General features: G+C 41.1%; 16 protein-coding genes and 1 long non-coding RNA gene across 28 annotated transcripts; 12 read left to right on the forward strand and 5 right to left on the reverse strand.

The window, feature by feature from the left end:
• Window positions 1-3,332: 3,332 nt before the first annotated feature.
• On the reverse strand, window positions 3,333-7,674 carry LOC141800487 (uncharacterized). The gene is made up of 3 exons (XR_012599343.1): window positions 7,587-7,674; window positions 6,683-7,466; window positions 3,333-4,022 (listed from the first exon to the last, which is right to left on the reverse strand). It is a non-coding gene; the product is annotated as an uncharacterized LOC141800487 (long non-coding RNA).
• On the forward strand, window positions 4,390-15,824 carry tmem158 (transmembrane protein 158). Of its 2 annotated transcripts, none has more exons than XR_012599342.1 (2): window positions 4,390-4,655; window positions 11,369-11,933. XR_012599342.1 is itself a non-coding variant. In XM_074683047.1 (2 exons), exons 1-2 carry the CDS (start codon window positions 4,610-4,612, stop codon window positions 14,223-14,225), a joined length of 1,110 nt encoding a protein of 369 aa, XP_074539148.1. In that variant the 5' UTR covers window positions 4,426-4,609; the 3' UTR covers window positions 14,226-15,824. The 2 variants fall into 2 exon arrangements, 1 of the variants encoding a protein (XP_074539148.1); XM_074683047.1 differs by lacking the exon at window positions 11,369-11,933 and adding an exon at window positions 13,162-15,824 and having other exon boundaries at window positions 4,426-4,655.
• Window positions 15,825-16,333: 509 nt separating this feature from the next.
• cdcp1a (CUB domain containing protein 1a) lies at window positions 16,334-26,729 on the forward strand. The gene is made up of 9 exons (XM_074683045.1): window positions 16,334-16,935; window positions 17,660-17,860; window positions 17,985-18,347; window positions 18,445-18,813; window positions 21,660-21,854; window positions 22,916-23,290; window positions 23,375-23,731; window positions 24,833-24,920; window positions 25,021-26,729. The coding sequence occupies exons 1-9, from the start codon at window positions 16,872-16,874 to the stop codon at window positions 25,469-25,471; spliced, it is 2,463 nt and encodes an 820-aa protein (XP_074539146.1). The 5' UTR covers window positions 16,334-16,871; the 3' UTR covers window positions 25,472-26,729.
• A 381-nt stretch (window positions 26,730-27,110) lies between these two features.
• Window positions 27,111-30,175, reverse strand: clec3ba (C-type lectin domain family 3, member Ba). The gene is made up of 3 exons (XM_074683968.1): window positions 29,999-30,175; window positions 29,750-29,848; window positions 27,111-28,134 (listed from the first exon to the last, which is right to left on the reverse strand). The coding sequence occupies exons 1-3, from the start codon at window positions 30,102-30,104 to the stop codon at window positions 27,734-27,736; spliced, it is 606 nt and encodes a 201-aa protein (XP_074540069.1). The 5' UTR covers window positions 30,105-30,175; the 3' UTR covers window positions 27,111-27,733.
• Window positions 30,176-32,398: 2,223 nt separating this feature from the next.
• Window positions 32,399-39,929, reverse strand: fez2a (fasciculation and elongation protein zeta 2a). 4 transcript variants are annotated; one of them, XM_074684283.1, is made up of 9 exons: window positions 39,571-39,929; window positions 38,080-38,188; window positions 37,809-37,922; window positions 37,501-37,633; window positions 35,843-36,108; window positions 35,576-35,656; window positions 35,371-35,446; window positions 35,223-35,288; window positions 32,399-33,509 (listed from the first exon to the last, which is right to left on the reverse strand). In XM_074684283.1, the coding sequence occupies exons 1-9, from the start codon at window positions 39,927-39,929 to the stop codon at window positions 33,493-33,495; spliced, it is 1,221 nt and encodes a 406-aa protein (XP_074540384.1). In that variant the 3' UTR covers window positions 32,399-33,492. The 4 variants fall into 4 exon arrangements, with proteins under 4 accessions (XP_074540384.1, XP_074540383.1, XP_074540386.1 ...); XM_074684282.1 differs by having other exon boundaries at window positions 37,809-37,925; XM_074684285.1 differs by lacking the exon at window positions 35,576-35,656.
• Window positions 39,647-44,596, forward strand: ubxn11 (UBX domain protein 11). 3 transcript variants are annotated; one of them, XM_074684278.1, is made up of 15 exons: window positions 39,647-39,778; window positions 40,467-40,652; window positions 40,740-40,780; window positions 41,499-41,630; window positions 41,707-41,807; window positions 41,885-41,936; window positions 42,012-42,085; window positions 42,174-42,255; window positions 42,338-42,555; window positions 42,638-42,715; window positions 42,793-42,916; window positions 43,204-43,307; window positions 43,421-43,491; window positions 43,574-43,693; window positions 43,769-44,596. In XM_074684278.1, the coding sequence occupies exons 2-15, from the start codon at window positions 40,582-40,584 to the stop codon at window positions 43,920-43,922; spliced, it is 1,422 nt and encodes a 473-aa protein (XP_074540379.1). In that variant the 5' UTR covers window positions 39,647-39,778; window positions 40,467-40,581; the 3' UTR covers window positions 43,923-44,596. The 3 variants fall into 3 exon arrangements, with proteins under 3 accessions (XP_074540379.1, XP_074540381.1, XP_074540380.1); XM_074684280.1 differs by having other exon boundaries at window positions 40,746-40,780; XM_074684279.1 differs by lacking the exon at window positions 39,647-39,778 and adding an exon at window positions 40,006-40,110.
• Window positions 44,597-45,299: 703 nt separating this feature from the next.
• Window positions 45,300-58,721, reverse strand: cep85 (centrosomal protein 85). Its single transcript, XM_074682939.1, has 14 exons — window positions 58,411-58,721; window positions 57,503-57,562; window positions 57,276-57,407; window positions 52,685-53,469; window positions 51,144-51,274; window positions 50,279-50,396; window positions 49,985-50,170; window positions 49,391-49,543; window positions 49,157-49,311; window positions 48,923-49,040; window positions 48,299-48,349; window positions 48,109-48,216; window positions 47,768-48,008; window positions 45,300-47,149 (listed from the first exon to the last, which is right to left on the reverse strand). The coding sequence occupies exons 2-14, from the start codon at window positions 57,540-57,542 to the stop codon at window positions 46,986-46,988; spliced, it is 2,382 nt and encodes a 793-aa protein (XP_074539040.1). The 5' UTR covers window positions 57,543-57,562; window positions 58,411-58,721; the 3' UTR covers window positions 45,300-46,985.
• Window positions 58,722-59,940: 1,219 nt separating this feature from the next.
• On the forward strand, window positions 59,941-67,583 carry wdtc1 (WD and tetratricopeptide repeats 1). 3 transcript variants are annotated; one of them, XM_074682941.1, is made up of 16 exons: window positions 59,941-60,021; window positions 60,683-60,817; window positions 60,962-61,045; window positions 61,178-61,224; window positions 61,633-61,744; window positions 62,426-62,613; window positions 62,698-62,880; window positions 62,987-63,081; window positions 63,209-63,324; window positions 63,423-63,498; window positions 63,584-63,680; window positions 63,778-63,948; window positions 64,049-64,284; window positions 64,418-64,586; window positions 64,975-65,167; window positions 66,090-67,583. In XM_074682941.1, the coding sequence occupies exons 2-16, from the start codon at window positions 60,752-60,754 to the stop codon at window positions 66,285-66,287; spliced, it is 2,031 nt and encodes a 676-aa protein (XP_074539042.1). In that variant the 5' UTR covers window positions 59,941-60,021; window positions 60,683-60,751; the 3' UTR covers window positions 66,288-67,583. The 3 variants fall into 3 exon arrangements, with proteins under 3 accessions (XP_074539042.1, XP_074539041.1, XP_074539043.1); XM_074682940.1 differs by having other exon boundaries at window positions 59,984-60,123; XM_074682942.1 differs by having other exon boundaries at window positions 59,984-60,123; window positions 64,421-64,586.
• A 1,709-nt stretch (window positions 67,584-69,292) lies between these two features.
• LOC141801415 (transmembrane protein 222-like) lies at window positions 69,293-74,099 on the forward strand. The gene is made up of 6 exons (XM_074684454.1): window positions 69,293-69,468; window positions 69,690-69,774; window positions 71,193-71,224; window positions 71,326-71,422; window positions 71,510-71,640; window positions 72,845-74,099. Exons 1-6 carry the CDS (start codon window positions 69,350-69,352, stop codon window positions 72,930-72,932), a joined length of 552 nt encoding a protein of 183 aa, XP_074540555.1. The 5' UTR covers window positions 69,293-69,349; the 3' UTR covers window positions 72,933-74,099.
• Window positions 74,100-74,117: 18 nt separating this feature from the next.
• LOC141801414 (trophoblast glycoprotein-like) lies at window positions 74,118-75,721 on the forward strand. The gene is made up of 2 exons (XM_074684453.1): window positions 74,118-74,388; window positions 74,606-75,721. Exons 1-2 carry the CDS (start codon window positions 74,129-74,131, stop codon window positions 75,588-75,590), a joined length of 1,245 nt encoding a protein of 414 aa, XP_074540554.1. The 5' UTR covers window positions 74,118-74,128; the 3' UTR covers window positions 75,591-75,721.
• A 2,035-nt stretch (window positions 75,722-77,756) lies between these two features.
• On the forward strand, window positions 77,757-81,245 carry kdf1a (keratinocyte differentiation factor 1a). Its single transcript, XM_074683645.1, has 4 exons — window positions 77,757-78,062; window positions 78,338-79,401; window positions 79,769-79,843; window positions 80,601-81,245. The coding sequence occupies exons 2-4, from the start codon at window positions 78,357-78,359 to the stop codon at window positions 80,684-80,686; spliced, it is 1,206 nt and encodes a 401-aa protein (XP_074539746.1). The 5' UTR covers window positions 77,757-78,062; window positions 78,338-78,356; the 3' UTR covers window positions 80,687-81,245.
• A 2,950-nt stretch (window positions 81,246-84,195) lies between these two features.
• Window positions 84,196-85,253, reverse strand: nr0b2a (nuclear receptor subfamily 0, group B, member 2a). The gene is made up of 2 exons (XM_074683646.1): window positions 84,621-85,253; window positions 84,196-84,512 (listed from the first exon to the last, which is right to left on the reverse strand). The coding sequence occupies exons 1-2, from the start codon at window positions 85,153-85,155 to the stop codon at window positions 84,271-84,273; spliced, it is 777 nt and encodes a 258-aa protein (XP_074539747.1). The 5' UTR covers window positions 85,156-85,253; the 3' UTR covers window positions 84,196-84,270.
• A 7,077-nt stretch (window positions 85,254-92,330) lies between these two features.
• On the forward strand, window positions 92,331-94,851 carry gpatch3 (G patch domain containing 3). Its single transcript, XM_074683808.1, has 7 exons — window positions 92,331-92,780; window positions 93,107-93,573; window positions 93,716-93,890; window positions 94,031-94,090; window positions 94,174-94,295; window positions 94,389-94,516; window positions 94,602-94,851. Exons 1-7 carry the CDS (start codon window positions 92,336-92,338, stop codon window positions 94,783-94,785), a joined length of 1,581 nt encoding a protein of 526 aa, XP_074539909.1. The 5' UTR covers window positions 92,331-92,335; the 3' UTR covers window positions 94,786-94,851.
• A 2,167-nt stretch (window positions 94,852-97,018) lies between these two features.
• On the forward strand, window positions 97,019-100,479 carry gpn2 (GPN-loop GTPase 2). The gene is made up of 6 exons (XM_074683757.1): window positions 97,019-97,098; window positions 97,427-97,885; window positions 97,976-98,132; window positions 98,240-98,400; window positions 99,787-99,917; window positions 100,125-100,479. The coding sequence occupies exons 1-6, from the start codon at window positions 97,075-97,077 to the stop codon at window positions 100,195-100,197; spliced, it is 1,005 nt and encodes a 334-aa protein (XP_074539858.1). The 5' UTR covers window positions 97,019-97,074; the 3' UTR covers window positions 100,198-100,479.
• A 2,456-nt stretch (window positions 100,480-102,935) lies between these two features.
• Window positions 102,936-118,393, forward strand: arid1aa (AT-rich interaction domain 1Aa). 3 transcript variants are annotated; one of them, XM_074682734.1, is made up of 20 exons: window positions 102,936-104,187; window positions 106,478-106,696; window positions 106,790-107,398; window positions 107,505-107,600; window positions 108,338-108,578; window positions 109,105-109,194; window positions 109,281-109,451; window positions 110,000-110,333; window positions 110,474-110,619; window positions 110,707-110,792; window positions 110,903-111,112; window positions 111,604-111,808; window positions 111,946-112,099; window positions 112,240-112,409; window positions 112,504-112,678; window positions 113,401-113,526; window positions 113,802-113,898; window positions 114,036-114,873; window positions 114,985-115,115; window positions 115,212-118,393. In XM_074682734.1, the coding sequence occupies exons 1-20, from the start codon at window positions 103,264-103,266 to the stop codon at window positions 117,102-117,104; spliced, it is 6,915 nt and encodes a 2,304-aa protein (XP_074538835.1). In that variant the 5' UTR covers window positions 102,936-103,263; the 3' UTR covers window positions 117,105-118,393. The 3 variants fall into 3 exon arrangements, with proteins under 3 accessions (XP_074538835.1, XP_074538838.1, XP_074538837.1); XM_074682737.1 differs by having other exon boundaries at window positions 112,246-112,409; XM_074682736.1 differs by having other exon boundaries at window positions 110,474-110,616.
• Window positions 118,394-120,147: 1,754 nt separating this feature from the next.
• Window positions 120,148-122,915, forward strand: pigv (phosphatidylinositol glycan anchor biosynthesis, class V). Its single transcript, XM_074683676.1, has 3 exons — window positions 120,148-120,509; window positions 120,761-121,927; window positions 122,018-122,915. The coding sequence occupies exons 1-3, from the start codon at window positions 120,441-120,443 to the stop codon at window positions 122,303-122,305; spliced, it is 1,524 nt and encodes a 507-aa protein (XP_074539777.1). The 5' UTR covers window positions 120,148-120,440; the 3' UTR covers window positions 122,306-122,915.
• Window positions 122,916-124,165: 1,250 nt separating this feature from the next.
• zdhhc18a (zDHHC palmitoyltransferase 18a) lies at window positions 124,166-132,728 on the forward strand. Of its 2 annotated transcripts, XM_074684166.1 has the most exons (10): window positions 124,168-124,821; window positions 125,023-125,183; window positions 125,472-125,621; window positions 126,423-126,560; window positions 126,667-126,718; window positions 128,196-128,298; window positions 128,380-128,492; window positions 129,252-129,357; window positions 130,426-130,496; window positions 131,069-131,208. In XM_074684166.1, exons 1-9 carry the CDS (start codon window positions 124,589-124,591, stop codon window positions 130,465-130,467), a joined length of 1,098 nt encoding a protein of 365 aa, XP_074540267.1. In that variant the 5' UTR covers window positions 124,168-124,588; the 3' UTR covers window positions 130,468-130,496; window positions 131,069-131,208. The 2 variants fall into 2 exon arrangements, with proteins under 2 accessions (XP_074540268.1, XP_074540267.1); XM_074684167.1 differs by lacking the exon at window positions 130,426-130,496 and having other exon boundaries at window positions 124,166-124,821; window positions 131,069-132,728.
• Window positions 132,729-136,656: the final 3,928 nt, after the last annotated feature.

Below are 136,656 nucleotides of genomic sequence, written 5' to 3' on the forward strand. Positions count from 1 at the left end.
AAGGTTTGTATTCAACAAAGTTTTCATAAGTGGTCAGATTTATCAAACAATGACATTACGTGGGTTCCAAAGTTGTGGAAAAATATAAATCCTTCCAGGTTAGCGAATATTGTGTTTGGAGTTGGCTGTTAAAATGTAAACACAAGTAACAAAAGCATGAAGATTTTGGTGCAAAGGATCACATCTCTTGCTGACAGTTTTTCCTCTTTCCTTTTATCTTTATTTTGGTACATGGAGAACAAAATGTGTTTTAAAAAAAAATAAACAATGAATAACTTGAGAGAACAGAGATGTCTGAAATAATTCCATGACATAAATTCAATGCCAGCAAAGAGCTTCATTATACGTAATTCTAAAGAAAAACACTTTTTCTTTGATGCAAACCTCCAGCATCAAGTGACTGCTAAGTGAAAGAGCCCCCTCACTCATCTTCCTCCTCAGAGCCTCTGAGGAGAGTGATGAGAAGGAGGTATTGTCTCTTCAGAGTTTCTTTTCTGGAAGCCCTCCCTGTGGTTCTCACCTTTGATCTGACAAGCAATCAGAGGCAGTAAAGGAGGGAGGGTATCATTAGCAGGAAATTGAGAGTTTCTCTGCCTGACGTCAGACAGTTAAACCTGGGGCTCTGCTCGTGCAAGCCATCGTACATCAGAGTTAAATGGGCGCCTGTGCTCAGGGCACAACAGGATGTGGCTGCAGACGGGGAATGAGAGAGGGAAATGGGTTTTTGACACAGTTGAGATAAATAACTCATACGATATAACCGCAGATACTAGAGGAGACTTCCTCATACATGAATCTGTTCCTCATCACACTGTTACAGTGTTTTACATTAGACTGCAGGTTTGGAGTGATTATTACTGAACGGAAAATTGAAAATTTTGTCAGGGGAGAAGGGCAGATTTGAAAACCATGTTTATCCTTCAAAATTTCACCTTGGTGCCTAAAAATCACTCTTTTTTTGTGTAAATTTGAGTGATCAGAGAAAATCAAAGTAAAAATCCACATGATAAAAAGGCTTAATGCTGACAAAGGTTAACTTAAAGGTCACATTTTGGTGAGCCTTCAATGAAAGGCTTTCATGTTTGGACTCAGCCTGACTGTTTGAACTTTACCAGATCTAAAGCAGTTACTGTGACTCATCCTTTTTTTTTTTTTTTTTTAGCACAGGCTTAATTAAACAATTATTCAGAGCCTTTTTTAACTGAAATGCATAAAAAAGAGTCTGTCACCCTGTGGATAAGCACTGAATTCCTAGACACCAGTGCTACTACACTGCAGAAGATCTCTGGCCTGTGTCCTCTCATCTTTTCTCGTCGTCACATAGAGTTGATCCAAAAGCTGAACTATACTCACCTGCAGCAACTTGAAGCAGAACGCAGAAAACACTGAACTGCATTTGTTATTTTCTTTTTTAAGACTTTAGATTAGATAATACAACTTGAGAGGAACGAAAACTGTGGGGAGGACCCTGTATCTATTTGAAACAGGAATCTATCCCACAGTCTGTCTGATGAGGACCATAATCTTTGTACACGGGGCACCTACTCTAAAACAAAGCCAAACTGGTGCTCCAGCTGCATTAGATCTTAGAGGAAAAAAACACTGTCAACACAAAAAACAGCATGAGTGGACACAATACCTCATCTAGTTCCCTGAATTTAATGCTTTAATATTTGATCAAGCTTAAAAATCTGAAGTCATCTTTGAAAAGCTTTTAAATTGATTGTACAATACTAAAGTATTTTATTATTTTACCCTGGAGTAGAAATACTGTACAAATAGGCGTTGTTTTTTTCAATCTTTATTTAATTAAAAGCAAATGTCACATTAACCAATAGTACCATTGACAAACAACACAAAAGATAAACATTACACAAACTTTAAATACAAAGGACAAGTAAACAGAAATACATACATTAAAAAATAAACAAATATAAACACAAAAAATTAAGCAAAATAAGCTCAATATGACAGAAGATATTCAAAATAAATCTTCAGATACCTTGCCAAAGTTTACAAGGATGTGTGCATTTCCAGAACAGAGTCTGAGTATGGAGGTCACAGAAGGGGCAATTCAGATCTAGATTCTATTTGAATTTGACAGAAAAAGGTCTGACAGGGTAACAGTGATGAATAATTTTGAATGAGGCTTTATTTCTTGTTTACTACAAAGAACTTTTAAGACGGAGTCTAAATTTTTCCCAGCAAGTTTTGTGCATGGCCATTTCAGTGAGATGTTCCAGTAGAGGAAGAAACAACATCACTTTTAAAAAAAAGCACAGATTCTACAATTGTTCTTGCAGCCAGATGGGTTGAAACTTAGTCAAACAACTGGTGTCACAGGAACATCAGTGAAAGGAGCGTCAAGCACAGACGCAGAAGTACAACTCTGAAACAGCATAGATACACCAGATGGAATAGCACCAAAGATTACAAACTGTTAAGGAGTCTGAAAGTGAAAAAAATCTTGATAAGAAAATAAAACACCTCCGCTTTTGAACAGTTGTCTTATCCAAATCATATCATGGCTAAACCACTCCCTTAAAGATGCTGTGAGGAGGATCTGTTTTAACTGCACTCCCTCGCCACCTTGTGGCCCTGAGTCTCTGCACACTGTTGTAAATTATTTTTAGTGAGGCATGGATTTGTTTTGGAATTAAATGGAGATCAGATCGGGGTAAGGTTTTTTATCTGTACAGTTACGTAGCTCTACAGTTTGAAACGTGACATCAAGAAAACATTGTAGAAGCCGGCTATATGTTAGCGACATTGGCAGGCCAGTGCTCCGACGTATCTGTAGGCTAACGTGACAACAAGTGAACATTGTCAGTTTGTAAGTAGTTTAGTAGATGTTTATATTTAGCACAGCTGGCAGCCGAGTGCTCTAAGACAAATCAACGTGTGTAACGTTAGTAAATCCTGGTTAGCTGTGTCCTGCCAGCGCTCATCTACCAAGCAGAGCTAACGTAACCTCACTCTTCATTTTATTTATAGACTCTCAAATCTGAACAGACCACTGCAGAATAACTGCTGACTGTGAGTTGCCCCTGTGTTTGAGAGTGAAACAGCCTGAGCTAAAGGCTAATTAGCCTTTAGCTCAGGCTGTTTCACTCTCCTGTTTAGCTTTCTTCTGCTCTTCTGTCCTTTTTCTGTCTGACAGTTAAGCTCCTGTGTCCACCATCACTACAAAATTAGTCATAGAAATCGTTTTAGCAGAGAAAACACAAATCTCTGTAACCAGCAATATTGGCGCTGATAATCTCATTTCAAATTGTGGATTACAATCAGGCATATATAGAAGGGAGACTTTTTCAAGATCACTTTCACCTCGCAGACTCTTTAGAATATGGATTTGTTCTTGTAACAAATAAGTGGTATTGTTACCTTTCAGTTTATCCTGAAGATCAAACAAATATTTGTGCTAAGTTTAAAGAAATTCCTTAGAGGTGTCCCTGAGTAGTTGCCTTTTTCAAGAATTGGTGTGGCTACCCATTTAGGGAAAACTGTTGCCCTAAAAAATTAAAAGAAAAACAACCAAACAAAGAAAAGTTAGTCTGATAGGAAAATTACTTAAGGCTGCCTGGTTTGCTTAGACTTTATCAATAAGATTGATTTCAAGTGACAGAGTGTTGCCAAACCCTGCTTGTTTGGCCGATCAATGGCCCATTGATGCCAAACCACCAACAACCTGTCTCTGTATCTTCTCACAGTACATGTGAGAAAAGATAATAACACAGTATGTTGCATCACAAGTAATGATCTGAGTCTGGCTCCTCAAAACCCATGAGAAGAGCACAAACATTATGATGACACTTGCCTGGTTAAGTGAGATCTTTTAGTATTCAGCTCCTAAATGAAGGAAAACAAATTCAGTATTCGTGTGGTCAATGTTTTCCTGGAATGATGGCCCCTAACTCTGGACGTATGAGGAAAAGTGATGGGTATCATATAACAGAAGCAGATGGAGGCTTTGTGTCCCCAGGGAGCGTCTGAGCGAGTACAGCCAGTTTATTGCTGGAAATCTGTGGAGACACAAAACACTGAAATAAAACATGGAATCAGTTCTGTGAAAGTCTCACCGTCTCTCCTGTTGCCAGTTCTGTCACAGTGTCCCACTTCTTTATATTTCCCTCCAATTAGCAGGAATAAATAAAAATTGCATGGCTCCAATCCATCGTTTGACAGAGAAGTGTTTTAATGGTTTATTTTTGGTTGTGTTAAAGTTTGGGGGATTTTTTTTAACCAGTTTTGAGTCTCAGAAATAAGCTGCCTCTCTTGTTTTTCAAACAAATCACCTTTGAAAGCATCCAATCATCCTCCTCTTCCACCCACAGCCACCTCCCCAATCCTGCCATGACAAACAACCCATGGTAATCACCCGCGCTCTCCCCATTTTCAGAGGACGATTGCATTTCACCAGCAGAGAACCAGATGACAAACGACCGCACAGAGCAGCTGGAGCAGCAATGTGTTAGCAGAGGAGGGAAGTTAGAAAGGGGGGGACAAGGGAAGCTGACTTTTCTTCACCTGTCTAAGGTGCCCCTTCTTTTTTTATGGACGGGTCTGTGATTCACAATCTACATGTGCCTCAACAAGAGGACTGCCAGTGATGCCACAGGGAGGCAATCTCACAACATCTCAGCTCTTGGAAGCAGGTGAGGAGCTGGCTGATAGCTCTCTGTACCACTCTGGCCAAGGTTCAGAGAGCCTTATAAGTGTGATGTTATTTCCAGTACCAATTTCACATTGCAGCCCTCATGTGAATTTCACATATCTCATTACCATAGAGACACAGGCCTCAGAAAGCAACACAGATGAGGAGATGAGGAGGTGAGGAGGTTTGGATCTGGAATAAGATCTTAAAGAACCTGTTGTCAGCCAGCATCCACCCTCCCCCTGATCTCTCCTGATCTGGTTTCCTCTCATTCCTCCTGTGAATCCCTCACTCATCTTAGATCAAAAACCAAGATTATGCAATGGGGACGCTGCTCGACAAAAAGCACACATTTGTAATGTTTTCTCTCTGGCTGCATGTCCATTTCGCCTGATTTCAGAGCAGCTTCGACAACTAATGCTGCTAATTAGTGTACGACTCCTCAGCTCTGCTGATCCCTCTGTGCTTTCAGTGCACTCAAACTGGCTGTTAGCAAGACTCATTAAAATATAAACTCACTGATTTTTAAATTCACGTCTTGTTCTGTCCTTGATTAGAAAACTTAATTTCTGCATTTGCTAATGAGTGTTTTAATTGCTTTCGGGTAAAGCTAAATAATCAAATAAAGTCATTTTATATTGTGAGGAATGGGGGATTTATTAAAGGATCATGGAGAAAATCTGTTCAAGTGAGCTGAATTACATGAAGCAGTTAAATGACTCTGTTTGCTGAAGTACAGTGAGGTATGAAAGCTTGATGTTGCTTTATTCAAGCAGTACATGTTTAAGATATATATTTCAACTCTATTACATTGCAAAGATCCACGACTACTGTCCAACCCACAACTTTCATATTACAAGTATAATTTCATGTGATCTATTTAACATCAGCAGGAATCATCCACATATTCAAGTTCTCTTTTTTCTGAATGGTTTTGTTTTCAATAGTTATACGAGGTTAAAAATGAGGCTTTACGTAAGGTTTAACGATGATTAACAGCTGCCGTTCTTGTGTATTTTTTTCGGGGATCGTAAAATATGTCAGGAGGTAGAGTCAAGAAGTGATCAGCCTCTCAAAAGAAAAAAAAAAAAAAGTTTTTTTGTCACCCAGCTCCACTCAGATTCTCCCAGAATCCCTGGCTGCAATTGCTGCCAATGGCTGCGCCTGTGATGGGGGTATTTTGGCTTCAAAACCGTACAATGATAGATGGCGAAGCCACACTGTTCACTATATAAACAGTCTATGGTTCAGCGACACAGAAGCTCTCTGATAGGCCGTTTACCCAAAAATGGTTTTAGGATGAAATGCAAAAGTGTTGATGAGTTTCAACTGCTTGTTTACATGGAAATGGGGTTTAAGCCAACTTAAAACGCAAACTTTTGAAAATGGCCTCTAGAGTGGCTTTTTTGTCTGAAATGCTGCATCCACTGTTACCGTTTTCAGTAGCCACGCTGATGTCACACTCTGCTTCGCACATAAGCATCCAACAGTATCGTTTTTACAATTGTCACAGACTGTGTTGTGCTTGTGCTGCTAAATCTGCTGACTGTCTTTCAACATAATGTGCATCTTTTGCACCACTTCTGCACTTAACATTCAGCAATTTGCCAGATGATCGGCTGAACTCTACTTTGGTGGAGATCTACCAAAAACTGCTTCTGGGCAAGACAGTTGTAGCGCCAACTACAGGCCTGGCATGCCTAATAAAGCGTTTTCAGTTCCTCAGCATTTTTGTGTAAATGCACATTTTTTTTCTCTTTGGATGTCTTGTTTTTAATGGAAAGAATGTCAGCCTTGGATTTTGTATCAAATTATCCACTTCAATCACATTTTATGTTGATGATCTGTTATTGTGAGCACATACCTGAAACATTTGACAAACTTTCTCACCACAAGCAAAGATGCCTTTCACAGAGCAGCAATTATAGATATATAGTCAGAAGCTGATGGACTTGTTTCATTTACCACACTGCCAGTAAAAATGTCTTCACCAGCTGAAGATAAGGCGACACGCAGCAATAGACTCACTTCCTGTGGGTTGAAGCACATCGGCTAATGGAAGCGGTCACTCCGACCTGGCACCAGAGTGTTTTGTGGAAACATGAAGAGATGCTCTCTTCATTTTCTTGATACACAACTGCAAACTTACACTGCTGTACAAAACAAAGGCAAGCAAAAGGTTTACACCTTTGGTTGTTTCTGTCTTAATTTGTGTTGTTTCATAACCAGTTAAAATCTCATCTGTAGAGTAAGTAAACAGTATGATAACTATTTCTGTCTTTTAACTGTAAGATGTTTCTTGACAGACTCTGCCTGACACCTTGCAGATTGACTGTTGATTCTTCTGCAGAGAAGGTGAACAAACCCTCTGACAGACTATTAAGTTTTAATATTCAGGAAGACAGCACCTGAATGCAAGACTGTAATTCCCGTCTGCTGTAATCTCTGCCATGTTCTTGGCTCTCCAACCACAGCAATAATAACATTGATTTTTCTATTACGGACCAAGCACTCTGTATATTTCCTCAGCACCCCACCACTTCTCTGCTTCTGGGGAAGGCGCCGTTTTGTTGCCTTGGTGATGAGTTCCCTGGCACTGATTGGTGGTATGACAGGTCTGCTCCACACAGACCGACAGACAGACAGCGAAGAGGGGATTTAACAGACTTATATGTAAAAGAGGAGTTTATACATCGTTCCTGTGAGGGTGCACACTCTGAATCCTCACCTCTTAATGAAGCAGGGTGTCTGTGTGAGCTGGGTGGTTGGACTAATGGTGCTGGATCCACTAACAGGTCCTCCTCTCTGTTTCCTGGATAGAGAGAAATGAATCTTTCATACACTCTCTTTTTATCTTAGTCCCATTTGCATTTTTTGACACTAAAGCAATTTACATTTTTATAGCATAATTAATGAACAAAAAGTCATTTACATTTCCTTGCTCTGAACATTGTCTGGGGCAGATCTGATGCTGAGGGACCAGCGCTTGGAAGCATTTGGGGGATTGTGTTTGGGCACCAGAGAGACGTCTGAGAGTGCAGAAAAAGAAACCACATGTTTGCATGATTGTTTCAGAGCAAACAAGTTGAGCAGAAAACAGCGTCTTATCCAGCATAGACAGGAGGACACTGGTTTTTCAGGTGCAAATTAGGACCAAAGCCTCCTTTACCTCTGCTGGCCCACACATCAAACACAAGGAGGCGGTCCTCTGGTGCAGATTACACCGTTTAAACAGCGCTGGAGAAAACAATTCATACAAGTGGCATTCACATTACCCTGCATGTAAAGATGAAAGAGAATAATTCATCACGATTTCGCCTCCGGTCAGTGGCCCAGTTCTGTCAATAGCTCATTATTATTATTATTTTTGATCCATTATGTATACATTAATAGAAAGAGTCCACTGGGTAATAGGCATAATCATTGCCTCATTAAAAGTCACATCAGCCTTTACAAAGTGGTTACCATAAGCAGCATACTGTAGATGCACAGTTAAGTGTTTGACGAGCGTGGCTACTTTATCTTTTCTACAAGGGATCAAGGGCCTCCTCAGGAAACGGAAGAACAACGACTAAATCCTCATCTTTTGATTCCAAAGGCAGCCTTACCCATGGGCACAGAGTGAGATCACATTTAAGCAACTGTTAGTATTCATGGAAAGGGGCAGCAGAAGGAGGTTTTTATCAAAGATCAGACAACACGACACCTGTACACTGAAGAGTGGAAAAATGATACGTAACAGGAGATTTAGTGATGGAATGGGTTTCAGTAGGGTTGAAAACAAAAAGAAAGAGAGGATTCAATCAGATGTGTTCAATGTGAAGTTCACCAGAGAGGAAAGGGAACACTGATGCAGTAGAATAGAATAGAATAGAATAGAATAGAATAGAATAGAATAGAATAGAATAGAATAGAACTTTATTGTCATTGTAACAAGTACAATGTAATTGAAGTCACAGCAGCAATCAAGAAAACAAAAGTAAGAAAGTGTATAGAAAGTGCAAAAAGGTCCATAAGAAAATAGATGATGACAGCTTGTCCATCATTCTCCAGTTCAGCCAGCCTCCACCTCCACAGGGTCCAGGACTGAGCTTCTTCAGTCATGCTCCATCTCTGTCTCCTGGATCCTGTCTGCTCACAGCAGGTGAAGCTCTTCCAATGTGGCGTTGGTGTCTGATGTTAGCTCTGTTAGCCATGTCTGTGAATAGCATGATGCTACTCTGTCCTCAGGTATTCCCTCTGTTGCTGGGTTAGCACAGCTAGCTCGTCCATCTTATTGGAGATAGATCTTGCGTTCCCAATAACGATGGATGGAAGGACAGGTCCATGTCGTCACTTCTTAGCTCACACCTGAGAACCAGCACGTCTTCCTCACCTCCTTCTCCTCCCCTTGTGGGAAGACATCAGGCCTTTCACCGGTTAGCATTGACATGCACAAACAAAGGAGAAAAAGTAGTAAAAATATCACTGAAGCCATAAAAAGTTTGGTGTCCATGACCAACAAATGAGCCATACAAAGTGATGATCCACTCCAAATACAAAGATAAGGAAAAAGAGACGAAAAAATTACAAGAAACGGACAAAGAAGAGAGAGCTGCTGCATAAGGCAGCCAAAGCCAACAGGGCGGCGCCTAGCAACAATAAGAACAAGACTTAATAAAATTGACATTTTACATGTTTATTCTGAATACTTTTTAGTATTTACTATGAATACCATAAAGGATTGATTTGATTGATTTGATTGATTGATTGATTGATGGATTGATGGATTGAGGCTCAGTCCTGGACCCTGTGGAGGTGGAGACTGGCTGGGCTAGAGAGTGGTGGACGGGATGTCGTCATCTATTTTCTTGTGGACCTTTTTGCACTTTCTACTTTTGTTTTCTTAAATGCTGCTGTGACTCCGGAATTCCCCCTCGGGGATAAATTAAGTATTTTCTATTCTATTCTATTCTGTTCTATTCTTTTCTATGAAGTGATATCCTGAAAGTGGTGTAGCTTCAATATCATCCTTCCAGACGACCAAACTTTCATCTGGGGGGTCACCTAGACAGTGGCACCATCAAGGGGGGTCAGGGGGGGCCATGCACCCCCATCGTGTTTTGTCTGTGTGTGTGTGTGTGTGTGTGTGTGTGACTGCTGAAACTTATTTTACCAGTAAAACTTGATGCGCATGAGATAGTCATTAACATTACTGTAAAATAAGATCCCAGATTTATCACCAGGCGATTAGTCCATGGTCCAAGACGAGGTGATATACCAACAACAGTGCAATAGAATTCCTGAAATTAAGTTATGGCTTTTGGTTTTGGTGTGCCACCCCAAAAGTTTCACTGGCACATTCTGGCTGCAATGAAAAAATCTATAGGGGCCACTGAATCTAACCTAACACCACATGTGCAACATCTGCCAACTTTTCACAGAAAACATGGGAAAAATAAACAATGGCAATAGTTACTTGCAGAAAAAATGCTTGGAAAACTGGACTTATGTCAGGAATAGTAATAGGAGGGAGAGTGATGGAGATTTCCTGTGTCCTCCTGTATCAGTGTCTTTTTTTGTTTGTATTTTTCTGATTATTAACTGAAATTCATGCTATAAAGCTCAGTAGAAATTCAAATAGGATGATGCTTTGGAAGATTTGGACAAAAGATATAAAGAATTATGTTTTTTTTTTCTATCAATGGGGGATTTGGAATTTTGACAAACGTTCAGCCATTAGTAAAATCATCATATGCTGTGCTGTGGTTAAATGAATGCAATAATACAGGACTGACGCATACCCTTAGCTTGATGGGATTCAGGCCATCCCTGGTTCACAGGTGCTTCACCTCTAGTCTTAATATTCATGAATTTTATTACAACCTTAAAATTGATTTAAACTGCAGCTGTGTCCTAAACTGTATCAGATTTTCTGTTTGTGACCAAGTGCTGGATTGAAAACAAAGAGTGGGGGATGATAAGCAAGGTGGGGTGAGAAGGAGGATGAAGAGCAGGGATTGGTAATTTTGTCCTCTTCATCGTCAGATACAGGAGCCAGGTGATACACAGTGTGTACTAAACCCCTGCTGCTGCAGCGCAGAGGAGACACATGTTTATTGATGTGTCTGGATGCCCCTGAGTGCACAATATGGCCGAGAGAGGCAAACACCAAACATACAGAGAGCTGTGAGAGCAGAGCACAGATGAACAAACAAGCAGACAGATTAGAGACAGTTGGATATAAACACGCTCAAACATTCATTTCTTTTCGCTTTGGTGATCTGGTTATTTTAATGTTCACACCGGTTTGCTCACACACAATCAATTACTGACTAACTTATCCCTGTGCATGTTAATAAGAGAAAAACAACACAACCAAGATTTTGACAATATTACTGCTAATCTTTTTGCTGTCTGTCTTCATTGTAGAGTCGTTGTAAACAGTTTAAATGTTTGAAATGTGACTCTTTGAATCTTTTCCTCTGATATCTGTGGATGCAGATTAAACAAATTTAACATCCTATGTGTGACAGTCATGCTTGGTTTGTTAAGTAATCAAAAGCCATACTGTAAACAGTACCTGATATGAAATATGTTTGTGCATTCTTGCAGACTAAGTGCAGAATGCTGAGTGTGACTGTTTTTTAATCTGGCAGATTTATCCATTAAAAGTGGGTAACACTTTCATTTTTACTTACAAAGAATTAAACACTGCAATTATTTTCACATCAGAGCCACTTCAAAGCAGCGGTTTGGACGACAGGACAAATCCTGGAGCAGGGAAGCAGAAGGGCACAACCTCTACCCTGACCTCACCATCACTATTTCTCAGGTGAGCTCTTAAGCAATGCACTTCAGCCCCTGCTGGTCCAGTGTGGCTGCTCTCTCAGTCTGCGGTCATAACCCATTTAAATCTCAGTAGGTCTGGTTACATAAAGGTTCAGAAGTTAATCTTCTCTGAATTGGATGTAGATTAACTTTGGATCTTTCATCTCAGATGAAACAAAAGTCACTGATGTGACCTTTTGCCACATAAAATCCCATCATGTTACTCAGATTACTGTTGTCATTAAGGGCAGCGTGGTATTTCAAATAAGAATCTTTACATTTCAGTCTGGGAATACTTCATTACTCACATTGTAGCTCATTCTTCTTGATGTAGCACAGTGTACACTGCGCTCACGTCCTCTCTGAGATCAGGAGCTCAAGCAACCCTGTGATGAGTTAACATTAAGAGGATGTGTTAATTAAAATGAGGTGATACCAATACCATTTTTTTTTGATTGGCTTGACTGTTTTTTTTCACAGGTTAAGTTAAAACACAGCTTTTTATGGTGCTCTTAAGATTCCTATGGCAAAGAAAGCACTGTTTTTAATGGCTTCCAATGGATTCACTATATGTATATAAATATGAAGTCAGATGGCTCTTGACCGCCCACACTTTTACACTCTTAGAAGTAAAGGTGCTGATTAGAACTATATGAGGTTCTTCAGCCTGTCCTCATAGGAGAACCATTCATAAAGGTTCCACCTGGAACCCTTCCAGAGGGTTATACCTAGAACTGTAGCACACAGTGTACACCACGCTCACGTCCTCTGTGACATCAGGAGCTCAAGCAACCCTGGGATGAGTGAGCATTAAGAGGATGTGTTAATCAAAATGAGTGAGGCATTCATCTTTGTAACCCTGAGTGAGGAGGGAACACCATTTGAGTCCATGCTGTACTCAAGGTGTTGGGCGCGGGACACAGGCTGTCTGTGCTCTACTAAATGGACCAAAAAAACAACATACCTCAGTTTATTTCTCTTCAGATTAAATCTGGCGAACATAGGATCAACAAATCTCGTGTATTAACAAAACACAGTGTTAGAATGTTAAGGTACATGGTCCGTGCCTTGTGGAGCACAGACAGCCAGTCAGTGCCAAGTAGGGCACAGACAGCCACCGTGTCCTGTGGACCACGCTTTTACCTCAGAGATGACGTCATTCCCACCCTCCAGTTCTGATGTAAAGGGAGCGGACCACAAAACCCATGTGTTTAACAGCCCTTGAAGAACCCCTTCTTCCAGGAAGGGTTCTCTGCGTTGAAATGGTTCTTGGGGGAACACTCTTTTGAAAAAGGGTTTTTCAGCGGCAAATGGTTCTGGGTAGAACTTCTGCCCTTAGAGGAGAACCCTTTGGAAACCTTACTTCTAAGAGTGCAGGATGCTGCTACCCTGTAGCAATTCTTTGTTTTGCTGACTTATAAATCACCAGTGTTTTCTCATCTGGTCTAAAAAGGAAGTTAGTCGTGCAGGTCAACAGCAGACTGAAGTGGGTTTTGTTTTCAGATGAGTCATTCTGTCTCATTTCATTGAGAAACTTGAGTCCTGGATGTATTTCTTTCTCCACCTCTCTCTCTCTCTCCCTCTGTGTGTGTGTGTGTGTGTGTGTGTGTGTGTGTGTGTGTGTGTGTGTGTGTGTGTGTGTGTGTGTGTGTGTGTGTGTGTGTGTGTGTGTGTGTGTGTGTGTCCCTGCGCACCAGAGTCTCCCCCTCACCACTCCCCTGTGTTTGTGCGCTCACACCTGAAGTGTCAGAGGAGGAGTGGAGCTCCGAGCAGTGATGAAGGCAGCGCTCAGAGCTGCTCAGTCTTCTCCTCCAGCGCACTGACTGCCGGGCACATTTGGAAAAGAAGTCATAGGGGAGGTATCCAAAGAGGGGAGGGGGTGCACGCATGCTGTGACAGGCTCTGGACGTTTCCATTTTTACCAGTCGAGCAGGGAATTGATTCTCTCCGTTTTCTAATAAATCACCAGCGGCTGGATTTTCCCAAACAGTGCGCACACCTCGTCCGTCGCTGCGGATCGTCACAGCACCATGCGAGCAGGAGAGACGCGCCCTGTGCCATGCTGAGCGACTCCCCGACCCTCCTGCTAGCTCTGACCGCGGTGGCAGGACTTCTCCAGCGATGCCAGAGCTGGAGCGAAGAGGACCTCCTCCTGCCGCCCATCAACTCCTCCAACGGGTTCATCGCCAACCTGGAGGTGGACGTTCGCTTCTCCAAGAGGTCCGTGGATGAGAGCGACACCTCGGCCGACGCCTCCTCCCTGCAGAGCTTGTCCCAGTGCAACGTGAGCGTCCAGAGACTGCTGCCCACCTCGCTGGTGGCGCGCTGGGACAGCAGCTTCGGCTTCCAGTGTGATGTGCTCATCTACACCACCAACAACCACGGCAGGGCTTTTTTCTCCGCCTCCTTCAACAGGGTGATCTCCCCTGTCGTCATCGAGCACCTGGGGGTCACGGGGGGTCAGCAGGAGTTGAGGCTGTGTGTGGGCTGTGGGATGTCCCGGTACAGGAGGTTCAGTCAGGGCCGGTCGCGGGGCCAGCAGAGCGGGGATCAGGTCACTTTCTGCTGCGTGGATTTCAGCCTCGACGAGTTGAAAGGGGACAAAAGTTGGAGGCTGAACAGGAAGCCGATCGAGTCGACACTTGTGGCTTGTTTCATGACTCTGGTGATCATCGTGTGGAGTGTTGCTGCTCTCATATGGCCGGTCCCGATCATTGCAGGGTTTCTGCCTAACGGGATGGAGCAGAGGAGACCGAGATAACTCATCTCATCTTTCCTATAATCAGCCTGCGCTGCCTATACTCTAACTTTAGCCATTCAACTGTTCCCCTGGAGGAACGATGGAGGAGTTTCGGGGAACCCTTTGATCAAATGCTTTAGTTTTTTGGTGACCTTTAACCCTTTATTAGACCTCCTCTTCTTTAGCACAACCAAGGTAAAGTATGGTGGGTTATAGCCAATATTAATCTCTTCTGGGACCAATGGAAGTGTGTTTTGTATACTCTTGTAGGCCTTCCTATAGATTGTCTGCGTAAACTGTGCAAACTTTTCTCTTTAAACAGTGTTTGTATAATTTTTAATCTTTATAGAGCGTTTTGCCTTATCCCATGTGTTAGGACTTTTGCACTGAGGACTGAACTTTGACCCGTGCTGTCGCATATTTAACCTATAGTCATGTTAAAAGTGATATGTATACGTTTTTTCCAAAGCACTAAAATAGATGTTGTTTATGAGTGACTGAGAGGGTTTCAATATTTATATTGTTAGATTTATAATGTTCAGTACAGTGCTTATTTGTATTCATGTTCCTAAGAGTTTAAATGAAATAAACTTGATTCAAATAGGTTATACCTCAGATCCTCTTTGACCCGTTGTCTTTAACTCCAGTTGATTTAGACTTATTTCAAGTGTACATAGCAGATGATCTAAAGGTGAAAGGCTCTGGATTAGCACAAAACTAACAGTTTATGATAGGCTACACCCAAATTAAACAAATTCAGTCCCATAAAACTGTCTGGTGGTAAATTTTTATGAAGGTTGGAATGTGTAGCTTTTGTCAAAGCTCTTAAGAGAGATGTTTTCTTAATAGTTAAATCATTAACAAAGTCATGATTTGTTCCTGTTAAACTTTATTGCATCATATTGAGAGGTGTTTCATCTGTTGAGCTCAATGCGTCTGATGTCAGCGAGTCTGACAAGAGAAATGGATCCTCAGTGTGAAATACTAAAGAGCAGCCTCCAAAACCACTGTACAGTAACACATTTTTAGCAAGCATAATGGACAAAAAGCAGCTTTATTGAAGACTGTCTTTGCTTCCATTAGTCTGTGTCATATCTGTGCTATCTTTTAATAATTCATCACTAGGAAACCACAATGTTTTACTGTAACTTCACTATCAGGTAATGTAAGATGTTTGTGTCCAATTCATCTGCAGAGACAGTTTGTGGTGATGACACAGTTAAACTGATCAACATCCTGACAGTTCACATTTTAAATAATTGATGTCAGAAAGATTTTTTATGCATCTAACAACATCCTGATCTGTCACTTATCATTTAAAATAATAAGCCAAGTTATTGAGTACCAGTGCAGTCTTATACGATAGAAAATCAAGTCTTCTATGAGATAAAGTGAAAGCGTAGATTAGATCAAAACCCAACACAGAGTCAGCAGCAGTATGAACTGTAGTAATTCAAAAAAACTTAGACTCAAAAAAAGAAGAAAAAACACCCTGCTAAAATCTCTCCTGGATAAATAAATAAATACATAAATAAAAAAGAATGATAATAATAAAAAAATATTGAAAAAAAACCTAGACCTAATTAATCTGATGCATATAACATAGATCCAAACTGAAACATGAGCTTTATGAATGGAATTTGTACACTATTTAAAGGACTGCAAAATCAGTTATTATATACAGTCTTCAAATTAAAAAGCTGCTTCTGTGTGCATAATGATAAAGGCCTTATTGATCATTCTACCAGAAATGAAAATTTTCACTAAGAGCATGTTTGAATATTTTCTTTCAAATTTTAAAATCTGAGTATTGAGGCATTTTTTTTAGAGAATTTAAATTGCATGATTTCATAATTCATGTCACTACTTCTGATTAGAAGCCTTAAAGATGTGTGCATATTTTTTTTCATTGTGTGCATATTTTTTTAACCATTTTCTGAAAGTGTAACAGGATCGACAGGAAACTTCAGGACAGTTTTAAATTTCTCATTATTTTTATAACTATGTAGCCTATGACTTGAATAGTTTAGTCAACCTATGTGAAGGATAATGCCTTAAACTTTATATTATTTATTTAATTTAAGTTATTTTTTCTTTAAATTTCCTTTAAAAAATGGTCAGGTCTATTTTACGGATTTATTTATTTTAAATGAAGACCAGGTAGGCTTTTTAGTTGAATTATGTCACTTGGCGCCTCACGTGTAGGCACTTAGCTTTTTATAGACTTTAATTACAGTAATTTTCTTGGACCTTTGAAAGGTGACTTGAGTGATGAGTAAATCATAACACTTTACTGAATGTTGTATGTCAGGAAGGACGGCTTTCAGCGAAGCTACACGCTCGTTTATGGCTGAAAACACAACAATGTGGCATTAATTTATCTTTACCGTCACGGGCGTGACAGTGCATGAACTCTGTACCTGCCAAGATGGCCGACCTGGCCACGCCCTGTCATCACCTGGGGCTCTGTGCTGCTGACACACTAACACAAACAGGAAGCGGAGGAGTTGAAGAAGGAGCACGAACTAAACTTCACGTACAGTAAACGAGGGGAAAATGTGGCGCACGATGATTGCGGTTGTGGACGAGATGGAGAGAGGAACTGTTTTCAAAAAGTGACGGATTTCTCCTCAGGATCAAGACCGAAGAAAAACAACTTGTGACAGCATGCCCTCATCAAGACCCAGTCTTCAGATTTTACTTCTGACAGTCCTCTTTCTCACTGTTTCAGGTGAGTAACTGTTAAAATATATTAACTATCAAATATTGCCTGTAGATTAAATGCTGTGTGATCATAGAAACTTCCCTGCTGTAGTTTTATAGCCTTTCAACATGGAGCTGATTGTGTCTATCATGACTTTAGATGAGGACATGAATGTCTGTTAGTGTCTTGATGAGTTTTCTGCTCTTTAGGGTAACTTCAGAGGGACTATGAGAAAACTGAGGATAGGTTTGTGTTTTATTTTTGACTGAACCAAGTGTTTCCTGTTAAATGTTAAAAAATAATCTGAGAGGTTATCTGTTGTGTAAAGGGCCAGAAGGCAGCTTTTATCTTTCATCCCTTCATACACTTGGTCATTCAGGCCTATACAGAAGTAAAGTAGTGTGCTGTGGACTGGGGTGTGTAGGAGAATAGATAGTTGACATTAGCTGCTGTGGTGTGGTAACATGGCTCTGTTTGCTCAGCACAGGCTTGGTTAGTCATGAGAGGAATAAAGCCAAACAGTCTGCCTCATCTCTCATCACATCTAATCATTGTGATTTAATTTGCCATGAATAAAAGCATTCCAGTAAATAAGTCATCGACCCAGTTTTCATATTTCATTTGCCTGTGAAATCCACAGTAAGTGATGATTTTTAATGGTTTTAATCACATTTCTCTACCAACATCTGTCCTCTTAACCTGTAAAACCTTTTAAACATTTCATGCTTGTTTTTCTTTTTTTTTGTTTTAGGGGTCCAGAAACTAACAGTAACCCCCGACAGAGGCACCACCTTCAAAATCAGCAGCAGTCAGGTGAACGGTTGCCAGGTTTGCACAGCACCAAAGCGGTGTAGCACATCCCTCCTGCTGACAGAAAGCAGCCGTGTCACTTTGGAGTTCAAATGCTCAAGACCTCAGGATGTGTTCAGTGTGGAAATTGTGCAAAATATTGGTAAGAACACTGCAGTCTCTCTGACAAATACTGATTAAATTATTGGTTTACAAATAGATCAAAATATCCTGCTGAATTAATACAAAATACGCCTTTTTTATGTGTTGTAAAATATCTTTCCCAGAGTGTACCACAAAGTCGTGTCGCAGCAACATCATCCTGGCTGACTATGGCTCACTTCCTTTGCTGGATTTCAACCGCAGCTTTACCTGGAACCTGAAGTCCCTATCTTTAAAGGCTTTCAAAATAGACTTTAACAACGAAGGCTTTAGACAGATTAACTCCTCAGAGAGATGTTTAGACAGACACAGTTACACCCTCCAGGCCTCCCAGACCACAGGGAACGTGGTTGTTGGGAAATACTGCAGAGCAGGAACCATCCACAGTGCTCAGGTACTAGATCAGGGCAGCTTTTCTCTGGAGGTCCCCGCAGGGCAGAAGCTCCAAAATGGCCACTTTGATGTGTCTCTGGGAGAAGAAATCAAATGTGAGTCCTCTGAGTTTTCAGCTTGAAAAACCTCTTCTGCCTAATTTCTCATGCAGATCTCCAGTTCTCTGACTGTTTTGTGTCATTTTCCTCACAGCTCTTGCAAAAATTACAGTGATGTTACCAAAAGATGCCTCGTCTGTGGAGCTGCTCTCCCCTAACTACCCCCAGAGTTTCCCAGATGATGATGTGATGGAGTGGTACTTCCAGGTCCCGGACAAACACAAGGCGACCGTGAAGTTCTTAAATGTAATGCAGCCACGTTGTCTGAAGAAAGAGGCAGCGGTGGAATATCACAGCAGAGGCAGAGCAGCGTTGGTGTTGAGCCTGTCAGACTCTCAGCCCGAGCAGACTCAAGGACACTTTTCTCTGACGCTCAGGAACTGTGAGATGGACAGAAGACGAGCCGGTTCCCCTGGACTGAGTCTGAACTTCAGGGTGTCGGCATCAAGTAAAAGTTCACCAGGTGTGTATACCCAGAGTATGTTATACTGCTGTTTTCATTTTAATTATCTGCGTAGGTGGTTATGATTCAGAGGATAAAACATGTCAAATGAAAATGTCTGTGAAATAACTCAGTCTGATCAATCTTAAAGAACGTTTTCATTTCAAGGGACTCTGCTATCATTTGTGAAGCATAGATGAAATAGCTGTATTTAATTTAAAAACAAACGCTTGCAACAGTGAACCCACTTAATTACCCACACATGAGTTCATCCAGGCTTTTGCCTTTAGCTGTTTTTAGAGGAAGAGCTTTAAAAACTTTCTTCTTTCAAAATATCAAACAGTAGATAAACAAAGGTTGATGCCTAGCTAGGTTTAAGATAAAACATTTGCTTGCTTAAAGGCTCCCGTATCTTGGTAGAGACCAAACATGGAGCTAAAAAAAACAAAGAGAAATAACTGGACTTCAAGTTATCGAGTGTCCAGTGAACAAAATCAAAATTAACATTTGTGCCTCAGGTCTTACAGATTTGAACATGTAAAAACTTTAGATAATAGTTCTGTTCATACAGTCAAAAATAACGATCGATATCTGGTGCTATGAGGGGAATTTCTTGTTTAGTCTAACCAGCAGACTTTGGCCTTGTACACAAGTAGCTGGGTATTTTCAAAAACGAATAACCCACCTTTGTTCGTTTCTTAAAATACTGTTGTCCACATGCACCAGGCAAATCTGCCAAAAACAGCGACTCAAAGGACGTCAAACACTTGCTTTTAAGGGTTTTTTAGATGTGAAATCCGTGGCAGTCACTCTGAATGAACTCCTGAAAGCTTCACTTTGGCCGGAGATTTCAGAAAACATAATTTTTAGTGATGTAAAACTGCAGTTTTGTGTGGATGACAGGCCCAAAGGTATAAAAATATATGCAGTTTCCCCAGGTACCGGGCTATATGGCTTTAAACTGGCAAATTAATCATCCTATAAAAACACAGAATAAAATGAATCTGAGAATTGAGAATCTGAAGGTTTCAGATTTGGGCACCACTGTTCATCACTAGCCCACACAAATTTATCTATGACAAATCTATGAATGGCAAAGCAACAGTTTGGAGAAGTGATAAGCTTTGGTCAACATTTCGCTGTAAAAACAGTCCAAAAGATAAATAATGTCTGCCTGTCCTGTTGCAGCTTGCTCTGATTGCTAAATATAAGTGATGTCTGATTTTCCGTCGTGTTTCAACAAGAGTTCAGTTTTATTCATCATGGGTGTGACAGAATTCCCCTGCCTCTCTGAGACAGTCTTCCTGTGGATGACTAATGAAAAGCAGTGACGTGAAAGAGCTCCTCCTGGCCTCTTCCTGAACCCTCAGGTGAGGAGTTAGGGGAGCTCTGATTTTGCCTCATCACTCACTGAGTCATTCATGACAGGGCTGGCTTGGCACCAGGAAACACTCCGTGCTACTATCGGGGAATCACTGTAAACTAAGCAGTCAAATCTAATTCAAATTCTTGGTTTATAGGGTTGTAATTGAATCACATAGCCACACATTTGTGCTTTTTGTGCTCATGTTGTAGGCAAAGAGAAAGAAAAAGATGTTGATTAGTGTTTTATATTTACTGTCTTTTATAGAGATAATGTTCTTGTCCTTAATGGTTTTTATGCTCTTGGTGTATAACAACCCAAGGAAAACCAAAGAGGGATTAGATTATTTGTTTATCAACAACGGCGTATGAGCGCACAACTTGGGTGCAGAAGCACTGTGGAGTAAAATGGATTGTCAACTGAAATGGAGGAGTTAACCACCAAAATACACATTTTTAAACTAAATATCAGCACTTTGACAGATGGTAAACAGCTTCCAGGTTTGTGAAACAGCTGTGAGTGGATAGAAGTGATCAGCAAGTGGACAGATATTAGGTGGACAGACGTTTTTAGCGGAGAGACCAGGGGTGTACCCAGAGAGGAAACACAACTCTCACTCGACTCTCACACCTAATTCGGTACCCATCCCTATGTTCAACACTTCCACAGCATTGCATTGTTTTTCTCCCTTTGTTTCATTCGGACACAGGTAGTTTTGGTTTCAGTTGTGCAGATTTTGAGATGAGCATCTGATGGCCAGCAGAAACTTGTTAGTCAACTTTGCAGCAGCACATTTCCTGAGAAAGGATACAGTGTTTACATTTCTTATCAGTATAGTGGAACAATTATTTGAAGCTAGTTTTTAAAAACTACTTTTAACCTGTTACTGAGAGACATCAAGCTTTAATCCAAAACTCTCACTCGATGCTCATGACTGCATTATCCGTGGACACATACCAGACTGTGACAGACCAGGACATAAACGTGTGCCAATAAATCAAAAACCCTCCCAGACCAAAAAGCACACAGACTGCTGAGCCTGGGGCCCAGTTCATTATAAAAGAACCAGATATCTACGTCAAGAGTAAATAAGTTGCCTGCAGACGTCGTTGGTGTTTCAGTGAAAAGTGTGACCCTGTTAATTTGTGACTCTCGGCCGTTAATCACTGATACTGCTGGCTGTGAGTCACCAGTGAGCATGGTCGCTATTAACTCCAAAACACTGGTTGCTCTGTGACGGCGAAAACTTGGTAGACGTACTGCCTCTGTTGTATAGTAGTGTTTCTAAAAACTGACCACAGAACAACCGTACATTTTATACTGATAACAGGTTGAATTTAGTGTCTAAAAAAACCCTGCTAACTGGTCTGAACGAATGGAGCTAAACTCTGCTTCTGCGGTCAAGATGTGTGCTCGTCTTTATGATGACGTAGACTGTTAACCCCTCTAAAGGTTCTTTCCATTAATTCTTTTCCTCATTAAATGTTTTACTATTTGATTTCAGTCATGGCCTGTAAAGTGGATGTGAGCAAAATGGAGGGTCTTTCACTTCACGTTGAGAAGTTAAGACCAACCTCTGACTGCAAAATGAAGGTCAACTCTGCGCTGAAGGAAAAGATCAGCATCACGTCCAACAGTGAGATTTCTTTCCAGGACTGCCAGCCAGAGGACGTACGAGTCTCCGCCACCAGAGTCATAGGTAAAAACTTGAGTCTTTATTGAAGAATTCTCTGGTTTTAGAGAAGGCACAGAGGTTTATTAATCAAAACTCAACAAAGATGTAAATTTGCATCTTTGTGCTGAATTAACCACATTTGAATACTGTTATTTTCTGACTGTTATAATATCCCTCCTTGTCTTTTGTCTATAGCTGAGACTAAAAAGGCCAGAGAAGTGCTATGTTGTGTTCATGTCCAACTTGGAAAATCACCTACTCTTCCACTCCCTCACAGTCACAAGGATGCATTTAGGTACCTAAACATGGTACCTTTTGATTTTATGTGAATCTGTACTCTGTACTTTTGACAGAGTTCAGTCGGTACCTATAAAAGTACCTAATTCGGTACCCATCCCTATGTTTAACACTCCACAGCATTGCATTGTTTTTCTCCCTTTGTTTCATTAGGACGCAGGTAGTTTTGGTTTCAGTTGTGCAGATTTTGAGATGAGCATCTGATGGCCAGCAGAAACTTGTTAGTCAACTTTGCTGAAGCACATTTCCTGAGAAAGGATACAGTGTTTACATTTCTTATCGGTATAGTGGAAAATTATTTGAAGCTAGTTTTTTAAAACTACTTTTAACATATTACTGAGCGACTTCAAGCTTTAAGCATCTATAAGCGCTGTATAAACATTTGCAAGACATTGAGAACGCACTTCACTGTAATAAAGTTTAAGGAGGTATGGGCTTGTTTAAAATAATTGCTAAGGAGCAGTCTTTTTTTGTAATAACCTGTAATTCTTTCTACAAAGATATTTTATAGTTATTTCAACTGTTTTTTCATCAAATTCAATAACTTTGTTGCTGTAAAAAGTTTTTACTGCTGCCTACATGCATCACATCAACAAATATAGTTGTGAACATCTTCACATTGTGAAGAATAACATGTTGAAAATTGTCTCTTAAATGTTAATATTATTTTTATAAATAAAGAAGAATAAGGCTAATGGCTTAAAGAAGGTTTTTTTTTTTTTAATTTCGTTTTGGTGAAGTCAGGTTTTGGCCTCATATGTGACGTGAATGACCTTTTCTTTCATCAGAGTGCAGTAAGCTCGAAGACTGTCCAAAGACTCCGGTCCGTCTCCCCTGCTCCCCCTCCATGCCGCCCTGCCTCCCCGCTCCCCTAAGCAGTGTGACCTGGACTCTCCGTCCCCCTCAGCACGGCGCGGTGGAGCTGACCTCTCCCTCTGGACCCCTCAAACAGTCCCTTCCTGGACAGCCGTGCAATGATAGCTTCATTATCAAAGCAGCTGAAGATGATGGCAGCATTATAGGACACTTCTGCCCTCAGGGAACCATTCAGAAGATCCAGATCCACACAAACGTGACTGTTACAGTGTCCGTACTGGAAAAAAAAGCTACAAGGACGTCTTTAAAGCATGTCCTGGAGGCCAGATTGAAGGAGGAGATATCAGGTAACAGCTAGCTTCTGTTAAATAAAGCAATTGCATGTTTTGGATTGATATTTTACAAAATCCTTTTTTCCAACTCGTACCCAGAAAGATACATTTTCACTGTATCACCAAAGAGAGACGCTCCTGTTCTGTTGGCTACTCCTGGTTGGCCGGTGGGAATGCAGTCGTACTCCACCGTCTCCTGGATCGTCACAGTTCCCCAAAGGATGGAGGCTCAGCTGATGTTTGCCAAACTCAGCCAGCCCAAATGCAAAAACCGGCACACCAACATCAGAGTACAGAGAGTCGGCCGGCTGGAGGAGGATTACAGCCGCAGAGAGGACGAGGAGGCCGAGGAGATGATCACGGTCTCAGAGAGCTTTTACCTCAACATGTCCAACTGCATGCCTGAGCGAGGAGACTTCAGCGTCATCACCAAGATCACCCTGCAGAAAAGCCAGAGTAAGAGTCCCCATATCCTGACTTATTGTGCTGGTGAAATATTTTAGAGCCTAGGTGTGTACAAAGGCAGTCTGATGGGTGAAACACATGACTAGTGTCACACAAGGCCAAAGCACACATTTTTCTTATCCATAGAATGACAAAGATCTCTCTCTTGTGTCGGTTTACAGTGGTTGCTTGTACTTAAAGAAAATTTAATGTGTCTTATGTTGGTGTTTGTTGTCTCTTGCTTGTACTTTCTTACTCTGCTAACACAGTAAGGAATGCATGGAAAGCCCACATTTGACATGGGTAACAGTATTTAATGGGGCTAAACTTCTTCAAAATGAACACTTGCACATAAATCAGCAGGACAAGACCTCACTGACAGTGGGCATGTTTGAGAAAAATTTGATAAGTGTTTTAGTTTTTCTAGTTTGGCCCATTTTCCATCTGTTTTTATCATAGACTACAATAACCCGTCTATTTTTGAAACAGTGTTTTGAAGCGATTTGTCATTTGGGGCAAGCTTTGAGCCTCTTCACGTCAATGAACTGTGTCTCTAAAAGGGCCAACTTGGGATCTTAATATCTACTAAACTGCAGCGTTAAAAAAAAAAATTCACCCCTTTGGGCTACAGTGTGTGTGGTTAGAGACATCAGTGTTTCAGACCGGAGACCTTTTGTAAACATTTTAATTCGTCCTATGGTTTATTTATATAACTTGGGGGTTACTTTGGTTGCATCTTGAATCATGGATGGCAATATTTCAAAGTCTTTTCTAAAAGTTTATGTGAAACTCTGAGAAAACAAATTCTTGATAAGATAAAAAAAATTGATGTATCACCATTAACCACCTCTAATCAGTGAATGTGAGCATGCTTTGGTGTATAACTATGACACGCTGTACCGCTTGACATGAGCATCAAAGCGGTGTCCTTGGGAGCATGTTGATTGTGGCATCCAGCTCAAAGCTCCACTCACGACTGTAGGTTTATAATCCTGTTTCATAGCTCATCCAAAAGTTTTAGCAGTGACATTGGTGACTTAAGTCCAGACATTCTCAAAAGGCAAATCATCCCAGCTCTAAGCCTCAAACGCTGTGTGTTGTTCTCTCATTTAGACCTCATGCTGACCATCATCCTAAGCGTGGTGTCTGCGCTGTTGGTCATTTTTGTCATCGTGCTGGTCGCGGTCTGTGTGGTGATCAGGTGAGTGCATCTGCTTTACGTTTTACTCTTCAATTCTAAATTTCCAAGTGCTTGACAAACTCATGGTTTAAATGTGGTAAATAAATGTATCACGGAACAGGAAGAAGAAGAGGAGGCTGAATCATCAGGTGTCCATCTATAATCCAAATGGCACCAGCTTCCTACCCGAAAACAACGGCTTTCCAAAAACTCGTGAGGACAACGAGTCTCATGTGTACGCCTCCATCGAGGACACGCTGGTCTACACACACCTGCTGAGAAAGGGGAGAGAGATCGGCGTCTACGGGGAGTTTGACACATACAGGCCCTTCACAGGACACACAGACTCACAAAAACCATTGGTCTCTAAAGACTCAGGGTACAACGGCTCAGAAGTGGGGACCTACAGACCGTTTCAGCACCCATCTCAGCAGGGTCCTCCCCTCCCTGACAGGCCGCCCAGCCACATCCGCCCTATGGTGGAGAACGAGATTTACCAGACTGAGGGCCAAAGCGAAGAGGAGCGTTCTCCTAATCTGGGGCCGCGCTTGGAGCCAGAGGGAGGGAACTGAGGAGAAGATTGGATTCAGCTTTCTGCTTTCCATCTGACCTCTCTGAACTTTGAGACTTTCATTCCCTGGCTTCTGTGTGATTACCTGATGTTCAGCTCTGTGAGAAGCTTTTGTTTTTTCTCCTGGGCATAGTTTTTGTACCAAAGTGGGCACACAAAATGACCCTGCTCAAACCTGCCTGCAGCTGTTACCTTGTTTTATCTCAGATGAAGACATATTTGGCTTTCAGAGCAGAACACAATGATCCCTTTTTGAAGCAGATTTTAAACCACTTTTAGCACTGATTCTTTTAATTTGAGTATTTCTTCTACATATCAAAGAGGCTTCTGTTGTTTACACACTTAACTGTTAATTCCTAAATTAACTTGCTGAGAAAACTCCACTGTTCTTGTGCCTCTGCTTTTTATCAAACATTATGAAAACATGATGACCTATGTTGCCAGATTTGCATTATCAGTATATATGAATGGACATGATCTTGCTTCATTATTTAGCTCTGCGCTAACAGACACAACATGATTACATTTGATATGTGCCAAACAGATGCAACTGAAATCTAGCCTGTACAGTCCAATCTTGAAGTTGCTTTTAGTCATTTAAGGTCCAGGAATAAAGAATAATATTGTTTTGACCTTTTTAGGACCCATACTTTTGGTCTTTTTAAAACTGATGTGCTGCTGACTTTATTTTTATTGTCTATTTTTCTATAGAGACACTTTCTGTGGTCAAAGTCATTTTGATTTTATATTTATGGGACCAAAGATGTTTTTTTCTGCTACAATACACAAAACCAAATGCTCTCTTACTAGTAATATGTGAGAACACAGTTACATCCACAAAGAAATTTGTTTCTGACAGACTTTTTTGAGTTTTGAAAACGAGAATTTGGCACTGGATTCTGAGTTGCAGCTTTTGGTAAATTTAACTTTAACAGAAGCTGGACAGAAACAATAAGAGCTCATTTTGCGTGTTGATTTTGATATTCAGTTACATAACATACAATGTGTTTTCTTGTAAGGTCACGTCTCATCCTGCAGTTCATTCCATAAACAGCAGGAGGAGACAAAGTCCCCATAAATCTCTTCCTGTCCTCTGTAAATAAAACGTGCTCTGCTCTCTTACTGTGTAGTTATTTTGATTTGGAGCCATGTAAAATATGACTGTGAGAACTTGGCTTGGTGCTGATTGTTAGAGAGACTGAGAGATGAGGACATGCTGTTTACAGACACGCTGCCGCTGACATCAGTGGATTTCCATGGAGATGTTCAAACATGTTGATCTGATGTCACTCTCTTTTTTGGTGAGTAAACTTGCAAAGACTACAGAAACCAAACTTTTGGACTTTCATTATGTACTCGGTGCAGAGGGCTGGGGAAAAAAGAAGTCACAGTATTCATCAAGCAGGGAGTTTCAGTTCTTAAGTAAAGAGAGGTGGGGAAAACAGAATTGGAAAAAATTGTAATAGAGGTAAAGTGGGTTTTTTTTTCTGCAGTTTGACTTTTATTTTGACAGGAAGACTTCCAAAAAAAAGATCATTTGTCTTCTTTTGACCTTTTGACCTTTCTCCCCTAGTAAAAAAATGAGTTCAGTGAAAATAAAAGCCAGTGTTACTTTTACTTTTCTGCCAATAATTTACAAAAGTAGTCAAAGTAACCCCAGACATTCCCACTCTCATGTAAAATTTGCATTATGTCAGCTGTTTATTTCTTAGACAGTATGAGAGAGTAAATGTTAACTGAGTAGACATATTTATTGACATTATACAATGTAAGAAATCAGCACATGATTACATTCAGAGCTAGAAATATAGGGTGGGCTATAAGTTTTTATACACAGGAAAAACACATTTATTTTGGCCAACCGTTTTTATTCATACAGTATGTGCTATATGATTGACCATTGTTTCAAAAACACATATTAATACGTGAAACAATGGCAGTCTGAATAAAAATCGTTGTTTATGTTTATTGCTGTTTAATGTTTATTTTTCCTATGTGAGGAAAATTATAGCCCACCCTGTAGAGACAGCACCTCTGGATAAAGGAGGCTGTACTCATGAGGATTACTCTTCATGAACAATAAAAGGTTTAACTTGCATTTAGTGGCATACCATCTAAAACACAAACAGAGTAGCCATCCAGTGGTGTTTACCTTTGTGAATAATCAGAGCTCAAGAAGACAAGTCGAAGAGCAAGGAAGATTGTGATCATTGTCATAAATGAATGAGTCTGACAGCCCTACTCGAGGATTTGTTAACGGCCATCAGACGATGTTGAACTCGCACACAGAGGCCTTCTCAGCCCGGCAGCTCTCATCAAACCACTTCCCGTTGGCGGTGGTGGAGAGGATGGCGCAGTTCTGGCTGCGGCCTCCGTCCGGCTGCAGGGTAATCTCCGTCTCCCAGTTCTTGAAGCGCACGTTGGAGCCGGACTGGTCCACCCACTGGCCTTCCGTCACCATGTCGTTGACCCCCAGCCACACGTGCTCCTCGGGCCCGATGCTTTGACGGACGTAGCTGTAGAGCTGGTCGTTCTCGTCTCCGGTCAGAGGTGTAACAAGATTACCTCCTTTGTTGATGCAGTCTTCACTGGCTGCATGGAAGTTCTTTTTCACGGGGTTAGCCAGGAAACACTTTCCGAGGATCTTTGTGCCTCGCAGACAAACTGAAGGGCGAAGTGAGACAGTAGTGAGTGAGTAAACAACACTGCAGTGCACTATGTGATCATTTCAGATACATTTAGAAAGCAACAAGACAAGTGCAGGTTGAAAAAAAAGGTTGAGAAAGTCCTCCCCCCCAAAGAAATAAATAAATCAATAAATACATAAATACATATAACAAAAATAAAATAAGAATAAATAAATAAGAATAAGAATAAAATAAAAAGAAGAATAAAATAAAAATAATTTTCTGATTACCCAGCCTGCTTTGTAGTTGAAATCATCAAACATACAGAATGCTGATAATGTGTCAGCTTTCTTCCTTTAGATTGCTTGGGCTACTGTTTTAGCTGTAAGCTAGCTCATTGCTAATGCACCCAGGGACTGTTATGACAAAATTGCTTGGGGTAAGTGCATGACAAGTCATCTGTGGGCCCACGATAATGTGATCTATCCTAGTAAAGCCTGACCCTTAAAACAATTGCCTGAAAAATTTAAGTTTCTGGTACTGAAATGTTTTTTAGCCTTTTTAACAAAATCCACCAAAATATTGCTATATCAATTTATTTATAATATTTATTTTGTCACATTTTCTAAACTGGCAGTTTTGGATTTTTTTTTACTATGGTTTTAAGTAAATATGCACACCCACTGAATCATTGTCAAAATCCTTCTCATCACCTACAAAGCTCTGAATTACCTCGCTACCCCATACCTCACAGACCTCCCCCACCATCACTTGCCGAGCCGAGGATTGTTGGACGCCAACCTCCTGACCCCCATGTCCAGTACCATGCACCGCACCGTTGGTGATAGTTTTCTTAGCTGCTGTCCCAACCCTCCTAACACCCTTAACTCAGACTCAGTCCTCTCCTTCAAATCAACTGAAAACCAAACTTTTCAACAACTTTTCTGCTTTTCTGTCATCTGTGTTATAGTCATCTCTGTTTGGTAAAGTGTCTTTGAGTACCTTTAATAGCACTATATAAATCTAATATATTATTATTATTATTATTATTATTATTATTATTATTATTATTATTATTATTGTTGTTGTTGTTGTTGTTGTTGTTGTTGTTATCATATTTTCTGACAAATTTTCAAGGAAGTTATTTATCATGCCGCTGAGATAGGGGTTTTTGAAACTCATATATCAAATATAATATGTTTGGTGTTAGAGATTTAAGTTCTTAACTCTTTAGCACCACAACTATTTCATTTAAAAGTTAAAAAAAAAAAATCCTTCAGTATCTTAAGTCATTGTCACAGCCCTTATCTCATCATGTTACATTACACCCACAGGTTTGTTACACCTGATCTGGACTGTGGGGTCAGTTAAAACATTTCACTCCTTGTATCTAAGATTGAGCCATGCATTTTCTGTTTGTGTTGCACAAACATTTACTAGGCCATTTATAAGCAGACACTTGAAGCTAGTGTCTACAACAGTTTGAAGACACTGGGTTAAAAGAGCTAAAAGTAAGAGACAGAAATGTCAAAAATGTTACAACTGTCCTCAGTCTCCCCTATCATTAAGCAGTACAGTTTTTCTGTGATCTACACATTTCTTTCACTCCACATCTTGTATTATTCATAAAGCAGTGTTTTCAGTACCAGTACCTGTTTGTAAGGCTTGCTGCTCTTTCAGCAAGTTCAGCTCCTGAAAAATGTCATTAACCTGTCTCTTCAGCTCCTCGATGGCAGCGCTATTTGCAGAGTCTGTTTAAGGACAAAGAAATGATCTTTAATCTCTTCATTCAGTGATCTTAAAGGACTTACATCCTGCTTCAGTGATGTTATTCAGAGAGAATATTCAACAAGTGAGAACGTTGTTATCATTCACAGAGTGATGTTATTGCCGAGTCCTACCTTTCTTTCCGTTTTTTCTCTTTGGGGTTGTCTGCTGGAGTGTGCAGTGTGTCAGCAGAAGAAGAAAAAACACCAAGAGATGCGCTCTCACCTCCATGCTTCTCATGAAAACACTTCAAATCCTCCCTAAAGACACAGTTTTGATGCGGCGGCACAGCAAGCTCCTCTCAGGGCTGAGCTCTGGCCAGACAGAGGCTGTTATGTGTTTCACACACAGCTCAGAGCTGAGTGAGGAAATCTTATCTCAGAGAGAACAAATGTTTCACAGATGTTTAACAGCCGTTTGTGCTGCTTTTGAAATGCTGAGGGTAGATGGATGGTGGGCAGGATTGTGCAGTTAAGTAGTGCTCAGACAAGCATGACTCAGGTTCCATATGTTTGTAGGTTACTGATAAATTACAGCAGTGTGTTTACGATGGTGTCGTAGATTGTAGATTACACGTAAATAGAATCGAAATATCTTTATCTGTTATCTAACAGACCAAACTCAAGTTAACTGATTGCAAATACTTCTTCTGATGTTTTCTAAATAGCTGCTTGCTAAATGAACTGTGCATTTTCCCCCTGCCAAAGTCTCTGTTGTGTTTCTGCAGTGGCTCCATCAGGCCAGAGGTTGAATGTTTTGGGGTCCGTCCACATAACACATCTGGATCTCCTCAGCAAGCTGGATGGGGTGCAGCTGACATGTGACAGAGACTTATATAATGGACACTGATGGGAATCTGATGTTTGTTTATGTTTCTAGTTTCTGAGGATAGCCTTAGAGGACTTAGGATGAGGCAAAGAGGCTGTTGTGAAGGCAGCCTTTGGCCTCTCAACCATCTGAAGTGAATGGACAAAACTTGTTTAGTAACTTTAAAAATAACAAGTTAAAAAAATCTATCCTTGCACAGTGTGTGCTGATAGAGTAATGGAACATTACAAGCCTGTTTCTTGTACCAGGCTGTAGACATATTTATTTTTGCTTTGTTTGACTGTGTGTGTGTGTGGTTTTCTGCAGCTGACTCCTGGGGAGCTGCAGTTTTTCGTCCTGAAAGATTTTTGTGATTCTAAAGAAATCAACTTCAGATCAACACAGGGAAGACCAAGGAGCTGGTTTTAGACCTTTAAAGAAACAAGCTCCCTCCTCGCACCTCTGAACATCCAAGGAAGAGACATTGAGATAGTAAAATCTGGGTATTCAAACTAGATTGGTCAGACAACTCAAATGCTCTATACAAGGAGCAGAGCACACTGTGTCTGCTCAGGCCCGTGTACATGGAGGGGGCTCTGACTAGACTGGCGAAGAAAGCCTGCTGCCCTCTGGACCCTGTGGAGGTGGTGGCTGACAGGAGCTGATGACCAAGCTGTCGTCGCTGATGGTACACAGATTCAACACCCTCACAGAGACACTAGCATCACTGGAAAGTTTGTCCAATTACAGGCTCCGTCACCTGTGGTGTCTCACTCAGAGATACTGCAGATCTCTTCGTCTGCCATGATAAGACTTCATAACCACCAGTTAACTTTTAGTCATGTTAATGTTGAAATGTTGTAAAATAACTATTTTTCACTGCCATTTAATATATCTATATACTTTATTGCTACAATTCTGTAAATTTTCCTTTGTGGGAAAAATTAAAGGTTTTATGTTATCTTAGCTTTACTTTATGCTATGAAAGTGGAGGTTGCTGCTTGGAGCGTAGTAAGTGTAATTTATGAGTCTTAAACTCTCCATTCAGAAGGAAGATAAATGGTTAGTGTGAATGTAACTTTCATAATAGGTTACAAAAGAGGAAGACACACATGTGAAGAGATCTGAAGATTCCATTAAAAAGATTAAAAAAAGACAAAAGTTATATATATAAAAAAAAGTCCAAGAAAACAAAATCAAACAAAGATCTAAAAGAAACCACAAGAAAACCACAAAGGACCCATTAACACAGAAAAACAGAGATGATATTCATACTAGGTAACAGGCAACAGGTGTGGACACAGGTGAAACTAAGTGAATTAAAGTCGATAGAAATACATAAAGACAGGAAGTAATACTAAACCAGACACTCAGGGTCAGGAACTGCAAAACACAAGAGAAAACACACACAGGAGGACTCCAACACAAGACAAAGATCATCAATAAGCACAAGAAACACATACAAATAAATACAACTGAAGAAACATGAAAGGAGATACAAGAGAAAATTACAAAACAAAACAGGGAGTTACAGACAGAAAATATTAGCAGTCAAGATTTATACTCTGACTTAATATTATTCTTGACTTAGAAAAGTGTGGGTGTGGTGTTGTCTGAGATCATGTCCTTTGGAGAGGCAGGATTAAATGTTTAAGTGTTATTGTCCTGGGTGTGTTCTTCAACTGTTTTAATGTTTACATGATGCAAAAAAAACCACAGACACAGAGTTTGATTTTAACAATATATTTGAAACAACATTATTTACAAAATAAATTAACATTGAAGCAGGCTGTGTAAGTAATCCAGCAGTTTAACATTCATTGAAAATAAGTCATTTATAATGTACAAAAGTTCAGGCAAAGGCAAAGGCAGCTTGTTCAATGAACAAGAAAATATACAGGATAATAAAAACGGCCAATCACGGCGTACAAACGCTGCCCTGTGCACAGCAGGCACGGTGACGCTCAGAGTCTCTGATTCAGAGCTCAGCGTCTCAAAAGTTCAGACAGTGCAGGGGCCACAATTTAGTGTTTACTGAATGCATAGTTAGTTATTTCAGCCCAGACTATCAGCTTTTCTATCAACACATCATCTTCCACAGAGTAATCCTGTTTATGTGTAATACATGTATGATATTATAACGTAGGTTGTTTTCTGCTGAGATGAAAGCAGGTAGCACTCTCTGTCTGATGCTGTATGGAAGGCTGCGTTTAACTGAATGAAGTTCATCATGTCCGTACTGCTCGAACTCACTTTTCTATCACTAACTATTACATACTTTTACATCGTGTGCCTCTCTGATCTGTCCTATGGATTTAACACTTTAATTTAAATTTCTTCTTATCTTTTTTAATTCTCTTATTGCAACTTCTGCGACAACGTGCTCTGTGCGTTGGTTATTGCTCAGTGACTTTTTGAGCGTTTCAGGTGATACGAAGCCCTTTGCATTGCAGCTCTACTCTCATTTAAAACCAAAGGAGGAAAACCAAACACTGCAGCTCCTTTGCTGGTTTATCTATCTGGGTATATTTCTTACATACTTCATATTTTCAAGGATACTCTGACCTGTGGAGTGTAGAAAAAATTTAAAACACTGACAAAATTCACCGGAACACACAAGGTTTCAAAATCAACACAAAATAAATACGACTGAATGAAAAACATGACACGAAAGAAAACACACGTCTTGAGGTAAAGTCATGCAGGAATAAATTAAGTGTGCTTCATGGACAGCCAAAAAAACATGATGCCTCTTCTTGATCTGTTTGCTGTGTTGATTTCAAGCCTCTACAGACTGTAAGGCAGGCAGTGTCCCTCTGGTTTATGTCGGGCACAGCACTGTAAAAGCAGGAGAGACGATTATGAGCAGAGCTGTGAGTGAAGAGGATTTAAATATTTACACTGCAGGAGATAAGCAGGAGGAGGACAAAAGGAAAGTCACAGTTTTATCACCAGCTGCTGCTAATATCTATCAAATAAAATCTAACTCTGCTTCTGAAGTACTGAGACTGAAGGTGAATACTTGCAGACATACTTTTATGCCACTATTTCACAAAACTATCAGCTGCAGGGTAAGAGGAGCTGGTGAGTGAGTGTTGATCCTAAGAGGGATGAGCCATGCTGCAAGAGGTCACCATGTGGGTCAGGAGAGAAGTGAGAAGGAGAACAGTGGGGTCAGACTGCACTACAGTGTGGTGGCAGAGGGGGGGCGCTCTCCCAGAGCGAGCAGCAACCTCACATCAGTGCACACATAATGTGAACAAACCTCCTCATCCATCGCTCACACCAGAGCTAGTGAGCGCAAGGCAGCGACAAGTTAGATCACAGGAAGTGGAGACAGAGAAGATGAAAGGATGAAAGCAGAGCAAGAAAAGAAAAGCTACGTGTTTGAATGCTCTTTTTTTTCCAAAGCAGCAGAAAATTTTACCATCAAAAGCAGTTTAACACATGAAAAGTTACGGCTCACAACTCTGAATTCACCACAAATACTTTACAATAACGTTTTTAACCATAAGATAAAAACTATTAGTCACAATATCAAACTGTAGAAATACTCAAGAGTTCTAATCATGCATTCAGGAGACACTGGAGTAAAAGAACAACTCATTACACACAAACCTATCCATCACTTTAATCATCCGCTAATAGAGGTTAATCTGAACAATATATAAACTACATGCTAAGTAGTCAAGGATCAACACAGTTTTATCCTTCTCCCTACTGTATAGCTAAAATGTATCTATTATCTAATGCTTTATTTACATTTATTTTTTCATGAAATTAAGATAAGCTATATAACTGATGAATTTATATAATCATATTGTCTAATTTAAATCCAGACAGTATAAATGAATAATGACGAAAAAGTAAAAATAATGTAAATTATAGGTCATTGCATGTTAAAGGAAATGCTGATGTTAGTATATATTTTTATATATATTCATTTATATGTTAAAAACTAAGAGGTTAAATGATTTGACTTTAATTCATTAATGAATTTCTCTTTTTTGGAAATGTGTAAGAAGTTCAATCGGTGATTAAACAGTTTGTTTTTGTTTTTAGATTGTTTGCATAATTGCAAAGTTTTTTTATTTTCTGATTTTTCTGTTCAATGCATGAATCTAATATGCTGCACAGACAGTTAATCCAGATACTAGCTACCAACTCTTATCCCTAGTTGGGCCTTTGAGTAATTGGATCATAAAATGTACATTTACCAGCAATAAAATGACAAAAAAAGTTTACAGAATAACAGTGCAGTAAAAAACACTTTCATTCATTCATTCAGAAAAATTGACGAGCCACTCGTGTCGATAAATTCAACAAAGTCTGTGTGTTCAGAAATTCAAAGAAAATAATTTCCAGTCTCCCACTGGAAAAAGTTTTGCTCCAATGTGCAATGACAATTAATGTTCAAATTTATATATTAAAACCTAGATCATATGAAGGTGAAATCAAATTCTAACAGGAGAAAAAAAAATCTAAAACAGCTAAAAAAATTGTTAGAAACTGTGAAATGAACAGTGCAACTTCCAGAAGAGAGAAGCTCACCTTTGAGGATGTAGTCTGTTAAAAGGCTGGGCACCTTGTCGCTGTCGTCTCTCATTGCATGTAAAACTGAGGTAAGAGAAATTAAGACTTCATGAATCCATCAGGTTCCTTACACTCAAGTACAGTTGATGATGTCAATAAAACTCACTTTTAGTGAGGATCTGGAGGTCTTCCAGAGACGGGGGGTGGCCTTTCTTCTCGTATGGAATGACTGTGGTCAAATACTGGAAAACATTGCATTAAAAACAGATGAAGAAGGGGATTAGGTTTACAATGGTGTTTGTTTGGGTTGACAGCTGCATCAAGAGAAGAAAACAGGAGGAAAAGCAGCTAGGAGAAAAATAGACAGTAACCTGTTTTTCACTGCACCCGCTCCCAAAAGTTTGTCTGAAGCTATTCTGAATGACAGAGGAGAGTCCCTCCATGCTGAAGCGCTGAGGAGGAAGGAAGAAAAGCAGGAGAATATCAGATAAGAAGAGGAGGTTTAAGGGTAAAACAGCAAGAAATGCTGAAAGCATGGAAATGACACATTGTAAGCAAGCCAACAATACAAAGATCTGAACAAGAGAATCAAGAACCAGACAGATAATCCCATGTTGTCTGAGAGTTACAGCACTCACTGATCCAGCTGTCTTCTCCACCTGACTCTGCGACGTCCCCGCTCCGCCTTTAAGTTTCTTCTTCTTCTTCAACAGTTCCCGGTGCTCCTTCTGACGGTTTTGTACGTCAATGAGTGCTGAGATGAAACTGTTCTTCACCTCTTTCTCAAAGTCCAGCTCGTCTCTGAGGGCCAGCTGCTGCACCAGCTCCTCAGAGAACCTCCTGATGTTCGTCTCCGTCTCCTCCAGTCGCTCGTTCAGCTCAGCCACGCTCAGGATTCTTACTTCTGGATCAAAGACACACAAAAAAAGCTTACTTTACTTTTTGATTGTTAAGCTGCCACCCACAACTGTGATGTATTCAGACCATTCAGCTGAAAACTGTTTTGGTGGGAATGTGGCATTTCAGCTTTAGTTAGATAGATGTCACATCTGCCATATGTAAATTTACCTCCCATATTTTAAATATTGTAAGAAGAATTATTCCTTTCAGATTTTTCTCATTGTTCATATGTTCTTCAATTCTACAATTTCATTTAGCAGATGCTTTTGTCCAAAGCAGTGAACAACACAAGCAAGAATTAAAACATGAGGGAAAACCTTAGTTGGTGTGACAAAGTGCTACGAGTTATTTGGCTGCAGGTGCTGCCATTAAGGGCAAGAAGAAGTGTTTTTTTTTCTTCAAGTTGAATTATGTAGTCATGGCTAACCACAATTTCAACCTTCAACATTGAATGCTCAGTGCTAAATATTCACTAAGAGCTGGGTCTGAGACTTTCTGACTAATTCTACCCCTGAGGACAAAGAGGAGAAGGGACAGATTAAGTGCCTAAGTGTTCCCTGAACAGATGAGTCTTCAGACATCTCTTAAAGTAAAAAGGGACTTTGCGGATCGTATGGAGGTCTGCCAGAAGAGAATACGATGCATAAAATCACAAGGGCCTGTACCAGAAGCTGTGTGGCCTGTTGTATCAGGTGAGATCTGATTTCCTGATGTTTAAGAGGGCATATCGACAAGATCGAGCAATCAAGGCCACATGAACCTTAGAGCTCAGCTGGTCATCAATCATGACACCCAGATTTCTGGCAGTTTGTGGGCACAAGTTGGTTGGAATCAAGCAGGACGCTGATATGTGGTTGAACTGAGGGGCATACTGGAAGGACATGTTAGGTTTATATATATAATCCCGTGTCCTTCAAAAAGCGTTCACAGGTATTTACTTTCATATTAAAAAAAGACTCACTTAACATTATTCAAAAGGAAGGGGATTATGGATTGCCTAGAGCCTATTCTTTGCTGTGGATGCGCACAAATAAAGCTCTAGTGAGAATTCACAGCAGTTAGAGGACGTCTCTGGGATCCAGTTTGAATGAAAGGAAACACATCATGCAGAGCTTCACTGCTAGAAAGTTCTTTCCATCAGAAATTAACTGTTGCTGTGGTTTTCTCATAAAACTTTTTGGCCACAGAAAATATTAAGAATCACCAGATTTATCCTATTTTTTCTGAATGTTAAGTAAAGCTGTCACTGCTCTGTCACTTACCTTTCAGATTTTCTGAAACGTACAAAATGCTAAATTACGAACACATCTTTGACGTTGTGATACAACCGATGCAGTAACAAACAAAGAGACAGAGAATTCTGAGGATAAATGAGTCCTGACTCATAGACACTCACTTTTCTCAAAGCTGGGACTGCTGGTGGCCCGCTGGACGTCCAAAGACAGCATCGAGAGGTCCGACTGAGATGGATTATGTGCTGCCTCTGTTTCAGGAGAGTCCTGCATCATCTCCTCTATCTCCTCGATAACCTGCGCCGAGCATCAACACACACACAAATTCATCAGAGAGAGGCAGCACTCTGAATTACCCAGTGGACATCAGTTATTAAATCTGTATGGGAAACGGAAGGATTAATTCCAGCTACGTTAAACTGCTGCTCTTCGGCTGCATCAGGGATAAACTGGAGGTTAACATGTTACTTACCTGCTCTGCTGTGAAGAGTGGCTCATCTGCCAGAGAGGAGACAATGATGGAGTGCATGTCCAGCTGCTCCCTCAGCTCCTCGTCGTCAGACAGCTCTGCTGTCACATCAGTCTTCTTCTAGTCAGGGGCAGAAAGAAGGGAAAGGAATTTAATCAAAGCCCTGAACCCTGGCACCATGAATATTTGAGATTTGTGAGATATCAGAGATTTGGAGGGAGGAAGTAGTGTGGGTTGAATGAAAAATAGGACAAAGGAGGGCGGAGTCACCCACAGGTTTTTCCTTCAGGTTAAATGTAGGAATGTGGAGGGAGCACGTTCGAGACTTTTTCCAATCCACCGGCATCACACAGCCGTAGTTACTGGTCAGAGCGTTCCAGATTCTGTGAAGAAAGGGGACGATGTCAGGCCAAGTTGTTAGTTAACACCAACATGTTCAAAGCTCTGTTCAAACTGCTGTTAAATGTCATCTACCAGAGACAGTCACGCCAGATGTTAACTGGGGCATGGAGTCTGACAGATGTTGGCATTTACCACTCAGAGAGTCTAAAAAAAGACGCAGCTGAATTGCTTTATGGGAAATGTAGGACTAAGTGTGTTTGGTGTTTGACCTAAATTATTAAAGCCATTAATTATTTGGAGTTATTTCCCAGTGTTCAATAGCATAATTTAAAACACATTCATTGTTTTGAAAGCATTTTGCTACGTTTAAAAACTGAAGTGGTAGATTATCTCTTTTGTAAATTAATTAATGTCGTGTAAAAACCACAATGACGGTGCAGTTGAGACAGATTTAAGTACAAGAGATTTAAGGACATGTGAAAAATCCTAAAAGACATCAGAACCAAGAGAACCAGTCATATTAAATAGTATTAAATCTAAAAAAATGTCTAATCCACACATGCTGTCATGGAAATTAACACTTAAAGATACCATAAAGCCCACGATGCAACAGAGATTAAGTTTTTAACATAAGATTTAAAAGTCAGAGACCTTTTCTCAGGCTGGCACAAACTGTTTTACTTCACAAGTAAAGTAGCGGCACACCCTGACACATTGAATGGAATAAAAGAGGATGATACTGCTTTACAATGATTTCAAAGCTGGAACATGTGACACCATTTTTGACATTTTTTTTTTCTAACCATATAGCCCACACAAAAGATAGCTAACATCTGTTAAAAATTAAAAAAAGGAAAACAAATAATCCTCAAATTTCTGAGGTAACCAGAAAATAATTTATTACTATTTAATTTATTTTTTCAACTTCTGACTCGTGTAATTATTTATTTCAAGACATAACGAGGTGTTTGTAAAACAAAATTTTTAATTAGAAGAAGCCTGAAACAAGTGAATCTGAACCTAAAGATAAACATTAAAGTGCTCACATGAGAAGAGCACACCAGGTGGTGAAGTCATATCTGTCTCTAAAAGTCATTTGAGGACACATACCAACAGCATGCCCATGTTAAAGCACCTGTTTGGCTGAATGTTGAGGGTTTTTTGTATCCTTCGTTTCTCTATGAGTGCTCTGACAGTATTAGCAGCCCCCTGTCCTGTGTTTTGATGACCTCATTAAAGATGGTGGCAGAGTGTTTAACCCATCACATCTTAAAGAGACACCGTAACAGCTCTCTCTTTATTTCACTGCACATAACTTGTCGTTTTTTTTAAGTAAATCAGATAGTGTAAAGACTTGCATACAAACACACATCGTTATAAACAATTTCCCGCCTGCAGACAGGCCAGACATAAAAACACTCACTCGTCTTTCTCCAGCAGGGTGTCCTCGCCGATAACACTAACGGGAGCGATGCTGTCTGTCTTTGCGTCAAAATTGTGAAAGCACGCCGAAAGCTTCTCGTCAAAATCATTCACTAAATCCTCCATGGACTTGAAAACACCGGTCCCCCCCGGCGAGAAGCTGCCGTCGTGCAGCTCGGGGAAATCATCATCATCATCACCCTCGCCCGGTAGGAGCTGCAGGGCTGCTGCCGCCTCCTCTCCCGCCGCGGTAGTAACGGCTGCTCGGCCTTTCTGTGGCAGCAGCCGCTGGTCTACCACCATGCTAAGATCACTGAAAACAGGCCAGTCTTCGTCAAAGTGTGCAATAGGTGCAGCCATTGCCCGGACCAGCCTAACAGCCCTGGGTCAATAATGAATGAGTAGCGGGACTGGCAGGCCTCAGCATCCTCTCTGAATGCCTGCTACTTCCCACCGAGAGCAAGGCTGGGCCGGACAGTATGGCTGCTCCGCTCCGGGAGGCCGACTAGTGGCTAAAAGTGACTGGATGTCAAGCTGCAGGGTAACTGTAGCAGGAGATCATTATTACCCACAACAGCTTTTAGTTTTTAAATAAAGCTCAAATGTGCCAATAAACTTGTTCAAAAGACCTTTCAAACCAATCTTAATACTGATAATTTCATCAAGTGGGGGACATTTTTTGTGGGAAACACCGCTTTATTTCTACAAACTGCAAAATAAACAAAAATCATTCTACAATCCTGTTTCAAAAAACAAAAAAACAAAAGGTGACACAAACTAGGAGTGTTGACAGAATTAGATATGACAGTAACATAAAAGAACCAGCGCCCCCTCTGGTTAGAAAAGGAAACACCCAAACATCGTCTGAGTATTCCTCTGCTTCCTCCACGTTGCTAGTGGCAACAGACTCCAAACAAACTGAGGGAAACTCTGGAGATCCCCGTGACCACCAGGCCTCTACCTGACCCACTCAACAATATCTTGACCAGGTGCCTCCCCCGTCTCAGGTGAAATGAGCTCACCTTTGTCCATGTTGAAGAAAATGAAGCGCACCCCACTGCAGGGCCCGCTGGATGGAAACGGGTGAGTTTGGTTGGGCTGCTCCCTGAGAAAGAAATAAAGATGAGTGGAGGTCACAGACAGGTTCTTTTAACTGTGTTTGATCTGCAGGAGCAGACAGAAGGTGCCTTTCAGGAGGAATCTGTTAAAAGGTGGGTGGTCTTCACATCATAAAGAGGCAAAATTCTCTGTTTAAGATAAAGTTAAAAACAGTTATTTACAGTGGAGGAACATACAGATGCTTTATTATGACCTGAATGTAATGTTTTGAGATCTTAATTGTCAAAATATGATAAATGTTGTTATCCATTAATTTTTAGTACTGTTTCAATGAAAAAAAGAAAAGAAAAAGGGGTTAAGAAAGTTCATTGACTGGTGAGAATTATGAGTACAAGTGCTGTGTCATTCAATCACACGTTCTTTAATCTATGACTCTTTAGTTTTTCTTTTAAGTCTGGAAGGAAACTTCTTTCCAAAGCCAAGAGTAACACCTTCAGCATTCACCTTTTAAATAATAAAATGAAATAAATTAAAACTTATAAAAGAAGAAAAGTTCATTTTTGCATGAAAGTGAAGCCATTAAAAATTAATTTCATGAATGAGAACACTCATTGTGGAATACTGATTGAATATTTTCAGTGATGCGTGTTTCTAACAAATTTGTAAGATGGTTGATTGATTATTCTAGAGAAACTCACTGAATGTTGTGCTGTAGGAATATAATGTCTCACTAACAATTAAAGCACAGTATAACTTACTAGTTATCACTCTACTTTGACAAATGTATTTTTACCGTTATTATAGCCCTGCTATCAGTAGCAGAAAAACCACGAATGTTCCTTTTTTTAATTTCACAAGTTTTGTTTTTAGAAATTCAGGCTGAATTGGCCAGTGATGATGACAAAAATGACGTTAAATCCTCGGGTCAGGATCTTCCCCTGAGCTCTAACACACATCACAGCCCTGCCTCTACTCCAAAGGCAAAAGCCCTGATTAAGAAAGGTATGATTTACAGCATTCATTTATTTCTTTGTGATTAGGGTAGAGGCTACTTTGACTCACTTCTCTTTGCATTCAGGTGCTCCACCGAGTAACTTGGAGCTCATGTCTGCCATGATGCAGCGGATATCCCTCCTGGAGAAAATAGTGAGGAGCCAAGCACAGGAGATTGAGCAGAAGGTGAACACACATCTCCAAATGAAGAGCAAAGTTTTGATAGCAGACGTGTCACTTTAAACATGTTTTTATGTCTGAAGAATAAAAGGATTTCCTTCTTGGAAGAAAAAGTGAAGCTTCCGAAAGGCTCAGGTAACTAGTTTTATCAATATGTTTCCACATACAAGTCCTCCACTTGGGCTACATCTCATGAATCTGTGTGTTTAGATAACACCTGTGATCAGAGGGATGATGCTGAAAGAAGATGCCAGCAGCTGCAGAATCAAGTGTGTGAAATGGAGGTAAGCTGAGCTGATAAAACCTTTTTATTCTTATCCTTATGTTATAATACTGACCCCACTCTGAGTACTGCTGATCCTTATTCTGCAGAGATTTCTAAATGATTATGGTTTGATCTGGGTGGGAGATGAAAACGAGCCACTTACCACAGAGAGAAGCTTCTGGCAGCCAGGTAGCTTCCATCTGATTAAAATGTCCTTAAAAACTAAAGTGGTTTCTTTTTCTGAATCTAATTCCTAACTTTACTGTGCAAGATCCCTCTGAGGTCAACAGCTTTCACATGAACTTTGACCTCGTGCTACAGAGGATTGAGGAGCTCAATGTCCTCGCAGGAGACGGAGAGAGTTTTATTCAGTCCACATCCACTGGAGCTCAGCTGGCAAAGAAGGACCCCATCCAGCTGAGGCTGTACAGGAACGGCATCGTCATGTTTGACGGTCCATTTCGCTCTTACCAGGAACAGAGCACCCAGGTTAGCTTTACAGAAGTGCAAGTGGCTCAAGTTATACATTATCTTAATTTGTCTGTTTAGATTCTGTCCTTGGTCTTTGCAGCGGTGCATGCAGGATCTGATGGATGGGTATTTTCCATCTGAGCTTCAGGACAGATTTCCAGATGGTGTTCCCTTCCAGGTTTGTTTCTGCCTGTCTGAAAGAAATGTTTTAAATTCAAAACTCTTTGACTTACAGTGATTTCTTTTTTTTTTCAGGTTCACGACAGGCGAGATGAGGAATTTGTTTCCAGATTACTGTGGAATAAATTTCCTGGAGAGGGACAGGCTGTTCTGAGGGATAAAGATGAATCATCAAATGTTGACTACTCCACATCACCTGGTCTGTATCCACTATTATACTCTTCACTTCATTCCACTTCATCCACTTCATTCCAATTCTTTGAGCTGTGACACTAATGAAACAGGAAGAGGTGGTTTGTGCTTGGATTACTGTGACTTACACACTACACACCAATTCTGGGGTCCTGTGGGTCAGGATGGGTCACTTCAAGGCAAATCAGAACCAGCACAGAACGTATAATTATAAACAGATCAACAGCAATACTCCTAGTGTAAAAAAACAGCAGCTGGGTGAAGATGAGGAACTTCATTCTCTTCTGGTTACAGAAAAGAAGATTAGCATGGATCAGTTTCTGAATAAGCTACCGAGGATGGTGGTAAAGGCTGGTCGTGTGATTGATGTTCGTAACTCACTGAAGACTATCCTGCAGGTGAGGAAAGATCAGTAAAAAAATCAGTCCCTATTCATTTATCCTTCACTATTTCTTGCAGACTTTTCTGCCTGTGTACGTAAACTCACTCCTAATCATTCTTCTGTCACCAGGGTTCATCTGACGCCCAGAGCAGCTCAGTGATCCTCGTAAACACACCAGCACTGCAAGTCATGAGAGACAGGTATGACAGGTGTTGACAACTTCTGTCACAGCACACTCACACTTTTATTACAGCCAGTACTCACACTGATCTGTTATTACAGTGGAGGGAGTGATGTAATAACGCTCAAGATAAAGTCAGAGGATGGGAATCATACTTACATTCTCAGAATGAGTTCCTCAGAGACAATTGGCAGCCTGCGGCAGCACCTGGACAAACACAGGTGACAGAGAATACACCTCCTCACACAGACTGTGTCCCTGTGTGCAAAATGTGACAGTTTGCTTGTGTTTTACAGAGGGGATCATCTCAGTGGTTATGACATCATCAGTGTGTACCCACAGTGCTGTTACGATGACGACAGCCACACGCTCCTGTCATGTGGACTCTCAGCTAATGCTACTCTGCTGCTGCGTCACAGGAGGCGTCCTAATCACAGACTGAAGTCATGAAATGAACCTACAAGATTGTCATGCAAGGCTTTCAAGAGGTTTTTCTTTGAAATCTGCCTTTTTTTTTCTTTTTACACCTCTGACTCTATGAATGAAATTCTTTTTTAAACCTTATTAATGTGCTGTGCTCATATCTTCAAGTAAACTGACACTTTTACTGCATGCTCAACATCAAGACTGAAACTGACACATCTAAGGGGAATTCTGCCACCTTGGGTTTCTGACAGCTCTGCTCTCCTGTGATGTTCACTTGGAAAAAAAGACCCACAAAGATCTTCACACTTAAACTTCAGAAACTCCTGTTCCACAGATATGAATGAAACCATCTAACTTAATTCAAAGAAATGAGACCGAGTGTGTCAGAGCTCCATTTTTCTAAAATTAAAACGGGCTCTTTCAGAGAGGCTCACTGGGATCACTTCATTATGTAACACGAGCACAGGGATAGCTGTTCCTGCCTAAATAGTTTCCTGTCACTGGAAGATGAAATGCTAAATTTTCTGATATCAAGAAAAGAAAATGTGTTTTTTTAAGGAGATTGTGTGGCACTTCTTAAAGGTAGTCTCCCTAAAACATAAAATGTCAACTTTTACAGGAATAATCCTGCTCAATCGTCTCTTACGGGCCCTTTTACATGTGTGTCAGTGTCTATGTCTGCCTTGAACCCCCTCCTCTGCCTGTATGTTGATGTTTTGGTTGTATCAGCAAATTTCTGGGTGGAGAATAAACGTGGTTACCTTAACCAATCACAGCGGGCCCAGTCCGCAAGTATTTCTGCGTGTTGATTAGCAAGTGGAAGAAGCTATCCCGAGTGGCTATGACAGTAGAGCTAGCACAGAGAAAGAAAAACAACCAAAGTGAAACGAAAGGCCAGATAAAGCTTTTTACTAAATTTGGGTGAAGCTTGGCTCGACTTTCACTCGCTTTCAGGCACTTGGAGGGTATCGCGGGATGAAAAGTGACGCAAGTGGCTTTCTACTGGGCAGGTATGTGTCAAATATCTCAGTGATCAGCTTGTGCTAACAGGCAAAGTCAGGTGCACAGCTCTTGAGTCTCTCCCATGTAGAAAGGCGATGCTGCAGGTGGTTGCTGGGCCAGAGAATGTGTTCACATAGTCACGGTCCAAAGCTGTGGGTGTGAGATGCAGCTGGCACTGAGCCAAGAAGAGTAGCCCATTCTGAATGTTGTGTTTGTTAACAAGTAACCAAAGTTCCTACAGACCGTTAAATCAATCTGTGGGTGAGTGAAGTGTGGCCTTCAACACCAAGGGGAACCACAAAGAGCAGTCAAATGAAACTGGAGACCTCTTCAAACAAAACAAAATGCAGAAAATCTTTATTTCTAAAATATGCAAATACAAACAAGGACCAAAGTATGAAAATATAAACATCTTTTTCCCTTTTGCAAAAACAATTGAGATGTTAAGGCATGCGGAGCCTGACTTTTTCCAAAGATAAATCTTGTGCTACTTGAGTTTTAAAAAGGTCCCATGAAATGAAAAATGGCTTGTGTGTCCCTGGAAGTTGTTGCATATTTTTCATATTTCCCTTTCACCTTCTGTAAAGTGTCAAGTTTTTTTGATGGCTTCTCCAGCACTTGGGTAAAAACAAAACTAAGAACAAAGTGATTTTGAGATGTAGGGGCTGATCCAGCCATCCCCTCTTATCATCCTCATCACCAGGTGGGATTCAAAGCGTTTCCCTCGTCCTCTAAAGTACATGAACAATTTGTGATGACTGCTTCCAGTCCTGACATTAAATCCAGGCCCAAATATTTTTGTCTCATAAAAAACAGGACAAACCACAGGTGAAACTTACAATCTAAAAACCACTTCATGGGACCTTTACACATAGTGGACGCAAAGTTTGCTCAACGCATTAATTAGCACATTGTTACAGCGACATGTTAGGAGGACCCACTGAGTTGTCAATGCAAACAAAACAAAAAAATAAATAACACTGAAGATTAATACTGTTTCTCAATCATACCTGGGAGTTAGCCTCTCTGTCTAATGCCGTTCAGCCATTTTCAACCTGAAATGTTCAGTTCTCTGTAAAGTTCTTCATCAACAAAGACTGAAGAGTTTGAACCGTCCGAACTCGTCTTACAGGAAAAAAAAAATAAAACAGTGTTGGGCCTCCGCGAGCTCCAGAGAGATCTGCTACATTCAGAGTCAGGGAATGTATCGACTATCCTACCGTTTGATGCACTGAGAGAGAGAGACGGGTTGTACTGGAAGAGTCCGCTGCAAACAGCCCTTTGACGTCAGTCTAAAAATAAATTAGCATCGTGGTTGCAAACGTGACAGAAAGGCACATGTTGGTGTTCATTCAGAGCGAGGCCTGCAGCAGAGAGGAGAGCTCACAAACATTCACAGACTCGACCAGAGTTTTTTTTTCTTTGGTATAAAACTGTTGGAGGCCTGTTGGTGTGAGAATCTGGTTTTTGGTATTGAACCCTTCAGTTTGTACAGTTTTCACCTCACAGCAGAGTCTAAAGTTACAGTGTTCACCATTTTAAATAATGGCATGTTTAGTAACATTTTCTCAAGAATTCAGTTAAAAGCACAAATTCATATACTTTCAGTTGATTGTCAACCACTTCTTGAACAATCCCCCTGCTGAGGGAAATTAACATCAAATAAATTATATTTGTGGGACTTCTACACAAAAAGCTATCCACAAGAGTGGAACAAAAAGTATAAGACTGTTTGGTAACCGACGCTATCATGTCATTATTACATAAAAACACACACACACACACAATGCTTAAGGATCAAGTATTAGAGGTAAGTTATTTCCTGTTAGCCCTTGGACTGAAATAGATGAACTCACCGGGGGATGGGAGGCGTCTGAGCTACAGGCAGGCAACTCGAGGATAGACGTAGAGTCAGTCCAGAGGAAGAGAAGCTAAACCATTTGGGCTTTCCTGTCCTCATTTTAAGAAGATTAAAATCCAGTTCTTGTTCTGACATTCAGTAACCGAAAGACGAGCCTGTTTTAGAGTCTCCAGAGGTGAAGCGGGGCTTTCTGCAAGTTTTTTTTTTATTTCTGGGTGCAGGGGTTATTGGGTGATACAGTTTTCTCCCATGTCCTGCGCGTAACGGTCTAGTATCACATTGCGTAGCTCCTCAACATCCCGACGGAGCTGCTGGGCTTCGACCAGTTTTTTCTGCAGCACCTCAGGGCTCATCCAGTCTTCAGGCTGCTCTCCTACAGGTGGGGGTGCTGGGAAGGCAAAAAAAAAAGAATTTATGTCGTGCAACTTTGTTGAAACATTTTACTAAGTTTTTAAAAGAGAGAGTTAATGTCTTTGCACACTGAGTCAGTTTTTTTCGTGCAAAATGTACGCATGTTTAATAAAAAAAAAAAAAAAAAAAAAAAAATCCGATGTTACGTCAATCATGCCTGCACACTTCATTGAGTCCATCACTTTTTTTCTATCAGAACAGGTTCAAATTTTTGCTTTCCAGGGTAGTTGGACTATTCAGAGACACTATGGACTACTTTCAACATCACATTTTTACATTTTCTGCCATATTTTCTGTAATTTCAGGGGATGTTTAGATTATGAATGTGTTTCTATGTGCCTGTGTGTGTATGTGTGCGTGTGCATTCCTCAAACTTGTGACAGACGCTACTCAGGATCAATTTGATCACTACTGGATGATTCTATTTTTCTAATATTGTGACTTTGGCAATAAACAAGAAAAATAAACGAGACAAATAAACGCATCGGATTCAGTGAGCAAGGTGTCTGTGTGTGACGTTTTTTTTTGGATTACAGATCCAAAAAACACATGAAAAGAATGGACTCAGTGTGCAAAGACCTTGAGTTGTGCTTACATGCGAGGCCAAGCAGCAGGGAGAGGTTGGGGTCTTGTCCCTGTGCTCTCTGTGTCAGGATGCTGCACAGTGAGCGCAGGTCGCTAAGGCAGGAGGCGATCTCTATGTGCAGCCTCTGCGTGAGGCGAGCCCCAGCAGGCTGAAGGGTAGAGGCCTGGTTAGTGCTCGTCTGCTCTGGGTCACTCATCTGCTCCTGCAGGGTCAGATTCTGCTCCATCAGCTCCTGGTTCTGGGCTGACAGCTGAAACAGAAACAAGTTTGATGAAGGACTCACAGGTTCTCTGCAAATTGTGTCAACAAATAAATAAAAAAACAGGCTAAAGAGGGCTCTCCTGTCTTACCTCCTTCATGGCTGTGTGGAGCTCCAACACATTCTGCTCTTTAGCCAACACCTCCTCTCTGAGAGCCTGAGAGCTGCTCTCCTCCTGAGATATCTGCTCCTCCAAAGTCTGCAGACACAAAAAGTCAAAGAATCACATAAAGAGCCACACACCACCAAGAGAACAGGGTGCACTGTGGATGGATAGATACCTGGATCTGGGCGCCGAGCTGTTCCATCATCCGATGTTGCTTCTCGATGACCTGCTCAGAGAGGAAAACAAGCTTTAGATAAAGAAATGAATATGTACAATCTACTCAACAATTCTCCTTTCAGCTCTGCAGGACTGGACGGTTGTGAGCTAATCTATTTGGCAATCATTCGTGCAGCAGCGTTTACTCTGCAGGTGAAGCACTAAGTTGCACAGCAAGCACAGAGAAGCCATTTCAAAAGGAGAAGCTACACCCTACAAACAACAGGAGCCAGTCTAACATCGGATTTGAAAGAAGTTGTTTTACCCTTTGATGATACATCTGCAGCTAAGAGCATTAACCACAATTTACACAAATGTGCTGCCAGGGAAATAAGAACTTCCTGTTTGTTGAACTCAGCTGATCACACTGTCTGTAAGCTCACTTAGATGTACTGAAGCTTTTTTGAAGTCAGTTACAAACTACCTGCTTTGAGATGGACACGTTCAAGCAAATAACAGCCCACTTCATCACCTTGTACAGCCTCTCAACTACATGAATAGAGGCTGTTTGTACAAAAGCGGCTCATATACTTTCTCATTCACCAAAAATGTTTTTATATGTATAAATCAGACAGACAAAGACCTTTTTAAGTCTCTGCTGCTCCTCTCTCAAAGTGCTGTTCTCTCCTCTGAGCTTCTCGATATCCAGAGACGGCAGTCTGGCTCCATCCTCCAGGCCTTGCTGTACCCGCTGCTGCATACTGATGAGGACAAAAATAAAAATGCAGACACACATAATGTGATGAGTTATTAGTCTGAATCAGCACTTTTAGCAGAGGAGAATGGCACTTGGATGTTGAACTCGGTGCGCTCATACTCAGTGATGGTGGTGAGCAGGTCTCTCTCCCTGTGTTTCTGATCCTCCAGATGTGCGTCTTTCTCCCTAAGCTGCAAGCGTGTCGTCTCCAAACAGATCTCAGCCTCTCGTACTTTCTCCTGTAGCTGAGTCACCTGCTGCTCGGCCTCCAGAAGCTGATGGAAACATACGTCCAGTGTTTAGAAATTCACGTTCAGCAGACACAGAGAGAGTGCGAGTCAGAGCTGTCCTCACCTGCTTGTTCTGGCTCTGGTAGTCCTCCAGAGTGGGCAGGTCAGCAAGATAGCGCTCCAGAGTCTCAATGCGCTGCTGGTTCTCCCTCTTCAGCTCCGACTCCTTCTGACACTTCTTCTTTAGGTTGTTTATGTGCTTGTCCCGGCTGCGTATCTGCAGGGAAAAATCATAAGATAAGAACAGGCTCAGAAGGTAATGAGTCTTTGTAATAACAGCTAAGAGAAAGAAAGCTGAAGAATGAGAAACAAATTCTTCATGAAAACATCAACACAAAGCTGAATGTCTGACTTTATGAAAATGTGTGTGAATCTATTCTTAGTTTAAAAGTGATCTGTAGCTCCTGTGGAGGAGTTTCTAATGAAATGCTGAATTTTAATTAGCTGTCTCTGTGGCAGGAGGTCTGACCTGATTTTTGTGGCTCTCTATTACTTTTACAACAAAGCAGAGTTTTTGATACACTTCTTATGAACCTATGTCCTCACAATTTTAGCAAAGCAAACAGATTCAAACTCTCGGATGCTGTATTTTCATGCTTCTTTACATTGTGCAGTAACAACACAGCGTGAAAGGAAACTGTATCAGGCTAGCACAAACCCTCTCTTCCTGTTTCTTCATCTCCTCTGCGTGTCTCTCGCACGTCTCCTTCAGGCTGTCGGTTAGCCGCCGTGTCTCAGCCTCAACTGCCCCAAGTCTGCGCTCAGCCTCCGCCTTTTCCAGAGCCACACAGTCTGTGCGCTCAGCAAACTGTGCCCTCAGAAACACGTTCTCCCGCTGAGCCTCCTGTAAAGCCACGGTGAAACACAAAAGTTTGTGTAAAAAAAGATGCCCTGTGTGGGTCTGTATGGGTGAAAGATGGTAAACAGGGTTCTCAGAGTCGTTGGTAAGGACCTGTAGCCGCAGCATGCACATATCCCCGTAGGTGGCTCCTCGTCCCAGGAGAGCTCCGTGAACCTGCAGCTCGCTCTCTCTCAGACGCTGCTCCAACTGGGTCATGTGCTGCTTTTGTCTGCATCACAAGAAAAACCACAAAGTCAGCATCACTGCAGAGAATAATGCCACAGGAGCACCTTAGGTGAAGCAGGGTTAGGAGTAGGGATGTCCTGAGCCTGATCTAGTGATCGAGGGTGGTTGTGTGAGTTTGTTTGTCTGTGAACAACATGCAAACAGTAAGAAACAGATTTTGGTGAAATTTTCAGGTAGCGTTCAAAATGGGATAAGGAAGAAGTGATTCAGTTCTGGAGATGATCCGGATCACTGTCTGGATCCGGGATTTTTTTAAAGGATTCTTTATCACTGTGAGATATATGTGTATATAACTCCATGATAAACAGTTGGATTGCTTTGCAATAAATTACAAGACAAGGTCACCATCATTTCTGACAAATGTAAAAGTATGATCCAGATCCTGACAATAATCTGGACACTAAGATCTGGAATATGAAATGTGTACTGGGTCATCATAATTTTCAACACTGTCAGGTAGCAAATTATCATTCAAACCTGCGACTAACAAAATTGTAGCAGACAGTCTGCTGAAAGGGAGTATAACATTAAAGTAGGACTTAAGTGTTGGCTGACAATCGCAATATGCTTGGTGAAAGTCTGCGCTCTCTGAGTGCTTTTCTAGTTGATATTATAATCTGGGTTTGTGAAAAATGAATACTGTGTCAATGTCCATATTTAGGCTAACAATAAATTGCACAACACCACAGGACTGTACGTCCTCACACCAGTGATAATGAATAACACTCGCCTCTCAATGATGAGCTCCTTCTCCTTCAGCAGGCTCTCGCTGGCTTTGACCAGGGCGTCCCACTTTCCAGACTCTGTGTGAACAGGTGTGGAGTACACGGACGGGTACTGACTCACTCCAGCACTCATCAGCTGAAACAGAAAGACAAACGAGTGAGTGAGTGAGAGGCTGTGTTAGGAGGAGAACAGACACAGTGGTGATGGAACAGATTCATACCAAAAAGTAAAACTACGCCCTTCATGTCAGATATCCTTTCACTCTGTGTGGTTCAGTATACAGCGCACATAATGCCACACGTTGCTGTATGAACACTACACCAGCTGATCATTTAGGCTATGAGACTGACTTTTTTTTACATAATTAAAATCTAAAATGTGTACATTTACAATCAGGATTGTGACATTTCTTTCACCTCCTGTCAAACAAGAAAAAAAGTGAGTTGAGAGTGAGTTCATGAGTCAGCACACAGTTTGTGGAAGTGGACTCACTTCTCGTTGGTCAACACTGCTGACGTGGTTGTTGTGCAACACCTATCTGCCACAGCTTTCAGCAATAAGTGAACAGGATGCTGCCACATGCCAATGAGCAGTTATTTCTGTTGCTAAATCCAGTTTGTTAGTGTCAGACTTACGTATGAAATGTAACGTTTTAATCATTTCTTGAAGATCTTACAATATTCATGGACTGGTCAACCCCTATGGACTGAGATTTGTGCCTCTAGAAACAGAATCTGAATAATTATATTCTTTTATTCAATTTTAAAAGCATGATCTTAAATTGAAAGTAATGTTTTGAAAGTGAATTTATTTGCTTTGAAACTGTATTCAACCCGATTCAACTCTGAACTTCTTAAATTCAAAAATACAAAAATCCATTTCAGATCAGCGTGGCACAACCATCAACTATGTCAGTGAGGAAGAGTAACTGAATGCATACTCACAGAAATCTTAAACTCAAGTTTCAAGCAAACCTGATAATTCAGGACCTGGTCCTCAGGCATTCCTACAAATCTGTGCTTGATCAAATTGTAAAAGTGAATCTAAAATGTGCGAACTGGGACCAAATTTTGTATCGTAGATTTAAATTTTCAAGTAGGTAAAATGCAATTTGAAAAAAAATAAATTCAGTTTCAAAGCATCAAAATGAATTTCAGATCAGCTTTCCAAATTCAATATAATAACTGAACTCCGTTTCTAGAGGCATAAATCTCAGCCCATGCTCCGCTGCTGTAAAATAGGACAATGTGTCTGCAGAGCCTCAGGCTTTGTTCAGTGGGACGCTGTTTTCCAGTGTTGACCCATATAAGTGAGCCAGCCGCTATATTTCTTCAAACTGGACATCTGACTGCCCCACATGGTCTTTCTCTGACTTTCATTCCATCTTTGTGTTTTCTTCAACCCTTTACATAAGGAGAAAAACACCCTAAACCTGGATATATGGAATGTCAACCCTTCTATCTCCACACTCAATGGACACTCTGCTCTGTTATCTCTGTGCTCCTTCACCTCCTGTACTGGATTCTATTCAGAATAAATGCTCACCTGCATTTGTTCCACTTGCAGGCGTAAACTCTCCAGTTGCTGCTTATGTTGCTGTTGTTGCTGCCAGCTGGAGAGTTCACCACATCTGTCCTGTCGCAGCGGTTCATACCCCTTCGAGGCTGCGTGCTCTCTCAGCAGAGCCTGTGTCTGCAGGCTGAGAGGGTTTGCATAAAGTCCAGGGGATCCGGCTGCTCCAGGCTGACTTCCCCTCTGATTACAGGTTTCTGCTGTGCCTGGAACCCCAGGCCTAGCTTCAGGCAGAACCTTAAAGCTGTGCTCCATGCCTCCTCGAGACACACAGTCTGAGGCGTCTCTAATCCCGGTCGCCTGTAATCGGAGTCTGACATCGGGGCATAACGCCCCCAGTAGGGCTGACTGATTTAGCGTGGGCTCCACGGCAGGAGTGTCAAACCTCTGGCCTTCATCCACCCGTGTGTGGTCAGTGGGGAAAAGCGTGTGGTCCAGCCCATTGACGAGGCTCCTGTAGCGGCTCAGGCAGTCTGGTTTCGTCCCAACAAGATCACATCCCGCACCAGTCGGAGCGTCTAAGTTGGGCGAAGAAGCGGACTTGGAGAGAGAGGAAGACTTTGAGGTGGAGCCACTCGGGGTTCTGGAGCCAGAGGAAGACCTGTGACCCTCAGAAGACAGGGAGTCCTCCTGGAAGCATGACTGGGGCTTGGAGGCCGGTGCTCCGGCCGTGGATGGCATGACATGTGCAGTGGGTATGGGGATCTGACTGCGGATGGGCTGGAACGGGGGGCTGCTGCTGCTGGTACTGCAGAAATCTTAGAGGAGTAAAAGAGAAAAAACATTAGGAATTGTAAAGAGTATTTCTTTTTTATCAGACTGAAACACACACAGACCTTGTTAAATCAGTGCAGAGCATGTGGAACACTACTGCGGGCCATTTCCTCTATTTTCAGGCGGTGATGTAAAGTAGATGCAGCAGGGTTTATGGGTGGCCTACTTTGATGATGAGGTGTCACCACTGAAAAGAATTAACTGGCTTTGACTGACTCAACCCTGGGAATAAGCTTATAATAGACTTAAACCAATGTGTATAATAAAGCTCTCTTTTACCAGATTAACAGACAATATGTCGCAGTGAGCTTGATGAAAGCCTGAGTTAGTGGCCATGTTCCTGAGTTAACATGCAGGACTTTTTTCTGCAGACCAAAAGGTTTGACTTTTAATGAGCATAAACCTTATAATTATTCCCTCCACAACATACAGAGATAAACACTGAGATCATTTTACAGGGTACACACCCCAACCATCCCAGTAAACATGCACAAAAGTGAGAACAGTCTTCATTTAGAAACCTCAGAGATCACATTATGCTTACAGAGAACTCCAGGAGCACATTGAAGAACACTTCAGCTAACCTTCAAACATCTCAACCAAGCAAGCGCCTACAGTTCAAAGTTACATAACTCAGCAGATTTACAAACCTGAGAGACCTGCTGAAGTCTGGAAATCTGGCATTCACTTGAACGCAACAAACGTGTTATTTGCTGCGGCATTTTTTTTACGGCTCAACCGAGAAGAGCAGAGCTGCAGGAGTCTTAAAGCACAAACAACAGTTTGTCCCCAGCATGTCTGGGCCGAATCAACGTCTTGAGGTAAGACTGTTAGCGCCGCGGCAGACAGGCTCCGTGCCCAAAGCCGTATTGTCCTGGAACAGCCGAACAAGACCGTATCAAGCCCTGAGCAAACACACAAACAGGCACACACCGGAAAGGTTAGGGGTATTTATAGCCCACCTCTCAAGTTACGGAATGATCTGTGGGTGCCTCTTATTTAAGCACCTTTCCCCCTCCCACTCCAACACACACACACGTGTACATCCAAAGTCAAAACTAAGGGTGAGGGGTCTACTCAGTCTAACTGGCGAATGTATTTACCACAGGACTCTTTTTAATCGGACCGAAGAATAAATTCTCATAAAAGGCGAGAGTATGGCGAGAAATAAAGGCTTTCATGAGGATGAAACCACAAACATAAAAGAAGCCTCTAGGCTTCAATGACACTGGCTAGGCTCAAACAAGTCTAAACTACTCTACCCAGAGCAAGAACTGTGCTGGAGAAACATTCCAGTCCTCTGAAAGTACATTATGGAATCAAACTTACCTGCAGCTACTAAACTGAATGTCTCAGTAGAAACGCCAGGCCACTGCATAAAGAGGATGTCTCTTTGTAATGAACAAAAGACTGGAGCTCCAGAGCAGTTTAATTACACTACAAGCATGTTAAACAGTGTTATCTACAACAGCTCATTATTTAGACTTAATTCACTGTTACACTGCTTGGCACAAATGTCAGTTTCAGTAGAAGGATGAAGTCGTTATAAGTTGTCACCGTGAGCAGTAGTAGCTTTAAACGCTCACATACTGACAGCAGCTATAAATTCAAATCCAAAGATAATTCCACGCACAAAAAATCATGCAAATCAAACTGATGAAATCTACCTGAAACACAAACGAGCTTGAAGGCAGATTCACAGCTCGGAGAATGCTGTTGTTCAAGCCCTGCACTTAGTGAATAGTATGTAAAGGGCTTTCAAGATAACACTGGACACACCGAAAAGAAAGTATTTGAAATTTTTGGAGGATTTAGGAGGCATGCATCGACTTCAGTGACTAACTGCTGTACACACCCACCCTTCCTGGGCTAGCAATGTTTTTCCAGGTGGGTAAACAGAGGTGTGAAGAGGTCCTGTAAATGCAACACAGTGGGTAGGAGTATGCTTAAAACAGAGTGACGGATACATATGCTACAATAACACAACGGTGAAGATATTTTATAGGTAATACTGAAACTCAGAGGATTTGTCACTAATTCAAAACAACAATAACAGATGAATTATTGTCATTAGGGCCATATCAGGGAAGCAAACGCCTCTATGTTTAAACTGATTGGAGCAAAAAATAAACCTGTTTGTTGTTATTAGAAACTGTGTGACTCTGGCAGCTCTGCCATGAGTAAAAGCTTTGTAGCAGCGTGAACCCAAAAGAGCTGACACCCTCCTGATGTTTTTCCCATGCTACTATTTTGTCATGTTTCCTGAGAAACATTGGATCGTCAAGTCCAGCTATCCACCTATGACATGCACCATCCTGATACTGCTTGCATGTTATTTTTTCCACTTGGTGTAAACACAGATAAATATAGCACATTGACACTCCCATCATCTCCAGTGAGATTTCATATTTTCTCTGGTGAGATAGCTCCATTTAAATGATGACAGCATAAATGATGAAAACTGGTTGAATTGCCTGTGACATTTCATACCATAGGCAAGGTCTGGTGTTCACAAAGCATTCTCGACCTGGAGTCCCAGCAACTTATCCTACCAATTAATGATTACGCTTAGGCCTGTCTTAATAACAAATTTTGCTAGACAATAATTCCCTAAAATATTATTGCCGATAAGGGATACTATTGTCAATATTATTTAGATTTTTTTTTCCATTTTTTCATTTATGTAATTATGATAAATGGGATAATAAAGTGAGTACACCATATCAAAAGCAAGAAACGCTAATTTCTTAAGAGTATTTAACTGTAATGAAAAGGTCAGGATCTTCTAAATAAAATAAATTAAACAAAAAAATATAATAAATTTAACAAACAAGAAAGAGAAAAAAATACAATGAAAATGAAATGGACTCTTTTAGAAAAAATACTTGTCAATGAAAATAATTAATACTGATAAAAACAATAAAACACAGACCCTGTCTCTAAAGAAAAAACGAAACTCCAAAAAAAACCCCCACCAACAATAAAAACTATAGCCTAAATAAAAGGGAGTTTATATAGTTCCTGAATTGTTTGTAACATGTATTTTTTCCCAGTCAATCCGTACTGTCTGTCAAACATTTTTAACATTTCTGGCTTTCAACTGTATTGAAGGGCTGCATTTCTTTGGCAATGTAGCTGTCTTTGAGCGCCTACCATTTGGCGCTTTTATTTCTATTTACTTTGCAGACCAAAAGCCTCAGTAAGAGCGGATTGTCAAAGAACAAGGCTCCGCTGCACCTCCCTCTTCTTCTTCGTCGCCACTATTTTCAAACATATGCATATGTCAGTTTATCGAGGCTGGCAAACTTACCGAGGATGTTTTTATTTATCGTTCGGTTAATCGATTTATTGTTTATCGTGACAGGCCTAATTACTCTACAGGGGTGCAGCAAAGCATTTCTGGCTGTGACTTTCACCTCCCTCTGAGTATCTCCCCAGCACTCACTGTGGATCATGAACATATTTATCTCTCTATAAAAAAAACATAAGAAACAACAACACCGGCATGATGACAAAATCTTTTCTTAGCACAGAGAGAGGGCTGGGGGTAAGTCTCAGGGGCATTTGTGGCTTCTCTCATTCCTAAATCTCAACTTTCAAGTCAGTATATAATTCGATTTAAAAGTCAAGAATATCTGTGACACCCCACTGTGTGGCAGAACACAGTGTGTATATGTAGAGTACATGTGAGGTGCAAACAAGAGCCCCGTCACAGACAGACAGCCAGACTTCATCCCACGTTACATAACGCTCGCTTCAGGGCAGAGGAAGAACAAGCAAAAGTCATCACCTTCTGTGCTGTCAGATGCCGAGGTGCCAAGACCGGTGTCCCCACTGTCCGATGTTCCAGGCCGGCGGCCAAAACGGCTTTGGAACTTCTCTGACACAGCTGGCGTCTGCCACTCCATGTCAGCAAAGCGGGCTAATGTATACAAGACAACAGCAACAGAGGGCAGATTATCAACAAAGTGAACTGATACACAGCTGGGGCATTTTGACAGCTGGGTCTTAACTCACCCGCTAGCTTGGCTTCAGTATATCTCTGTGAAGTTTTCATTCCATACAAGATAATGTCACCTGGGTGGAAAACGACAATTAATTACTTTATCATACAGCACAGACAAACTAAAAAAATACACTATGCAGTTTGTTCAGACCTGTGTTATCCTGTGAACCCATTGATACATTGATTACACACAGTTCAATAGGCAGGGGTAACTATGAGTTACTGATGTTGACCCAGAGGACTTACATGTCCTCAAAAGCTCTTTACTTGCTGTGTTTGGACTAAGGGGCAATTTCTCTGAGCCCCTATCAAACTCATCTGCCCCTCAACATGCCAGAAACAGCCCTGACAGACTGTTCTGAGCACCAACAAAAATAACAACATGAGCACATGTATTTGCGTTACATAATAGGTTATACAAATATATATGTCCCTAAGAGGTTATTGGGGGTTGCACTTTACTAGCAGTGAGGTTATCAATGGATACAAGCAGTACTATACAAAGCCTGGTTGTAACAAAGTGATCCGCTTTACCTGCTGATTCAAAAAGAAAACTGCACGCTAACACTTGACCAATTAGGACAAGCTAGAAGCTAAACGTGACTAATCGCTAAATTGGACGTAATGATAATAATACATTCAGGAAACGTTGCAGCGACATACATTCTATAGCTGTTTTAACGCGACAACTTCATTTCCACCCTCGAAGAGACGTCCCCGTGATGAACTGCATCGTTAACCGTTTTAGCTAATCCATGACAAAACCGTTTCCGTCTTACAAGCTAGCTAAAGGCTAACGCAGCGTTGCCGTTTGCTTTGCTACTTTAGTTAAAATAACCGTCACCAATCTCTTTTAACTGTCCCACTCTCAATACTGTAGCTAGGCTAACTGTATGTCTTGGAAAAAATAGGACTTTACCTTGTGTTTCACACAAACGCAGAAAACAGTAACAAATCTCGGTTTGATGCTGGCTACCGACGCGGAATCCGTACCATCCGCTGCTGCTGTTGTTCCGCTAGCCAACTGAACAGATCCCTCTGATGGCAGACAACCCATCAAGCGCTCGGTGGACGCTTGTTTGATGTGACTGCGACATCCGCGAAGCAGCTGCTCCCCGTGTTGTCAGGAAAAGCGTTTAAAGTGTCTCCTATCAGCAAGTTATATGATACCGCAGTGTTTATATTGAGAGCCACAGAACAAAAACTACACTGGCCGTGTTTTCAAGACCCAACATTACATGTCGCTGCTGGATCAACAATAAGACGACTAGGTTTGTTCTGTCATGTGGCTGACGACCTCTGCAGAGACACAAAACAAGCGTACCTTTCGAAGATTCATTTGGAGGTCTGGTTACCTAGAAAACAAGACGTTAGGGTTAGGGTAGGGTTAGGGTTTAACAGATTTCTACTTTGAAACTCAAAATTCACACATTCATTAAGTTAGTTATGCGAAGATTGGATTAAAAAATCGTCAGTTTAGTGAAAAGGCAACAGGGAAAGCCCCTGTCGAATTTCACTGAGAAATAAAATAAAATGATGAAAAAATTGTTATTTCTTTTTAGCAAATAGATAATTCATATTATTACATATTCTAACTGTGATGTTTGCACTCTACACTTTTTTATTTGCTGCTGTTACTCTGTAAATTTCCTCGTTGTTTGGCGAATGAAGGATTATCTTATCACTTATCTCGTCTCATCTCACTGTTTTTTTTTCTCAGTTTGTTACTGGCAAATGGTGTGAAACATCCTTTCATCAAAATTGGTCCCTAAAATATAATGTAACACACATAGATCCAAACACTGTGAGCTCTTATTTCATGACATGGTTAGTTTTTTTTTTACCTACTCCAAATGAAAAAAGTCTAAAAAAGAAACTAAGTTTCAAGAAGTTGTAAATACAAAAAAAAATCTTGTTAGAATTAAGAATTGTGTTTCAATTAGATCCATTTATTGTTCTGACATCGTTATGGTTCTAACTGAACTACGATGCAATCATTTCATGTCAAACCAGACGACTATTCTCTGTTTAAAATTTCAGTCAACAGCAAAAACATTTTCACTTCTCAGTACAACCTTTTGCTCAGACACAACTGAGTCTAATCTCTCTCAGACTAAGCTCATTAGATTTACCTTAACATCCTTAAACAACCTCTTAAGTGAGGTACGATTAGACCTTTTGCTCTACATCCTCTTTGTAGTATCTGATCGTTGCATAAGCTTTATATACCCCTTTACTTCTCCATAACTCTTTAATGTCCTGACTGATATGATGATCAATAAATTTATATATAAATGAGGGGGAAACGGTCACTGGTTCAAAACAGAAGCCATTTAACGCTTAAGTGCGTCTTCACACCACTGACACTGTATTATATCTACTCGTAGTATAACTTTAATTTGTAGGGACACCGCTTTTGTTCTGACACTAGACCGGAAGTGTCTGTGATGTTTTTGGCTTAGCGGAAGAAAGTTGCGTGATGACGTAAAACGTGATAAATGGGTGGAGCTTAGTGTTCAAGTCGAAGAAGGTATTACCGTGAATCCTGTCAACAAACTCACATAGAGTGTAATTATTTACGCGTATCAAATGGACATTTCATGACAGAAGCAAATTTTGTTCAAGGAAAGTGGTGAGATCTATCTTACAGTCTGACACTGCATTTAAAGCCTTGCAAATGTTAACGTTTCAAGAAGTGGACGTTTTGTTTAGCTAACAAGGTAACAAGAATACGCTAGCTCCAGCTACTTGTCTTTTAAAGGCCTGATGGATTGGCACTTGGGATTTAGCATAACAGCACAAGAGAAACTTGGCATGTAAATAACCATAACAACCCTTACCGTTCAGAGAAAACGATGTTTAAGGCACTAACAGAGCTGCACACACATCATTAGCTTGTTAGCCAATCAAGTCGTGTTGTTTATGTTCCTTCGCGCTGGCAAGCCCAAGTCTCTGTGGGAAAATAAGTGTTTCCACCTAATAGAGGATAATACACACTAATTTTGAAGCTGTTTTGAAGGGCGTCAGTTTGAGTAAATTATTCGCGGGTATGATGACCACCTCGCCTTTGCTGTGCAATATCAGTTCACCTTCAATCGCTGATCACAAAATAACTAGAAAACCCTGTGAGGTTTTGACAAGTCCCCTGACTGAACTATCTTCAACTGCTTTATGTTTCTAATATTTTTCAGCTAATCAGAGGCATAATAAATGTCAACTGACTCCTGAGCACTGGAACCCCGAGCCCAGACACTAATTTTATGTTTTGTGGGGAGGCCATGACTACTGTCAACATCACCAGAGACATCCTGCACAGGCAGATCAGAGTAAGTATTCAAAGAGATTCAGTTGACATGTAATCGCTCAGGCACTGTGTCTGCTCTATACAGAAATGAAACGGATCTGTCACATTAGATGCTATGCTTTCTGATGTACATATGCCTGACGGGGAGTTTGATATACATCCTTAGGACAAAAGAGCACCAGGATTTCAAAGGTCTTACCATGTGACGGACCCCTTTATCAAAAGGCTTGGACTGGAGGCTGAGCTTCAGGTCAGTGACAGGAAGCCTGTGTGTACATATCGATTAAAAAAGGAAGACTCAGAGAGTCTTCACGTTTCATCACATCTTTACTGAATAGTTTGTTCTTTGTGTGTTAACCTAGTAGATGTTTTGTGTTCATAGGGTCACACTGGCTGTGTAAACTGTTTGGAGTGGAATGAACAAGGAGAGTAAGTGTTGAAAGCTTAGATTTCACCTAATATACAAATCAATATATTCCTAGTAATCAAAGGCCTAATATGATTAGGCTATAGGTCCAAGTAAAATTACTCAGCTGTTCTATTTATTTCTCCAGTTAAAACATTGCTGTTTCTTTGTTATGTATCACATAAAAGCATGCAGGGCTTCATGTTTCTGTTACTGTTAGTGTTAGCCTCCTTGCCTCCACTTAGACTGTTTAGTGTTGATAGAGCAGTGCTTCTACTTATCCCAAACAGCTATCGAATCAGCGTTCTGAATTTGAAGAATAATAATAAACCTGTTCAGTTACTGCACATCTTGAATTTTACAATGATTAAAGATATACCATGTAAAGATAATAACAAATTGTTGCATGATTTGATTCTTTTTGTGTTTAGCTTACTGGCCTCAGGCTCAGATGATCAGCATGCAGTCATCTGGGATCCATTCAAACACAAGAAGCTTACAACTATGCACACAGGTCATGCAGCAAATATATTCTCTGTAAAGGTAAGGACGGTTGAACTTTGATGTGACTAAGTTTAAACAAGCTAGCTAAGGCTGAGATGAGTGTTAGATGAAAGCTAAGGAAACTTCATAGCTCGTGTGCTCTTTCTCTCTGCTTATGCAAAGACCAGGTAAACACAGTGCTCTTTTTATTTAGTTGAATGGCATTTAAACATGTTGGTATATTAGTACATTTAATTTCAATTTAGCAACTGAAACAGTCAATTCATCAAATAAAAAAACTCAGTTCAATGAAAGGACCTTCTTCATGATTCATAAATGGTCCCTCTAATTTGAGGAAAACATAAAACAGTACCCACACTAGAGGGCACTGTTTGTTATTTAGTAGATTCAGAAGGTCTCTTTGTACTTCATAGCCTGAGCTGATTTTGTTTAACTGGCAAGACAAAAATTGCCACGAGGGAATGCCGTTGAAGCCTTATGACTTAAAGTTTGATGATGAGGTCAAAAAGTAAAAAGAAAAAGCTCCATTTTTGTTGCCTTTAAGTGTCTTCAACAGACTGTTTACCATTAAAAAGAAAAGTAGAAATAGATGGATTGCGCGTGTAATTTATATAGACACTTTGATGCACCTTCAGTTTCTCACAGTTTCACACAGTTTTTTCCTGCTGTATCTGTACGTCCTTAACAAATCCTTTTGTTGTTTCTTGTCCGCCCACACAGTTTCTCCCTCATTCTGGGGACAGAATCTTGGTAACAGGGGCAGCCGACACGAAGGTCCATGTCCATGACTTGACAGTGAAGGAAACCATCCACATGTTTTCTGATCATACCAATAGAGTCAAACGCATCGCAACAGCGCCCATGTGGCCGAACACTTTCTGGAGTGCTGCGGAGGATGGCATCATCAGGTCGGACAGGACAACAATCACAAAATAGCTGATGGTGATCAGACACAGTTAATATTTATGTTCCATTTCTGATGTTCGCTGCAGACAGTACGACCTGAGGGAGAGCAGTAAACGCTCTGAGGTGCTGATTGACCTGACGGAGTTCTGTGGTCAGCTAGTCGAGGCCAAGTGTTTAGCTGTCAACCCGAGGGACAACAACTACCTGGCTGTGGGTGCCAACGGGCCTTTCGTCCGCCTCTATGACATTAGAATGATTCACAACTACAGGTCAGTTGCATCATTAATTAGTTATCATAATAATTCAGAAATCACTCAAACGTAGCACAGTACCCACCACAGGTGTCAACTAACCACATCTTCTGTCCTTTCACAGGAAATCTATGAGTCAGAGCACATCGGCTGCTGTGCACACATTCTGTGAAAGGCAGAAGCCTATACCAGACGGAGCCGGGCAGTATTATGTTGCAGGTGCGTACAAGGCTGAATTGTAAGTGTATCAACAGGGTAGAGTAATAGCATAGGGAAATGTTCAGATGCAGAAAAATGGTTTTGAGGAATAAGTTGAAGAACATCACCTTGTGTTTGATGACTCCAGGGCACTTGCCAGTGAAACTCCCAGACTATAATAACCGCCTGCGGGTCCTGGTGGCCACCTATGTCACTTTCAGTCCCGATGGCACTGAGCTGCTTGTCAACATGGGCGGTGAACAGGTAATCTTTAAAACAGAAATGATGAGAGGAGTTTATAAGTGTTTTCTGACAGTGGTTGAACTTTAGCTTTTCTGTGTATTCTTGTTTTTTTCTCTTAGGTGTATCTGTTTGACTTGACTTTTAAACAGCGGCCATATACATTCTTGCTTCCAAAAAAGTGGCAGTCATCAACAGGTGGGTCTGTGCCAAAAGAAAATCTGAAATAGTCTCTGATATATAAATCTGTTGATGTGTGGTTTGTTGATCTTTGGCTTCACAGGAGATGTACAAAACGGGAAGACAACCAATGGTGTCTCCAATGGAATCCACTTGCCAACTAGCCATATTAGACTTGCAGAAAGCAAGATGCTTTCAAGGTAGTTACGAGTGTTTGTTTTGCACTGACTGACTCTTTAAAGGTTTGAATATGAACTCACTTGTTAAAGGATTATACATCTGCTGCTCTTGCTGTAGTTCTACAGAGCTCCCTGCTCACTTAGAGAAGATAAAACAACAAGCCAATGATGCATTTGCACGACAGCAGTGGACACAGGCCATCCAGCTGTACAGTTTAGGTATTCATCACGCCAGCTGCAACGCCATGCTGTACGGGAACAGAGCTGCAGCCTACATGAAGCGCAAGTGGTACATACCTTTGTGTTGTTTCATATTTGTAGATGGATATTTCACCTGAAGTTCATGAAATGATTTATCAAGTCTTTTAATTAATATCTGTGTTTCACAGGGATGGAGACCATTATGATGCCCTCAGGGACTGTCTGAAGGCATTGACTCTAAACCCAGGTCACCTCAAGGCCCATTTCAGACTGGCGCGCTGTCTGTTTGAGCTGAAGTATGTGACTGAAGCTCTCGAATGTCTGGATGATTTTAAAGGAAAGTTCCCTGAACAGGCACACAGTAGTGCATGTGATGCCTTAGACAAAGACATAAAGGCGGCTCTCTTCACCAAGACGGAATCAGGTAGGCAAGAGTGGGCGCTGTTTTGCAGTAGTTCTTATCTGTTAAGGAAAGTGAACATTGCTGGAATTTTAAATGAAAGAAAACGTGTTGAGAGTGTTTGGATGTTTGTGTACTCATACGTTTTTTTCACCAGCAGATGATAAAAAGGCAAACAGCTCCATTCGATTCCACTCCTTCAGTCGGAAAGAGTCCATCCCTGAAGACGAGCTGGTGTTGAGGGAGCGCAGCTTTGACTATAAGCACAGATACTGTGGTCACTGCAACACAACTACAGACATCAAAGAGGCTAATTTCTTTGGAAGGTCAGTTCAAGTTTCAGGAGGTAGGCACATGCTCCGTTACTCAATGCAGAACAATAAATCTACACCAGTAAGTCAGAAGAGCAAAACCCTGCAATTAAATTGGCTTTCATTCATAGATGGAGGCTACAGCTGCTGTATTTATCAAAGTAAACACTTTACCATACATCTGAGTGCATACTTGTTTAAACAAGGGGGATTGAACCTTGTACAGAAGAACATCATGCAAAGTTGACCTCACCAGAGCTCTGAAACTCATACCACATCTCCACTGTAGTTCAGGGAGACACAGATCATTTTTGCTCAGTTTTATCTGTCTTAATTAAAACAACAGTTCAAAGAACATTGCTGGACCAGCAGGTCTAAATGGCTTCTGTTTCCTTCTCCACAGCAAAGGCCAATACATCGTCAGCGGCTCAGATGACGGCTCCTTTTTTATCTGGGAAAAGGAAACAACTAATCTTGTGAGAATCCTGCAGGGGGATGAGTCTATAGTTAACTGTCTGCAGCCTCATCCCAGCTACTGTTTCCTGGCTACTAGCGGTATTGATCCTGTCGTGCGGTTATGGAACCCCAGACCTGAGGTAAACAACCGACAATTGTGTTCCTATATGAATTTACTGGCGCGCAGTGCACGTTTTGGTTTGGTTTGCTTACATTTCAAACAATCCCAGTTCAAAAAATGCTGTGAAACTGTGTAGATTGTTAATAAATCCCAATTTGATTATTTGTAATTTATTAAAACTGCGTACAGACCAATTCCCTGTACGTGCATCTTTGCAACAGAAGTGCTGTGGATTACAATGGTTTGTGATGGGATGTGAGGGTGATATCCACCAAAAATGGCGTTCTTCACCTAAATAACACCAATTTGATAAATGGTAAATGACTCACAGGTTTGTGAGTGGACAAAAAACCTTAACAAGTGGGCAGACATCCAGTAAACAGGTTTTTTTAGTGGAGAAATGCAGCGTGTACCCCAGAGAAACACACACATTTCTCGATGCTTATGATTGCATTGTCAATTGACACTTACCAGACAGTTAAATATAAAGACATGAACTTGTGTCAGTAAACCAAAAAACCCAAATCAAAAAGTTTATACAATAGTTTCACTTCTAACCTCAGCCCAAAACCAACTTTTTCATTAATTACCCAAATTAAAAACTGGATTTAGAATATCTGCAGTTAAATATATGTCTTTGCAGTCGAACCTTATTGCTTGTAGTTGGATAAAGAACACACATTTAATAGGAGTGGGAGAAAAAATTGAAGTATCTGGATTTTTTTGTTTAACAATTTTAAATTGTGATTTTTTTTGTTCAAATTGTTCAAATTATTATTTTTTTTCAAAATTAAATCATTTTAGTCTTTTTTTACAAGCTATCATTGGAAAAATGTTAAGATGTCAAATCCCAGTGCATTTTTTGAGGGAAGTATGGCTCCTTGTATAGTTTGTAGAGATCATCATCACACTGACTCTTTTCTTCTGCTTTCTCTGAACAGACTGAGTGCGAAAACGTCCGAGTGGTGGAGGACATGGAAGGTGCTGCTCAGGCAAACCAGCGGCGTATGAATGCCGACCCGCTGGAGGTAATGCTGCTTAATATGGGCTATCGGATCACAGGCCTGCGTGGTGTCGGCCCAGAAGGCTCGGATGACGAGGACAGCTCAGAGGGACAAGTGCAGTGTCGGCCAAGCTAAACTGAGTGTCAGCCAGTCAACTGAAGGATGTAGATGGCAAAGCTCTCGCCCAGTTCCTGTTTGAATCTAAACCCCTCCCCCAGTCTGAAACACAGAGAAAATGTCAAGTCACGTCTCTGCACTATGCATCGCCCTCCCCTGTCCAAACAGAGGACTGACGCAGACCACTTTTGGGGGAGAGGAATTCATGGAGGGTGGAGAAGACGCGCATCTCACCCCTTCAAAGCACCAGTAACAACTCAGCCTCTCCCTCCACACCTCACAGTGGCAGAGGGGGGGACACCTCTGAGGAGAGCACCTTCCACTTCACTCCCCCGTTTCTTGCAAAGAAGGAGGAGTTTTCAGCACTTATTCCTCCTCAGGTTTATGTTGGAGAGACACAGAAGAAGAAGAAGACGAAGAAGAAAAAGCCAGTGGTTGATTGACCTATTTTCAGGTCAGGGTGGCCACACAGCTGCAGTGTCCTCCATGGAGGATCAGACCACAGATTTGAAGACAGTGCTTTGTTGCATCTCCTGTCTGCTACACAGCTGGATGGAGCTCAGAGTTTTGTCTGCTCATTTCAGAAAGCTGCACACCCAAGTCACTGATTCTGAGTTTGACTTGATCCTATTTTCAGTTGAAGTTTTGGTCACAGGAAGCCTAAAAAATTTCCAAGTTTCTAAAGTTGCAAGTGTTGTTTCAATGAAATATATTTGTAAGCTTTGTTTGATTTATAACTTAAAAATAATGGTTTCTAACACCAAAGGTTGTCAGCTGTTCATTAAAATGGCCAAGGATTGAAAATTGTCAAAACTTTGTTTCACTGAAACATGACTTTGGTTTTCTGTGCTTCTTTTAGTTCAGAGGTTTTACTACAAAAGACTGTTGACAAGTTCAACAAGACATCAACAAAATATATTTGATTAAAAAAAAAGGAAAAAACTTTCCAAAACATTTTGGTGTTTTAAACAAGTTAGTGTCATTTGGCATGAGTTATTGGTGTGAGATTCCTGTTGGGTAGAAACAGGACACAGATGCTAATTGACGGTTTGTGGCAACTAAGGATTCGGTGGTGATAGGCAGGGATATCATCTTTCCTGCCTACAAGACAAGCAGTGTGAGGTTTGGCACTAGTGTTCTGCTGCAGTCAGGGGTTCAGTCTCTTTTGTATGAGGCTTCTCTGACCAGAGAAGTGTGCACAAAAAGACTCAGAGCCATTCTTTCCATTGCTCATTAAATAGCTAATTCCCCCTGTGAAGGGTCAATGTCAAGAATGTTCCTCAACATGCAACACTAGGCTTCCATGTGTTTACGTTGTTCATTAATTTGACATATTTGTTTTTGGTTTAAGAGGAGTCCAATAAAAACCTTTGTTGGAAACAAAGAAAAAAATACAGCTATTGAGAAAAATCTTTTATTTTGTTGCTGTTCTTTTTTTTTATGGGAACTAATGATGAACTGTTTGTCCTCCACAGCTACACAACAGCACAGTATTGGTGGCACCTTTCTAATTAGGCTGGGAAAAATAAACTGTAGGTGAGACTCTGGAATCCTGTACATTCATCAGTGTCTGCTTTACCCCTTAGTTTTGCTGACTCTGCAACAAATGTTAGCACAGTGCATCGGCAGCAGGAGTAGTTTAGGGAGCATCTCATGCCTCATAAAATGTGCATAATGAGGTGACCCAGTTTTTGGAGTTGTGTAGGTTACAGTGATAAAGCTGACTGAATGTCCAAACTTAAGTGCACATGAGCATGAAACATCATAGTTGAACTTCACACAGTATGAAAATACACAAAAGTAAAACAATTTAAAAGAGTGGAACTAAAATACAGACTTAGAGTAGTACTTTTTTAGGAGGTACCTGTCAGATCGGCCCACTTGATGAGAAACCAGCTGGAGAGCTGGAACAGAAGCTACTAATACACTGCCCAGTGTAGATGGAGTGACTCTACCACATAACCCAGTTAACAGTATAAACTCCAGCCCAAACACTAATGGTGATGCTGGTGTATGCTCTAGGTATTTTTTTTTGAGCATTTTCCTTTTCAGCCAGAGCGTCCAATTTATTTCTGCACTATTCTTGGACATGGCATAAGTTATGCCTGTAGTCTACAAGTCAGGTAGTTGACAAGTCACTGATATAGTGCAAATTTTGAAAGGTTAAACAAATGAACTGGACCTTGGGCTATGCTATAATGTAAAAGTGAAAAAAGGGAGAGATAAAAAAAACGCTTTGACAGTCTTTGCAGGGCTCTAATAAAGTGCAATTAAACAACTTTTACACCAAATATTTCTGTAAGCAGCTCAGTCATCCACAAGAAACGTAGGCAAGGCAAGTTTATTTATATAGCACATTTCAGCAAGGCAATTCAAAGTGCTTTACAAACAGAACATATTACAAGAAAACAAAATTCAATAAAAAGCTGATTAAAATGATAAGACACAATAAGAAATAAGATTAAACAGATTTTAAGATATGAGTCGTGGTGCAGAGTTGCAAAATTGTGTGATTTTCTTAAAAGAAGAAAAAAGTTATTAAAATGATTTTTTAAAATGCTCTGATAAAAGACTGCCATAAAAAGGTGAGTCTTCACAAATAAATTTTCTCTCAAAGAAAATTGTTTTTATTTTTTTCATTTTTTTAAACCCTGAACATAAGGGCATATCTAGGTAATGTTAAACTGCAAGAACTATATATACATTTTTTTTTATCCTTGAATAATGTTTTTTTTCCATCTTAGGTGGAAAAATTCAAACTTTCATGATTACAAAGAAGGTAAAAATGAAAGTGTAATTTGATAATGATTATTTTATAAACCTATTCACATGCAGTTTTTTTTTTTTTACTAAACGTCAAATTGAACTCTATTGTACTCTACTACACTACCCAATGGCCTTTGCCATTTGATAAAAACCATAAAAATCTGTTTCTGTCTTTCAACTAATAACTCATCAAACGCCAGGTGGCGCTTAACACACGCATGGATGATGTAAACACTGTAGAGCGGGGATGAATTTTGGCCCTCTTGGCGCTCTGTAGAAGTGCGTCACACCCGTACCCATCACTCCAGGCAGTGATGGCGGAGGTTGATGAGACCGACGTAATGATGAACTATCCTGGAGATTTCTTAAAAAGCGACAGAAAGAACTGTCGGTACCCTTACTGCATTGTCTGGACTCCCATTCCTATTTTATCGTAAGAAGATAACACACAGTACTCACTCGGTTTGCTAACTTAACGGTCATTGATGTGACAGAATATTTAGCCGTCTAATGGTACCAAGATGAATGAAAAACAGTTAACATTTTTATATTTCATATCCTCTCTTTGTTTGTATTAGAAGAACATTTTCTTTACCAACGTACTGTTCTTTGTAATGTAGACTAATATTGTGTTATGCTGCGTTCATACCGCAGGTGGCTGCTCCCATTCATTGGTCACATGGGCATATGCACTTCTTCTGGAGTCATAAGAGACTTTGCAGGATCCTATTTTGTTTCGGTGAGTATCACCTGTTAAAGCGGTTTAGTTAAATCAAACAGCATTGATGCAGCCCATTGAGATACTGAGGTGGGAAATTCTACCAGAAACTACATTAGTTGTTACCATGGAGGTTGTTTTCTGTGACTTGATTAGTCAAGGCTACATCAGTTATTAGCTTATTTTAATGTTTTTTCTCTACGTTAAAATCGTCATTTGAATTAATAAATCTGTAAAATGGGCCTGTCCCCAGCATATCTTGACCTACACCATCAGCAGGTTTGTCAAAAAAAGATTTTTTTTAACCTTTACATAAGTCAAATAAAGTTTGAATTTAGACAGGAGTTATAAAAATAAAGAGTAATCCAACAACTGTGCAGATATGTGTGAGTAATGCACATATCTTTAAGGTTTTTACTAAGAGTAAGTGAATATGTATCTGACACTGATTGAGGTTGAGCTCTGCCATTGCCAATGCCTCTTTCCTTTGCAATTTTATTTTTTTCTAAAAATTTGACTTATCATTTTTTTGCAGAGCGGTCAGCCCAAAGAACCAGGCTGTGTCACATTAAAGAATCAAAAAAGGAAAGCTTTATGAAACAAAATTTTAATTATAATCGTAACAGTTTAAAATTTTTTGATTGAGATTGCAAATAATGGAAAGAAAATGTTTAAAGAGGCAACATCCAGTTTAGAAAAATGAAGCCTTTGGGGAAGGACTAAAAGCTGCTGTTCATTGAGGATCTGCTTAAGGCTGGCTGCAGAAAGACAGGTAGCCACGTACACATCCAGCCAAAAAAAAAAAAAAACAAAAAAAAAAACAACAGACTTTTACGGCATTAAAAGCACATTTTCGTAAAATGGCTTGGGTCTAAAATGCTTATTTCCTTATTGGCACACACTGTACTGTGAGTGTTTTTTTTTTCCAACTCTGCGGTTTAGAAGTTATTAGGATCGTTTGATTGTCCAATCAGAGACACAGCTCACCTGACTGGCGGGCTGTGTCTGCAGATTGGCTTCATTTCTTGGTATAGGGAACAGACTGGTGACGTTGTTGAGACTATGTCCATGTTTTTATACAGTCTTTGGATAAAACATGCTGAGTTGAGAAATTATTAAGTTCTGAAAATTTATATATGCCTTAATATTCAGATTTAAAAAATTAAAATAATAATAAATGTAAAAGGTGTTTGCAGTGAAAATGTATGTTTCTGGTAGACTGACCCAGAAATGCAGTTTTTACAATAGGAATTGTGGCTTCCATTGATTCCACTTGAATGGCCCTAACTAATACTTGGGGATCTGCTGTATTTTGAGTTAAAGATGTTAAAGATGATCTTCAAAAGAAGATCTGAATTCCAAACTAATTTGTTGAGGGCTTGAGTTCAGGTTAATCACAAACAGGATGTTTTATTTTGTTTTGTTTTTTTTTTTAACAGGAGGACAACATGGGTTTTGGCAGACCGACAAAGTACGTTTTCATTGATTAAGTATTTTTTATTTGATATTGTTTCAACGGGTACAGCGAACCATCAGGTGACTACTCTGATTGACTGGAATCTCATCTGGCAGGTACTGGAAGCTTGATGTGGACAAAGTGTGTGGCAATGGTGCTGCTGCATGGGACAAAGCAGTGTATGATGCATCTGAGGAATACAAGTGTCGACCGGTAAGATCATACTATGTTCCTTGTGCAAATGTTTCTGCATCATTACTCACATTTTTTTTTAAACTTTTGTTTTCTCTTTGTCTGAAGCACAATTTGTGCTTAGATAACTGTCATTCCCACGTAGCCATGGCTCTCAACCTCATGCGCTATGATAACAGCACATCATGGAACATGGTGAACCTGTGTGTGCTGTCTTTCATTCATGGGAAACATGTGAGGTAAGTGTTTTAACCTCACCTGGCTTTTTTTGCATTACGAGGAACAATTCACATCGAGAATAAGAATTTAGTTGTACGTCTTGTGCAGAGGCTGTCAGTACAGTTTGCATTTGTTGTTTTTACCTGAATAAAGTATTATTGGGAAACAATAGTTACTTTTATGGGATAATTTACGTTTAAACTCCTTTTACAAAGCAATTATTTTTTAATCATTAGCCAGATGCTTTTGAGTTCAAAATTTTAAGTACTATGGGATTGAAATAACAGCCAGTCAAGCACTTTGGCTTTGGCAAACAGAACATATGTCAGTACAAAAGTGTCCCTCTGGTGGACTCTTTGGTGTTTGTTTTATTACGGGCTTGCATGAATTTCCATCTTCCTGTTTGAAGATGCCAAACTTGACAGTCTGCTGATAGCTCTGCCCCTGACAGGCCTTTAGAGGGCTGGCCAATCCGAGTAAAGGGGGTTGTTGGAGTGGGGGACCTTAAAGAAACAGCAACTGAAAAGAAACGATTTAGACAGAGGTGGAGCAAATGTTTTCTAAAACACCAGTGAGAGAGAAAAAATGTTTTTTTTTCTGGCTGTGAATAATGTAAAGCTACTATGAGGGTACCAGAGAGACAGTATAAAGCCAAAACACGTATGAAACCCTCTCTTTAATCTTTAACTGGACATGGGACATCAGTAGAGGGAAGAAGCCCTAACAGACCAGACACACCTAAAGTATTTAAATCACAAACATGTGAAATGTCTCTGTTGTGGGACTCACCAGGGACCATATGGCTCAGAAAATCCCCCTCATTATTCTCTGCTGACCCACATAAAGAACTGCCAGCATCCCACTTTGTGCTGCCTCTGCACGTACACTCCCACAGCACAGGAGTCCTTTTAAACCGGTGGGGAGTCAAGTAATTCATCACTGACAGCGAGCGCACCCCCTCTGTGCCACCGCTGAAGGTCACTTCCCCGGTGGGGCTCCCTGCACCGGCTGGGTGGAGAGGACAGTAGGACATGCGCCGGGGTGTGTTCAAGAGCAGAGGGAGGTAGAAAGTGAGGGGAGATGTTGGTCTGTGCGGGTAAAGACACTGGAACATGTGATACTTCAACACTTGGCTTGTCCTTGTTTGAGCCTGTCTCACCCTCTCCACCACACACACGCTATCCAGATGTTTCACTAACACACTACCCTCTCTGTATCCTTCAGCTGGGCTGCGCTCCTCAAAACCTGGCTTCCCTTCTTAATGATCAGCGGGGTCCTCGCCACGTTCATCCTCACATTCAACCTGCAGTAGTGAAGGCAGCAGTTCACCCGGATAACTTCACAGACTTCACATTTCATGCTTTCATAAGCTCTTGACATGAATGGTGTGTTTATGTATAGGACTTTTGTATGTGCCCAAAATTCCTAATGAAAGACATTGTTTGTAAATAAGGGAAACGTCAGGCTGTGTATGAGCAGCTTGAAATCAAGGATTCATGTTTAAACAAGTAGTTTTTCTGTTTATGATTTTATGTTGTGTGCTCTTTATACTTATTTTAACTTATTTATCTTAAAATAAAGAGTTTTACACATAGTGGGTCCTGTGTTTTTCTTAGAAATCAAGGCTACAGAGTGAAAGCAGATGATAATTTCTAGATTGCAACACGGCAGAGCAAGACTGTGAAATCTGGAGACGTGTTTCTCAAGAAAGGCAGCGATAAATTAGTTTTGAGGTCAGCTAATGTACGTTTAAGTGATGAGTCGACACAAAATAGCTCAAGAAACCTCACTGCTGAAAGTTTTCTTACATTAATTGTCCGAGAGATAGAGGCTGTAATCAAAGATAACATGATGTGGGACCCATGTGTGAGAAAACCTCTTTTTCTTTTGCTGTACAAATGCTCCCTGAAGCCCTTTACCATCTTGTGTATAAAATCATGTGTGTTCATGGACATGAGTGTAAAGTGATGATCTGTATTTGTGCATCATTTGATTTTGAAAGCTTTCTGATCACACCTTTGTGAATGTTTCTGAAACTCTGCCTAAAAAGCATTAACTTAAGAAGATTTGCTTCATGAAACTGTTATCTATTTGACAACTTTGTTTTTTGGTTCTGTGTCTGAAAAATGTAAACTTATTATTTTTTCCAATTATCAGCAGGTTTCTTCCTCTTACTTATTTTAGGATCTGTTGTGTACAAATTCCCCTCTGGCTGTCAGTGTAGGTCACAGGCTGTTGGTGCCCTGTACCTTTAAGGGAACCACGCACCTTTTCCATCCAGCAGATTCTGCGTGTTATGAACTCCATCAATTCACGGGAACCTTTATTCCCAGAGTGGAGCACATTCAGAGTGGCTGATGCTGGAGCGCTCTTTGCCACCTCCGCAGCATTGGTTTAGTTTGTGAGAACAAAAGCTGCGTTCAGGATTACATTTTTTTTTAAAGCTGTATTTTTTCATGTACAGTTGTTTTTTTTGTCTTAATTTTTTAACCAGCTATACCTTTAGAAATGTGTGTTTTCATGTTCCAGGTGTTTTTGGGACTCCTCCTCTGTACACCGAGTCAGTGCTCAGAGTGTCCTTCTGGCTGTGAGTGTTTTTCTGTCACTCGCACAATGAAATGTGTTTCCGCGGATCTACACACAGTGCCATTGAGTATCCCAGGATATTCAAAGACTGTCATCATCACAGGGAATAATATACACCAGATTGGACCTGATGCATTTACAGAGCTGGAGAATGTCACCAACATCATTTTGAGCAATAATAGGTGAGAATGTCAGAGTTTTCTGTTGCTTCATTACTGTATATCAAGCCATATTTAAAAAGACTGACTTTCTTGATGTGTATCTCAGTAATAAATGATGTCTGTTACTCCAGTATCTTTTGGTCTCTCTGACAGTACAGTGAAGTGCATGACTCTTATCCAAACATGAGAATAATGGTAAAAGTGTTAGGACAGATATAACTGTTAGTGGTGTTCACAGGATCACTCAGATGGCATCCCACAGCTTCTCTACACTCCTCAATCTGCGCTTCCTCGACCTCAGCGGTAACCAGCTGGCTCTTATCCATCCAGAAGCTTTCAGTATACCAGGCAGCCCCCTTCAGGAGCTTAACCTGAGCCGCTCACTGCACAACTACAGCGCCCTCACAGACCTCACCACAGCCCTGCGATGGGGTGGCCTTGAGGGTCTCCTCCGCCTTGACCTCTCTGGGAACCGCCTCACCCTGCTGCCCCCTGGCATGTTCTCTCACCTTCCTAACCTGCAGCAACTCTTCCTCACCAACAACTCCCTGGTGGCTGTGTACAGTGGGACCTTTTCTGGCATGAACCATCTGCAGGTGTTGGATCTTACACATAATGATTTCACTACCTTTAAGGTGGATGCTTTGCAGGAGCTGGAGAAGCTCAGCAGCATCCGGATCCTACTTGGTGGTAATCCCTACACCTGCTCCTGTGAGATCCAAGAGTTTGTGTCCTGGCTGAATGAATCCAGGGCTCAGATAGACATGGAAGATGTGAGGTGTGCCTCTCCGAGAAGGTTAAGTGACACCCATGTGCGAGGGCTCAGTGTTCAGGCCATTGGATGTGTTGTTTCAACCCAGGCAGAGGTGCCTGACCTCACCCTGCCGACCTCTTATGTGTTCCTTGGACTGGTGCTTGGGTTTGTGGGCATGGTGTTTCTTTTTGTTCTCTACCTGAACCGCAAAGGTATGAAGCAGTGGATCAATGACATGAGAGACGCATGTCGAGATGTCCTGGAGGGTTATCACTATCGGTATGAGATTGACTCAGACCCTCGGCTTGGGCACATCCCGGCAGGTAATACAGGCAGCAGGGCACAGGGGCATTTAGGATCAGCTCCATCCCAACACCTGCCTAATGACACCTTTATTATCCAGGTCCCTGCAGACACACAGGTTAAAACAACTATCTCTCCCAGTGAGCCTTTGAAAAGAAAACAGTGAGCCAGAAAGCTACTATGTGAACAGATTATGCAGGTAGATTAACTGTAAGTTATTTATTTTTTTGTATATATAAAAGTTATGATCCCACCTGAAGTGCCTTTTTATCAGGCACCATAACAGAGCATTAAACATGTAACCTTGATAATGTGTTATCAAATTTTTCCTTAAAAAAAGAAAATCACAGTCTTGATTAAAATACAAAAAAAAAACATATTTGCATGTGTTTTTTAAAAAATTGTTTTTGTGTTAGATTTTGAATATCAAGATACAATTTAGAGTTCAACACTCAGAAGCTCAATGCCATGGATGTGAATGTGAGAAACTGCAGACATCATATAAGATTTGTAGTAAGACTTTATAAGTTAATGCATCCTTTAGTAAGAGAGAGCTAAATACTTGTATGTATCTTTACTGTACTCAAAATGTGATCTGTGTTACTGTATTTAACGAATAAATATAAAGTCTAATGCTTGGCATGAATGCTGCTTTCCTATTGTTACAATTAAAGAAACATTTTGATGTTTTTTTTGAGTGTTACTGTTTTGTTTTGACTTCAGTAAATGAAGAAGACGGAGTGTTGCATGGACTCATATTTTTCTCCAGGTGACTTTACTTCTTCAGCTCACGGTTTGGGTGATTAAGTGATTCAACTGAGGGGAAAATAGGGCAAAATGAGAGATACTATTCAGGAAAACACCTGCTGGTAGTACACATTGGTTTGTGAGAGTGTGTGTGCATGTGTAGAGAGGTCCAAATATGATGTTAGGTTTCACCATTCTACTGTATAAGAAAGAAATAGCCAACCAGCAAATATTTATGTTTCGGTTCGGATTAAAAGCTCTTTTTCTATGGAAGCGTATTGCATTCACTTGAAGAAAAAAAAAAACAACTCATGTTTTTCAGAGTAATTTATTTTTCGGTTTGTTTTTTGTGGTAATTAATTTTGTTTTTCTGATTAATAATTTTTTATTGTTTTGTTTTTTGTTATAATTATTTATGTTTTTATGAGTAATTTTTTTGTGGTAATTATTTTTGTTTTTCTTATTAAGATTTTTTTATTGGTTTGTTTTTTGTTATAATTTTTTCTGTTTTTATGAGTAATTTTTTGTGGTAATTCATTTTGTTTTTCTGATTAATATTTTTTATTGGTTTGTTTTTTGTTATAATTTTTTCTGTTTTTATGAGTAATTTTTTTCCTCCTGTTTTTAGGAGTAATTTTTTTCCTGACGTATCGAGCTTCTTCGAAATCCCGTGAGAACCTCCAACTTGCTGACGACTCCCGTGGATGTGTGGTGGCTCCTGTGTCCCGCACGGATCAGAGATCCTGTCCGGCACATGAAGCTATGCCTCATCCTTAACTTTCTACCGGCTTTCCAGTGTAGAAGCAATGCATTTTTTCAATGCCACATCTTCGTCTATTAATTAAGTATTACATTGAAAAATACGCTTATATAAAATATAAGGATAAAGTCGAAAACATAACAAGGGTGTTTTACCCTGTGTGTGGCTAATACCTTACATTTATTGACCCGGTACAGACCGGTAGAAAATTAAGGATAAGGCATATAGCCTATGTGCGGGACACAGGAGCCACCACACATCCACGGGAGTCGTCTGCAGGTTGGAGGTTCTCACGGGATTTCGAAGAAGCTCGATACTTCAGGAAAAAAATTACTCCTAAAAACAGGAGGAAAAAAATTACTCATAAAAACAGAAAAAATTATAACAAAAAACAAACCAATAAAAAAATATTAATCAGAAACACAAAATTAATTACCACAAAAAATTACTCATAAAAACAGAAAAAATTATAACAAAAAACAAACCAATAAAAAATATTAATCAGAAAAACAAAATTAATTACCACGAAAAAAATTACTCATAAAAACAGAATTAATTATAACAAAAAACAAACCAATAAAAAAATATTAATCAGAAAAACAAAATCAATTACCACAAAAAACAAACCGAAGAATATATCACTCTGAAAAACATGATTTTTTTTTTCTTTAAGTGAATGCAATACGCTTCCGTACTTTTCTATCAGTTCTTGTGTATTATATTTCTAGTCACCTTCAGCTGCTCCTCTTTGTTTTCCTTCATCCGCTTTTATACCCGCCTCGCGTGACGTCACCACTCACCTGTGGGAGGGTGTAGGATCTGGGATTAGCAGTAGCCGCAGGTAATAGCCAAACAGTGGGAGACTCGGCAACTCAAGGCAGAGTTTTTCAGCAAGAAGACGACGCGAATGAGCTGATTTATGTTGTCAGGTCAAGTAAATCGAGTTTATGTTTGCAAGAGTCAGTGTTTTTCTCTTATGTAAAAGGTCTCCTGAAATCTTTGAGCGGTCGAAAGCAAAGTTTTTCTCTTTTTGAAGCGCGAGCTCAAGTTTTCTGAGTGAGACTTCCGCGGTTTGCTTGTTGAACAAGTTACCTGGGATAAAAGACAACCACGAGTGTTTCCTCTTATGCGGTAAGTGGACGTTTTGTGAGATAATTTGAAAAAGGGTTTGATGTTAGATGAGTTTAGGTGTAAACCGAACTGTCACACAAACAAGGCCAAGACGAAATGAGCCAAATGACTATCTGAGCAGCAATCAATGCACTGGGTTATTTACATTCTCAGGACTTCAAGGGAGGCTGCTTTACTGGAAGTTTCTGTTCACGACACGTACTGAAAGTGGGTTAAGAAACATGAAAGGAAGCTAACACCTGGTTTTAATTCTACACAAATCTCTTCCGCACCAGGTCCCAGGCTTTTTGAGCCATGCCTGGCCACAGCACAGGGGCTCCCCAGGCGTCCCGCCACCATAAACACCACAACTCTGGCCCCAGAGCAGAGAAGTATCGCCACACTCGGACTATATCCAGGGAGAGCAGCCAGGACTCCTACAAGGACCCTCATGGGGAGCAGCATCTGCATGAGCACCACACAGACCACCCCCGGTATCCAGACCACAAGCACAGCCGCAGCAGAGGCCACCCGAGGAACGGCACAAGCCGGGGCTCAGAGACTATTGGATTTATCCCGGGGTCGGCAGACAGCACACCTGCCAGCAGACATGCCTGTGGCTCCTGTGCCTCTATGGGCTGGAGCAGCTGTAAGGCTCTTATCTGCTGTGTACTGACCTGTGGATTTTATGGCAGCAGAGAGCCCTGCCTGCCTGTTAATGAGAGCTCCACAGACCACCCCCCTAAAGCAAGTACTGAGACTCACACTCCTAATGGCATGGCTGTCTCCAACCCCACTTGTGGCGTCCCCTTGGAGTCTAGGAAGTCCCCCAAAGTCTCAAAGTTGCCAACAAGTGACAGCTTCCGCTATCCGGACGTGCGTATTGCAGGTCAGACTGTCCGCTATCCAGCTCCTGCCCCAAAACGGACCCGCACTCCAGGAAAGGGGGAAAGCCAGCGACCCATTAGCAACACCAGCCTTCTATCCCGCGAGGACTATGACTTAGACGACCTGAGCGACACAGGCACAGACATTGACTCTCTGATCACCAAGAAGCTGCTGGAGCTTTATGCCCTCCACCAGATCGACCAGCTCGCCAAATGCACCTCCGACTCCTCTTTCTCTCGCAAGACCAACGAAATCAGCGAGCTCATCTACAGCATTGCCCAGGACTACAACCTGGAGGAGCAGGAGGCTGAGTGCAAGCTGGTGCACGGGGTCATCCGCATCAGCACGAGGAAGGGCAAGAAGTACAAGAGCCCCCATTCTACGGGACAACAGCGGCCAAACGGTAGAAGTGACGGGACTCTTCCTGACAGCGGCAATGAGACCATGACCAACACTTTCATGAGCAGTGACTGTAAGAATATCATGTCTACAAATAATATTATGAACACACAAATTTTCTCCTCTAGCTGCTTCCAACCTATCAGATCCACCGATACAACCTCTCATCCGTTTCCTTTAATGACTCATAGTGTCTGTTGAAGTGCTTTTGTTTGTCACATAGTTTTAGGCCCTAATGCAGCGGGTATTTTACAGGCAGTGACCTAAAAATAATTGGTAAATCCGGGGCAAGTTCAAACAGGTACAAGCTGTCTTCAACAGCTATTGCACAAGAGCAGAGGTGAACAGACTAATGTTGTGAATGTCTGCTGAAGCTGCTGCTGCTGCTGCTGCTGCTGCTGCTGCTACTCATTTTTTTGTCTTTTTGTCCCTTGCTGCAGTTCCAGAGGTGAAAGTGTCAGAGCAGACGCCGTCGGATGAGCTGGCGAGGAAAATGAGACACTACAGTGGGAGAAGTAAGTGTACATGTGAGAATTTTTAATCGCTCCTCCATTAAGTAAGTTAAAAGTTGAAGAGAGATTTAGAACAAAGCAAAATCAGATTGTGTAATTATTGGTTAAAAGTGTTATTATAACTGTATTCGCTGATGGAGCCACAGTCTTTACTGGTCCGGGGTATTCAGATGTAATTACTGCCCAGCTACATCGATGTGAGACTCGCTCTGTGCGCTCTATTGTACCTGCTGCAGCTGCAGGCAGTTTCTCACCTCCTCTCTACTTTCCTCTAACATACCACTCTTAGCACAGTGAAAGCCCTGCATTCCTGCCCCTTTCTCTGCATATTACAATCCCTCGCTCATTAGCTGCCTCCTCCCCTTATCTGCCACCTTACACCCGCTCATCAACCTGCCCCCTATTCTCCCCTGCAGCTCAGCGGTCATGCTACACCTCACGATCAAGTCACATTAAATATATGCCCCAGAATGTCTTATGTCATTTTAGCGAACAGCTCCGGTTACAGGTGGATTACAGCACAAAAGCAGCTGTTTTTTTGTTGTTTTTTTCTACTTGTTCCGCAAAGAGTCGGTTAGAGGACAGGGTGTCTTGTTACGTGTCTTTCAAAGAGGGTGCAACACATTGTGTTTCCACAACTTTCACATGGCAGCCCTCAGGATGTGAGGTTGAAGTGTAATACCTCATTCTTTCTGAGTTATATACGCAGAGTTTTCTCTTTGCAGTGCAGTAAATAAATCTTCTTTCCCCCCTCCTGCAGCGTACTCCTCCAGTACCGCCACAGCCTACTCGGCCTACCATCATGACACTGAAACGGACTCCTCGGGCGCTCCTCTTCTTCTCTGAACACTGAGGCAAACATGATGCATCCGATGAGATGGACGCTGTTATCCAGTATAACTTGTGTGTTGTTACTGACAGGAGCACCTTTAACATGGCGTGTGTACTCCTCCTTTCAGTGGTCCGGTTAATGTTTGCTCTTGGAGTGTCAGTTAAATTCATGGACCCATTGTCTCTCCAGCAGATGACCCTTTGATTTCACACAGGGAGAAAGAGTGTGTTTTTATGTATTTGCATGCAGTGTTTGAAGAGACATGACTACACTCCTCAATGCAATCTTCACAGTTAGGCCAGAGGACAGAGACTGATACTGGGACATAACCATCCTCATTCTTGACTGTGCGATTGTTTATGAAAGCCATTGTCTGTGTATTATGTGTTTGTAGTGACTCCTGCCATCAAGCCTTTTTTAAAGCATGTTTCAGGCCTGAAAACAGCTTTGTTAAGCCATGATGTATATACTTCAAGGCAATGTTACTTTCCTAAATGTCAAACTGCTTTTTTTATTCACAGATGAGTCTTGTTTTTAAAAAATAAAAAAAAAATCCCCATCTTTTTTATGGCTGAACACATGAACATGTCTTTAACATGTTAGCTCACAGACATCATTCTATGAGCTGGCACAGAAATGCTTGTTTCTCATCAGATGCTTACTTAACACTTCAGTATAATATGAATCTGAGAGGCCTCATTGGTTTTCACTTAATTACTGACTCTCATTTCTCAACAAGTCATTCAGTCGCATTTCTTCCTGTCTCTTCAGCCTACTTCTCCTCTTTATCTCGCAGATTATTGTTGTCAAGCTCATCTCCCTGAGGTCACTGTGTTGCAGCAAGCAGGCTTATTCCGCCCTCAGCAAAAGAAGAAACTTGTTCGTCAGGTTCTGGCAGAAAGGAAATAAAATCCTGGGGTTTGTCTGTGTTCACTGCAAAGAGGAGAAGCTGTGCAAAAAAACCCGCTCGATTCTGAGAAGCTATCCCCAGGTCCTACTTTGGGTCAGATTAACTCAATTTATGTTAATGTAGCTTATTTTTAAGGCTATGTTTCTAGCTAAAGTGAGCTGACACAAACCAATGAAGTGTCTTGTACGTGAACATTTGAAGTATTGACTGTTTTAACTCTAGTCATGAGCTGCAGTTATGTCTTAAAGGGAAAATGTCAAATTCTTCACCTTCAAGAGTTTGTATTCTTTGAACTGCCCATGACAAACCACCTCAGCTTCTCTGTGCCAAATGTTTTGCTCTTAGTCATGCTTCTGTTTGTGGTGTGTTCAGTTGCCCTGTGTAACCCCGTTTCCTCTGGCTCTGCCCCCACCAGCGCATTCCTGTTCTACCTGTATGAGGTGTCATGTGGAGGCTCGCTATTTCACAACTGACATGCCACAGATTATATAGAATGGATCAAGAGGTGCATCGTGTTTTACATCAAATGTGGCACTTGGATTCATAGCAAACTTCCTTTTTTTAATAAAAATAAAAATATACATAAATCACTCAGAAACCTTTAATCCTCCAAAATCAAATGCACGCTAAGATTAGGTAATTATGTAAATTCAGACTACTGAATAACAAAAATTTTGGGCACACTTCTGATCAGTCTCAGTATTCCAGTGGATCTCTGACTGAAAATGTAACTTCCACTACTTTCCATTAGAGGGAGATAAAGTACCACCAGATAGTACAACAGATCACATGCCGTGGGAACACAATTTTCTAGCTGCTTTAACTCATCTTGAAGGAAAATTGATAAAATGTTTGACTGTTCAAAACTTGCTTCAGCACACCTGAAAAAAAGAAAACAAAAAGAAGACACTTACCCAACATTTTTTCTGATTGTAAATATTTTTGAAAATTTAGCCAAAGGACTGTTAATTTTCCACAGTTTTAATTTTTTAACAACAGAAACTAAAAAATGTGGTAAAATAGATTGTTATGTTTCTTTTTCTCAGTAGTTTAATTTTCTCTGAAATAATGCATAAAATCCTTCAGTTTTGTCAAAATCAACTAGGAGGTTTAGATGTTCGGTAGTATGGAGTCGTCCTATCTTCTGCTCTATAAAATTTAAAACTATATGTCACGTTGCAAAAGGACATCAGTTATTTCTATGGTGATCACTTTGGTTTGCTGTCCCATATAAGAAAACAGACTCCAGCTCATTTAGTTTTGTGATATTTATGCACTTATTTCCACTCTGAACTTTTTCATCTTTATTTTTATTGTATTGTGTTATCTGATATTTCATGATCCATGAGAAATGTCTCCCAACATTCAAGACAATTTCACAACTTTCTTTGCTTGAAAATATATAATTTTGCAAAGGTTTTGTTTACATGAAAACTTAACCTCCTGATACCTAAGCTTTTACCTGGTGTGCATATTTCATTTCTACTTGCTGTTTGGGATAAATAAGACCTAATGAGTACAACAACTAAACTTGGTAATTGTACAGGAAGTTTATTTATTTGTGTTATGAGTTCACTATGAGTTATTAGTATTATTGTACTAAAATTTGCTTTTTTTCCTTCACCATAATGGGTGTAATGTTGTGATATAACCACAAAATGACAAGGGCAGTGTCCCTAAATGTGACAAATAGGTCAAAGTTTTTAAAAATGAAGTGTCATGGGTCTGAGAGGCAGAAATGTATCATCCACATACATGGGCGCTGGGTCTTAGGAGACTAAATAGATCTTTCTGTGCTGACAATTTTTAAATGGTTTAAAATCAAGTTGCAACACTCTTAAAAAAATAAAAAATAAATAAAAATAATAATATTAACAATACTAGCTGTAATCCATCAGTTAATCTGTTTTGATTTAAGTGGCATCACCTGGCCATTAATATAAAGCGTGTAGTCTGACAAATAACTGTATCATTTGTGTTGTTAGATTCAGTTTAAGCACACTGTTCTTGATAAAGAAGTGTGTTTGCATGCTTCAAATAAAATTGTGAAACACTCCATTGAAGATCATCTCAAACCCAGAACCACACTGTTTTAAAGGAGTTTTGTGTCTTGCGTAATTTTTTATAAATCTCCAGAGGATTGACTGTGACACATTTTCTTTCTTTGGAAACGCAGGCATCCTGACTAGAATTTGAATAAATGAGCTGAAGCAACACTTGGCTTCACAGTGTAATCATTCAGATAAGCTGGTGATGAAGTTGTTTTCATTATCAGGTGTAACTCCTTGAATATGAAACAAATACTGTGTGAGTCTTTTTTTTTTTTTTTTAGATAAAAATGACATTCAGTTTTTTTATTTCATGTACAAAAATATATTTATTAAAAATATAGCAGAAACTTATCTTAAGTATAAAGTGTCCTAAACATGAGAAAAACATATCAACAATAAGAACAGTCAGTGAAAAGTCCAAATTTCCCTGTAAAGGAAAACAACCTTCTCAGTTTGGGATATTGTGACCTCTGTTTTGCGATGATCTCAGTACTTCATGGTCTCATCTTCACTCATTCACAGTTTGTGTAAGCTACTGCACAGTAAGTGCTTTTTTCTGGCAGTCTGCTTTGTCTCTCCATTCAGTTCAAAGTTCTGCTTCACCTCTTCTTTCAGCATGATCATGGGGAAGCCTCTTCTACCTGCAGAAGAGCATTTCGACCAGCAGCTCCAGAAGATCAGCCTGGCCTATCACAGGCCTGAAGAAGAGTTCAGAGATGAGGCCTGGCGTGATGCTCTGTAGCATGGAGGCTGTGAGGAGGATCCGAGCAAAGCGCTCTGTGCCACCTGGGTGAAGGAGTCGGACCACCTCGCTAAGGGCGTGCTGTGCCTCCTGCTGCAGGCCTTCAACAAACAGAGCTGCCTTTAAATCTGGGACATCTGTGGAATACAAAAACAAAAAAATTAAAGCTGGATACCACAGATTTGGTCATTTTTGTTCTTTATTTTTGGTGTTTTATTGTGAAAAACTGTTACATGCGTACACACCTGGGTTGAATATTGTTGTCCCCTTCAGGTATGCATACTCCTTTGGACTTAAATCCAAACTCCAGAACTTTTTGAGGCAGGATTTGAGCTTGCTGACTCCAGCCATGGTAGGCTGCTCCCTCTCCACATCAGGACACTCCTGCCTGTTCAGGAGGATCTTTTTCAGCATGCTGTCTGCTGGAGTGTCCATCACCTCAAAGTCTATGTGCTCCTGGGCCAGACCCAAGATGAAGAGTGGTGCCCAGCAGCTTTTGAGAAGTGCAAACTGGTCTTTTGGAGGCATCTGGTTAAAAGCAGGTAAGTTCTTCATGAAATGAACTGTTTTCACCAGGACTGATGAGGCTTCTTTGCAGATCTCTGACGGCCTTTTCAAGCACACTGTCCTTCGCTGCTCACAGTTGCATCTATGAGGAATTGTGGTGTAGTTGAAGGTGTCTTGACTTGATTTGCTGTTATCCATTTGGCTCAGGATGTTGAAGAGGATGGGATTAGAAAGCCTGTCGCTGCTGGCCGAGCAATAACATTTGTTATCCATATTATATCTTGTAGAGATCTCTGCGGTGAAGTGTAATTGAGCTCCTTATGAGTGTCTGCTGCTGCTTCCTCCAGCGCTCCTGTATTTATACCTCCAGCCCAGCCTGCAAAGTGGACCTTGACTTGTCAATACTCTCTGTGAAAAACAACCATGTGCTCTGCCAGGTGACTGATGGTATAACCCTGGGAAACTGATAAGCTTTTCTCAATGAAGCGGAGCCGGTGGAGTAACGCCTGGATATCAAGAAGGTTGGGCCTTATCTCACAGCCAGTGTCATTAACCCAGGCAGTACCAAGCTACCAAGGACTACAGAGGTAATCACCCCCGCTCCGTGTCCCTGCACACTGCCAGCTCACACCTGCACTACTGGAAAGAGTCCAGAGCAGAGAGAGGGCATTGACCTACAAGTTAAGTCCTCAAGGAATGAAAACAACTTGAATCAGATGTGTTTCTATTTTCCATAAATGTATCTTATTGGTGCCATTAAAAGGACTGACATTTTGAAAACAGTGTTCTTTCTTTTGTTTTTCTTTCTTTTTTTAATTTTTTGGCCATAATTTATTATTTTAATGTCCTTAAATGGACTGTACGACCATTGAAGTTATTAGCCATCGAAAATACCAAACAACTTGTCACAACCTTACTACTCTTGACCACCGAGCAAGAACTTAATCATTTAAGGTGTGAATTTCTGATATAATTCACCCAGATATTTTACTTAAATTTAAAGGGAATTTTAATTTAGTAGTGTAATGGCTAAAAAGTCATGCCCTCAACAGGCTAACATGTATTACTAACCATGTGCAATTTGACTATATTTACCTTTATATATAATAAAGTCAGCATGCTAGCATTTGCTGATTGGCACTTAATATAACAGCAAGACCACATATATTAAAAGTACAGTTTTCTGGTGTCACTGTGATGGCAAAATAATGATCCTTCTAAAGTAAACAGCTGGCCTGTTAGCTTAGCATTCATAACCAGTAAGAATGATTTCAAGGAGAAAGAACAGAGTCACAGGTTACATCAAGGATTTGAGTTGAAACTTTGAATGACTAATCCATTGCCAAAAGGAGTTAGATATTGAGCTTAACGTAATGCTGGATCACATTTTTATTCCTGTGATTGTCTGACTGGTTACTGTAACTGTACTATTACAAGCTAAGCATCGGCAGAGGCTGAATTACTTCTGTCTTCACAGAGGTAACAAACAAACTTTTCATATGAATAAGGAGAGATTAGAGTAATGTGTACATATCTTTGTTCATCTTACTTTGTCAATAAATACAAATGATATGTAGCTGCACACTGATGACATACTAGTATAAATCTAAACTCTACGAGTGTGGGTTTCACCTGTTAATGGCAAGATGAAAAGCTGAAGGAGTCACTGGAAATACTCTGATCTGAAGGTATGCACAGATATTTCTAGAAACCATGAACTTCACCATCAGAGGACAGGTATAATAGTCAATGGATTGGTGAAGTTCAACATAATAACTCTACATTCAATATTTATTTTAGATGAGAGCATGGATTGCCAGGCCTACCTCTTCTGGGGTTGTATAAAAATTACAAACTGTACTGAAGTATAGTTTCATAGATAGATAGATAGATAGATAGATAGATAGATAGATAGATAGATAGATAGATAGATAGATAGATAGATAGATAGATAGATAGATAGATAGATAGATAGATAGATAGATAGATAGATAGCTGGCAGCAGGGAATTTAAAGAATTCCACTTTATGGTCTGGGTCACAATTTTCCACCTGACATCCAGAAACCACGTTAACCTTAATTTGCTATCTCCTGGCGGTGCCTGGCACTGAGGACTTACACTGATAAGCAAATGACTTTATTATTGTCACATACTGTATAAACAAAACGCACATTTCAAGGGTTCACTTTGAACCAACTGGGATGTTTACTACATTTTATGGATACAATATACAACATGCTATGTACTTTCCTTCAGACAGGACACCAGCTGCACAAGCCAAAAAGCCTGAAACCATCATAGGAGAGAAATTATGGAGGAAGACATGAACCAGGGAGCACTGGAGTCAAGGTCAGTGCACCGAGTGAATGACCGCAATAAAGAGATTACAAGCCAGACACTACTGGCAGCACCAGTCGCCGAGTGTTTGTTTTATTTTAAAGTGTTTTTACCAATCCCTTCTTTTCTACAGAATTCACTGTCTTCAGGGCGTGACATTATCATGATATATCTGTCATTACTCATTTAAGAAAGCGCATACCTGTGCAGTCACATAACTTTGATCAAAATGAACTTCAACTTAAGATCCTCAATAAAACTGCCTCATTAAGGATGTGATCCTTCCAGCAGAATGACCTGTAATGCACCCAGCCACCCTCAGGCTTCATCAAGCACACTCACAGTTGTAAATGTGTGTGATAAGGCTTGTGTTTATAGAGGTTAGGAGCAGGCAGAGACGGGCACGGAGGACAGACGCTTATCTCTGACTAAGACAGTAAAAATAAAACGTCCTTCATTCTATAAGTGGAACACTCGTTGTATTCTGACATCAATCAGGGAAATGATCCAAGTCTGATGGAGTATGATGTAATGCCTGAAACTGGAAGAGTCCCTTAGTTTTTGTTTAATCGTAAAGTTTGATACAATCTCTGAAAATGTTTAAAAGTAGATCAATAAAGTTGAGTCTAGATATTTAACAGAACAACTGTTGGACAGTTCTACAGAGAGCTGTGCTGACCTCTCCCTCGCTGAGTGAAACACAGTTTGCTTTTCTTCCAAGGTTTCCGTCAAATATTGACTTTCATGTTTCCTTACTTTCCCAGGTCATTGAACTCTCAGCGTGTGACGGACACCGTGTCTGGTACATGACACTTCACCTTGACCCACAGCTAATACAGTGCAGATTCATTCCCCCATTGGCAAAAGGATTACAATGAAAAGATGACATTATTGGGCTTTTAGGGCTGGTCCTATCACAAGTTAAAACTGTGTGTTAAATTTAACAAGTGTCAACACATTTTGGTATTCTCTTCCTTGTAGTTTTTTTGGACACTGTAAACCCACAGTGCATTATGAACTTAAAAGATATTATATAAAACAGAATTATTTCACCTACATATTTTCTCCTTGCCTCAAGCAAAGTGAATCGATTGTAAAAAATAAAAATTAAATAAAATTATCTTTAAATAAAAAATATTATCATATAATGATGTAGGAATCAGAGTGGATTAAGATTAAATGGTCAATCTTGCCTACTGTTCCAGGATAAAAAAAATTACATTACCACTCCAACTTTTAATCATTGGAACACCAGAGCCTGTCAGGGTTGTGCAGTGTAACTCTTCTCTTCGAATAACATGGATCTTTGCTCTGACTTACTGTACCAGGAGGCCATGCTCTAGTGTTGACCAGGCAAAGCATACATAGTAAACTAACATATTGCTAAACTTAAACACTTTAGGGGTACTGACCCCGAGATGGCTAAACTCAGAGTGCTGAGTTTGTAATGGATGATTACTCAGATGTATGTCCTATTTATTCATCCTGTGGTCACATAGATCCCAGTTCAAGCTTGTTTTTCATTTTTACACTGGATCAATTCAGGCAAATGTTATTAACCATTAATCTTCATTTAATTAAAATTTGAGCTGCCAAACTCAAATCAGGGAGTTTTAAAGCTCTCACCCTGAAGATTTTAAACGTTCATTCTCTCCTATTCATATAATTACTGACCTTCATTTTTTTATGATTTATCCCTGGTTTTAGACGTATATGAGACTAATAATGATTAGGGAGGACTTATAAAAGCCAGGTGATTCCAATGTCTAAAGACTGTAGAAGAAAGATGTAGTTTCTTAAGCTGTAGTCATGATGTTGCCTGATTTTTCTGATATATAGTTTTGACGCCTACTGTCGGCATTGATCATATAGGAACTGCTGAACTCAACCAACTTTGTTCAAGTTTGAATGAGGCAAAGAGGTGGGCCTTTAGCCTCCTGGTTGTCAGGCATGCCCCAACAGTTGAAGAACTCATTAATAACATCAAAAATGACCAGTAATGAAATAAAGTCAACGTCCCATGCAGATTGTGCCAACAGAGAAATGAGACACTCAGACTCAATTTGTTTCTTTTGAAAAGGGCAGCAAATATTTTTATTATTGCTATAAAAAATCAACTTTACTGGCCTGGTCTGTAAGTGGTCTCCTTGTCTTCCTGCTACCAGTCTCCAGTGAATCTCAGAAATTGCGGTTTTTAATTCTTCCTCATGGGCTCTATTTTGCACGGTGCAAGTCTGCCACTCTGTAATGATTACTACTACTACTTCTACTTCTTAATACATTTTTTTAAAATCCTCTGTTCCCCCTTTCTTTTCTTTTCTTTTCTTTTCTTTTCTTTTCTTTTCTTTTCTTTTCTTTTCTTTTCTTTTCTTTTCTTTTCTTTCTTTCTTGCATTTCCTGTTTTATTTGGGTAACTTACTTCTTCCATTGTTTCAGATCATTCTCTTCCTGCCTTCATGTGTTTTTGGCTTTTTTTTTTTCACTTTGATTTTTTTGGACTCCCTGTTTGGACCTGTTTACCTGTTTGCCTGGATTTTGCTGACTTAAACAAAAAGTCTGTTCCACTCCTCCAAGAGACTGTGTATGAATCACGAGTTTGACTCAAGGCCTTTAGTGGTTTTTGGGACATTGCAGGCTATGACTAATGAGCAATAAGTCTAATGATGTGTAAAGTGATGTCAGGGTCCAGACACACAGGTCTGGTTTTACTACCTTTTCCTATCAAAACACATTGATAAACGCTGAGGTGAAGGCTAGAGGGAGAGTTAGCCTCTCGGTTAATGAACTCTGACTGACTATATTTTGAAGTTTTATGTTAAAAATTGAAGGTTTTTTATACTAAAAAAAAACAAAAAACAACACAACTCAATGAGTTACTTTTTTTCTCAGCTTAAATCAAAACAGTCAATCTCTGCAAAGTTAAAAAAGGAGTAATTCTTACAGTTTTTCCTCTCTTCTCTGAACATCTTAATTTTTGATGCAGCCAGGTTGGAAAAATTCCTCATTCCTCATTTTCTTTATTGAGTTGGTTTGGGCGACTGTATGATATTTTGTAAATCCCGATGGCTGTTAAGACTGAGGGTCACTCTCAAAAGTGGTTTAATGAAACTGTGTTTATTTTTTCAACCTTTGAGCATCTTTTTTTTTTCTTTTTCATCATAAAAGAGCTGGGTTTCATGGTGGGAAAGTCAAGTCTTCAAATATGAAGCTTATCCAAAATGCTTTAAACTACTGTTCACCTAGAGTCTGCTGGAGGCTGGCAGAATAAACGCTAGAAATAACATACACACCAATTAATTGGTCTGAGTAGTTCATTTCTGTACCTATACACACTTCATGGGGGATGATTTTTTTTTTTTTTTTACAACCCACTATTTTCAAAGTTAATTATCATATGAGTTTTGCCCATTCCAGAGCATTAGTAACTGGCAGGCACACAGAAGTTGTTAGCGAGGAGGCGAAGGTCTGCCTCGTCCAAACTTAAAATTAAGGTGAGTTCGGCATATTCAATATGGCATACACCGCTGATAAGCTTCTGAACTCTGTATCAGAAACAAATGGGTGGCATCACAGACACTGCATCTATGTTAGTTGAAAGTTTATAGTCTTCAACTCCAAACTTTCTATGTTGTGTCCATGTGTAGGTACTACAGAATTTGCTAAACATCAGATGAAGCAGTTAGAATGAGTCAGTGGATCTGCATGAGGAGAAATATTACAAGTTTGAGGCCAAATTATCAAGAAGCTCCTCTTTACATGCCTGTTCTTTATTCCCCTCCCTTTAAATAATAATAATAATAATAATAATAATAATAATAATAATAATAATAATAATAATAATAATAATAATAATAATAATAATAATAATAATTAACAATTTATTTCAAGGTGCCTTTCAAGGCACCCAAGGACGCCATACAAAACATTGTTTAAAAACACTTTAACAAAAGTTAAAAAGAAAAGTGGATTTATATGAAAGTTTAAAAGAAATAATAATAAAAAAAGAGTTAGCGTGGCAGTAAGTGTGAGTAGGCCAGGCGGAATAGATGGGTTTTGAGATGGGATTTGAAAATAGTCAAATTGTCAATATCACGGGTGTTTGGTGGGAGGAATTTCCAGAGACAGGGAGCAGAGCAACTGAAGGCTCTGGACCCTACGGTGGTCAAGTGGGCCGGGCAGGGATGTTGAAGCTGAGGGAGGATGGAGATCGATCTGAGAGTGTGGCTTTTTTTTTTTTTTTAGGGGGGGGGGGGGGGGGGGGGGGGGCAGCCTAGCTCAGCAGGGATTAGTTCTGGCCTAAACCGGCCCCTTGTCCTAGCTCTGCCTTACCCGTTTTCTTTCCAACTTCTCATTACAGACTCCTCCTTTTTTTCTGGGTTTAAGGGCTGGAGCAGATAAGGGTAGAATAAACAGTGCCAGTGTTGTCACTACCTGTATTTTGCATGTGGGAAGTGTGGGTCCATTTAAGGTGACAATACTGAACGGGTTGGGTTAATTGAGGTGTTCTACCAATGGATATGACGGACACTTAGAGCTGGCATAGATAGGGGTTGCCCCGGGATGCCAGAACTGACTTTTAAGTCTCTTTGAGGAGTTATAGGCCTTACTGAACAAAACACCAGTGAGAGCAGGTACCCACTTGATAACCCCAGTGATACTCTTGCCCTTGCTGCTCATTTGTCTTCAGGGTTGGGTTGCAGGACTTAAGGCACTGGGTAGTAGGTGACCCATTAGTACAGGTAGTTGTGGGATGGGCTTTTTAAGAGAGCTCATATAAAACATTAGTATGTGAAAAACGAACAAACAAACGAACAAAAAACAAAACAGAACGAAGTCTTTTGTAGTTCTGCCCAAAAACACTGTGCAGGACAGAAAATGTTGCTTTACTGTCTTCCCCTTTTCAGTATAAAGTTAGATATATATCGAACATAAAAAAGAGTATATGGACAAACACTTGACTTTTTCTTACAGTTTAATTATAGATTTTAAGTTTTTTAAATCATTAGATTCTTTACTTTTTATTTTATTTTCATTCATCGCTTCTTTTCCTTTTTTTATTTTATTTTGTAAATACTCAGGAAGCAGATGTGACGTAAATTCCCAAACCTCATTTTGATGACGTTTGAGGCCAGGAAAACAATCATGGCGGACGCTGAAGCCGTTACTCCTGTGTATTTCGCTATTTGTAATATTCCTGCCGCATTCCGATCTGCACAACTGAGAAATTACTTCTGTCAGTTCATAGAAAGTGGAGGTTTTCATTGTTTCCATTACAGACATCGACCAGAGGTCCTCAGGGAGTCCGAGGGGAGCTCGAACACGGAGTGTCGAGACGAAGAGGAAGGCGGCTCTAAAGCTCCGGAGATTGACCAAGACACTGAAGAGACATCCAAGAAGAAAGAGCAGAGGGGAGCGACGTGCTGTTGTGTCGTTTCAGTTCATGCTAAAGATTCGGATAGATTCGTCAGGATGTATTCAGGAAACCACTGGATCGACTCTAAAGGGAACTGGCTGTCTAAACGCTGTGTTATCAAACGAGTCAAGGTTTCACAAGACAAAGGTTGGTTCAGATGTATCTAATCTGTAAAGCAACACGGGACAACTTGAATTAATTGAAGTGGAATAAATATTTTAAAAATCAATATGTATCTTTTCATATACAGTGTTATTATCTATCTGTAGATGCTTAACATTTTTTCTTGAAAGCTGATCTCTTAAACAATTATTTTAAAACGGAAGATTTAATAGAAAACATTGGGCTAATCTATGTCGGTTTGCTTTGAATTTTATGTCATATACTTTTCTTAATGTGCAGTTGGCGTGATAATTTACAGCGTTGAGTGATACCTGTTTTTCTTTCTTCCTGACTGTGTCTTTCTTTGTTAGATGATGGGTCATTCCCCTACAAAACAAAGCATGAGCAGAGGCACCGGGTGTCCTTAGAAGAGTGCTTCACTGAAGCTGACCTGAGAAGCTTATCAGAGCTAAACCCGCCAGCTCTAATGCAGAATGGGAATGTGGGCACACCAATTAAAGTGTTTCTCCAGCTCATTCAGTCCTGTCGTCTGCCGCCAAGGCTCATCCGCAAGTTGGGTCTCACTTTCCCAAAGACCAGCTCTAACCGCCGTTACGGAAATGTACCTTTCAAATACCAGAACGCTTTCATCCTTCCAGCCACAGAGGAGACTGTTTTAACTGCTACAGGACATGAAATATCAGGACCTGGCAGATTAGCAGCTCCACTCTCGCAACGAAGGCAGAAACATAATACAGACACAAGAGAGCTCGATAAGCACCGTGAAGAAGAGGAAGAAGAGGAGGAGGAGGAGGATGCTCAGTCAAATGCCGATGATGTGGGTTGAAAATAAGTCCCATTAGATAGAATGCAATCTGTAAATGCATATTTGCTGTTAACATTTGTTGGATGTGATCAAAAGGGCTGACTGAACCAGTGTTTAACTCAGTGTTTTTATTTCTTTGTATTCTTGGCTGTAGGATGATGACTGCTGCGAGGAGTGGGAGCGCCATGAGGCTTTGCATGAAGATGTGACGAGCCAAGAGCGAAGCAAAGAGAGGCTGTATGAAGAGGAGATTGAGTTAAAGTGGGAGAAGGGTGGCTCGGGGCTGGTGTTTTACACTGATGCCCAATACTGGCAAGAAGAAGAAGGAGGTATGCAACAAATATGACAACAAGTGATGTTTTAAAAATTAAAACATATTTATAGATTTAAAAAAGTTTAGCACAATGTGTCATAATGAAGCACTTCTATGTTTGAGTTTCTTCCTATGTGTCCTCTCTCTTTTATTAAGATTTTGATGAACAAACGGCAGACGACTGGGATGTTGACATGAGTGTTTACTACGATAAAGGTATCCTAAGTAACTACTCTATTTGATGTACTGAATCATCACTGCAGAGTAAGACTTCTCTGAAACAACTCTTTCTCTCACAGATGGAGGTGACATGGATGCCCGTGACTATGTAAGAATGCGATACGAGAAAAGGCTGAGAGAGGGTCTTGAAGATCGATCTGGACACAGCCAGTCTATTGGCAGCTTTGAGAGATTCACAAAGGTAAGAACACAGCCTCTTTTTTATATTCAGTCTTTTCTACTTCAGTCTACTGGACACATGAGCAACTTTCTGGTGTTTTTTGTGTCTTCTCAGGGCTTTGGCCGTCGTTTGATGGAGAAGCAGGGCTGGAAGGATGGTGAGGGTTTGGGACACAGCCAGGTTGGGATTCCTGAAGCTCTTGAGAATGAGGGCCAACATCCCAATTGTAAAAGAGGCTTTGGGTGTGTATAAAGAAAAAGTTACAATTGCTGTCACCTTTGGTACATGAGAGATTGGACACTGATGCTCTCGTTTTTACTTCTACAGGTATCATGGAGAAAAACTGGTCACACACCCTGTAAAAAAGGCCAAAAAGGATTTCCATATATCAACAGTGTTTGATAAACCCAAAACTATAGATGAAGGTGACACTTTGCTGAGACGTCAACCTAACACAAGTTTGAAATACAGAGGCTGGCAGCCAGGTGGCAGAATTGGTCCTCAAAGATGACAACAATTGCATAATCCTTTTGGAGAAAATGTACTCTTTTTATTATTGAGGTGATTTCATTAAAAAAATCCCACATTTTATCCCACTTGTACTGATTTTTATTTTTTCTGTTAATGCCATTTAGATCTCAAATTGATGATTAACAGTTAGAAGCTGGTTGGATATTAATTATGGGTGTCCATAATTCATTTCCTCATTAAGTCATTATTATAATGGTGTTACTTTGCAATTCATGTGAATTACCCTTTGAATGTCAGATATCTACAATGTCTCATTTATACTTCCTATACAAAATCATCACCTGGGATATTAATATTGAATATTTGTGCATTTAGACATATAATTACGATATAATAATTACAGTGGAAGTCCCCCTCAAAAGACTAAATCTTTAAGACACCTGTTATTCTGTCATTGTTATAGCTCTTTTACAGTGCAGTTTCAATGGGCTAGGGTTATATTGAATTGGAATATGTGCAAAATTATTGGTCACAGGCACTTTCTTTCCACCTTTTCAGGTTTCTCTGTCTTGAGATGGAAAATGTTTGATTGATGTAAATGTAACATTTTGTCTCTACACAGTTAACTGAAGTCCATGGTAACAGCCAGCCCCCATGAATGCTTTCTTGTCTTTGTCTAGGGAAGAAGACATATTTATGGTTATCCGAGATGACATAATTATTTTAAACTACTTCAAGCATTGTCATCATGAAAATCTTATAAATTCACTTTGATAAGAAAGAACTGAATGACAGATACTGTAACTAACATACAGTCTAGCTATTAAATTGTAAAATAGCCACTTAAGATATCTTAAAGTGAATTCCGACTCAGTCAAATCAAATTTGGATGAAAATGCATCTACACCTCCAAGAAAACCATTCCACTTATCTGTAATAGCGATCTGGCTTGTCAGAATATAATTAATAATATAATTAGTTCTAGGAGAAACGTTTTAATGGATTTCTAAAATACAATAGCAGACAGTAATTTACCCTTAGAGGGGAACCTATATACTCATCATCAGACATTCACAATCTTCTTTTTTAATGTCCTTTAGTTTGGTTAACTCTGATTTCCTGTGATGATTTGTAATTTGGGGTTCTTTCTTAGAATCTCAATCTTTGTATGCCATTAGCTCGGGAATACAACCACAGTTTTCTTGTGGAAACCAGTTTAATTTAGATGTTATCTTCAAATCTGGTTGTTTGATTTTTTTTTTTTCTTGTAAAAGGAAAGGTCCTTTATTTCTAGCTACATGGCCTTTAGTTCAAAACAATACACCAAGACGAAAGACAACAGTTTCACCTGGAGGTAGGGCCTCATTAAGCAAATGACCCCACACTGGGGAACATTTGCATACCAACTGTACATTGCTACTGTAAATTAAATATTATTATGATTATTATTTTTTAAATATTTTTTTCTAGTATGTTTACAAAGTAAACTTATTATACACATTTACATGTAATACACCTAGCCTAATGTACCTACACATAAATGAACCTACATTTTGTATATGAACCTAATTATTGCGATCCATGGAACTGAAAATCCAGATAATAAACCAAAGTCCTAATTCAGATATTAAGTAACTGTTCTCCATCTCCTTTGAAAAACAGGCATTGGTCGGTTGAGTTGGGATTAGGTTTCATTCAGTTAACAGTGACTGTTTATTTAGCAGTCATCAACAAACAAACTGGGCAAAATCTAACTCTGATCTCTTGTGAATAGGTGTCCAAGCCATTTCCCCAGTAGGAGCTCTAAAAGGACCACAGCAAACAAATTGAAGTCTGCTTTATTAATGATCACACTATCTTTTTGCATACATTGCTCTGTTTCCCAAATAAATTTCCCATCACTGATACAGTTGTTATCCTGCCTGTCATCTCCGGGGTCTTCTAACAAAGAAAAGTGGGAAACAGACACCAGATCACCACTTATTTTTGTGCAGATTTTAAATTTAATGGATCATCAATGTATAATTGTGAAATGTTTTGATAAAAATCCTGGCTCCCACTTTGAGAAGCACTGTTCTGGAAATCCAATACATAGTCCAGTGGACAGCATGCCACGCTGCCACTGTCCACACTGATGGGTACGTTGAGCCTAGTTTTTGTTGTTGTTGTTTTCCACGGAAAACAGTTAATCACATGTACAGATGAATGTCCGCTCAAGGCTTCTGTACCAGATAGTCCGGTTTATCCCACTTTTATTTTGACAACTCGTTGACGTAACCCGGATGTACTTCACGCGAGCGCTAGAACGTTAGCTCCATCTGATGTACGCATGCAAACAAAACAGCTACAAACGGTAAATAAAAGTTAATGCTTACCAGATGCACTAAAATAGGTCCGTTTATGTTCAAGGAAATAATTGGAAACGTTTTTTATATTTTCATTTCGTCCAGGATAAATTTAATTTTGCTGTATTTCTTTTTACTTGTTTGCTTGAGTGCAGTTTGAGTGCTTTTACATTTGCGGCCACATACCAAGCTCATTTTGTTGATAGTTTAAGTTAGTTGGACTTAGCCTTCCTCTATTTGTCATTAAATCTTGCACTTACCGATTTGACCCTCTCAGGATGCAGCCTAGAATTTAGCCCTGAAAAAAACAACACATGTTGCTCATTTAACATCCAGATCTCATTCGTCCACTTGAGTCGCATTGGAACTGACACCATGTCCAGCCAGAAAGGAGTAAAGCACTCTCTGCGCTTCGGCCAGGTAGTCATTGGACCACCGGGTTCAGGGAAAACCACCTACTGTCAGGGAATGCAGGAGTTCCTGACTCACCTGGGGCGCAAGGTGGTTGTTGTAAACATGGACCCTGCCAACGAAGGACTTCCATACTCCTGTGGGGTTGATGTCTCAGAGCTGGTCACTCTGGATGATGTCATGGACGGCTTGAAGCTTGGGCCCAATGGGGGGCTCCTCTACTGTATGGAGTATGTTGAGGCAAATCTAGACTGGTTGGAAAAGAAGTTGGAACCACACAGTGACTGTTACTTTTTGTTTGACTGTCCTGGACAAGTGGAGCTGTACACACATCAGAGCTCGGTGAAGAATATTTTCTCTCAGCTCGGCAAGTGGAATTTCAGGGTGAGTTTCTGTTCACAGTGCAAAATTACGTTGTTTGATCTCCAGACTCCATCTGTGTAATGACTGTCCTTCCTTCTCTTTGTATTAAAGCTTACAGCTGTACACCTTGTGGACTCTCATTACTGTGCCGACCCAGCCAAGTTTATATCTGTGCTGTGCACATCCCTGTCCACAATGCTGCATGTGGAGCTCCCCCACGTCAACATCCTCTCCAAAATGGACTTGATCGAGCAGTATGGAAAACTGGGTAATAACAAGGCAGCAGGTTGCATTTCAACACATAAATGTTACTACCACACATCAAAATTTAAAGTTTAACAGTTTCTGGTTTGTCCTGTCTATATTCTTGCACAGCGTTCAACCTTGACTTCTACACAGAGGTAATGGACCTGACCTACCTGCTTGATCACTTGGCTGCAGACCCCTTTTTCAAGAAATTCCATCATCTAAATGAAAAACTGGCCGAGGTCATTCAAGACTACAGCCTTGTCTCTTTTGTTCCTCTCAATGTGCAGGTAATATTTTAACATTTCTTGTTACATATTTTGAATAAGTTCTTCTAAGTGATTCAACTTAACTTTTAAGATGATCTCGACAATATGATATAATTTTCTCACAGTGAAATCACTTGGGGTTTCTTTTCTTTGTTTGTTCCTAAAAAAGGGATGGCTGTTATTGACCTTTTCATCTTGGTAATACTGTTGGCTAGATTGTAGTGTTAAGGCCATTTAAAGCTATATACTTTGTCTGGATTTTTGCCCTATATTGGTTTATTTCTCTGAGTTAGAATTTGCAGAAGTTCATCCTGAATGCAACAAGAAAAACATGTTCTAAAATTTGACAGCTATACACCTGTTTTATCAGGTGCTCTCTAAAAGTTTGATTCCTCCTGTTGTGACTATTTTGTGAAGAAAAAGTAGAAAATCAGTGATTACTTTGAACACACAGCCTTTCTGTTTTAAAAAGCAGATTATTATGCTCTTACAGCCAAATGTCAAATCTGCTCCAACCTTAATTCAGAAGTCACAGAACTTCTAAAGCCTGACCATCTGTATCAAAAACTGTTCTGTTATAACCAGAGATGTGACCTTCAGGGCTCAGTGACTGTGTTGGGACAGGCTGAGAGTAGTACTTTTTTTTTTTTATTTCTTTGGACTTCTGCATGAAATGAAACAGACCAATTATTGATGGATTCTTACCTAATTGTTGTACCTGAAGTCTGCCTCATGTTATATTCATCAAGTAAATGGAGTAATAAGAACTCCCCTGTTGGGTTGGTGCAAACAGAATTTTCACACCCAGTCAAAGTGGCACGGACACATTTAACATATCTACCTTATATCAAAATGGCTCCTTTCCAGGAATTTCTTTCAGTCACTTACTGCACACTTCATCTCCTCAAAATGTAACTCATCAGTCTTTTTAACATTTGAAACTCAACACTGGATTGATTCTGTACTGATTGATTGAACTGTTAAAAGGGAGTGGGCTGTCTGTGCACTGTATTTGTCTCCTGACATTATTTCTTTATGGAGACTGATAAGATCCTGTGTGGGTATCCGGAGCCAAGAGTCTAGACCACTGTGCCATCATTTCTTATTGGACTAGGCATTTGTTAAAATGACAAGTTGATGTTTTCACCACTAAATAATTTAAATAAAACAAAAAAATCCTTCTTATCTACAAAATTAGTTGCTTAACTCAGAGCAGTAGGGGAAGTTTAGGCCACACTTTTATACTTATCTCAAAGTAATATTACTTCATATACAGCAGGGTGAGAAACACAGATTTCTTAAAAGGCTGATTATGAAGATTTCAATAAGACTACTTTTTTAGTAAATCATCAGGTATCTGAATTTCCACAAAGTACAAACCTGAATGTTTTTTTTTTCCGTTTCCAGGACAAAGAGAGCATGATTCAGGTCCTGCGAGCAGTGGACAAAGCTAATGGCTACTGCTTTGGAGACCTGGAGGAAAGGAATCTGCAGGCCATGATGTCAGCTGCTGTGGGGGCAGACTTCCAGTTCGACTCGTATCCTTACCTAGTCACTGTGGTGACTCACAGTGACTCATCTTGGTTTATAATCAAACCTTAAGTTGTACAGGAGATTGCAAAAAAAAAGGATAGAGAACTGTGCCATGTATAATGACTTTGTATTAGTTTTGGTAAAGTTAACCTGAGCTAAATGATGTATATTTTAAATACAGCTGCTTTTTGTCTTCCTTAACAGTACTTCAGTACTCTTGGGGTGCAGGAGCGGTATGTGAAAACTGGTGGAAAGACTGTGGAGGAGGAAATGATGGACCTGTGAATTGAAAAGCTCAAATAAAAGGACAGGGTGGTTGCCTTTTTAGCACCAGTACACAAGGGGAGTTTTGGCAACACCTTTTTCTCTTGGCCTCATTTCTGAGCATCTCTACAAAACCTGTGGAGAGATGGGAACTAAATTTGAGAGCTGTGGATGCTTCAAGGTTGAACCACACCCCATAAACATTCTGAGTTGTCAGTGGAAGAAATGACAACATATTATTCCTGACAGCTTTTTCTTCAGGTGACACCAATAAATAAATGTATTTCTTTTTTTGTCTTGAAATGTGTCCAATCATTTGATTGCTTGATGCACAAGTAAACAATCATATTTATTCTGAAACAACAGGCTGATTAAAGTTGAAGGTTATGTAGCAAAAAAACAACAGAGGACTTTCTTCCTGGGATGTACATATATCAAAGGCAGTAAGGTAATAGTGGACTAAAAGTATATATCCATTGGTATGTCTGGGACCATAGAGCATCAACAATCAGCAGTGCTTTAGAGATGCAAGAGAAGTTGAAGCAAGTGTGAAGCAGATTGGTAAATATTTCCAGGAAGATGTTATTCACCCTGTGTTTACATAGCATGTGTTAAAATCTTTCAAGGGATGGGTGGAATACCTTGGCTTTTACATTTGAATGTTTGTGATGGATGTGGGTGTCCTCAGATTATTCTGAATTCTATGAAACCAAATTATATGAAACATTTTCTATTTTATATCGTGGAATTTGGTCACAAGAAAGACTGGATAAATAGGGGCTTGGTTGAACCTTTTTTCTAAGTGACAAATATTTTATAAAATTCACCATGTGCACAATTTCGTAAAAGCCAAGATCCAAGACCTTACAGAGATACAAGGAGTTGATATGGCTTATATTAAGAGGAAGCCCGTGTAGTTTTAGTGGATGTGTTGTCCAGCAGGTGGCACAAAGGTTTGCAAATCCTCTTCCCGGATCAAGTAAAGTCTGCTCCATCTTTTCCCCACAGCTAGAGCAGAAAAATTAAGTCAGGCGGGGAGAGGAAGCTACATTAAATCTGTTTCTGCACAACTGGCCCTGTGTCTGGTCTCTGCGATGGAAGAGCCTTTCAGTCTTTTCTGAAAACAACTAAAACTCCATGAACTTAAATGAGATTACTTTTCAATAATTACTCCAATTGTACTGTTCCCATATTATGGTTTCTGGCTTAACCCTTATGTTTATAATTCACTATCTACCATTAAAAAACAAAGTCTAGACGTCCTCATGCACACAAGCAATCACGAGGATTCGTGTGAGCGCACGCACGTCTCGTGCATCGCTGTAGTCAGACTAAAATAAAGCGTGATCCACTTCACGAGCTCGCGCTGATGTGGGAAATCACATTAACCCTGTGTGGTATGATGTGGCTGTGAAATGATATGCGAACTGCTTGTTTGCCTGCAGAGCTCCATCTGCCCTGCGTGCATTAGGGGGGTGTGTCAGGCAGAATGTTAAGTTCTGTTCCTATGTTTGTACATGTGATCAAGTATGCCTTCTCACTGGTACTTCCTGTCTTTTTTCGCTTCAAGCCCACAGTTATTGTGTGCGCGCGTGTATGTTCGCGCACGCGAAAGCATGTGAAGGAGAGCGCGCGATAGACAGTTTCCGTGTGTGTGTGTGTGTGTGTGTGTGTGTGTGTGTGTGTGTGTGTGTGTGTGTGTGTGTGTGTGTGTGTGTGTGTGTGTGTGAGAGAGAGAGAGAGAGAGAGAGAGGAGAGTATGGAAAGGAACCGAAAGATAATCTCGTCCCATTTTCACCCTTAAACTGTTTTTCCTAAACCCATCGAGCAATTGGATGCCTTGATTATCTATCATGTATCTACATTATATTCTTTCAAAACCAAAATCTCCATCAACACAACGCAGGCACACCCTGTGCGTTTAGTGGTTGCCAAAAATGTCTGCTTCATTTGATTGGGGATGGAGAAAGGGGGGACAATGTTCCATTTTTCTAATTGTTATGAGACTTTGAAACTGTTCATGCATCCTCTGTCTGGTAGATAAGGCCTGGGCTGCGCTTTTCCCCTCTTCTGTACGGCGTAGTTCAATGTTAGCAGGCTGGAAGGGAGAGAGAGCTGAGTCTGTGCGCACCCATCCCCCCACACTCAGCAGAGGAGTGTTTCTGCTGGAGTGAGAGACAGACAGAGGAGAGGAGAGGGGGTGGTAGAGGAGAGCGGAGCATAGCAGGCAGGGGAGGGAATAAGAGGGAATGTGCATTGGTAGTCTCGTTTGCTGCAAGGCTTCCTCCTTCTGCTCTGGAAAAACCGGTGTGTGTTGCCTTTGCGTGCCTGAATACCACTCAGAAACAATGGTAGCAAAAGCACCAGTAACTACAGGATCAGTTTATGATAGAACAACATTCAGCTATAACCACACTGCCTTCTCTTTTTTCGTCCAAGTTAAAGCAACATTGGTTCGTGTGGCAAACTGGCATAAATAAATCATTTAAATGAAAATACATTTCGATATTTTTCTGTTCAACTTTTATAAACTTGCTACCATGGGATCCGCATACACGTGTGAAACATTGTGTAACTAACGATTTTGTCCCACCATTAATCTCAATGGGTATTATACATGTATGCAGATCTTTGGATTGTTCATTATAAGTTAATAAACCAGAAAACAAATCAACCTATGAAAGAGAAAAAACAGTGTCAAAATGCAAGACAAAAAAAGTCCACTCCACAAAGGAGTGGATCCGGTCCGTGATTTGCAGCCATCCGTGCGGCTCAGTAAAATGGCTGTATGTAGCGGAGCCTCGTGTTGGTTGGGCTCGCTCCCTACCTCTACCCGGGCTCAGTAACACAACTCCCACAACAATTTCTGTCGCTTTTTAACGCATTGTATGGAGCCTCCATCATATCTCTAACCCATTTACGGAACCGGAACCCGGGGGATGGCGGCCGGATTCGGTCCGGTATAGGGGGTGGGAATGAATCGACACAAGGATAAATGGTTATAAACAATTATTTATATTCAATGCTAGCTTTTGATTGTGACTGACTCGCCGAGAGAGGGAGAGAGAGGTGGTGGGGGGGTATATCATGGCCGCTCAGGTCGCCAGCGCCGCCACTCTTAACACTAGCCCGCCTTCCGAACTCAAGAAGCCGGATCGAGAACCCAAGGAGGATTCGGTACCGGGGGAGAAGCAGTCAGACAAAAAGCAGCAGGGCTTGGACAGCGGATCGCCGGGCCGGGGGGATCTGCAGGACGGGGCCGACGGTGGAAATGCAGGGGGAGGAGGGGAACCTGAGATGAAGAACGGGAATGGGAACCCGCCCAGGGCTAACAATAATAACCAGAATGACTCTGTTGGACCGGAGGGAAATAACCATCCCAGTTTGGTGCATCACCACGGACCCGCTTTTCCTCCACCTTCGTACGGATACAGTCAGCACTACGGTCGGGCCCCTTTTCATCAACATGGCGGACAACAAAGCCCTGGCATGGCAGCTGCTGCGGGTCCGGTCGTGCAGTCGAGCAATATGATGGACCCGTATCAACCTAATTCGCACGAGCATGGCTTTTCGAACCACCAGTTTAACAATTACAACCCTTTCCCGAACAGGACTCCGTATCCCGGCCAGGCTTACGCCATGAACTCCCCTCGCAGCACCCAGGCGCCGACAGCTGGGGGGCAGCCAGCTAACGTTAAGCAGCAGCAGCCACCAGCGGGAGGACCCACGGCGATGGCTGGATCTTACAATAACCAGAGATATAACATTGGAAACCCCCAACCAACTTCCACACCGACACTTAACAAGCTCCTAACCTCTCCTAGCTCAACACGGGCTTATCCAAACTACCCGTCCGGCGACTACAGCAGCCCAGAAGGAGCTAGTAAGGGACCAGCAGACATGGGCAGCAGCGGTCTGTATGGAGGGAGCAACCCGGGCTGGCAACAAAGAAGCCATCTCCCGTCACCTATGAGCCCGGGAAGTGCCGGGCAGCCACTAGCTAGAACCCAGGTAACATTTTATAAAGAAGGAACATGATGTTAGCTTTAGCACGTCTCCTTCCCACCTCCTATCTAGTTCACAACGTAGCAGGCCAGCCATTGTCTGATACTAGTTCGCAAAGACTCTAAAATGGCTGCCTCTCGTGTGTTTTTTTCTTTACACCAAAACGTTTGTGTTTATTTTTTAAAGGTACATCTGCGGGTATGTTGTTGTGAAAGAGTGCCGCTTGAACTAGATACAAGTTGTTGAAACGATGTAGGGACGTTCAGAGAGACAAGAAGGCCCGACTTTGAAAAGGGGCGAAAACACACCGAGCTGCAACGGCTAATTTTTTTTCCTCATGCAGCTCCCCTTTTCATGTGAAACATTGTAATTAGCCGTGTATTCTGTTCAAAATACATTAATCGTATGCAGGTGTAGTAACAAAAAGTGTTTTCACATATAGGTTTAAGTTTTTTGTACACCAAGAATTGTGTCGTTTCTTATTCGTCAAGCTGTATGTTTTGAGGCTACTTCAGAAAGAATGTGTTGCACGATGAGTCGGTCCCTCACGGCCAGTTAAAAAGCTCGCCGAGGTCTAGTTCAGATTACTTTCAAGTCCTGTAATGTGTTAGGAATTGGTGTAAATTTGATACGTCCACTTATTGTTAAAAGAGTAAGGCCTGCGATGAAAAGCTGCTGTGCTGTATATGCGTGCTGCCTGTAAACAGTCAGCTCAGCCTTATATCAGAGTGACTGCAGCCTGCAGATTGCAGTTTGCACTGGGATTTGAATTGTGGAGGTAAAATCCTGCTGTCAAAGCCAGGAGATAGTTGGTCTTTGGTTGACATGCGAGCTGAAATCTGATTGGCTCCTCATCCGCAGCTCATGGCCATTTATAATTACATGTGATGCGAGGCAACAGTTGCTGATAAGAACACACTGCACCAAGTCATCATAGGGTCACCAGAGGTATCACTACTTTACTACCTCTCTCTGCTCCACTTTTACCTAAACCAAAACATGTAGTTTTAATTACCTGGACAATATGTGTTTTTGTATTTAATGAAATCTTTATAAGATAAGAACCCTTGTATATATATACATGCCATTTCATGCTTGTTCTGTACTGTGGGCTGAGAATGATTCACTGGCAACATTATACATCAGACAACAATATTACCTCATTGAAAAAGAAGTTTTGAAATACTGCTTGGACAAAAAGATTCTGGAGGTATACATGCCATCCAAAATGCCATCCAAGATGTTCTCAAGATAAGGAAGTAGAACAGTGATAGCCACCGTTGTCTTAGTTAAAGCTAAATCATGTCTCCCAGTTGTGAAAAGCAAATTTTGACTGGGGCCTGAGAGGATGTGTGCGTGTGTTGCTGCTGTGTCTGGCATGCCACACAAGTTTGACTGTGTGACTGCAAAGAATTTCCCCCCAATCCTCCCCCCAAGCCAATCAGAAGGCAGTCCACCATCTCTCACCAGCCAAGGGAGTTTCCTCTCTGTCTTATGCAGATTAGCCATGTGCTGCTCTTATTTCACTTCATTATCTTGGATCTGCAAAATGTCATGTGCGGCATTTTGCATATTATTTGTAGAGGGCTGTTGTTAAGCCAAGGAGGCTCTTCTTGGCAAAGTGCACACGGGGGAATTCACTTGTACTTCCAATCTGATGTTGTTCTGTTGAAATTATCATAAATTCCAAGACTTTTTAGTTCCTGATAGTCATGTCTGAGTTGAGGGAATAGTTGGATCACTAGTATGAGGCAGTTAGCTCCTTGAGTATACCTTAGAAAGAATAACGACTACTGGGCTATAGACAGACTATGCTCTTGTGCATTTTTTACCCTCTCTGGCTGTTGTGAAAGTACTTCCTTCATTTCTGATGTCATTCATCCAGAGCCAAACTGCCTTCTCCCGGGGAAAAAAACTACTTGGACCAGGCTCAAAACAGGAGCACAGCTGGGATATGTTTAAGATTGGGCAGGCTGCCCTCCATTTGAAAGTAGATATATATAGCTCTGTTGACTTCCGAAACCATGGCAAAGTGAGGTGAAAAATTTAGAGTAATGACCGTGGGAAATTAAGTGATATAGGTACATTTTTCTCTCAGTCATTAGTTTGTTTTTACAATTTTAATCACATTAGCTTTACACACATCATCCAATATTATCTTGACTTCGAGGAAAACAGTTATTGCATGATCAGGTTGCATAATATTGGGAAGGACTCTGTTTAAGCTGCCCCACTTGCCTCTTAAAGTTCTCTTATGCTGGGAGTGTTTTATGTACTGTGTTTTTTCCAAATCCAGCCGCCTGGTTCCATGGATCCAATGGGGAAAATTAGAGGTCAACCGTATGGAGCAGGGAGTCCATACAGTCAGCAGTCCCAGCAGGGGCCTCCATCAGGTCCACAACAGGGGCCAGGATATCCTGGACAGGGCTACGGCTCTCCAGGTCCACAGCGATATCCTGTGGGAATGCAAGGACGCACACCTGGAAGCATGGGTGGCATGTCGTATGGTCCTCAGGTCAGTCCGTATTACTTGTAGTCTTCATTGTATTTGTCATCTGTATTTAATTTTCTTCACTTATTTGTGATGTCTTGTGTCTTTCTGTTTTAGATGGGGTCATATGGACAGCAGGGACCAGGGGGTTATGGCCCCCAAGGCCAAGCCCCGTATTATGGGCAGTCAGGCCAGGCCCCTCACCAGAGCCAGCAGCAAACCCCCTATAGCCAGGCTCCACCAGGCCAACCGGCTGGCCAGACACCTTACCCAGGGCAGCCCCATCCTCCGCCAAACTCTGCCCAACACCCCCAGGGAGGACCACCCTATCAGCAGACCCACATGCCCCCGCAATCCCAGGGGCCACTGCCAGGCCAACCGCAAGGCCCCCCACACTCTCAACCATCTTATCCCCAAACCTCAGCCCCACAGTCTGCTCAGTCCCTCTACGCCCAGCAGCAGGGTCCTCCCAGCCAGGCCCAGCAGCAGCAGCAGCCAAGTTCCCAGGATGCCCCTGGATCACAGGGCCAGTCCAACTACCCAGGATCCACACAGGGGCCTCAACAACCCCCCTCGCAGCAGCAGCAGGCACAGTCTCAGCCTCCACAGCCACCAGGACACAGCCAACATCCGCAGGGCCAACCTGCGGCTTACTCCCAGAACCCGCAGCAGCAGCAGCAAGCACAACAGTCACCTTATCAGCGCTTTCCTCCTCCACCTCAGCAGGTACAACCCTCTGACGTGTACAGAATCACCACATGTGAATATTTGTGTGCATTTGGTTAAAAGCACATTTCATCATTACTCCGGCATGTGTTCTCATATCTTTCAGGAGGTTTCCCAGGACTCATTTCAGTCCAACCCCCCTTCATCTACTCAGCCTAAATCTGTCCCAGAAGACAGCCAAGGCCGCCCCTCCAGCCTTCCGGTCAGTTCTGCTTGTTGTATCACTGCTTGAATAGAAAAGTCCTTATTTTACACCTGCTTTTGCTTTTCAACATCATGTGACTTTGGAAATCATTTACAGTAAAACTTCTAAAATTTATGTCAAAACAATGCTCCCTTCTTTGAAAATTTCCCTACGATGACATTTACTAGGATTCTGAATGTCTTTTTTATGCTGCATGCCTATATGTGACTGCTGTGCATTCATTCCCTTGATGATTTTTGCGTGCGTGCAGCTGCATGTTAATGTTTCTTGTCCAGAGACAGCTGTTTGACTCCTGCTTGCGGAAATGTGCTATGTAAATGGATCAGTCTGAAATAAATACAAGAGAGTTTGTTTGTGTACTGAAATCACATGGCAGGGCTGCTGCTACATGCTGACTCAGCTCGCATCCTACAAACCTCGGTAACCATGACAACCTCTGGCACTAATGCGCACTCATTTTTTTTTCTTTGAAGAAGATAAATAAGGACAAAGGCCTCTGGGTCTGTGGGTGTGTGTATCTGTGTGTGCGTAGTTTTTCAATGTGTGCCACACGTATCTAAACAACAGAGATGAAATGTGGAAGCCAGCGTGGGAAACAAACATAAAAATACTGTGATAACACAAATGCTAGGGATCAATCTCTGATAAACTTAAAAAGGTGTTTTTCTCCTTCTTCTTTTTTTTAGTTTTGGATGTTTACTGAACTGCTTTTTTTCCCCTGCATGTGTTTTCAGGACCTGTCGGGCTCCATTGATGACCTGCCTACAGGTACGGAGGGTGCCCTGAGTCCTGGTGTGAGCACATCAGGTGTGTCGAGCAGCCAGGGTGAGCAGAGTAACCAGGCCCAGTCACCCTTCTCTCCTCACACGTCTCCCCACCTGCCAGGCATCCGAGGACCTTCACCCTCCCCAGCTGGCTCCCCTGCCAGCGCCAGCACACCCCGCACAGGACCGCTGTCACCTGCCAACATGCCAGGTGGGCTTACCTCTCACACAGTCACATGAAAGTGTTGAGCTGTTACAAAAACTTGAATTTTGAGATTAAAAATATTAAGGTTGGTCTTGGATGCAATAGAAGATTAGCTTTCTTCATTTCCCTTTGAAGTAGCATTCAACTTTATTCTTCATACTTTTCTTCTCTCTTCTGCTTCTTCTCCATTTCCTTTTTCTGTATTAGTATATTGTATTGCTACTTTATTGTAACAAATCTTTTCAGCTTTCATCACCTCTCACCTTTCATCTTTTCCATTTAAGTTCCGTGAGATGTGTGCTTTCTTTCGTTTTGGGGTAGCATTAAGTATTGAAATATGGTAAAGATGTTCTGAATGCATTTGGAGACATTTGGGATTTGTTTGACAACATTTAACATAAACCACGTCTTTTTTCAACTTGTGCAGTGCTTTTTTAAATATGAGTGTAAAAAAAGTGGAACTCTGTAATTGCTGAGTTGTTCGGTCTGTTTTCTGGACTCATACTTACTCTATTTGAATTTTGTTGTTTAGGGACTCAGATGCCACCCAGACCTTCAAGTGTGCAGTCGGATGGTAGTCTACACCCTGCGATGAGCCAGTCCCCCATGGCTCAGGACAGAGGTACGCTGCAGTCTGTACTTGTAGACAGCGTAAGTTTTCTCTGAAATATCAGTTGAGCATGATTTTCTTTTTCTATCCTTTCTCAGGGTTCATGCAGAGAAACCCTCAGATGCCCCCCTATGGTTCCCCTCAGTCAGCATCTGCACTATCTCCACGCCAGTCCTCAGGGGGGCAGATGCATCCTGGGATGGGTCCATATCAGCAGAGCAACTCCATGGGTGGCTATGGACAACAGGGAGGACAATATGGCCCCCAAGGTTTGTTTTTGAACCCTTTTCTGTTTGGGTTTCACTTTAAAAAGAGCTTTACAAAGATTTGGAGAAAAGGGGTCCTTGTTGTTACAGTTTAGAAACTTATGTGTCGTTTTTTTTTAAGTCTTCCTTTCAATGTGTACATTTGTGAATTTTCATAACCTACATCCCAGTAGACAAACACATGGAGTATATCTCCCTGCCTCATAGGAATAGCATGCTATGGTTGGTCCCTCCCTCTGACTCTTGCAGCTATTTATAGATGTGAAGCAGAGAGTCAGCTGACGTAGCAGAGCCTCCTGTCAGTAGAGCTGAGGCTGTGACGAAGGCTTGTTGCTCAGGGTGCATAGCTTTCTCTGCTAGCACACAGTGGGGAAAAAGTCAGCCTCACATAACTCTGTTACAGCTCAGAAACAGTCCTTTCTTTCAGTCTACTTTTATGTTGAACAAAGAGAAACCTCTTGGCATTTCAGCATTTTTTTTCAGACGGTTATACGGCAACACTCAAGCTACCACTTCACCTCATTATATTTTTGTTACAATGTCACCCTTAGGTTACCCCCGGCAACCTGGCTATGGCAACATGCCCAATGCTAACTACCCTGGGCCAGGAATGGGTCCTATAAACCCCATGGCAGGACAGGGAGGGGGTCAGCCGTATGCTGGCATGCCACCAGGAAGGATGCCTCCTAATCAAATGGGAGCACGTCCCTATGGCCCCAACATGGGCCCTAATATGGGCCCCAACATGGGTCCAAACATGCCCCCTAACATGGGTAACATGCCACCTCAGGTGGGCTCAGGAATGTGTCCTCCTCCAGGCATGAACAGGAAGCCCCAGGACCCTGCAGCCATGCAGCACCCTGCCGCCAACTCCATGCACAACAGGTTGGTCGATGAGTAATCCTCTCCTGCTTTTTTCTCTTTACCTCACTGAAGACTTTCTTTTTGGCTTTGCTATTGCACCTAAACATGACATAAACATAGTTACTACTGCACATGCTCACACCTCATTTTTTTGCATGTAGGATGCCAGGTTACCCCAACATGTCTCCTGGCATGATGGGCTCCGGCCCACCCTATGGTCCTCCAATGAACAACATGCCTGGAATGATAAATACCCAAGGTGGATCCCCGTATCCAATGGGGCCAAATATGGCCAATAACTCAGGTGGTGAGTTTCACTGAGTTTATGTCCCTACTTCATGAGATTTTAATATTGTTTAGAAAACTTTACACTTTAACCGCATCTTTTTTGTAGGTATGGCCCCCAGTCCAGAGGTGAACAATAAGATTAACAACAAAGTTGATGGGGCTCAAACACCCAAGCCGGAGACTAAATCAAAGGTGAACTGTCTACTGTAACAACAGTGTATTCTTCAAAGCAAAGATTTTGTGCATCTGCAGAGTTTCAACTATGGTTTCAAATATGCTTCTCTGTCTTTGGTGCCAAACAGAAGTCCAACTCTTCCACCACAACCAATGAGAAGATAACCCGTCTATATGAGTTGGGACCAGAGCCAGACAGGAAGATGTGGGTGGACCGATATCTGGCCTTCATTGAAGAGAAAGCCATGGCTATGACCAACCTGCCTGCTGTAGGGCGGAAACCTCTTGACCTCTTCCGACTTTATATCTCTGTAAAAGAGATTGGAGGCATGGCACAGGTGATTTATTTTATTCATTTATATACAATGAACAGAAAACAGACATCTGATGGGAGTAGCATATTGTTTATAGTTCCAAAATGATGAGTAAACTGGGTTTGGCATTGAACACTTAAAGTGACACTGTCACATTTATCAGTGACATAGCCATAAGACACAAGTGCAGGTCTGTTGCTGTATTAACATTTGGTAGCTCTCTCAGAGGTGTTGACGTCGGTCGTAGATTTCAAGTTATGCTGTGGCAAATTGTAGGATCGTGCATCCTTAAGAGAAAAACCTGCAGATGGAAATTTTACAACTGCCACTTGACGCTGTTCCGGTGGATCTGCAGCTTTGTAATCTCTCTATCTGTTTGCTGAAAGGCTGAGGAGTAATCTAGTTTTAACACAAGCTTTAAGATATATGGCATTTGCTGACTTCATGGAAAATATTTCTTGCTCCTTTCTGAAGTAACCCTGTCAAATGCATCTTTTTTTTTTTTTCTCCACCAGGTGAGTAAGACGAAGAAGTGGCGTGATCTGGCCACTTCTCTCAACGTGGGTACATCCAGCAGTGCTGCCAGTTCTTTAAAGAAACAGTACATCCAGTGTCTGTATGCCTTTGAGTGCAAAATTGAGCGTGGTGAGGACCCTCCTCCTGAGATTTTCACTGACAACAAAAAGAACCAAGCTGCTAAGGTCCAGCCTCCTTCTCCAGGTATGAGCCACACTCAGGACATCTTTTCTTAACTCAGTAACCCCCATCTGCGCTCCAAATCACTAAATTTAAAGACTTAGCCTGCTGTGTTGAAGTGTCTTTAATTTTTATACTTCTTGTTCCTTTTCCACTTTTAGCATCACTTTGTTCGACAGCTGGGTCAGGCTCTCTGCAGGGTCCTCAAACTCCCCAATCCACCAGCAGCTCAATGGCTGAAGGAGGAGACCTGAAGCCTCCAACCCCCGCCTCCACCCCTCACACCCAGATGCCCCCAATGCCACCTGGCCCCAGGTGACACTTTGCATTCTTATGATGCTGTTTTTGGATATGAACTTCTTAAATGTAGTCCACCTAAAAAAGCTAAATTATTTCTTCTTTCACTCCCCTGCTGTCTCTTCTTTTCACCCCCACCTCTCCTTGATTCTCTGTAGAAGCAGTGTTAACCTGCAGGACCCCTTCTCTGAAGGAAGTGACCCTGCGTTTCCACGGAAGAACATGACACCAAACTCAGCTTATCAGCCAGGCATGAACACACCAGATATGCAGGGTCGGATGGGTGCGTATGAACCCAACAAGGACCCATTTGGTAACATGCGAAAAGGTGGGCTTGTCAGAAGGATCAATTAAATTGCTATAGTGCTCTCTAAACAACCTGTAAGTTCTAATGAGCCGAAATTTAATATTTATATTTCCAGTTGGCGAGCAGTTTCTTCCAGCTAACCAGGGCCCTAACAGCGGGATGGGTGACCATCAACAGCAGCAGCAGCAACAGCAGCAGCCTCCTTTCAACAGGGGGGCGCCAGGGGCCATGGGCACAATGCCAGTGGGGCCTAGACAGCAGTATCCTTATGGACCAGGCTATGACAGGAGGTAAGCATCACTGGATAAAAGCCCACTGTAAGGTGACAAGATAATGCTGATTATGGTCAGCAGGTAAGGAGAAGTTGAGTACTATGGATTTTAGAGCTGCTTTTATATGTATTTGATTAGAAATTATAAAAGCACAAGAATTTTCCAAAGATTTGCCAGTTTTTGGCCACTTAAGTATGATTTGAGTTGAAAATACAGAGCTAGTCCTGCTCCTAATGTATGAAAAAGGACAGCATTGATTGTAATCTTAAAACAAACACATCAATGGGCGCTGGGGCAGTTTTCATGTTGATACAATTTCTCTATCCATTCTGAAAGTTAAATCTGCATTGAATAGAACAAAATACTCAGGGATGAGACTTAAAAACTAACATCAAAGTGATCTGTACAAGGAACACTTGATTGCTGCCACTAAGAAAATAAACTGGAAATATATGTTTCTATATTAACCTTTGACCTACTCTAGAGAACCAAACTATTTGGATTTTCATTCATTGCTGTGAATGGGAGCTTTTTTTCTGTAGACAGTGGAGCCAACAGCAACAAAAGACCAAAAAATGTGATGGTTGGTTATTCTTAAAAAAGTGAAACAAGAATTTCATATCCAGTTTTATGATTGCAACGTTTCCCCATCTGTTTGAATATTTAATGAGCCATAGCATTATATCTTGAACAATTTATCATTTTGTGCTTCATATAATGCGTTGTGGTCAATTCTACAGATCAGAGCAAGGAATGGGCCCAGAGGGCAACATGGGCTCTGGTGCTCCTCAGCCAAACCCTATGATGCCTGCCAACGCCGACACGGGGATGTATTCACCAAATCGCTTCCCACCACAGCAGCCACGGTCAGTTCATATGATACTGTTAAAATTTCAAAGCCACTGTCCACAGCAACAGATCCATGTACTTTATTTATAAATTTCATGTGTTAAATAGAATTTGTGTTTTTAGCTAAGTTACATGGGTTAAATTGTAAATTATATCAGTGAATTGAGATATAATGTAAATTTCATTTTCACTGTAAACCAAACAAATCAAGCATTATTGATTCATATGACTTTACATGTGTAAGAGATGGATTTTGTTCTCACAGTCAAACTGACAGGCATTATTTTTGCAGGCATGATTCCTATGGTAATCAGTATCCTGGACAGGGAACGCCCCCTACTGGCTCCTACCCAAATCAGCAGCCTGGAATGTACCCGCAACAACAACAGGTCAGTGCTCCATCCTCACTGTGTCACAATTATCAACTCTAATGGGTCAAGTCATCAAAATTTCCAAAAATGCCATCCAACACTTCTACTAAAATATTTAAAGTAATGTTATCTCTCTGTGATATCCTTCTGTGCAGAGTTACAAGCGCCCCGTGGAAGGGGGTTATCCTCCATCAAAACGTCATGAGGCTGAGTACAGCGGGCCTTTCCATGGTGGTCAACAACCACCTCAGCAGCAGCAGGGAGGAACCTCTGCTCCGTCTCCTGGACAGCAGGAGTCATACAATCAGTACAGCAGCAGTGGGCCTTTCCCTGGCTCTGATCGCCGCCCGCCTGGCCCAGGCAATCAGTTCCCTTTCCCCTTTGGTCGTGATCGAATGCAGGGAGCAGCAGGGCCAAATGCTCAGACCAACATGCCTCCTCAGATGATGCAGTCGGGGCCAGAGGGTCCTCAGGGAGCTATGTGGCAGGGACCGCGTGATATGAACTATCAGAACTACCCAAGCCGGCAGGGTGGTCCTAGTGGCCCACCCCAGGGACCGGGTTACCCTGGTATGAACCGCTCGGAAGAGATGATGTCATCAGAGCAGCGCATGAATCACGATGGCCAGTGGGGGGGACAAGTGGGCCCACGGCAGCCCCCTTATGGTCCAGGAGGTCCTGGTCAGCCGATGCCTCGCTCAGTACAGTCCAACTACCAGTCCCCTCAGGGCGTGCAGAACCACATTCCACAAGTGTCCAGCCCTGCTTCCATGCCCCGCCCCATGGAGAGCAGGACGTCACCCAGTAAATCTCCCTACATGCATGGAGTCATGAAGATGCAGAAAGCTGGCCCTCCGGTGCCTGCGTCTCACATAGTGCCCCCTCCAGTGCAGTCGCCTTTAGTAAGACGAGACATGCCTTTCCCCCCAGGATCCATAGAAGCCAGCCATCCTGTCCTGAAACCACGACGGAGACTCACCGTCAAAGATATTGGTATGTCCCCCCTGAGATGGGATGTTGACCTTTACCATCAACAACAATGCCTTTACATGTTTTAATGTTACTTAGAGAGCACCTGGTTCAAATCTTGTCTTAACTTTTCAGGAACTCCAGAGGCTTGGCGAGTCATGATGTCATTAAAGTCTGGTTTATTGGCTGAGAGCACGTGGGCCTTAGACACCATCAACATTCTCCTCTATGATGACAGCAGTATTTCCACCTTTGATCTCAACACGGTGAGACTTGACATTTGGCCCACAGTAAAGATGACACGTTACATTTTGCATATCGATCATGTCTAATGCTTTTCTAAATTTGTATTTCTTCCTTAGTTGCCGGGCTTTCTTGAGTTGGTAGTTGAGTATTTCAGACGCTGCCTCATCGAGATCTTTGGCATTCTGCGCGAGTATGAGGTGGGAGATCCTGGTCAGAGGACCCTACTTGATCCGGATGCCCTCAAACGAGACTGGGAGAACATGGAGGAAGAGGAACCATCGACTCAGGACATGGAACAAGAGGAGGAGGAAGAAGAGGAAGAAGATGATGAAGAGGAGGGGGAAAGAGAAACGGTGGAGCCTGTCTTTGTTAAGGAGGAGGGAGAGCAGAGTTCCGAGTCTGGGGGTCATGATGAGAAGACCGAAAATGAGGAGAGGAAGACCAAGAGTTCTTCATCGGATCAGACAAGCTCATCGCAGTCCTTAGCCGATCATGAGAGACCCAGACAGGCCAGCAAGTTTGACAAGTTTCCCCTGAAGGTGGTACGAAAGAAAGACCCCTCTGTGGCAGGTCAGTCTAATAACTACGGTAAAGTCCAAGAGTTCGATAGTGGGCTGCTTCACTGGAGTGCAGGAGGGGGAGACTCAACAGAACACATCCAGACTCACTTTGAACCCTGCAGAGAGTTCTTGGAACCACGAGAACGACTACCTGTGCCTCCTGCTCTGCTGAGGCGAAGACTCCCAGAAGATGAGATACAAATAAATTGTTTGCTAGCAGAGGAAGAGAAAAGTAAGCCTCAGGATGAAGAGGAAAGGCCAAATGAGACACCCTCAACCCAGAGATCAGAAGAGTCAGTGAAGGCCGGCTCCTCAGTTGGCAGGGAAGAGGAGGGTAAAACAGATTCGGAGCAAAAGACAGTAGAGAAGGGTGCAAAAAGCCACCAGGAGAATAACAAACCCATCTATCCCTCCAGCAGTATTTTAACACAGAAGGCAAAGCTGACCGGCACCATCCTGGAGGACGAGCCTCACAGTAAAGACGAGGGGCCGCTCGTTGCTCTGGCTAACTGGCAGGATTCCTTAGCTCGACGCTGCATTTGTGTCTCAAACATCGTCCGCAGCCTCTCCTTCGTGCCGGGCAATGATCACGAAATGTCTAAGCACCCGGGGCTCCTACTACTGCTCGGACGCTTGATCCTGCTTCACCACCGGCACCCAGAGCGCAAACAGGCACCGCTTACCTACGAGAAGGACGAGGATTCAGACGAGGGAGTGGGCCAGAGGGACGAGTGGTGGTGGGACTGCTTGGGCCTCCTGAGGGAGAATACACTGGTAACTTTGGCAAACATCTCAGGCCAACTGGACCTCTCCCTCTACCCTGAAAGCATCTGCCTCCCTCTGCTGGATGGTCTTCTCCACTGGGCGGTCTGCCCCTCTGCAGAGGCTCAGGACCCTTTCCCCACCCTGGGCCCACACAGTGCTTTATCCCCTCAAAGACTGGTCCTAGAGACACTAAGCAAACTAAGCATCCAAGATAACAATGTGGACCTCATCCTGGCCACTCCACCTTTCCGGAGGTTGGAGAAACTGTACGGGAACTTGGTGCGGCTAATAGGAGACAGGAAGGTGGCTGTCTGCAGGGAGATGGCTGTGGTCCTCCTGGCAAATCTGGCACAGGGTGATACCATGGCAGCACGAGCAATCGCTGTACAAAAAGGTAGTGTAGGCAATTTGCTGGGTTTCCTTGAGGATAGCCTGGCCGCCACACAGCTTCAGCAGAGCCAGAGCTCTCTGCTACACCTGCAGGGGATGCACTTCGAGCCCACTAGCCCGGACATGATGCGGCGAGCTGCCCGGGCTCTGCACGCCTTAGCCAAGGTGGAGGAGAACCACTCAGAGTTCACACTACACGAGTCCCGCCTCCTCGACCTTTCGGTGTCCCCCTTAATGAACTCACTGGTTTCTCATGTTATCTGTGATGTACTCTTTTTGGTCGGCCAGTCATGACAGCTGTAGGGAGCAGTGGCTCCACTTTTTTGGAGAGGGGGTTTATCTTTGAATCCCCTCTTCTCTGGAAACTTGGCTTGTGTGTGTAACTGGGCAAGAAAGTTCAAGTGACTATCTTTAATTTATGAAAATCCCTCAAATTCCAATCTATGAGCTCTTCTCCGGCTGTCCTCGCTGGAGGGGGGTAATCACAGAGCTGTGGTGGATTACAAACCAGAGAGATGCCCACGGAGTGACACTACCCACAACATGAATGCCAACTGGACGACACGGAGCAGAGCCCTACGGTCAGGAGACTGTTCTGCACTTGGGGGGAAAAGTACTTTTTAATAAAGATAATTAAATGAATAAATAAATAAATAGCTGAAAAACAAAAACTGTAACCAAAGTTGCTGTCTCGTTTACAGTGAGTTTGGGAGACGCAGTGTGCCCCAGCTCTCCCCTCGGGGGGCACAATGAGTCTGTAACTGGTTGACTTTAAGAGGTGAAGCAGACTGATAAAGTGGCCTACTGGTTCTAGTTGCTGTAGTTGGATTCTCACCAGTCAGCCCGACAGTACACAAAGTGCTGTCAATAGACACCTTCACCGGGGAGGCCTGTGCAGTGTGCAGTAGATTGTAGGACATTTTCTGTACCCTACTGCTCTTGAGTGTAAGCATTCTGTCACACACACGTTTCACACAGAAGCAGAAGAAGCAGCTCTTCTAGAGTCTTGAGGTCATTTTAGTTTGGTGTTAAACAGAAAATGGCTTTCTTCCCCAAAGTATCAAGAACCTACAACACCCTTACCTCCTCTTATCCCTTGATTGTATGAATACCCTGAAAAGAAATCACCTCTTAGGACTGGTTTTCAACTGCAAATACAGCTTTGCTGTGGTGTATATATAATGTTGTACATTACACTTCCTTTTCTGTGTCTGTCTCTGTCTGTGTCTCTATTCTCACACTTATTATTGGTGGGGGATCGAGGCTGACATGTGAGTTTGGTCTGTGACCTCCAGTCCCTGCTGATTAGACCCACTCTTCTGGTCTCTCCACAGCTCTGTAGTGCGGCAGACACGGCTCAAACCTGTTATCTCCTGGTACAACAAAAATAAACTAGATGAAGTACACATTTGACAATTTTTCTTCAGTCATGGATTCTGCATATTTGTATTTCAGACTATGTAGCTAAGACAACATGTAAATTCCTCCCTTTCCCTTTTTTGGCTCAATGAATATCATTTATTCAGTATGAAATCTTTATACTATATGTTCCACGTGGTAAGAATAAATGTACATTAAATCTTCGTAAGCTGTTTGATGTTGTTCTTCTGAAATGATGTCCTTGAAGAATTAATCCTGTGCAACTTCCCCTCAGGGCTCAAACTTGTAAAAAAAAAAATCAGTCATCCAGTTGATGACATGAAATTTACTGTTTGCGCTAGATTTTTTGTTATTTCTTTGTATCAAACAGTGTTTAGAAACAGTCAGCTGCTTCTCTAACTGAAGCTGCATAACTCATAAAGCTTGAAGGGAGAGACCTTGATATAGTTTATTTAGCATAAAACTGTATATTGCATACTTATTCCTTCACAATAGTTTTACACTAAATCTGTAGCACCAAAATAAATTACAATCCTAAATGAGCATGAAACTGCACTCAAGATTCTTCTCATAAAACGTAAAAGCAATCCTCACTGTTTTTAAAATCTACGGGCATTACAGAGTGAGTTTCTGAACTGAAACTCAGGCCAGATGTCAAGATTTACTCAGACTAATGCAACAATATATATTTATTAATATGTTTTACTGATAATAAGCAACTTATTGTTTTTTCCATAGGCTCTAATGAATCATTCCTCTAGATGAAAAGTTTGTTCTATAGTTGATAATGGGGAACATTTTCTGGTGGAAAAAAGTCACTTGCAGGCTAGGCCAAAACATGCAATTCTGCATCTAAGGTAAGTTAGGCCTATTCCTTCATCTTTTTTTTTTCAATCTGAACTTCTGAGTGGTAAATGCAAAGAATTTATTTACGAAAAGCTGTGATTGACCTAGTGGAAAACGGTAAATGATAAGCATGTCTGTATTGTACGGAAGCGTATTGCATTCACTTGAAGAAAAAAAAACAGGTTTTTCAGAGTAATTTATTCTTCGGTTTGTTTTTCGTGGTAGTTAATTTTGTTTTTCTGATTAATATTTTTTTTTATTGGTTTGTTATTGTTATGATTACTAGAAAGTTTAGGATAAGGCATATATGTGCCGAACAGGATCTCTGATTCGTGAGGGATACTGGAGCCACCACACATCCACGGGAGTTGTCTGCAGGTTGGAGGTTCTCCCGGGATTTCAAAGTAGCTCGACACTTCAGGAAAAAAAAAAAAAAAACTCCTAAAAACAGGAAAAAAGTAATCTGAAAACAGAAAAAAAAATTACTCAGAAAAACAGAAATAATTATAACAAAAAAACAAACCAATAAAAAAAATATTAATCAAAAAACAAAATTAATTACCACAAAAATTACTCATAAAAACAAATAATTATAACAAAAAAACAGACCAAAATAATAATAACAAAAAACAAACCAATAAAAAATATTAATCAGAAAAACAAAATTGATCACCACATACAACAAACCGATGAATAAATTACTCTGAAAAACCTGAGTTGTTTTTTTTTCTTCAAGTGAATGCAATACGCTTCCGTATTATTGGCACAACTTTCTCGAAAAATTGTGGACTGAACCACATGTACTATTTAAAAAAATCATAAAGCAGAAGGGAGCTCCGCCTGCTGGGGAAAAACCCGTGGACTGTATAAACCAAACCGTTCACATTTCGACATGCGACCACATTTTCGTCTAAGTATTATTCAAGCAGCATTTGTTGGGCATACCTTATACAGCTTAGAGCATTAATATGCTCATCTTCTCTTTAGGTGAAATATTTTATGTATTTATTTATTCAGGGTAAAAAAAAAAGAAAATAAAAATCAGTCGACGGTGTAGGCCTCTTCGATTTTATTTTGAAAGTCGTTTTACTGAAAACCCGGAAGTGAAAATTCTATTCGAAACAAGTCAGGCTGCGGCAGGGTGAGGATGTGAGGACAAAGATTGCACCTGCACGAAAACAAAACGTTCCCTCGGGAAAATGATAATATTTTAAAAACAGAGTTTAGGATTTTTTTTTTTTAATATGTCCAACCAGTTGGAATGCTGAACTCTAAGAATCTCTAGAGGCGAACACAGATCTCTGCCTGTGTTTGACAGACTGAGTCCAGCGGTGAGTGTCTCGCAGCAGTGACAATGCTCAGGCCTGTCGAAACCGGCTTGTCCAGCTCTTTGCCATCACATCAATGACTATGGATGTCAAAGCAGTTCTGGAGTTTGCCACTGTCACCAGGGGTCTTTCTCTCATTTTACAGGTAGGTTTCAGGAAATATGGATGTATTGAACCAAATAAATTAATACTGTAGCGTCCCCAGCGTTTAAATCTGTTCATTAACCTTTTCCTTCTTATGCTCGGTCCCTGTAGCATTTTTGTTTGTACCTAGTTGCTGGGAATTTGAGCTCAGTGGAAAACATGCTGCATGATTAACTGGATCATAGTGATTGAGCTAGTAACCAATAATGTCAGATCAACTGTTTATACCTGTCATTGTGATGTTCTCCTCAGGCTGTATTGAATGCAGCAATTCCTGACCATGAAGCTGATGCATTCAGGCCTCCCCGGATGGAGGAGTCTCTCTACCTGGACTCCACAGTGGAGTGGTTGCTTGGCGGCCTCTCTCACTGGGATGCTGAGCATTTCCTCTTCATCGCTGAGAGAGGATATCTCTACGAACACAACTTTGCTTTCTTCCCCCTCTTCCCTGTTGTCCTTCGAGGCCTGGCTGAGACGCTTCTGTGGCCCTTGAGCAGCTGGCTGAGTGTGCGGGGGCGTTTACTGGTGGCTGTGGCTGTGGGTAATAGTGCCCTCTTCCTGCTGAGCGTGGTTGCCCTTCATGCACTGAGCAGAATCGTTCTTCAGGACAGGCGTCTTGCTCTGCTCTCCAGCCTTCTCTACTGCATCACACCAGCCAATGTGTTCATGACTGCTGGATACTCAGAGAGCCTGTTTGCTGCGCTCACATTCGGCGGTCTGTTTCTTCTAGAGAAAGGATTCACCCTTCGAGCCTGCCTGGCCCTCAGCATAGCCACGGCAGCACGATCCAACGGACTTGTAAACATAGGATTTTTATTGTATCTTCCTTCACTTCATGCTATCTCCCAGATACGTGTGTATCGAACAACGACAAAAGGTCACAGCAAAGTCTTCCACTACATCTGGGTTGTCATCCGCTATCTGCTCACCTCTCTCCTGGGAACTGCAATAATTGCCATTCCTTTCTGCGCTTTCCAGTATTACGGGTACAGGACGTTTTGCACGCCATCCGTCTCTTTGGAACAGATTCCCCCCTCTCTTTTGTCTCTTGCAGAGCGAAAGGGATACAGGGTTCCAGATGAAAACGGTCCACCACCCCTCTGGTGCATGCGACCCCTTCCTCTACTCTACTCTCACATCCAGGATGTGTACTGGGATGTGGGCTTTCTCCGGTACTTTGAGCTGAGGCAGATACCAAACTTCATCCTGGCTCTGCCTATGGCTAACCTTGGCATTCTGGCAGCTTATGCATACTTTCAAGCAAATCCAGAACTGTGTCTGAGGCTGGGACTTTGGGACACAAGTGCAAATAAAGGACTCGACAAGCCAACACCAGGAATGTTCAATCCTAGAGTGTTTGTGTATGTTGTTCACTCAACAGTGCTGCTTGTGTTTGGAACGTTATGCATGCATGTGCAGGTAAGTTGATTATTTTATTAACAATAAATCAAAAAAACATTCTGTGTTAATGTAAGGAAAGCATATGTTTTTTTTAATCTACATTTCTAGGTTCTGACCAGATTTATGGCGTCCTCGTCTCCAGTGCCCTTCTGGATCAGCGCTCATCTGCTCCTCCTCAACGAACCTCTTCTCCATCGAAGACACACATCAAACCCAAATGTGCAGATACATACACACTCCAGAAATAGCTGTCATCACAAACCTCAAAACCCTATCATTGCTCTGCTGCCACACTTTACAACCTGTTCTCCTACCACGCAAAGCATCCTGGGATATTTCCTCTCTTACTGGTTACTGGGCCTTGCTTTGCATTGTAACTTCCTACCATGGACATAAGACTCAGCACTGACTCTGGGCTTTTAATGCAATACGTATACCGAGGTAAGACTGGGCAGTGTACTATTTCTTTTAAGGATATATGGTTTTATAGATCAACCATTTTCCCTTTTAGTTTCCAGTAATAGTTACTAGTATTTTTTTATACCACTGCAAAAAATATCAGGAAAAAAACAGCATTCATAAATGCAGAAATTTATCATCAGTTATTGTTAAGAAATAAAACATCTGAGTCCAATACTTATGTTACAAGCAGACAGAAATGTCACTATGAAATATGGTATAGTGTCTAGTCTTGCATAGAGTTTATTGATTCGACTAGTTTCTTTAATGCCACTTTAGTCATCCAATAGAAAACATAGTTAACTTGCACATTTGTTTGCATATGTTTGCAATTGTCTTAAAACAAAATCAAATGTACAGTCTATATAAGAACTTCACTGAAAACTGTTGAGCTGTAAATCTTGAGGGAAATATGGTTGTACTTGAAGAAAACTGTACTGTGAGAAAATATATTTTTTGTTTCTCCCTGAAGCATTACTTTTCTATTCGGTTTAATATTGCATTGCATGTTTTGAAAAGTCAAGTCAGAATTTTTTGGGGACTTGTCAGTATGAACTGAAAAAAAGAATGAATAAACATTTTGTTGCTGTTAAATGATCCTCAGTTTAGTTTTCATTTCATGTCAAGTGATCCACTTTTTTGAGGCCCTGTGTAAACTTTAAAATTGATAGTGAAAAAAGACTCCCTTTACATATTTGCTTGTTTAAAATCTACATTTAAAAATAATATTTTTGGTGCAAAACTTTGGTATTTCCAAATGTTATTTTCTCTGACTGACGGCCAGCAAAGTAAAGTAGCAAGATACAAGATCTGATTAAAAGGATTTCTTGGATTTTTTTTGTAATGGCTGAAACAAGAACAGGACTAGCAAAAAAAAAAGGGAAAGAAGAGCAGAAAATCATCCAAACAAGAGAGTGTTAAAACATGGCTGTAACACTTAACAGTCTGGTAAAATAAACTAGGGTACTGTTTACTAAGTTTGTTATCATGTAACAAAAAATAGCTCCACATAATAGCGAATAAATACATCATTGCTCCAATTTCATCCCACGAAAAGTTCACTCAAACTGAGAAAAGATATGTTAAAAATTACAATCTGATTTCCATTAGTTTGCCTCCAAAACAAATGCATGTCTTGGCAAGAGTCACATGACACTGGTTGATTGTGCTCATGGGAAACATAGTCTCACTGGAAAACAAACAAACAAAAAATAAGTAAAAACACTACAGATTCTGGAAAGTCACAGAGCCTTTATGTTTTATTGTTAAAATTCATTAATTGTACTCTGATGTACAGGATATTTTCTTTGAATGTGAAATTAAATTGAGTTGAGATGAATCTGTTCAAGGACTGAATCAAACGTGTAATTAATGGACACTTTTTCATAGCTCTTATTCACATAATTTCTAGAATAACAAATTACCACATTTGAAATAAAAATTTAAGAGGCCATGGGAGTTTAATACCTTGATACAATACTGTTAACGAGATGATGTATGTGTCACAGTGAATGTAAGCTATGTGTATTAAAACTACCCGAAGTTTTGGAGACTTTACAACCGCCCGCGAAATACCCCAACTCTTTTTTTTTTTTTACATTAACTTCTATTTGGTATCCATTCCGTATTTTAATGTGAATCATACACCACAGTTACAGCTGCCAATGCCAATCCAATTTGATCAAGCAGATGTTATTACGAAGCTAGCGTATCAATCAGATCTCAAAGTCATCTCCTCGCACACCGCCAGTGTTTGTACCGCTACCACGCTACATCCACAGCAGCTACAAATCAGCGGTGAGTCTTTGGAGTGTACGTCAGCATCTCCGCTGTTACGTACGGCTGACGGTAATCAAAAAAGGAAATGTGAACTGCCGCAAGAGGCTAGTGTAGAAGCTTATTTGTGACACATGGGTCGTTATTCAAAGCAAAATGGCGAACCATGTTAAAGATTGGCTTTAATTTAAATACCAAAGATGAGCGTAAACTCGGGGAGCGATTCAGTTCGTAAAACTGCAACGGAGAGGAATACTTCTACTGGTTCGCTAGCTAGCTAGTTCGAGTTAGCTTTCAGAATGGGCATCTGAGCTCCAACAGGACAAGCAACATATATGCGTACGATGACTGAGAATTAAAAGGACTGATCCCGGTAAACGCGGCGAGAAAGGAGAGCTTTGTTTGTGTGCCTTTTCTACCTCCTAACGGTCTCCTGTTTACGTGATGAAGAATTGTGAGTACCAGCAGATCGACCCGCGGGCGCTGTCGGTGCTGCCCTCATCGGCACAGAACCACACCGAGAAGAAAGCACTGCGTCCGCGGAGAAAATGGGAGGTGTTCCCGGGAAAGAACAGGTTTTTCTGCGATGGACGGATCATCCTGGCCAGACAAAGCGGTGTCCTTCCTCTGACCCTGGGCCTTATTGTTGTCACTTGTGGCCTTTTCTTTGCATTCGAGTAAGAACCTGGAAAGGTGTTTCCTTTCCAATAATCCCTGAAAGCATCATGATGATTTTGCTTACCTTACATATAGGAATTTCAGATCATTTATGTGTAAACCTTGGGTTTGGAACTGTGTAAATAAAATTATGTGTTGGTATTTAAGTTGTGCTTGGGGGTGACAGACGTAAACAAAGTGTATATGTCTCTTTTTGACAGTTGCCCATTCCTGGTGAAGCATCTGACCATCTTCATACCTGTGATTGGAGGAGTACTTTTTGTGTTTGTGGTCTTGTCCCTGCTGAGAACCAGCTTTACGGATCCAGGAATCCTACCACGGGCAACCCCAGATGAAGCAGCTGACATAGAGAAGCAGATAGGTAAGACAAACCACAGAAATCCAGGCATACTTGCTTTGGGCCAGATGGGGTAAAAGAGCTTTGCCATATGGGAGATCTCAGAGGGACATGTTGTTGTTTAACTGTAGACAAAGACCTAAGCAGCTTATGCTCTATGATTTGTGGGGAGTGCAAGGGATAAGCATTGAATCATTTTTGCTTTTTAAAAAACAAAAAGCGAAAAAAAACTTTCTTATATCATAGAAGTAACTCTTGGGGGAAGTGTGTCGATCATTAAGCTTCTGCTCCTTTTTACGTCTCTGTTTTAAGATACCTCAGGGTCCTCTACGTACCGCCCCCCTCCGCGGACCAAGGAGATCCTCATCAACCAGCAGGTGGTAAAGCTCAAATACTGCTTCACTTGTAAAACATTTCGCCCACCTCGGACCTCCCACTGCAGCCTTTGTGACAACTGTGTGGGTAAGGATTTTGTGGGATGTTATCCCCCGTGCACTAATTCTGAACAACTTAGCTTGATTGTGTAGGACAGCCAGCCCTGCTTGGTTGGAGGGTTAATGTCATTTTTCTGTCATGCTTACAGCAGAAACCGGTGTCTTGGACATTGCATCCTGAAATATTATCTCAGGATAAAGAATTAAAAACATTTTTTCACTCTATACTAAGGAATACAATTAGGCATCAGCTTCTTGCCTCAACAATATGTAGTACAAGTTTTGTTACATACATTTACTGTAACTTTAGACTAAGGGTGCTCTTATTCCAAAGGCTTGTTTGCTTTGTTTAGAGTTAGGTAATAAAAATGATATACTGGTACATTTTCCTTTAAGGTTGTTTTTGTGTTCACACTGCAGTATTATGATATAACCCACCAACAGAAAAGTTGTGGGTTGACTTGGAGCAGGTCAGTGGCTCATTAACATTTTGGCCATAGAGTTAATTTGTCAAATGTTGGTCAGTACTCACAAAAATGCTGAAGTTCAGTCTGTGATGTTTCCACACTTTGATTTTCTGCTGTTGATTCATTCACTGGAGACAGTAACATATACCCACTGTTTTTTGTGCTAAATATCATATGCAAGGATAGTAACACTCATTGGGAATATATTTTTGTAAGGAGAGGGATTATGACAGTAAACAAAACCTTTGATCATATTGGCATCTGACTGTAAAGTATTTTATGGGTTTAACAAACAAAGTGCAGAGTTGAGCTTTCACTCGTGTCTTTGATCAATGTTGTCTTTCCTGTTTTTTCATCCTCAGAACGATTTGACCACCACTGTCCATGGGTGGGGAACTGTGTGGGCAAACGCAATTACCGCTTTTTCTACAGCTTCATCATCTCCCTGTCTTTCCTGACATCTTTTATATTTGGCTGTGTCATCACACACATCACTCTGCGTAAGTTTTCCCACATTTGATCATGAATAAAAACAAACACATTGAGCTGTGTCTGTAAGGTAATCAAGACTAATTCAGCTTTTGATCTTTTTTGTTCCTTCTTTAGGCACTCAAGCTGGTAAAAGCATTGTTCAAGCCATTCAAGAGAGTCCTGCCAGATATCCTTTTTACGTCACAAGTAAAACAAACTATATGCGTCTTTCCAAATAATGACTGAAATGTGCTTAGGAATTACACAAACAACACTGTTGACTCTGCACTTCTCACTGCTCTTCTTTAGCCTAAGCTCACACTTAATAGGATCAGAGAGTTAGCATTAGCAAAGCGCTGCTTCTGGGTGGACGGCTTTCCAGTTCGAGGTTTGCTGCCTCATGTCACGGTGAGATGATGTCAGCAGCAAGACAAATATAGACTGCAGCATGGTTTTACTGGATATTTGAAAAGAGGGTGTGTTTATATGCGTGTGGTGTTTTTAAATTCTTGTGAGTCATCCAGTTCAACATATAAGGAGGGGTTGTTGGACTTAAAATTTTAAATAATCCTTCTGGTACCCCCATAGGAACATGAAATTATTTAAATCAAAAAGAAAAAACCCTATTCATCCCTCACTGGTGTTTTAAAAAAATCCTTATTTCAGCCTCCCTTTAAAACATTTGTTCTACCTGCTGTCTCTTTAAGGCTCCCTGCTTCACCCCCTTCGCTTTGATTGGTCAGCCCTCTGGAGGTCTAAGAGGGAGAGCTATGGGCAGACCTTAGTGTATCAGGCTGACCCCTCCATGGTTACTTTAGATCCTTGTGTGATGACAATGTAGCAAGTCGGGTAAAGATCTGGTGGAGATCTTGTGATGTTTTTGAAACAGACTCTTTTGAGCTCACCTTGCAGAGCAGACGGACCTGCCTGATTCCGTTTCTGAACTCCTGCAGGTCCATCTTGAAAGGCTCCAATGACCAACGATTTCACTCGGCTAAATTCTGACCGGTCCAATCAGGGAAGAGAGGCGGGAGCTGTGGGAGCAGACGTGACGTCAGCAGACTTTCGTACTTGTCAGTGTTCCTTTGACTCTTAAGTTAAATTTATAAAAACGGAAACTGTCGTCTAACGCCTTTTTCACAGCTGTTTCTCGTGATTCAGTAGTTGTTCATCTATTGTTTCTCAGCAGCGGCTCACATAAGCTACGTCATACCGTGGCTTGATGTGGATTGGTCCGTGGTGAGTGTGTTAATCAGAACGGTCGTCCAATCACCAGCTGCAGATTTTTTTTTAATGTCCCGCCTCTGAAAACAAATCGGAAGAGCTGCTACCCAGATGGACTAGTGAAATATTTCCGTGGCGGATACATGAAACTGTTTGTCTGGCGGGTCAGGTTAGTTTTGAGCAGTTGAAAGACAAATTTGGGAATTTCTACCTGTGATGGAAAATCTGCACATGTTTAGAATGTCCTCCCGAACAGATACTGTATAGCCCCTTTTAAAGTATGCAAAGGCATGAAACCCCCTCTTCATTATGAAAAAAAAATAATTTCCTGAATCTTTTATGCGTAATTTTACACACAAATATTTTCACCAACAGACAAATCTCATCTTCTTTGAATAATTGCAAATGGTAGTAACAAGCCTTAACTCTTCATGGTGCACTGTGGTGGAGTTGGTGATTTGTTTCTTCTCCATCTGGTCTATTTTGGGCCTCTCGGGCTTCCATACCTACCTAATAGCCTCCAACCTCACAACAAATGAAGACGTAAGTGGGCATGCTTCTTTTCATAGGTGCTAAAATAAAAATACCCATACATGTAAAACTTGATTCTTATCTGCCCTGCAGATAAAAGGCTCGTGGTCAAGTAAAAGGGGTGCTGAGGATTCTGGGAACCCTTACACGTACAACAGTATTATAACCAACTGCTGTGCAACATTATGTGGACCCATGCCCCCAAGGTGAGAATCTTCTTTTTTTTTTGTATGTTTGTTTTCTTTCTTTTTGTTTCTTTTCAGAGTGTTGCAGGTTAACATTACATGCTATTGCCACTTTCCAATTGATTTTCAATACAATAAATCCATATTATATTCTCTGCAGATTACATTTGTCTTTTTCTTTTGAACATAACACTAATCTGTTTTTCTCTCGGCTTCCCCCTTTCCCTCTTTTAATAAAGATATAAGTATGTAAATAAGTGGGTACAAACCTTAATACTGAAAGTACTCCTGTGACATAAATATGAAATCATACATCATTGTTTTAAAAAAAGAATATTGTGTGTTATCACTGACACAGAGGATGTCTATTTCTTTTGTGCCAAAACATAAATCTCTTAATCTTTAATCTTTTACTGAACTTCTTCCTCATTGACAGTATTATTTATACATTTTTACAACAAGAGCTGCATGTGTGAAGACTCGGCACATCCTAGGCAGAGAACAGCAGCACAAAACTAAGAATTAGCAGCAGGTGAAGGTTCATATTTAACTTGAGATGCTGCACCTGAATAATTGCATGGGAAGAGGAGATGCCTTTTTTAGTTATGATGAGACAACTCATAAATTGAAGGGACAGTGAGCAGAGTTCCTTTTGTCCTTGAGAGCAGTGTTAATGAATGTATTTCTCATTAGATTTACATTCTAGGGTCTAGAAATATGTTTCATGTGAAATTCTGTGCTCACACGCTTTATGACACCACTCCTTGTTTTATTCTGTAGTCTGATTGACAGACGAGGTTTCCTTCCTCCTGATGAAGCAACCCCCGCTGTCTCTGCTTCAGAGATTGAGCTGCCTCCCTTCACAGCCAAGAACGACGCACACATGGTAGGATGAACCAGCTTGTGGTCCCTCCTGAGTCCCGACCCTCCTAGAGCTCCTGTGTTGTTGTTGTCCTTAAGCAGATCCCAGTCAGTGTGCCTTATCCAGTCTGTGTATGTGTTTGTGTCCAAACCTCTCGACATGTAGCGTCAGTCTCGAAGCAGAGCTGACGCGAAACTGTTCCTGGGGTTATGAAAGACAGGTTTGGAGTAATGAGTGCTGTATTAAGTATTCTTTGCCTGTGCTAGACTGGAATATGATCAACAAGAGTTAGTTCATGATGACTTGGAGCTGGCACATGAGATTAAGCAAGATTTCCACTGAAGAAATGATTAGCTTTGGTCAGTTAGAGCTGACATGAAAGAGGGAATTTATCACCATGCAGCAGACTGTAAAATACAGCTGTGTCATTTGAGCCAGAAAAACAAAATGTCCAGGACGCCACCTGTAGCACAGCTTGGCACCACTGAGCAAGAAAGTGGGCACAGAGTTTTTACAAGACGGATTGAACCATTTGTCCAGGACTTTGTTGAGTGGCAAAGTTCCTCCGTCAGACTGCTGCAGTTTTTGTAACAACGAACACGTTCTTGTTGCACATTTTGTTATTGTAAGTTCGCCTCCACGTACAGGTTTCTGCATCTACCTCCTTGTTCATGTTCCACTGGGTGTGCTTGTATGTTTAAGCAAAGTTGTGTGAACACAAAGAACTTGATTTGGGTCTTAAAGCAGGACATGAGGACGGTGTTTAATTTTAGATTTATCAGCACTTTATCAGATCAGGTCATACACCATGAATACTTCTGTTACTGTTTCGAATGTTGTTTTACTGATTTTTATTCTTAAACTGGCATTTCCATCTTTTGTTTTTACATATTTTCTTAACCTGAAGAAGTGTTTTATGTTAAATAAAAATCATTCTATATTTTGCTCTGTTTGGTCTGTTTTGCCTTTTTTATTTTTCACGTCCTCTCAGGCCTGATTCCAGACCTGAAGAAGTTTTCTGATTTTAGGAAAAACTTTTCAAACAGATCTTTTGACTCTCAGTGTTTTATTGTGTCCGTTCCACCCTGCCAGGAGGAGAACTGTCAGGATTTTTCTTTGTCCTGCACAGCCTGAAGGGCGCTACTGCATGTAGATGGTTAATGGTAAGAGTAGGGTTGAGTGTTGCGCATTGCTTCACGCCTCATTCATTGCACTTCCTGTCATTGCACAGTCTGTGTTCAGGTTTGAAATCACCATCATATCTTAAGAGATTATAAATGAATGCTAACAGAGTCAGGGTGATTGGTATTTCCTCTTGAATGTGCATGCTTTGCCATCATTCATTCCTCTCACTAACATGTGCTCTTTCAGTCAGTAAGGGATGGAGCTCTTGTTTGAAGGCTGATGATCTAACTCTCCTCTTTATAGTTGAATTTGATACCTTTTAACACATTTGCAGTGTTGCTGTGTTTGCATGAAGAGGTTAGCACAAACTACTTCTGCAAAATGGTTTCTCGCCTTCTGCTTTTGTCAGAGCCAGCAGAAACAAGAAGCTGCTTCCTTCATCGTGTTTCTAACTCACTTCTTTTTATAACCCTCCATCTGAATCAATGCTGCCATCACTGCTTTCATTTCCTTCACTGTGTCCGACGAGCTTGCGACTAATCATTTTAATAACCATAACTGCCTGATTTTCTTTGTTTTCTTGACTTTTCTGTTTTCCCTCCTCTTGCAGTGCACTCAGAGCACCAAGGATGTGCTTGAGAGGATGGTCCACTCCTTGGACTCTCAAGGCTTATGCCCCTCTGGCACACCAAAGACCACTCCTCTCAGTGTGGAGATCTCCAGCACTGCAGCTTCACCCTCGGCCGGCTGCTCGCAACAGCTCGACCGCCAGCCGGCGCCTGCTCACTGCCCACTGTTCAGCAGAAGCAGCAAGAGGGACTCGCTGCACTCCATCAACCCGGCCTTTCGTCTGGCTTCTCCCTCCCCTTCGTTGAGCCGCCCCACTCTGATTCTAGGGGATGCACCTGACATCGGCTTCATCTCACTGCCCTGAGTACAAACAGACAGAAAGGGGTTGCTGCCTCGCTGCACAGAATCACAGGAAGTGTTTCCAACCACACACACCTTTCATAGTGTTGTGTTTCATTTTGTATGTCAGGATAACTTCCTGAAGAGTGAAATAAGCCTCACCTTGAGCGACGTTTTGTTCTGTGTGTGTTCTCAACACTTTTCTGTTTTACTCTTCAGTTCCTTCACAGTGGAGGTAAATCTTAGTAATACTCTGAAGCACAAAAAAGAGATATTTTTTTAAACACCTTTTTTACAAAGACACCCAGAACATGCCTCCACATCTCCACAGAACCTCAAGCCATACATCACAGCCGCAGTGTTTCTTCAGCTCTTGAGAAAATCTTTATGCAAACAAATCTTAAAATCTGGGAGTACACAAAATATGGCTGGATGCAAGAGGAATTAAAGCTTAGATTCACTGAAGTGGCAAACTCTGGAGAGGAAGATACTCAAGAGTTAGCCTTCTGTGACATCCTTTCATCTAGATACACATCACTGAAGTGATAATAGATGGATCTAGTCTGACAGTATTGAGATAAAAGAGCATGTGTTGGGAGATGGACTGAAAGGAACAGATATTATTTCGGTGTAAGAAAGTTGTGACTTTATTTTCAGTTCTCTTTGTCTAGAACATCAGATGAATTGAGGTTAAATGGTGAATATTGATTTAGTTCCATCGTGGTCACAGGTTTTTCATGTAGACGGGATAGATACTGGAATGTTTAGCTAGCACATGATGTATGTTCACTTTTTGTTCAATTTGAGGAAGTATTTATTGAAGCCAGTCTTGGATTGTAGTAATATCTTTGATTTCCTGTTGATGTGATCTGATGACACGCTTTCAGTCAGAGTGAGGGTCCTTCTTTAGACTGCACACAGCCTGACACATCCAGTGATCAGCACAGACCGTGTGTATAAAGCAGACTAATGTTTGAGGGATGCTAATGCCACTGTACGTGGAGCATAAAATATTATTTCTGCAACTTTCCAAGTCACAGCATAAAACTGACCCTCCTGCTGTCAGAGGAAGTGACAGGTTAGTTGGTGCCACTAGGGGGCAGCATGTGAATAAGGATTCCAGCCTATGGTCACAGGTCAGTATAGGAACACATAAACCATTGAAAAAAGGCCTTTTGGTGTTCTTTTTCTGTAACTGAGAGTTGCAGCTGTACATAGGATGAGTTTGTGCAGAAAAACTTTGCCATAGTCACAGTGTCATTCTTAACCAGTCTGCATCAACAACCATAGGTGGTGTATAACTACAAGCAGTGCTTGTATGAACAAACTTGTTTGTATTTTGTAAGATGTGACAGTAGAGCTGAAACATTTGATCAATAAAAATATCTGTTTCAATGATCTTCTTTGGCTTTTCTTTCTAACCCAGCGGTTCACTTTAGAAATGACTTTGATGTCGGACGTACTGTAGAAGTCTGAAGTTGAGATCATCTATTTGGAGAACTCCTGCATGGAAACAATGAAGACATGCATGTTGACCACATGTGCTTAGACATGCAAAAATCCAGCTCAGTCTCTCTCGCAGTGTGTCGGTGTGTGTGTGTGTGTGTGATTGGGGCACAATGCTGACAGATAAAGGTAGATTAGGGAAAAGAAACTTGTGGCAGCTGAAACTTAAATGTATAGGTACCTAACCCAGTCATGGACAGTCACTGTTATCAAGAAAGATGGTTTTAATAAAGATATTTGTTTTTTTGTGTCCTTGCTTCATCTGTTCAGAAATTCGCTCCCATTCAACACGCTGAAAGTAGGTATTTTCAGGACTGTGGCTCAGAAATTTTTTCCACCTTGTAATAGCCATTTAAACAGATATTATCTTTCAAAGTGTGGTAAATAGTTCCTTTGGCAATGCTGACGACATAGTGTGCATGCCGTGCCCACGGTTAGACGCTTTGCCTGTAATTATTGAAATTGAAAACTCAAGGAAAATATCCTGAAGGCCAGTGATCACAGTGGATGAACCACGACAGCTGAGGCTGACTGAGGTTAAGGTCTGACTACGCTCAGCTGTCACTACTTTGTGCAGGAAAGTCTGAACGTTTCCTCCAAAATCACACTTCAAGCCTCTTATTTTGAAGGGGGAGTCTGCATACAGCAGGCGGTTTCTCTAGTGAGTTGATGTCACAGAGAGTTAAAACAAAGTGTTCTGAATCTTGTGTGTTCAGTATTTTCCCAAAGAGGGGCAATAAACTCTTTAACAGATTTGGCGGGTAGATTATTTCCCTTTCCATTTGCATAGTCTTTTGGAGCTGCAAACTAATAAAACAAGTTCTCCTCATACCATGTTTTCACTGTTTTTGTACAAATGAACATTTCAGAGCAGTATGTCATGGTTCCAAGACCCAAACCTTACAAAATAGACCTAATAAATTGTTCAAAAGTGCAATTACTTCAACAGATTCCTCTTGATTTTTTCTAAAATCTTTTATCTCATTTGATTTTAGATCACTCCTTTAAATCACGTCAGTACAGCAACCTATATATCCAAACCTAACATAGAACAGATGGTCAGACTTCATGCCCATTGTCTGTCAAGAGGAAGAAGTCAAAGTGTCACCCTTCAGCAGCTGTGATGCATTTCCACCTCAGCACACCATATGGCCTTAAGGAACCCAAACAATGTTTGTAGAAGAAGAGATACGTGAGGATGATTGAAACTAAACAACATTGGAGAGGAACTTGCTGTGCAGTGGGTGAACGTGCCGGCAGTGTTGAGTTCTCCTTGGCTGCAGGTGATTATTCGCTTTTTGGAGTGTGTCGAGCTCTTTAACCTCACTGGTGTGGCACAGAGTCAAAGAAGGCCACCCAGTCAGCCTGTTTCCCTGTTGGATTTCAGGAGAAAGGGTTTACTTTACTCAACAGTGACTTATAAAAATGGGATTCCTGTCTCTTTCCCTGAAATTCGCTGTAAATATATGGTGAACAAAAACTACCAAAGCTACTCATTTCACTTCTAACTAATAGATTCCATCTCTTCAAAGAAATTTACCATTACCTCCATTACCTTCTGCTGTCACTCCCTCTGTGATTCATCTCTCTTGTTCCTCTTAAACACGCCATGTTTAGCCCTGCTGTCATGTGTGCAACCGTGTGTCACACTCTCACAAGCCTTCTCCTCATCGCTCTCTGGTCTGACCAGAGCAGAAGTGAAGTACCTCTGTGTGAAAAGAACAGGTGAGTCACGGTCAGCGCTGCTGTCAACATCATCATTGCTGTGTTGACTCTTTAGAGCTAAAAGTGCATTTGTGCAGGGCAGGAAAGGTGGTATTATTAACTCTGTGCTTAGCAACCAGCTGCCAGCGGGCTGCAGCTGCCAACAAGCAGAGCATGTAGCCACTGCCAGTGAAACATGAAACAAGTGAATGGTGTGGGTGCCATGCAGATCATGGTGGTTAAACCTGCTCAACCCTGAATATTGGGTTCTGCACACTTGTGTAGAAGCATGCTCTTATTGCTCTTTTTTTTTTTGTTAATTGTGGTTGGGATCAGAATGGGCCTCTGATACTCTGGTAACACATTTATATTAGATCAACCAACCATTAATACAATTTAGAGACTGATAAATATGTGCTCCATTAAGGTCCAAGATTTCCTCTTAATCTTATTTTAATTTCAGGTCTTATTAGATCATATTGTATCACACCATAGCAAACTATATCATACCATATCCTATTTTACCATATTGCATCACATTTTATCCGTACTGTGTCACATCAGACCCAATAATATCAATTTAAATGTAAGATTTCATTTAGCATTCAAAGGGGCTTTGAAGAGTTCGGAAGTGATCTTCAAAAAGTCTACCTTCTCGATATATGCCTGATCGTAATCCACACTTTAAAATTAGATTATTAGCACCAATATTGCTGGCTACAGGTTATTTTCAATTGCTACTTTTTAGCTTCCAATTCGGGTCGACCGGGACCTGATTGAGTTACATCACGTCTAGGTCTGGTGACAACACCAAACTGGCTAAAGAAGTTTAGTAGTGAGAAGAGATAAAACATTGAGATCTGTGTTTTATCTGATAACGATTTCTGTGATTAATTTTGTAGTGATGGTGGAGACAGGAGTCTAACTGTCAGACAGAAAAAGGACAGAAGAGCAGAAGAAAGCTTAACAGAAGAGTGATACAGCCCAAGCTAAAGGCTAATCAGCCTTTAGTTCCCTTACCTTTTTCATCCAATTAATTCCAAAACACATGCCTCGCTAAAAGTAATTTATGACAGTGTGTGGAGACTGCAGGCCACAAGGTGGCGAGGGAGTGCAAAAACAAATCTTCCTATAGCATCTTTAATCCCATTCATTTTCACATTATAAATATCCTGTTGCATCCAAGAGGCAGCACCTGGTTAAATCTGCTCTGAGTGTCTGCTTAAGGATGGCTGCAGAAAGGCAGGAAACCACCTACACACAAAGCCAAAATGACTGAATTTTGCAGCTGCAAAAAAAAAACATTCACAGCTTGGTTCAAAACTGACTTGGGCATAAACTGTACTGGGGTGAATATTTACCCAATCAGAGTGAGACCCTACATCTGTTAGCAGGGAGGCTCAAAGCCTGCTTCTTGAGTCAGCATTACCAATATGAATCCTACGACGACTGGCTACATTACTTTGTATCAGGCACAGATGGGTGACATCACAAGGTCCGTGAATTATACTGTCTGTGTCTGAATCAAATAGTCTCAAAGTGAAACCATCCAGTATAGTGCCTGTTGGATTGAACTGATTTGGATCACATTGTGTTGTTGGGTCATGTCATATTGTACCATATCTACTGTGTGTTGCATTGTATCATTCTTAAGTACTCTGACACAATGAATCCTTTGTGGTTAGCTATTTATGGTGAAATGATTGTGACCGTCTATGCCTCTTTGATTGGAGTTTGACCAGTGCTTTAGCATTTATTTGTGTACTGCTTTTCCAGGGATCTCTCTGGGTGTGACGCGGACAGAACCATTTAAAAGCATGTTTGGGTTTGGGGCTGAATGTGTAAACACTTAAAGCAAGGTCTGAAATCCTTTCATTACATACAGCTCAGTTGGATAAGCACAGTTTTGTAATGTTTTATCTATGTAATTGTGTTGTGTTAGGGCTTTGATAGTTTGTTCAATGATACAGTTGGCTGAAAAGTCTGGTCAGAGTTACAGATCAGACAGTATAATTTACCATATACAGGTTATTTCACCATTTGTTTTTGGGTTTACATTTTACTAAATATTAGCACTGA

Source organism: Halichoeres trimaculatus, unplaced genomic scaffold (genome assembly GCF_033239565.1).
Source record: "Halichoeres trimaculatus isolate MK-OKI-2021-1 unplaced genomic scaffold, fHalTri1.1 fHalTri1_scaffold_12, whole genome shotgun sequence".
NCBI classification, from domain to species: Eukaryota; Metazoa; Chordata; class Actinopteri; order Labriformes; family Labridae; genus Halichoeres; species Halichoeres trimaculatus.

Bases quoted from the DNA above. Each gene is read 5' to 3' on its own strand.
- tmem158 (XM_074683047.1), top strand. From the start codon at position 4,610: ATGCCACAGGGAGGCAATCTCACAACATCTCAGCTCTTGGAAGCAG. The intron at 4,656-13,161 runs GTGAGGAGCTGG...CCTGCGCACCAG, and splicing joins ATCTCAGCTCTTGGAAGCAG to AGTCTCCCCCTCACCACTCC.
- cdcp1a (XM_074683045.1), top strand. From the start codon at position 16,872: ATGCCCTCATCAAGACCCAGTCTTCAGATTTTACTTCTGACAGTCCTC. The intron at 21,855-22,915 runs GTAAAAACTTGA...TTCTTTCATCAG, and splicing joins CTCCGCCACCAGAGTCATAG to AGTGCAGTAAGCTCGAAGAC. The intron at 24,921-25,020 runs GTGAGTGCATCT...ATCACGGAACAG, and splicing joins GCGGTCTGTGTGGTGATCAG to GAAGAAGAAGAGGAGGCTGA.
- clec3ba (XM_074683968.1), bottom strand. From the start codon at position 30,104: ATGAGAAGCATGGAGGTGAGAGCGCATCTCTTGGTGTTTTTTCTTCTT. The intron at 29,849-29,998 runs GTAGGACTCGGC...GTCCTTAAACAG, and splicing joins GAGAAAAAACGGAAAGAAAG to ACTCTGCAAATAGCGCTGCC. The intron at 28,135-29,749 runs GTACTGGTACTG...TTCGCCCTTCAG, and splicing joins GCAGCAAGCCTTACAAACAG to TTTGTCTGCGAGGCACAAAG.
- fez2a (XM_074684282.1), bottom strand. From the start codon at position 39,929: ATGGCTGCACCTATTGCACACTTTGACGAAGACTGGCCTGTTTTCAGT. The intron at 37,634-37,808 runs GTAAGTAACATG...TGCTCGGCGCAG, and splicing joins CACTCTTCACAGCAGAGCAG to GTTATCGAGGAGATAGAGGA. The intron at 35,289-35,370 runs GTGAGTTTTATT...CTCTTACCTCAG, and splicing joins CCTCCAGATCCTCACTAAAA to TTTTACATGCAATGAGAGAC.
- ubxn11 (XM_074684278.1), top strand. From the start codon at position 40,582: ATGAGCTCACCTTTGTCCATGTTGAAGAAAATGAAGCGCACCCCACTG. The intron at 41,808-41,884 runs GTGAACACACAT...TTATGTCTGAAG, and splicing joins CACAGGAGATTGAGCAGAAG to AATAAAAGGATTTCCTTCTT. The intron at 41,937-42,011 runs GTAACTAGTTTT...CTGTGTGTTTAG, and splicing joins GAAGCTTCCGAAAGGCTCAG to ATAACACCTGTGATCAGAGG.
- cep85 (XM_074682939.1), bottom strand. From the start codon at position 57,542: ATGAAAACTTCACAGAGATATACTGAAGCCAAGCTAGCGG. The intron at 50,171-50,278 runs GTCCTTACCAAC...GTGGCTTTACAG, and splicing joins TGTGCATGCTGCGGCTACAG to GAGGCTCAGCGGGAGAACGT. The intron at 49,312-49,390 runs GTGAGGACAGCT...TGTTTCCATCAG, and splicing joins ACCAGAGCCAGAACAAGCAG to CTTCTGGAGGCCGAGCAGCA.
- wdtc1 (XM_074682941.1), top strand. From the start codon at position 60,752: ATGTTTTGTGGGGAGGCCATGACTACTGTCAACATCACCAGAGACATC. The intron at 61,745-62,425 runs GTAAGGACGGTT...CCGCCCACACAG, and splicing joins CAAATATATTCTCTGTAAAG to TTTCTCCCTCATTCTGGGGA. The intron at 65,168-66,089 runs GTAAACAACCGA...TTCTCTGAACAG, and splicing joins TATGGAACCCCAGACCTGAG to ACTGAGTGCGAAAACGTCCG.
- LOC141801415 (XM_074684454.1), top strand. From the start codon at position 69,350: ATGGCGGAGGTTGATGAGACCGACGTAATGATGAACTATCCTGGAGAT. The intron at 71,225-71,325 runs GTACGTTTTCAT...CTCATCTGGCAG, and splicing joins GGTTTTGGCAGACCGACAAA to GTACTGGAAGCTTGATGTGG. The intron at 71,423-71,509 runs GTAAGATCATAC...CTTTGTCTGAAG, and splicing joins AGGAATACAAGTGTCGACCG to CACAATTTGTGCTTAGATAA.
- LOC141801414 (XM_074684453.1), top strand. From the start codon at position 74,129: ATGTGTGTTTTCATGTTCCAGGTGTTTTTGGGACTCCTCCTCTGTACA. The intron at 74,389-74,605 runs GTGAGAATGTCA...TGGTGTTCACAG, and splicing joins ATCATTTTGAGCAATAATAG to GATCACTCAGATGGCATCCC.
- kdf1a (XM_074683645.1), top strand. From the start codon at position 78,357: ATGCCTGGCCACAGCACAGGGGCTCCCCAGGCGTCCCGCCACCATAAA. The intron at 79,402-79,768 runs GTAAGAATATCA...CCCTTGCTGCAG, and splicing joins CACTTTCATGAGCAGTGACT to TTCCAGAGGTGAAAGTGTCA. The intron at 79,844-80,600 runs GTAAGTGTACAT...CCCCTCCTGCAG, and splicing joins GAGACACTACAGTGGGAGAA to CGTACTCCTCCAGTACCGCC.
- nr0b2a (XM_074683646.1), bottom strand. From the start codon at position 85,155: ATGGATAACAAATGTTATTGCTCGGCCAGCAGCGACAGGCTTTCTAAT. The intron at 84,513-84,620 runs GTGTGTACGCAT...TGTATTCCACAG, and splicing joins GACAACAATATTCAACCCAG to ATGTCCCAGATTTAAAGGCA.
- gpatch3 (XM_074683808.1), top strand. From the start codon at position 92,336: ATGACGTTTGAGGCCAGGAAAACAATCATGGCGGACGCTGAAGCCGTT. The intron at 93,574-93,715 runs GTGGGTTGAAAA...TCTTGGCTGTAG, and splicing joins CTCAGTCAAATGCCGATGAT to GATGATGACTGCTGCGAGGA. The intron at 93,891-94,030 runs GTATGCAACAAA...TCTTTTATTAAG, and splicing joins CTGGCAAGAAGAAGAAGGAG to ATTTTGATGAACAAACGGCA.
- gpn2 (XM_074683757.1), top strand. From the start codon at position 97,075: ATGCAAACAAAACAGCTACAAACG. The intron at 98,133-98,239 runs GTAATAACAAGG...ATTCTTGCACAG, and splicing joins CGAGCAGTATGGAAAACTGG to CGTTCAACCTTGACTTCTAC. The intron at 98,401-99,786 runs GTAATATTTTAA...TTCCGTTTCCAG, and splicing joins TTGTTCCTCTCAATGTGCAG to GACAAAGAGAGCATGATTCA.
- arid1aa (XM_074682734.1), top strand. From the start codon at position 103,264: ATGGCCGCTCAGGTCGCCAGCGCCGCCACTCTTAACACTAGCCCGCCT. The intron at 109,452-109,999 runs GTTTGTTTTTGA...TGTCACCCTTAG, and splicing joins AGGACAATATGGCCCCCAAG to GTTACCCCCGGCAACCTGGC. The intron at 112,679-113,400 runs GTAAGCATCACT...TCAATTCTACAG, and splicing joins GGACCAGGCTATGACAGGAG to ATCAGAGCAAGGAATGGGCC.
- pigv (XM_074683676.1), top strand. From the start codon at position 120,441: ATGACTATGGATGTCAAAGCAGTTCTGGAGTTTGCCACTGTCACCAGG. The intron at 120,510-120,760 runs GTAGGTTTCAGG...TGTTCTCCTCAG, and splicing joins GTCTTTCTCTCATTTTACAG to GCTGTATTGAATGCAGCAAT. The intron at 121,928-122,017 runs GTAAGTTGATTA...CTACATTTCTAG, and splicing joins CGTTATGCATGCATGTGCAG to GTTCTGACCAGATTTATGGC.
- zdhhc18a (XM_074684167.1), top strand. From the start codon at position 124,589: ATGAAGAATTGTGAGTACCAGCAGATCGACCCGCGGGCGCTGTCGGTG. The intron at 124,822-125,022 runs GTAAGAACCTGG...TCTTTTTGACAG, and splicing joins GGCCTTTTCTTTGCATTCGA to TTGCCCATTCCTGGTGAAGC. The intron at 125,184-125,471 runs GTAAGACAAACC...CTCTGTTTTAAG, and splicing joins TGACATAGAGAAGCAGATAG to ATACCTCAGGGTCCTCTACG.